The following is a 144,179-nucleotide window of genomic DNA, read 5'->3' on the forward strand; positions in this document are numbered from 1 at the left end:
CTGACATCATGTTCTCATGTATGTACTTTTACCACATCATCATTAACATCATGTTTTCATGTATGTACTTTTACCACATCATCATTGACATCATGTTTTCATGTATGTACTTTTACCACATCATCATTGACATCATGTTCTCATGTTGTATTTTACCACATCATCATTAACATCATGTTCTCATGTTATATCTGAACATGTCTTCCAACTGTGACACGTCAGGCTTCCATTCACTCAGATGAATAGATATGGTCAAGTTAAGGCAGCATTTGAACACAACATTTATACAGTGCAAGATTGTAAGAATAAAAGCATACACAATATTTCACCCACAAATAAAGAAAATATAAAATACACCTTGTTCCATCATCATTAACATAATTTTCTTATTTTGTATTTTAAGGTTTTTTAAGGATTGATTTTGTGGCCTGAAGCATGTTTTTACTACTGTACTATCAATTTTCTTTGTAAAGAATTTGAGGTCATGAGACTAAGATATGCAAATAACAGGTTTGGGTTGTGCAATTTATAGCTAGATATATTACTTTGTTGATAGGCGGAATACAGGCCTTAGAACAGTGTATAACCTGCCTGAGCAATACAGTGAAGTCAAAGTATTTGAACAGTGACACATTTTCTTTTGTAGACTACTCCAGCTCAGTGGATTTGAAGTGACTTAATAAATATTAAATCAAAGTGCAGACTGTCAGCTTTAGGAGGAGGTTAGGAGCCAAATGCAGTTTGGAGGTAGGGTGGAGTCTGGGAATTTCAGAATGTAATGCTTTGTTTGTTTGCTTGGTTGATTCCAGGTTTTTTGGTTTTTTTGTGACTTTGAGAGAAACAAGATGGACATCTGCCTCCTGGGCTTTACCGTCTCTTGTGTCTTTTTGTTCTTTGTTCTTGTTGTTAGTGTAATATTCACTCACCTAAAGGATTATTAGGAACACCTGTTCAATTTCTCATTAATGCAATTATCTAATCAACCAATAACATGGCAGTTGCTTAAATGCATTTAGGGGTGTGGGCCTGGTCAAGACAATTTCCTGAACTCCAAACTGAACGTCAGAATGGGAAAGAAAGGTGATTTAAGCAATTTTGAGCGTGGCATGGTTGTTGGTGCCAGACGGGCCGGTCTGAATGAGAACATGGATCCATCATGCCTTGTTACCACTGTGCAGGCTGGTGGTGTAATGGTATGGGGGATGTTTTCTTGGCACACTTTAGGCCCCTTTGTGCCAATAGGGCATCGTTTAAATGCCACGGCCTACCTGAGCATTGTTTCTGACCATGTCCATCCCTTTATGACCACCATGTACCCATCCTCTGATGGCTACTTCCAGCAGGATAATGCACCATGTCACAAAGCTCGAATCATTTCAAATTGGTTTCTTGAACATGACAATGAGTTCACTGTACTGAAATGGCCCCCACAGTCACCACATCTCAACCCAATAGAGCATCTTTGGGATGTGGTGGAACGGGAGCTTGGTGCCCTGGATGTGTATCCCACAAATCTCCATCAACTGCCAGATGCTATCCTATCAATATGGGCCAACATTTCTAAAGAATGCTTTCAGCACCTTGTTGAATCAATGCCACGTAGAATTAAGGCAGTTCTGAAGGCGAAAGGGGGTCAAACACAGTATTAGTATGGTGTTCCTAATAATCCTTTAGGTGAGTGAATAACTGCATGGTTTGTAAAATGTCCCTGAAACAGGAAGGACTCTGTATTAAAGCCCTCTGTATCACTGTTTCTAAATACAGCCCTTAGTTATTTGTCATACATATATTGTCCAAATAGATCACATTCTTGGGTTTGATTGTATAATTACATTGCCATTCTTAGATACATTATTGTCTGCATGATGCCTTTAATGGTTTTCTTTGTGTTTATTTGCTTGCTTTATACAATCTTGTGTAACTATCCACAATAGCTAAAAACAGAAAATGTAGGAGTTGCTGAAAGAGCAGTGGACCAGATTCAAACCCATGTAGGTTAGCTGGTGTACCTTCAACACAGTGTCTTAGACGTCTAACCCCGAACCTAAAACCATCACCGTAGGCACAAAATGGCCCGTGGTTTGAATTCCTTTGATGATATCAACCAAAAACAGTATGGGACTTGCAGGGAGTAGGCAAAACTTTCATAGGTTATGCTGAATACCGTGTTACTAATATTGAACAGATACACAGTGTGACTTAACGTGACCTCCAGTAGGTTGCAAGCTACAGGGTTTTCTGTCATTACTTGGTCATTTGCATGGCTTTTGCATCACCCTAAGTAAGCTACCCAAGAAAATCTGTTGGAATTTACTCTGACAATAAACACTGTTAATGCAAATACTGTTATATTAAAATATTTTTTGTTTGTTTTTTCTTAATGAAAAAAAAAAGAATTATGTTCAAAGTGCATGCCAGGAATTTCCAAAGTGGTTATAGCACTGTGGACAGTAGAATACAGAATTGATGTGTCTGATGTGGTCTTGTTTGGTCGTGTCCAGTTTTGTCTGATTGGTTCTGGTTTGGTCTGTCAGTAACAGTACAGTGTAGCCGGAAGAGGTTCTTCCTCAGTAGCAGAGTAAAAATCTTTTGAACATTATTAGACCCAGGAAATCAGACTGGAGACATTATCTGATGTGTTTAAGGAGGACTACATCCAGAATGTTCCTGGAATGAGGGCGACAGACAAGGTTGGGGCAAAGGAGGGGACTCCAGGCACACTGATGATAAGACTCAGTTGTCCCTCTTGAATAGTCCCCTCTCCTTACACCTTTGAGTCTCGTTTTAGTTCACTGGGGGATGGTGGGTTGCGATCATCATGCCGGGTGAAGCTGGAGGAGTGGCTGGGTTTAAGGGAGCTCTCCCCAGCATTGGAGGTTCGCTGGTGGGCAGGCAGAGTGGAGCAGCGCCCCTTACCCTTGGAACTTCCTGGCTCCTTAAACATGAACAGTTCACTGGGGGACAGCAGCATGGGATGGGGTGTCAGGGATTTGGAAGGGGGGGACAGGGGCTCGGGAGAAGTAGTAGTAGGGCAGGGTAAATGAGCCAAGGGGGGAAGAGGGACTAGAGGGATGTTTGATGCCAGCAAGTGAAACTTGTTGAGGCTGGTTGAGTGGCTTGGTCGTGGTCGGCTATGCCCAGGCTCTGAAACTCTCTTATGGTAAGGCAGGGTGGAGCAGCGGCCCTGGTTCCTGGATGATGCCGGATCTCTGAGAGGAGAGCCTCCAGAGAACACCTTACTTGCTGCTGCTGGGGAGGTTATGGCCAAGGGGCTCTGGGGATTATCCATGACCCTGGCTGGGGCAGTGGTTTGATGCTGCTCCTGGGGGATTGCTTCAGATACAGGTAGCTCCACTTCAGATAGGGTCTGGCTCTGGGATGGATGTGGCTCTGAATCAAAGAAAATCCAAGTCCATTTGAATTAAACAATTTAACAAGATTGACATTAATTTACTGTACAATAACAGTATTCTTCAGCACAGTACAATATCTCAGACAGCTTCACTGAAGCTTTTACCTTGTTCCTTACATTTCACTTTTTTAAGTGATGTAACAAAAATGTAACTTTCCCTATGGCGAAATCAGTCTAGCTTCACCCCATAATCTGTCTGTGTTAAAGATGCATGCCATGCACATGTGACTGCCCAATAGGGTTGAGTCTTAGACCCCATAGCGGCTTTCCTTTAGATTACTGTGGCGACCAAGGACATCCGGGTTTCTTTAATAATAATTTGGATAAATATCACAAAATCTACCTGATAAAAACTTTACTGTATTCCTGTGGATGTTGTCATTAATCAGAAACCATAAAAATGGTATGCTGTCTTTTTAAATTTTTTGTTTTATTCATTTCTTTTTACAAAACTTTTTACGTTAGCATAGACTGCTGTTTGGTGATACAGAGTTGGAAACGTCATTGCCCTTTGAAAGCGATAGTGATTTCGAGGACTAGACAACTAATTGTCCGGTTTGGTTCGTTTGTCAGACTATAGAAACGTTGTCTAGCTGCTAATGAGTTTCGCTTTTGAAGTGACAAGTCACTTTCACTAGCTAGCCATGAGAGGAGGCAGTAACGATGTCGTCAATTGATCATGATGATGTCCGTAATCTGCTGAAACATGTGCCGCATACTTTCACTTATAATCTATAAAAAGTGTTTTCAGGTTTATGTGCCTTATGATAATATTGTATATTATCATATACATTATATATATATTATAATATTGTTATGATATTATTGTATAATATCATAACAATATTGATAATATTGTTATGAAAACATTAGATGTGCGGATCTTGAATGATTGCCTCATTCCCGTCAAAAAGAGGCAGGGTTTCATTTTATGCAAATTTTGATGTTCATTCTAGTTTCTTCTGATTTCAGTTATATTGATATAACCCCAACTGCATGCTGAAGCTAGCCTACCATCTGGTTCGTCTATTAGAGAAATTGTGTATTGGAAAATGTGAAATGCGCTTGCAGAGGGTAGAGTAAGAGGTAGATTTTTATGTGTCTACACAATGGGAGAAAACAAATTCTATTATTCCATGTTACATGAATGTGGTGTCAAATTAAAAAAGTGAATGGGCTCTTCAAAACAAAGTTTTTGTGCTGTCTGTTTGAAATGTGTGAGAAACTATGATATATAATTCTCAGTATTCTACAGCAGCAATCTAAAATTATATTGGGGTCTAAAGGCTTAACAAAACTAGGATAGAAAATTTCTCATTAATACAACTCCAATGTAACCTTATAATATGTGGCCAGCATGAACGCCAAATACATTAAAAACAAATCTGCCACTAGGGAATTTTAAACTGGTGGCTGGGGAGGGGATGGAAGTACAGAAAATATGACATTTTATTATAACAGAATGACAGAAGAACTGGCTATGTCAAGTGACGAAAATAAGAGGCCCTTGTGTTTTTTGAGCACACAACAATGATACTTGAAGCACCATTTGAATAATGGTTCTCTTACTACTTTGGAGTCAATGTCTCCCCTCCTCAGGACAGGCTTCAATACATTTTATATTTTAATTATTTTGCAGATACTCTTATCCAAAGCAACTTACAGTTAATAGGAACAGCTTATGGAAGTGGTAAGATAATTTTCAGAAAAAGTCAGTGCTGGAAAGAAGAAAATACCAACAAACATACAGCAATAGATCACAAATGGGAATGCAACAAAAAGAAAAGAGATGCCCTCTAGGCATCTCTGTATTTAGTATGTTGGGCCCTAATTAGTGGAAGCTGCCAAGCGTTGTCTCTAATTGGGAATCCTTTGTTTGTGCTTGTTGTCCAACAGTCTCGGTTGCTACTGTTCCTTTGGTTTGTTGTGTTACGTGTTGCGTCTGCCACCACCCAAGGGATGGGACAATGAGCTCCTGTCACCTTCTCCAGCTCCTGTGCTGGTTCTCAGCCTGGAGCTCCCAATGCATGTCCCCAGTCCTATAGCTCCAGTGCCGGCTCCTCGCACCAGGGCTCCTGCAATGTTCCCCAGCCTGGTGCTCCCATTGCCAGTCCCCCCAGCCTGAGCCTCCAGTGCCAGCACCCTGTCCTAAACTTCCATTAAGATAGGGGCCCCTACTGCCTCCCCTGCAGGGATGGGAGAATGAGGGGCCCCTACTACTCCCGGAGGTGTGGGACAACCAGGGGCCCCTACTGCCACCCCTGGAGGAGTAGATCAATCAGCTTCTGCTCTTTAGCCTGCTCCCAACTCTTACCCTGCTCCGGCGCCCCATTCTGCATTGGGGGTGGAGCCTCCACTGGCTCTATGGGCAGGATCCCGCACCTTGTAGGGTACTGTCAGGGCCTGACTGTAGGGATGCCCTCTATGCATATGAGTCTTGTGAATCCCCTAATACAGATAGCATCAGAACTCCGGTTCACTATGAAATGTGATGAATTTGTGTTTCTTCAGTGGAAATTCTAAAGTATTAGACGGACCATCAGCGCTACACAGTCTAACAAGGACACTGTACCGTCACCACAACCACCAAGACATAACTTAGTTATTATGTAGCAATTTAATACAATTGATCAAAAACCCTAGAAGACAGTTTGATATCTTAAAGCTTCCACATGTTGTCTCAACACACTGCCTTTTTAAAAACTATTTTTAACTCCTTAACAGTGGATCTGCAGCAAATAAATAACGTCTCTCTGCAATCTGGGAATTTCCCAACGTCTATAGACCTGTATCCAATCTCCCTTTTATAGCCCAGATCATTGAGAACGTTGTCTTCAACCAACTCAAGCGGTCTCTTAAACAAATTTCAGTCAGGCTTCCGACCATTACATACATTTCGGAAAAGTTTTAAATGATATATGACTGAATACTGATTCAGATAAAATAACAGTTTTGGTTCAATCAGATCTCAGTGCAGTATTTGACACTGTAGATCATAGAACATCTCTGGACAGGCACAAATTGTATGTGTATTTGTGTTGCCTTCTTTCCAGCAATTACTTTTGCCAATAGCTAATTCATTGATTAGAATGCAATTCCCTTTTCATTGATTAGAATGCACGTACTACTAAGCTGTGCACCTAGCTCTCTTAAAATGTTTGCACTTACTGTAAGTCGCTGAGAAGATGCAGCATCTGTTAAATGACTGAAGTGTAAAGATATTACTGTTTTGTGGTTATGCTGTTACCTGACAGATACAGCTGGTCCATTACAGAGTCCAGAACAGTGATGTCCTCCTGGTGTGCCTCATGTAATTCATCAAATATTTTTCCTCCTTCCCCTGGTCCTTCAGGTTCTTCTACTTCTCTCTTTCCCATTGCTCCATTTTCTCCTCCCCTTTTGTTTTCTTGCCCTTCTGGGTGAGTGGTAACTGGGTTGTCCAGGGAATGTCTTGATCTTTCCCCCTCCTCTCCCTCTGACCCCTCCACCACCATGTCTATGTGTGAGTGTTGTAAGTGTGTATGTTGTCGTATGGGGGAGTGATTAGGAGGTTTGGAGCTTAGGGCCTCTTGTTCATCCTGAAGAAGGAACTCCATCAGCAACATGTTCTCCTTCCTGATCTGTTCTCTTAGGGAACGGGGAATGTCAGGGATCAACCAAGCCACTAGCATGCTCAGGAACATCGCCAGGTTCTACAAAAGAAAGATTAGACACTAGAACGATCACAACTGGTTCTTTAACAGAAATAATCTACAATCTAGCCCTTACAAAACAGCACCAAATTACAGAGGTAAAATGAACCCTGATGGCTGGTGTTTTGTTTTGGCAGGTATCAGAATATGTAGAAAAGTATTGTGGTTTGGTTTAATATTTCAGTGAACAATGTTGTAATTTGGTTTAATATTACAGTGCACTGTGCTGTAATTTGGCTTGATAATACATAAGAGAATGTTGTGGTTAGGTTTAAAATGATAGTGAACAATGTTGTAGTTTGGTAAAATATTACAGTGCACTGTGCTGTAATTTGGCTTGATAATACAGTGGACAATGTTGTGGTTTGGCATGTATAAGAAAATCACAATGGAGTGTGTTTTTAATCCAAAATAGAAAAGAATGTCCACAACTCGGGAACTGTCCTATGGGGAATTTTTTAAGTATAAGAAACAGACATTGTTTAGAACCAAATGGGATCTTCATCATGATATACACATCCCGTTAATCACAACTAAGTAAAAAGTGTTCAACCAATCAATAAGTACTAGCAATTACATATTTAATTATTGGCAAATAGACAAACTGTCAAATAATAACAGAGAGAGAACATTTATGCTTAAGATTCTTCCATCAGCACTGTTTTATATACAGGTGTGCTCAAAGGTTTGCATGCCCTTGGAGAATTGGTAATATAATGTACCATTTGTAAAGAAAACATGAGTGAGCAGGCAAAATATTTTCTTATGGGATTCACATTCAACTGTAGGTCATAACAGAATGGCACAATCACAAAACATATCATGACAAAGAAAAAATTAACTGTCCCCTGTTCAAAAGTCTGCATACTCTTAGTTCTTAATACTGTGTATTGCCCCCTTTAGCATCAATGACAGCGTGCAGTCTATTGTAATAAGTTATCTATGAGGCCCTGAATTCTTGCAGGTGGTATAGCTGCCTATCCGACTTGACAAAATGTCTCCAGGTCATGCAAGTTCTTTGGTCGTCTTGCATGATCCGCACATTTGAAATCTCCCCAGAGTGGCTTGATGATATTAAAGTCAGGAGACAGTGATGGCCACTCCAGAACCTCTACCGTTTTCTGCTGTAACCACTGGAGGGTCAACTTGGCCTTGTGCTTAGGGTCATTGTTGTGCTGGAAAGTCCAAGAGCATCCCATGCGCAGCTTACGTGCAGAAGAAAGCAAATTGTCTGTCAGTATTTTCTTATTTTCTGATAACATGCTGCATTCATCTTGCCATAAATTTTCATAAGATTCCCTGTGCCTTTAGAGCTCACACAACCCCAAAACATCAGTGAGCCACCACCATGCTTCTCAGTGGGGATGGTATTCTGTTCACTATAGGCCTTGTTGACCCCTCTCTACACATAGCCCTTATGGTTGTGACCATAAAGCTCTATTTTGGTCTTGACACCCCAAATTACAGTGTGCCAGAAGCTGTGAGGCGTGTCAAGGTGTTGTCGGGCATATTGTAACCAAGCTTTTTTGTGGCATTGCCGCACTTTTTGGCAACTCAAGCCTTTGCAGCTCATTTTTGTGCAAGTATCGTTGTAATGTGCTCCTTGAAACAACCGCTCCGTCTTTTTTCAGAGCAGCCTGTATTTCTCCTGAGGTTACCTGTGGGTTTTTCTTTGTATCCCGAAACAATTCTTCTGGCAGTTTTGCCTGAAATCCTTCTTGGTCTACCTGATCTTGGCTTGGTATCACCAGATCCCAGAATTTTACACTTCTTAAAAAGTGATTGAACAGTACTGACTGGGATTTGCGAGGCTTTGGATATCTTTTCATATCCTTTTCCATCTTTATAAAGTTCCATGATCTTGTTACTCTTGTTCTTTTCTGCTCCGCATGGCTCAGTATCTAGCCTGCTCAGTGTATCCACGTGAGAGCTAACAAACTCCTTGACGATTTATACAAAGACACTAATGCAATTTAAAATGCCACAAATGTGAGAAATTCATCTTTAATTGCCATTTTCATCTGTGTGTGTCTCCTTGTGTGTCTGTAACAAGGCCAAACATTCAAGAGTATGTCAGCTTTTAATCAGGGCCATTTGGGTGATGTCTGTTATCAGTATGATTTAAAAAGTATCCAAACAATTATGTGATAATAAATGGCTTTATATGATCAATATCCTTAAATAAAATAGTTATTTTGCATGATCAGTCATTTTTTCCATCAATACCAAAATGTCACAATTTCCACCAGGGTATGCTAACTTATGAGCACAACTGTATAGAGGGAACAACATAAAAGCCAAAACTGAACCCTGTGGAACTCCTTTGTGAACTAAAAGAATTGATTTTATTCCATCAGCTACTACAGCATGTGTTCTCTCACTAACGTAATTTCAAAATCAGAGGCAGGTGTCCTTGACAAGGCCCAATGAAGATGGCCTACTGTAATAATAATTTATCATCTAAGGCTTTGACCATCTAATTTACAACAGTGTAGTTGCTGTGATAGTACTGCGCCCCGGTCTAAAAGATTGAAATCTGCTCAAAATAAAATGTTCTGATCAAAAGCAACATAACTGTTTATTTACTAGTTCCTCCAGGATTTTAGAAAGACATGAACATTTTAAGATAGGGGAACGTTTATCAAGGACAATAGTATCCCCACCCTTATTCAATTACATTTTGATTAGTAAGTAGTAACAGGTACAGAGTCCAACAAAACATGTTTTTGGCGGCAAAGTTCTTGAGGGTTTTCTGTGTTTCCCAGAATTTTCCAAAAATATTTTTTATCCCCTGCTGATTTTTTACATTTGCCCACTGACAAAGAAATTATCAGTCTATAATTTTAATGGTAGTTTTATTTGAACAGTGAGAGACAGAATAACAAAAAAAGAAATCTAAAAAAATGCATGTCAAAAATGTAATAAATTGATTTGCATTTTAATGAGTGAAATAAGTATTTGATCCCCTCTCAACCAGAAAGATTTCTAGCTCCCAGGTGTCTTTTATACAGGTAACGAGCTGAGATTAGGAGCACACTCTTAAAGGGAGTGCTCCTAATCTCAGCTTGTTACCTGTATAAAAGACAACAGTCCACAGAAGCAATCAATTAGATTCAAAACTCTCCACCATGGCCAAGACCAAAGAGCTGTCCAAGGATGTCAGGGACAAGATTGTAGGCCTACACAAGGCTGGAATGGGCTACAAGACCATCGTCAAGCTGCTTGGTGAGAAGGTGACAACAGTTGGTGCAATTATTTTCAAATGGGAGAAACAAAAAAGAACTGTCAATCTCCCTTGGTCTGGGGCTCCATGCAAGATCTCACCTCGTGGAGTTGCAATGATCATGAGAATGGTGAGGAATGAGACCAGAACACCATCCCCACCGTCAAACATGAAGGTGGAAACATTATGCTTTGGGGGTGTTTTTCTGCTAAGGGGACAGGACAACTTCACTGCATCAAAGAGACGATGGACAGGGCCATGTACCAACAAATCTTGGGTGAGAACCTCCTTCCCTCAGCCAGGGCATTGAAAATGGGTCTTGGATGGGTATTCCAGCATGACAATGACCCAAAACACACAGCCAAAGCAACAAAGAAGTGGCTCAAGAAGAAGCGCATTAAGGTCCTGGAGTGGCCTAGCCAGTCTCCAGGCCGTAATCCCATAGAAAATCTGTGGAGGGAGCTGAAGGTTCGAGTTGCCAAACATTAGCCTCGAAACCTTAATGACTTGGAGAAGATCTGCAAAGAGGAGTGGGACAAAATCCCTCCTGATGTGTGCAAATGTAGTGGCCAACTACAAGAAACGTCTTACCTCTGTGATTGCCAACAAGGGTTTTGCCACCAAGTACTAAGTCATGTTTTGCATCGAATACTTGTTTCACTAATTAAAATGCAAATCAATTTATAACATTTTTGACATGCGTTTTTCTGGATTATTTGTTTGTTATTCTGTCTCTCAGTGTTCAAATAAACTAATAATTTCTTTGTCAGAGAGCAAACGTACAAAATCAGCAGGGGATCAAATATTTGTTTCCCTCACTGTACATTCTCCCTGTTCTTGTCCACCTGGTTATGTCCACACCCTACCTAAATGTCCCTGTTCTTCATCAACCGGCACAGGCAGACAAGGACTGACCACCACTCACAATCTGGTAACTTTCTAGGTTTCTTTTAAGTTTGGACCATATTAGGGAGTTTTTGTAGCCACTGTGCATTAACTCTTGTTGTTTCACAGATCCTCCACCAAATTTCACAGTGGGTGAGCGACACTGTGGCTTGTAGGCCTCTCCAGGTCTCCGTCTAACCATTAGACAACCAGGTGTTGGGCAGTGCTGAAAATTTGTGAGAGAAGATAACCTCTACGGTCCAATCCTTATGGTATTTTGCAAACTTCATCCGGGCCCTACTTTTCTTCTCATTGATGAAGGGCTTTTTTCTAGCTTTGCATGACTTCAGCCCTGCCCCTAGGAGCCAGTTTTGAACCGTGCTCGCCTTGCACTACACCCCAGCTGCTGTTTGCCATTGCCATTTGGTTACTGTAGGTCACTTGATGTCATCATATGGTTGTTGAGTGACATTCGAATGAGTTGATGGTCATCTCGGTCAGTGGACAGTCATTTTCGCCCTCTGCCAGTCTGTAGCTTTGTTGTAATTTTATTCTATGTTTATTTACAAAATATTTGCATTGGTAATCGATAGTATTAATTTATTGATTGAACAAGGTTCATTTTGGATGTTCTCCCTGGAACCAAATAGGTATATTCCTGGAACCACCAGCATTTTCTTTAAATGATACTGAGGTCAGAGGTTATTAATCGGGACAGAGGTTAAAGGTCTATACCTGGAAAAAGATGACAAAGGCCAGTCGGGCTGCCATGACAGACCAGTACTCCTTAGAGAAGGAGTAGGGCTGAATGCTCCATGGTGGGTCCCTGTAGTCTTTATACCTGGCGGACAGACAGCCAGAGACATCAGGGTTACCCAGCAAGGTCATGGTTAGGGATCAAAGATCAGGCTTACCTGCTGAGGCTGACTCCAGTGATTGCAGTAGGTGACAGTTAGAGGTTAGGGGTCATGGTGAGTGTTGGGTCAGTGTTAGGAGTCAGGGTAAGAGGTTAGGGTTTGGCCCATGGTTACCTGCTGATGGGCAAGAGGTTAGGTGTCATTTTTAGTGGTGGGGAAGCTTTAGAAGTCAGGGTTAGAGGTCAGGGGACAAGGTTATTGGTGGGTCAGTTTAAGCAGTCAGGGCTAAAGGTTAGGATTTGGCCGATGCTTACCTGCCGATTGGCTAGAGGTTAGGGGTCAGGGTTAGCGGTTACCTGCAAATTTTGACTTCTGTGAATAGAGTAGGAGAGGGGGAGGAGCCTGGCTGGAAGTTGGACACATTAAAGTAGGAGAGGGAGTGTTCTGTAAACCCCTCCATGCTGCCTGTGGGACTGTACATGTACTGGTACAGCGTCCGAGGGATGAAGTCAGACGTGAATGAGATGACGAATGCCTGGAGACAACAAAAAACAGCTTTGTTATTCTCTCTCACAAACACATATACACATTCACATGCACATTCACATACTCAGACAGACATACACACTATGGCAGGTGAAGGAGGAGAAATTCAGACTGTATTAGGGTTAGGGTTAATTTTAAAAACAAGTATGTAAACATACACGGATACATGATTGATACATGGTTGTATGAGCTTATTGTCATTTAAACGTTTGCATAGGCGGTTGTAATCACATTAGTATACAGGTTAGATAGTTTATTTTTCTCTTTCAAGTCTTTTACCTCCCACACACAAAAATTTACATCACAAACTTACATTTGTTATGACCGAGAACTTGCTAATTCCACTCAGAAGGTTGAACCAAATTCCTGTAGAGCGTGTTTGAAAGAGAAAGAGATCCATTGAAGGAGATTAAAACATGTTGTGTCATGTGGTATAAGGATAGTTAAGAACAGAGAGCTTTAGCTTATACAGGATTACAGCAAAATAACTGTGTTGAGGTTGTTAAAAAGCTATTTAAAACACTGAAAAAAACACTGCCATTGTTAACTTATCATGAACTTGGTGATATTTCAAAGCTCTGGTTCAAAAATGTATTATTTAAGATTGTTTCAAAAGCTGTATCGTTCAAATCATGATGACAAGCAATATTTTGTGTAAAGTTAACTAGCTAGCCAGCTAGCAGTCCTCAGTCAGTCTACTGGAATGTTAAGAAAACCAACTGAGGCAGGGGAAAGTTCTGGGCTGAGAATTGTATCAAGATGTCTGCTGTTAGGAACATCACTGAAAAATATTGAATGACTATCAAAGAACAAAGAACAACCATGACAAGATTTAATATTGACTAGTGCCATGGAGGCTTAGTGAAATTAAACAAAACATGACTACATCTATTTTCAGATGGCGCTAGCACTTAAATTCATGCAGTGACATAATGCTGTAGGGGTTGTGGGGAGCAAATACATTCCTCAGTTATTCTGGTTGTAATTTTGTGTGAAACATCTCACTGTCCCAGAAATATTTCAGACATTAAGGTTCCCCCAGGGAGAAGTGCTCCTTTAAAGATGGTTAAAAAACAAATACTTTTGTATCAAAGTTGTGTTATTGTGGTTTTTGTGTGGTTCTGACATGTTCAAACTGCAGTTGATTCCATTTTGGTTGCATTGTGGTTGCGATAAGGTTAAGTATGTGTTGTGCTGTGCTTGTGGTCAGTACCTATGTCTTTACGACGCATTGCATCTGGGCGGCGGATCTCTGTGGTGAACTTTGCGGCATCAAGGCGGATCTCAATAACATTATTGAGCAGAGCGAAGAGAGGAGCCAGAGGGAACGACGCCACGAAAATGGTGACAAACCCATACTGGATTACTAAACACACAGACAGATGCAGTCAAACACAAAGAGAGCCCAACACACACACACACACACACACTATCCAACACACACACATAAACAAACACAAACACCCAGACACACAGCCAAACATACATACACAATTTGGTATTTTTTCACGTTCCATATACTGTACATGTATAGATGTATATGTAGTTGTGTGTGTATGTATGGCAGGTGAAAAGGGACTTTAATTAGCTATTGAAACAACCTAATGTGCACACCACCGCGTATGCGACTGTGTATACATCTATACGCGTATGCAACCGTGTATACGTGTATGCACCCATGTATACGCGTTCCTATACCCGTATACACGACGCATCAGTATACACGTTCAGTCCACTGTCATAGACGACCTACCCAGACGACTGAACGCACGTGTATACGCATGTAGATATTATCCCATACAGTAGAGGGCGCAGAAACCCGGGGTCACTAGATCACTAGTCTGTATGAACAGGAAGTTGTTAAACACCTACGACGAAGAGAGGAGGAACGGGTTAGTTTTTCGGCTAAATACAGGTGAGTTAAGACAGTCTTTTCATCTAGCTAAAACCACCAGGCATGTGGAGGTGCTTGGTTATGCAATACAGCTAGTTACCAGTGAGTTTTGTTGCCTCGGTTTTCTAGCGACATGGTAATAATTGTTTTCACTCTCGAACATTTCATCAATGTAAACTGTGTCGGCCATTGGCTTTAGCCTATACGTCCTCCCTTCCCAAATCAAAGTTCATGTCCATTGCTCAATCAAACCATTGTAGCCCTATAAAGGCAACATCTTTTTTAGGCCATAATAAACATTTGCCAATGTTTTTTATTGTCTTTGCTATGCTTCTTTCTCTGTAAGTGTTTTAACACAAGCGAGACTGGGTAGCTAGTTAAAACCACAGACAACGAATTCAAATCGCAGACATGTTTTTCATTAGTATATTTACAATTTTGCGTCTCTCCTACAGGTTTCCCATGAATAATCTATTTTATTTTACCCTTTTCTGTAAACAGGACTTCTTTCTCATATTTTTTTTTCACAGAAAACTGATTACCTGTATTGTGTAGCCTATATACTTTATTTTTCAGTATTGTAGATATCATTTAAATTTAAACATTGTAAATATGGAAATAAATGCTTTAATGACATCTAGTAATTATTCAATAAATATACTATATACATATTCAAATGTTTCAGTTTTATCGTGCCTTTTGAATTTTCATGGAATCCCTAACATATGAATTGCAGTTTTACATTGTTATTACACAGTGCATATCGGAAGTGTCATATTTCTCTAGAGAGTTGTATAAAGACAATGTACTCCCTACCTTATTTTCATTTTTCTTACTTTGGCAATTTTCAGCTATAAAATCAATAGCTGTATTTAAATATCAACAGCCAGCCATGAGTGGGTAGTCTTATAACACCCGCCATATAATGAATAATTTATACTTGGTTTAAGAAAAGAAAAAAAAAAGCATTAAATTAAGAAAATGTATTTCAAAAGAGTATTACATAGCACATATCATTTCAGTTATACTGTGCTTAGGGAGTGTATACGCTGACTTTATATTTTCCAATTCGTTACCTAAGTGAATGCATATTTAACCGTTGGTTAATATGGGCTATAGCCTACTTCGTATGTATAGGCTATAGCCTACTTCGTAGCCAGTTTGCGCTATGATGAATAAATTAACATGAAATCATGTTTTTATCTAGCTGATATCACATGCCCCGCTCCACCAAATTCAGCAACCTATTTTACAGTCAGAATATATCTAAATGAATAGAACGGAAAACTATCTGTATATTTATCTACCAAATGGCTTTTGGATCCACAGTTCTAGCAAAAGTTCTTATTTGAAACACTGACAAACTAAGCAATTCTGAGCGATTTTTGACAAAGAGTAGACTAATGTTCTTATTTACCAGACACCACATGCATACCGTAATAATTCCCCGTTCATAAGCTGCACCGTGTATAAACTGCACCATTAATTTTATATCTTGTGCAATTGGGCTGTACGCTGCTGGCAATACTCGGCCCTCATTCAGGGGGGTTGCGGTTGGTGGGTGTCCCTTTGGTTGATGCCTGGCAATGTGGGTGGATTGATTTCCTGCCTGTTGGGCCCTGTACTGGGCCTCCCCCGGGTAGGGCCACAGTGTCACCGGACCACAGTGTCTCAGTTCCAAGGTGTTATGCTGCTATATTATTGTGCTGGGGGATATGAGGGATGTACTTCTAACTTTTCTCAATCTCCTCCAGTTTTACATTTTAGGAGGAGATGAGGTCCTGGTCCACACCTGCGGATTACCTGGTTTGGGGGGCCCGTTGCTGTCCCTGTCCTTGTCCACCTGGTCATACTCCTGACCTAGTCTAAAATCAAATAGACTCTGGATTTAGAGAAAATTGATTTAGAGCCCAGAGAAATGTATTTATTATTCCAATTGGACTCTTAATATCTCACCCGGCACAGCCAGAAGAGGACTGGTCACCCCTCTGAGCCTGGGTCTTCTCTAGGTTTCTTTCTAAAATTCGACCTTCTTAGGGAGTTTTTCCTAGCCACTGAAATTCAACACTACTGTTGTTTGCTCCTTGGGGTTTAAGGCCGGGTGTCTCTGTAAAGCACTTTGTGACAACTGCTGTTGTAAAAAGGGCTTCATAAATAAATTTGATTGATTGATATACACGGTTGTATACGCGTATAGACGTATTCAGTGTAGCCAACAGTTAGGAAAATCTGTGTTTTAAATAATTTAATTCAAATCAGTTTTTTTCTGTTTTAATATACTTCAAGGAACAACCCTGTGTTGACTAAGGCAGAGAAATATATGCATGTGATGACTGATGTCTTGTAAAAAATTGCTCAGCGATTCGCTTGCTACAAGAACTCTGGATCAAATAGCCACTTGATGGCTAAAAATAGTTTCCAGTTCTATTTAGACAAATTCTGACAGTAAAATATATTACTGAATTTGGTCAAGCAGGAGATGTGATATAAGCTAAACTAAAACATGATGTTATTTGAAGGAAATATATTTCAAAAGTTTGTTATATAGGCTAGCATATATTTTTATTTAATTTATTGTTCAAAACATTTTTATCCATACCAGAGTCAATGCATATTTAACGGTTAGAATTGAATGGAAAATAAAAGAATAGGGAGGTTGTTAATAGTTACCAAATGGTTATGGAATTACTATTTGTGGAGCCGTGATTATTCTAGCACAAAGTTAGGCTAGATTTTGAACCCAAGACCTAAGCAATTCTGAGTAATGTTTGACAGAGTATCCTATCATACTGTTAGTCTATTAAATCGATTTGAGATTCGACTCCACATTCGTTTAGGACTAGCATAAAACATTGCTAATTGCTTGGTAAGAATATTTATTTAAATATATTTCTATATGCTAAGTTTATTGTATATAGTACATTTATTGAATAATAACCAGAAGTCATTAAAGCATTTATTTATATAATGAATATTACCTGGCTAGCCAATTAGCGACAGTGAATACAATCGAGCGCTATTTGTAAAGAAAATCTTATTTTATTATTTAATGTTTTAAAATATATTTTGTAATGTGTGTTTCTTATGGTAGGACAGAGATTTGCCAAATACCGCCGTTTATAAACTGCGGCTTATACACAGATTTTGCAAACATTTTCAATCACAGCAGTAAATACATGGCTTACATTTTAAAACCCTTTCCACCAGGGAACATTTTCACAGATGATTGCTTGTACGTAGAGGTCTCAGAAACTCATGTAGTAAATATGATACGATTGGCGTTACAGGGTTTTCAAAAACATATTTTATTCTTCAACAAATTATTCTTGGTAGCCCCTATGACAGATGTTTAATATTAATGTACAGTGCATGCCTAGGCGTCAATTGAGTATGGCAAGGTTGGGCAGCTGCCATACTTTGAATCTGTTTTTTTAATAAGAAACAAATTTAACTTCTATTGCCTTTAAAATGATTGCAAAAATGGGATGGGATCATCGTTTTCTCATGCTCATCGTTTTCTCACATGTGCGATTATTTAATGTACATAGCATATCAGTATTGCACGTTTGGAGTGTTAACAAAATAACTCAACAAAATAATAAGAGGCGAGAAGAAAAACCAGTGGTAGCTAGTTTGCAATTAACGAGCATCGAACAAGAGATGAAACGACTGCTTTGGGACCGGTGAACTGTGTGACCGCGGGTGCTCCATAGAAAGGATAGATCTTTTTGAGAGTCAACTTGGACTTTAGGGAGCACTTATTGAAATTAAAAGTTTTTTTTATGGTCATATTATGCATATATTATTACATGCATAATATGCACTCATTCTAGCCTATTTATCTTTGAACAAGGAAATAGACCGCTGATTCATAAAAACCCGTCAGTGAAAATGAGTGTCAGTGAGTTAACTTGTTCTTTCCTCCATGTTTTTCGACAGTGTGTAATTGGTTATTGAAGCATTTTGCCCAGCTGCTTCTGTTTGTGCTTCGACAGTTTTTGGTACATAACCGACATTTCTACTGGATAGCGCAATGGCTTTACTCTCTTTCCAATATAGCTCTGTCATTATCCGTAAGAAAGGCAGTCGCTAAAACAAACCTTTATCGGCACAAACGGAGCACAAATGATTTAGACTATTTGGAGTGAATTTGACTTATATAGTATTCTTAAATATTCTAAAAAATGAAAATTCTAAAGACACGGCAAAATTGAAATATTAGAATATGTATATAGTACATTTATTGAATAATAAGCAGTAGTTGTTAAAGCATTTATTTCCATATTAAGAATGTACATTTAAATGATATCTACAATACTGAAAAATAAGGTATATAGGCTACACATTACAGGTAGGCCTATCAGTTTTCTGTGAAGAGCAATGGACATGAACTTCGGTTTGGGAAGGGAAGACGTAAAGGCTATAGCTAACGACCACATTGATGAAATGTTCGAGAGTAAAAAATTATTACAATGTTGCTAGCAAACAGAGGTAAAAAACTCACTGGTGACTAGCTATATTGCATAACCAAGCACCTCAACATGCCTGGTGGTTTTCGCTAGATGAATGACTACCTTAACCTGTAGAAAAACGAACCTATCCCTCATTTCTTCGGAGGTGTTTAACAACTTCCTGTTCGTACAGACTAGAGATCCCCGGGCTACTGCGCCCTCTGCTGTATAGAATAATATCTACACACGTATACACGTGCATTCAGTCGTCTGGGTAGGTAGTCTATGACAGTCGACTGAACGTGTATACTGATGCGTCATGTATACAGGTATAGGAACGCGTATACATGGGTGCATACATGTATAGACGTATACACGGTCGCATACGCGGTGGTATGCACATAACGTCGTTTCAATAGCTTATTAAAGTCCCTTTTCACCTGCCATAGTGTGTGTGTGTGTGTGTGTGTGCGCGCATGCGCATGTGCTTATGTGTGTGCATGAATTTGACTGTTTGTTTGACTGTGTGTATTATAGTGTGGGTGTGTGTCTTTATATATATACATATTTCTTTAGGTGTGATTCACACTTCACCAAATATTCTGGATTAACACTAGAACCGCTAAATTCCCAAGCCGATTGTCATTTAAGTTGTAATTAAAATAAAACTGCCATTTTGATAGCCAAACCCTCCTTACATTTCCTAAAGAGGCGTGCGTTACATTGTTCCATTGTCAGAATTCTAAACTCACAAACTGAATATTATTTAGAGACTACTGTGGGCCAGAAGGATAACGATCGAACATGCAAGATTAATTTGATTCATGTGTAAATGTGCGGGTTATAACAGCCCAATACAATCGACAAATTACTTTTCTATATTTTTATGTAGGCTACTCTAAATCATTCTTTGAAATTGTGTACATGAATTGCATTGACGTCAATGGATGAATGGGTGATAACCCTGGATAAAAGATCGAATAACCTTAGCTGAATGGGTGCAATAAACCCAGACACAACTATGCATGTGATTGAAGTGTAATGATGAAGAACGATGATCAGGGTATAATCTGAACCCGGTGAGCAAGTCAGACATAACTCAGACACAATTTGCAGCGTTTGGTTCACAATGGCAAACCGAACTCTTAAATATTTATCGCGCTCTTTTATATCCGCGGCGTATGCGGTGGGAAGAGCATGGATGTGGAGTCATTTTGGTCTGATCAATATGGAGTGGACTTTTTCCGAGAGACCATTCCACGCAACCGCTTCAGAGAGATTATACGACACCTGCGTTTTGACCACAGAAAGACTTTGTTAGAGGAATTGCTTTGTGAGGAATTGTATTGCTTGTTACAAGCCAGGAGAGAACCTGCTGATGAGCAACTGTTCCAAACAAAAGCTTGGTGCTGTTTTACCCAGTACATGGACAACAAACCCGATAAGTTTGGGATAAGATTTTGGTTAGCTGCTGATGTCGACATGAAGTACATGCTCAATGGATATACATACCTGGGGAAGGATGATACCAGGCCAGCGGGAGAACTATTCATTTATATTAGTATATTATTATTTTTTATATATTGTTATTCATTCTTTGAAATGTATCATGTTTATCAAGCAACTGTGCTTTAGGCCTATGTATGGCTATATATGTGTTTATATCCTTTGATCTTTGCAAACTGGGCGAAGATCAGTTATACATACCTTATACAAATTGATTTTTCTTTGAATAATTTGAGTGTGGTGTCATTTTCATTTTATACATTTGTAGGGCCTAATAAAGAAATAAAAATATTATAGCCTGTGTTCTTAGAAATAATCAAAATAATTCTTATTCTTTGCTTAATCGTTGTTTTTTGTTTAAGACTTTCAGTACCAACACATTCTTGTATACTTCAAATTCATTAACCAATTAAAACAAATACTTTAGACTACTCTATATACTTTGATAACGACTCAGTAGATGAACAGATGCTTTGACTGGATGGTGATGCTGTGGAGGAGAATGTCCATGCTAATATTGACTATGCGTATGCTAATGACGACAAACGGCGATCGGCTCTGGCGGTTACTGGGGGTCTGAAAGGCCTGGCGGTTCTAGGGTTAAGTGTTAGGGCGACTCACTTAGCTTTATGTATTCTGAATTCAGGGTTGTTATGACTCATCTCCATTTATTCTGAATTCAGAGTTAGGGTGACTCACTCATCTCCATGTATTCTGTATTCAGGTTTAGGGTGACTCACTCATCTCCATTTATTCTGAATTCAGAGTTAAGGTGACTCACTCATCTCCATGTACTCATCTCCATGTACTCATCTCCATGTATTCTGTATTCAGAGTTAGGGTGACTCACTCATCTCCATGTATTCTGAATTCAGAGTTAGGGTGACTCACTCATCTCCATGTATTCTGAATTCAGAGTTAGAGTTACTCATCTCCATGTATTCTGAGTTCAGAGTTAGGGTGACTCACTCATCTCCATGTATTCTGAATTCAGTGTTAGGGTGACTCACTCATCTCCATGTATTCTGGACTCAGCCCCTCAAAAGGATCCAGGGAGAAGTCTTTTTGCCACTGTTGCTTAGGCCTCTTTGTCTCTGCCTCATCTTCATCGTCCTCTTTTCCTTTATCCTGCTCTTTGTATGCTCTGTACATTTTCTTCAGCTTACTGCCAAGACAGAGACACAGACAGACAAAAGGAGATAAAGGGAGACATAGAGAAAAAAAAGAGAGAGAACACAGAGACGAGATAAAGTGACAGGGGAAATTATTTATTTTGAATTTCTAGCTGCACATAGTTCTGTCTAAAAGCACATCACTGGGTGATGCTGGAACATTATGGATGCCAGCCAATCAGAAGGGCCCTAAAGAAGGCTTGTCTTAATGACAGAGGAAAATGATATTATACATTTTATTGTTGACTATTTAATTAAGGACATTAAGATGACAGCAGCATCATGAGGAGATTGATAGACAATGTTACAATGACAGTAGCATCACAGTGTCAGGTGAAAAGGGGGGAGACAGTGATTATCCAGGGCCAATAGCTGCTACCAGAGATGCCTTGAAACTGCAGGTATGAATTGTTGCAGCCTAATAGCAAGCTTCTGGTCATTATTGGGAAAATGTATTAAAAATGTATATCTACTCATATCTTCAACATTGAGAATTAGGGAAAGAATTTGTGGCTATGCCTTGGTTAGGGTTCAGTAAGCTTTGCCATTGAGGGAGCTAGTTGGGCCAGCCCCACCCATATACAGTGGGGAGAACAAGTATTTGATACACTGCCAATTTTGCAGGTTTTCCTACTTACAAAGCATGTAGAGGTCTGTCATTTGTATCATAGGTACACTTCAACTGTGAGAGACAGAATCTAAAACAAAAATCCAGAAAATCACATTGCATGATTTTTAAATAATTAATTTGCATTTTATTGCATGACATAAGTATTTGATCGCCTACCAACCAGTAAGAATTCCGGCTCTCAGAGATTTGTTTTTCTTTAAGAAGCCCTCCTGTTCTCCACTCATTACCTGTATTAACTGCACCAGTTTGAAGTCGTACCTGTATAAAAGACACCTGTCCACATACTCAATCAAACAGACTCCAACCTCTCCACAATTGCCAAGACCAGAGAGCTGTGTAAGGAAATCAGGCAGGGATGGGCCACATGACAATAGGCAAGCAGCTTGATGAGAAGGCGACAACTGTTGGCGCAATTATTTGAAAATGGAAGAAGTTCAAAATCACGTCAATCTCCCCCGGTCTGGGGCTCCATGCAAGATCTCACCTTCGTGGGGCATCAATGATCATGAGGAAGGTGAAGGATCAGTCCAGAACTACATGGCAGGACCTGGTCAATGATATGAAGAGAGATGGGACCACAGTCTCAAAGAAAACCATTAGTAACACACAACGCCATCATGGATTAAAATACTGCAGTGCACACAAGGTCCCCCTGCTCAAGCCAGCACATGTCCAGGCCCGTCTGAAGTTTGCCAATGACCATCTTGATGATCCAGAAGAGGAATGGGAGAAGGTCATGTGGTCTGATAAGGCAAAAATAGAGCTTTTTGGTCTAAACTCCACTCGCCGTGTTTGGAGGAAGAAGAAGGATGAGTACAACCCCAAGAACACCATCCCAACCGTGAAGCATGGAGGTGGAAACATCATTCTTTGGGGATGCTTTTCTGCAAAGGGGACAGGTCGACTGCACCGTATTGAGGGGAGGATGGATGGGGCCATGTATTGCGAGATCTTGGCCAACAACCTCCTTCCCTCAGTAAGAGCATTGAAGATGGGTCGTGGCTGGGTGTTCCAGCATGATAACGCCCCGAAACATACAGCCAGGGCAACTAAGGAGTGGCTCCGTAAGAAGCATCTCAAGTGGCCTAGCCAGTCTCCAGACCTGAACCCAATAGAAAATCTTTGGAGGGAGCTGAAAGTCTGTATTGCCCAGCGATAGCCCTGAAACCTGAAGGATCTGGAGAAGGTCTGTATGGAGGAGTGGTACCAAAGACCTGCTGCAGTGTGTGCAAACCTGGTCAACAACTACAGGAAACATATGATCTCTGTATTTGCAAACAAAGGTTTCTGTACCAAATATTAAGTTCTGCTTTTCTGATGTATCAAATACTTATGTCATGCAATAAAATGCAAATTAATTACTTAAAAATCATACAATGTGATTTGCTGGATTTTTGTTTTAGATTCCGTCACTCACAGTTGAAGAGTACCTATGATAAAAAATGACAGACTTCTACATGCTTTGTAAGTGGGAAAACCTGCAAAATCGGCAGTGTATCAAATACTTGTTCTCCCCACTGTACACCTGCCTCTCATGAGGACCAATGGGGAAAGATATTAAGAGGGGCACAAGAGCTCCCATTGAGTTCAGATGGAAATAATGTGGTCTTAAAGTACATTACAATTTTATGTTAAAGTTTAACTATAATAACATTGTTAAGAATGCAAGAACACACTATTTTTAAGAACCATTCTGCCCATCAACATAATTCTAGAATTTTATTTTGAGACTGTCAATCAGCTGGTAAATCCAGCCCCTCCGAGTGCCCTAGTTGAAAGTGATGCTGACTGTGAAATTCCAAATCAATTTCCAAGTTACTTTTTATTTCAAACATTTTAGAAACAAGTCTGGGTAACAATAAGGGTTCATTCATTGAGCTTAGTTAAAGATTTAGTAAAAATAAACAAACCTGAGTTACAGGGTCTTAATACATACATATTCATCTTTTTTTATATTAACTAAGGCAGTTATACATGTAAGTATTAATGCTAGTTAATGCATTAGTTAAAATGTATTAACATTTACTACATTCATTTAATAAGAGATTGTTCCTGTTTATTCCTGTTGAAGTAAACATCTATACATACATTAACTAAAGATTGTATTTTACCTAGCTTTTTTCAGACTTAGCATTTAACTTGCTCATCTTCTAGCATCACATACTCCTCTTGAGAACAGGTTGAGAAGAGGACAAACTTGAATGTCCTCCTGTTTTGTTTTTTTACTCCTATACCTTATAAATACTTGTGGGCACATACGGTACAATTACTAAATAGTGATGAAATATATACTAAATGTACTTTTTGCATGGCCATTATGGTATATTAGAAACCAACAGCAATAAATGCAGATCCGTAGCCAGCTGTGAGATCACTGAGGTCAGGACCTCAGTAATTATGAAAGAAATATGTATATCTAAAGGCCTACAATTTTTTCCAATTATAACCAATTGGTGCTACATAACTGTATCATCAGGAATTGAAAACATCTGGCTTATCCTCGCAGCAGGTGTTTCCATGTAGCTGCATCTTAAATTACTCTCTGATTGGTGCATAATTCTTATCTCTGTGTTGATTGGATAGCTACTCAAGTTCACAGCCGGCCTGGATCAAGTTTGCTATAAACTTACTATATAATATTTGTTTTGAATAAATGCTCTGTAACTAAGTTAAGCAACTATGTAAGCAGCTAGCTTGCTTACGTTAGCTGTCAAGCTAACGTTGAGTGCACAGCACTGATAGATATTGGGCATGAAAAGTAGCTGAATTACACAATGTATGAGAGTATTAATGATCTCTGTACAAAGGACACTAGGTAGGAAATGTGATGCCCCATTTCTGATGGTTTCCACACATCCTGTCCATACCTCCTGGAGTTTTCCATCTGACTGTCATAGACTCTATGAATAGACCCATGGACTGTAGGTTGGCACATACCATTGTGAGGAAACCTGTCTGTACCTGATGATATGCATGTATTTTAGTTCTATTCTCTTGTTAGAAGAAGTGGTTCGTTATGTTGTGCTATATGAGGTACCGTATCACAAGCAGTTGGTATCTACTACTGAGGGGCCCCACACAACCTGATAAGCTGTGGAGCCAAGAAACATAAGAGGGGACACTATTAGGCCATGTAAGGTTAGGATATAGAATACACGTATGTGATTGGAAGACAGCCAGATATTGGAGTGGATGTGCTGGGGCATAAATACTGTGTCCACTTTGTAATTATTGGAGAGAGATAGAAATGAGAAATGGAAGGTCAACATCATAGACTCATGCTGAATAAAGATGGCTCTCCCCTGACTTCTGGTTGCATTTATTTTGTTCATGGATCAAAAACAACGCAATTAATTTTTTCTGTGCAACTAGTTAGCTAGCTCCTATGTATGTTTTCAACTCTTTTTACAGATGAGTTTGAGGTATTTTAAGAAGGAGAAATCAAAAAGATCTGAGGGGACCCAGAAATGAGCCCAAATAGAAAAATAGAAAAGAGCTGAGGGGACCCTGAACTGAGTCCAAATATGTGCACGTGATTAAGTGAGCAACTGCATGATATGTGATTAAGCCCATGGCATCAAACTCTCACTACAGTCCGGTACCATAAGTAGGTAACCCTGTAAAGGTTCTTGCTAAGAGGCTTTCATTAACAAAATTAACTAGAGCATTAATGTTGGTACAGTATGCAGCATTTCTTAAATTTGAAGTAGTAAGCTTTAGAGTTAAGGACTTCAGCAAGGCTAACTGGCTTGAGGCTATGATGGCTAACTAGCTTGTTAACATGGTAACATTACCAAAAGGTAATGCATGTTGTGAAGATTAGTATACCAAGATTTCCTGTTGCATTTGCACTACCCGATCATAACCTGTGTGTCTGCATCTGTCTTTTTAATTTCATGCAATTTCAGTGAGTCAAGAAATGGAAAGAAAAAGCAAGGTGAACCACCTGTAGTGTGTTCTTAGCCACGCACAGTCCTTTGCCCACTGCCCAGTTCAAGCCTTCACTGCAAGGGAGGAGCCTTAAAGAGCCACTTTGAATATAATTATGGCCTATTTGGAGGTAGGGTATTAACTCAGAGGGGGGTGGCCTGGCAAGGGAGGAGCCTTAAAGAGCCACTTTGAATATAATTATGGCCTATTTGGAGGTAGGGTATTAACTCAGAGGGGGGTGGCCTGGCAAGGGAGGAGCCTTAAAGAGCCACTTTGAATATAATTATGGCCTATTTGGAGGTAGGGTATTAACTCAGAGGGGGGTGGCCTGGCAAGGGAGGAGCCTTAAAGAGCCACTTTGAATATAATTATGGCCTATTTGGAGGTAGGGTATTAACTCAGAGGGGGGTGGCCTGGCAAGGGAGGAGCCTTAAAGAGCCACTTTGAATATAATTATGGCCTATTTGGAGGTAGGGTATTAACTCAGAGGGGGGTGGCCTGGTAGAATAGTTTTTGTATATAAGTGGCAGTGACATTAATGCACTTTATGGCTAACATTATAGAATCTGCATAATGCTATGGATCTCCTTTTTTGCATCTGTATTGTCACTTTTACATAGTTATTGGACAATATAATCTCAGGAGAATACATAGGATAAAATTAAATATTCCTTTCCAAAATAACTTAATAGCTCTTTTGGTCTTCTCCTGACTCTCTCTCCCTTTCTTTTGTACTCTCTCTTATCTCTCTTTCCCTTTCTGTCATAACACAGACAGACAGACAGACAGACAGACACAGAAGAAAAGTGAGAGCAAATTGTGCAGCTTTAATAAAAGTATTTTTGCCAACAGGTAAGTATTTCATTATAGATAATGAATTTGTGTAACTGTAGTGTATAACTTTGGTTATGTTTAGGTATAATTTTGGTATGAATTACCATAAATTAGCTCTATTAAAATAAAAAATAAATCTGGACCTCACTAATTTCTAAATAGTGGGCTATTCATTAGCATGACTGATTAGTAATGAACCATTAATTAGAAACTGTGACCCTTATTGTAAAGTGTAAACCATATGGGTAGAAATAAATGAATTATTAACTTTGTAGAGTCTTCATTAGCATGCCTTAATAGTAGTAAAGCATTAATTAAAAGCATTTGTTTAAGACTCCACAAACATTAATTATCCATTAATTATTATTAATGTATTTTACACTTTACAATAAGGGACACTATTTTAGTAAATGCTAATAAAGGCCCTGAGGCTCCGTAACTGCTTGTTGGAGGAAATCAGGTCAAAATCTAAATCTCTTTAAAATCACCACTTAAAACATATTTTTATCATAAAGCCTTTCCTGATTTTTACGTTTTTCGTGAAGTGCAAATGTGTAGCACTTTGTAATGTGATTTTGCTCTATAAATGAATATATTTTTTTTTTATTAAGCTCTAAAGTCCCTAACAACCTGTCTGTATGTCCAACCATAGCACACATCAACTAACATGCACCAGTGTAGAGCAGATGATTGAGCCAGAACACCCAGCTAGAGAAGACTTCTGAGCCTTAGTCCAGTCTTTGGTTTCGCTAAGAATTTTTGTTTTTGATCAGTAAAAATACCCTGGAGACCTGCCTCCAAGTCCTTGTTCCCTCACATCCTCTCATGTCCTCTCCTATCACTGTTCCCTCACATCCTCTCATGTCATCCCCTATCAGTGCTTCCTCACATCCTCTTGTGGCCTCTCCTATGATTGCATGTACGTGTCCAAGGCTGGTGGCGCAGGACAAAAGGTAGTTTCCTAGCCTTAGCTACAGGAGTAAACTAGATAACTGGCTAACTAGCTAGCTTGGCTGTTAAGTTATTTTTTTTATCTATACTGCCCATGGTATAACTACAACAGACCAAAACACTGTGTCCGTATCCCATGCTAATGGTGCAGGGCAGAGATACACAGGGTCTGAAATTAAAACCTGCCAAGCACCAAATGCTGGTAGATTATACGTTTGGCAAGTAAATCTCAGAAGGCTATCTATGGTTCCAAATTGAGCTCTAATGTATGGTTGCCATTTGTTTGCCTTACAGCCTTTAATGAAAACAAATAAAATCAGTCTCTTTACGGCTTTATTTACACACAGTTTTCAAAAAGATATGAAAAATTCTCAAAATAAAACAGTAAAAGTTTGGAAAAGTGAACACTCATATTTAATGATAGTCTGATCAGTTTGTTTTGTTCTTTCTTTCTCTCTCCTCCCCCTACACCATCAGTCTTACACCACCACAACATTATCAGCCCCTTACAATGTTTTACACCACCACAACACTATCAGCCCCTTACAATGTCTTACACCACCACAACATTATCAGCCCCTTACAATGTCTTACACCACCACAACACTATCAGCCTCTTAACAATGTTTTACACCACCACAACACTCTCAGCCCCTTCTAATGTCATACACCATCACAACACTATCAGCCCCTTAACAATGTCTTACACCACCACAACACTATCAGCCCCTTAACAATGTTTTACACCACCACAACACTATCAGCCCCTTAACAATGTTTTACACCATCACAACACTATCAGCCTCTTAACAATGTTTTACACCACCACAACACTATCAGCCCCTTCTAATGTCATACACCATCACAACACTATCAGCCCCTTCTAATGTCTTACACCACTACAACACTATCAGCCCCTTCTAATGTCTTACACCATCACAACACTATCAGCCTCTTCTAATGTCTTACACCATCACAACACTATCAGCCCCTTCTAATGTCTTACACCATCAGAACACTATCAGCCTCTTACAATGTCTTACACCATCACAACACTAGCAGTCCCTTCTAATTTCTTACACCATCACAACACTATTAGTCCCTTCTAATGTCATACACCATCACAACACTATCAGCCCCTTCTAATGTCTTACACCATCACAACACTATCAGCCCCTTCTAATGTCTTAAACCATCACAACACTATCAGCCCCTTCTAATGTCTTACACCATCAGAACACTATCAGCCTCTTACAATGTCTTACACCATCACAACACTATCAGCCCCTTCTTATGTCTTACACCACTACAACACTATCAGCCCCTTCTAATGTCTTACACCACTACAACACTTGTTCACTCCGTCACTCTCTTCTTTTTCAATCTTATCATCTCTCACATCTTCTGAATCCTCCCTTCTATATCCAGAGTCTGCCTCTTCCATCCTATTCTCTGCGCTTTCTAAGTCCTACGACTATCCCAGTCCTCTTTCCTCCCGGTTGGCACAGCCACCCCCTCCTGCTCTGTAGTTAAATGAGTCACTGCAAGCTCACAGGAGTGGGCTTCGAGGGTAGGGAGGAGTGGGCTTCGAGGGTAGGGAGGAGTGGGCTTCGAGGGTAGGGAGGAGTGGGCTTCGAGGGTAGGGAGGAGTAGGCTTTGAGGGTAGGGAGGAGTAGGCTTCGAGGGTAGGGAGGAGTAGGCTTCGAGGGTAGGGAGGAGTGGGCTTCGAGGGTAGGGAGGAGTGGGCTTCGAGGGTAGGGAGGAGTGGGCTTCGAGGGTAGGGAGAAACCAATCTTCAGAATGACCTAGCATCCTTCCAATACTTACTTGCTACCTTCTCTTCCTCCCCATCTGCTGCTAAAACCACCTTCTCCTCACTCCTCCTCCTCCCCTTCCATCTTCCCTCTCTGCTGCTGACTTTATCTTCCACTTTCAGAAGGTGGATGATATCTATACCTCATTCACTCAGCCTTGTGGGCCCTCTGTATGCCCACAGGTCCAAGTTGACCAAACATTAAACCCATTAACCTGTCCAGATTAAAACTGGGCCACCTGACCAAGACTGCTCTCCTCTTCACACTGCCCAAGCTAACACTCTCTCCTCTATGTAACAGAAACTCTTCACACTCCCAAGCTAACTCTCTCTCCTCTATGTAACAGAAACTCTTCACACTCCCAAGCTAACACTCTCTCCTCTATGTAACAGAAACTCTTCACACTCCCAAGCTAACACTCTCTCCTCTATGTAACAGAAACTCTTCACACTCCCAAGCTAACACTCTCTCCTCTATGTAACAGAAACTCTTCACACTGCCCAAGCTAACTCTCTCTCCTCTATGTAACAGAAACTCTTCACACTCCCAAACTAACTCTCTCTACTCTGTTTTAATCCACCTTGATCCTTCAGCTGCCTTTGACACAGTGAACCACAGCATTCTACTATCCACCCACTCTGATTTGGGCATCTCAGGCTCTGCTCACTCTTAGATTGCTCCTACCTGGTACATGTCCAGGCACATATCATCTCACTTTTCGGTTACTGCAACTCACTATTGGTGGGGCTCCTTGCCTGTATAACCAAACCACTGCAACTCTTTCATAATGCAGTGGCCAGCTTGGTTTTTCAACCTTCCCAAGTTCTCCCACCTGGCTTCTATGCACACAATACTGGCATGGAGAGTGGAGTGTCTGCCTATTTTCAGAAAACATCTGAAAACTCACCTTTTAATAGAGTACTTTAAATAGTTCCACTGCCACCTTCCCTGTCTGTTGTCTAGAATGTTTTCTATTTCTATTTTTCTATTTTGTGGTGTCTACTTTCCAGCACTGACCTTTGCTGATAACTAACTCATTGATTAGAATGCCCTTACTACTAAACTGTGTGATTGTGTCACCTGGCTCTTTTAAAATGTATGAATAAGAGTTTTTGCTGAATCACTAAAAGGTAAAATGTAAATGTAAGTCCAGTGAAAATTTGCTCTTTCATGGCATAGAAATTATGGAACCTGGAGTATGATGGGGACTGTGAGACACAGACTATATTATGTAGCACTATGTATTATGGGGACTGTGAGACACAGACTTTATTATGTAGCATTATGTATTCTTTCATTGTACTATTATGTAAATTAACATGTATTAACATGTATTGCACATGTAGTAATGTTTCATTTCTGTTTGGTTTCTGGTAAGAGTATTTACCCTTTTTCCATCCGCTCGTTAATGCTCTAAGTTGGACTACTATGTTGATGTCTAACATGCATGTGTGTGTATACGTACGGTATAACAATCTCAAACACGTTGTTCTGGATGAGTTGTTTTCCCAGCATGATCATACTGAGCTGGATACACAACTCTATCAGACATCCTGGAGGAGCACACTGAGGAGACAACACATGCATTGTGTTACACAGAGTTTTAGAGTGTGAGTCTGTGTGTGAGTGCATTTGAATGGGTGAGTTGCAGTGAACTCACCTCCTCCATGCGGAAGTGTCCAAACAAGTACACATAGTCCCCTGGAGGCCCAGCAAACCTAGGGAGAGTGGAGGTGAAAGGAGAGACAAGAGGAGAAAGACACAAAGAGGTGTGAAGAATAGAGAGAAACGGGAGAAGAGGTGGAGAGAAGGGGAACAGATAAAATTAACATTATAGCTCTACTATTGGCCCATGGGTTATTTTAAATATCCTACAAGCTATGGAGTAATTACAGCTCTCCTATAGGTTAAGGGGTAATTATAGCTCTCATATAGGCTACATAATGTCATTGCGCTTTTGTTTCTAAATTTTTTCTTGTTTTGAAAAAATGTACACAGACAAAAACACCCTCACCTGCCCTTGAAAAAGGCCACATAGAACACAGGAGCAAAGGTGTTCATGGATTTCAATAGAAATGACTTCAGAATCAGACGCTCTTCAAACTCCACCTCTGTTTTAGGAATTTCTGACAGAAAGGATATCCAGACAATTACATTATTAGATAGGCAGGACAACCAACCAACCTAATTGCTACACCAACAGGACAAGCAGTCAGTTATTTCATATGATATCATCAGAAGTGTGTTACCCAGTTCAGTGAGCCAGACAGCGATGGCTCCGTAGATCTCGTCCAGTATCAGTACAACCAGCAGGTTGATGATGATGGCTGTGGTTGTTACAGTCATCCTTACTGATGACTTGGCCTTGGGATCTGGGTCCATGGACCAGATCGACAACATGGTGATACGATAGAGGATCACACCAAACACTGCAGAGAATGTCACCCCCATCTAAGGGCCACACAGAAATAGAGATCAATAGACAGACGGAGAAAGACAGTTACAGTAAACCATCACCCGAGACACAGATAGTGAAAAGGGACATAACGGTTTTCTGTTGCATAGAAATCATTTCTGAGCTAGCTGTCGAGGCTATACTGTATTAGCATTATTTGCTAGTTAGCTACCATTCAATTGTAATAACACTTAACTAAGTGCTATATTATTGCTTATGGATGTGTATTTAACATGCTCTCTCTACAATTATCATTACATCCTAAACCTACTATGTTGGAATTTCTTGTAGGGAATGCCTGGCTTGAGAGTAAAGTGAGAGATTAGAGAGGTATAAGTGATTCTACCATCATTAGAACAACAGAGACATTGATCATGTATCCTGGCAACTGATCCTCCAATGTCAATGAATCGGGTTCCCTCTGTCAGAAAAACATGCACACACATACAAATTAGTATGATACTATTCCATGTAAAAATAAAATGTTGCATACATTAAAATAATAACATTATATACCCTATAATATAACCATCTATAATATATTACAATTAATATGACACTATGCCATTTAATTAAATACCATTTAACATACATTAAAATAAAAACATACAATACCCTTTAATTAAAACCCTCTAGAATATATTACATTTTTTATAACACTATGCCATTTAATTACAACTCAGTGGTTCTCAACCCCTATCCATTATCCAGGCCTCTTACCGTCCCCCATCAAATAAGATGTAGGGTAATTGCCCTGAATATTAATAATAATTATTATTATTATTATTGTTGATTGTTATGATTATTATTATTGTTGATTGTTATCATCAAAAAAGCACATAATTGAATGACAAACAACAGATTTATCCTAGGGAAACATACAGCAGCCAATAAGAAACAGCTAACAATTTAACATTAACATCTTAATTTAACAACAGCCAATCAGAAATGCCAAACAATAATCATTATGAATTGTTCCAATGGAAAACAACCTGGCACTTATTAAGAGGTAAAAGCAGAAGGAATAACTTTTAAAAGAAATAAGTTAAAAACCTTTGAAAGTTAGAGAAAGCCCTGCTCCTGGTTTTATTGCAGTCATGTCAACAAAGCCACTTGTATTTAATAGCGTTTTAATGTGTGTCTGGATGCTGGATGCTAAGTTGCATTCAGGGGAAGTCCGACAGTGGAGTATCCTTTTGTAAATGTGTAACCAGTGCAATAACAAGCCATTCACGGGGTATCCCTTCAAGAAATGAATGCTTTTAAGAGAAATAAATTCTTCCATTAGTAATATGAAGAAAACACCTATTTTCCAGAGTTTACACAGCAAACTCTATGAGGGTGACATTTTATAGATGATACTCTGACGTCTCAATGCCCCCCTTTCCAAAATATTGCTTCCAGTGCCCCCCGTCATCCTCTGAACACCTCTGGAGGGACTGTACCACCCCCGTTGAGAAACACTGCTCTAGAATATATCACAATTAATATGACACTATACCATTTAATTAAAAACCATTTAGCAGGCAATGTGTTTCATATTGCACTATACCTTCTAATTAAAACCATAACATACATCAAAATACAAACCAGAGTAAAAAAGGAATGGAATAATTTACAAATCTCATAAACGTACATTTAATTCACAATAGAATATAGATAACATATCGAATGTTGAAAGTGAGACATTTTGTAATGTCATGCCAAATATTTCATGAGAGCTACACATTCCAAAAAAGTTGGGACAGGTAGCAATAAGAGGCCGGAAAAGTTAAATGTACAGATAAGGAACAGCTGGAGGACCAATTTGCTACTTATTATGTCAATTGGCAAAATTATTGGGTATAAAAAGAGCCTCTCAGAGTGGCAGTGTCTCTCTGAAGTCAAGATGAGCAGAGGATCACAAATTCACGAAAAATATCACCGAAAAAATATCACAGAAAAATAGTGGAGCAATATCAGAAAGGAGTTTCTCAGAGAAAAATAGCAAAGAGTTTGAAGTTATCATCATCTACAGTACATAATATCATCCAAAGATTCAGAGAATCTGGAACAATCTCTATGCGTAAGGGTCAAGGCTGGAAAACCATACTGGATGCCCGTGATCTTCGGGCCCTCAGACGGCACTGCATCACATACAGGAATGATACTGTAATGGAAATCACAACATAGGCTCAGGAATACTTCCAGAAAACATTGTCGGTGAACACAATCCACCGTGCCATTTGCTGTTGCCGGCTAAAACTCTATAGGTCAAAAAAGAAGCCGTATCTAAACAGGATCCAGAAGCGCAGGCGGTTTCTCTGGGCCAAGGATCATTTAAAATGGACTGTGGCAAAGTGGAAGAGTGTTCTGTGGTCAGACAAATCAAAATTTGAGGTTCATTTTGGAAAACTGGGACCACATGTCATCCGGACTAAAGAGGACAAGGACAACCCAAGTTGTTATCAGCGCTCAGTTCAGAAGCCTGCATCTCTGATGGCATGGGGTTGCATGAGTGCGTGTGGCATGGGCAGCCTACACATCTGGAAAGGCACCATCAATGCTGACAGTTATATCCAAGTTCTAGAACAACATATGCTCCCATCCAGACATTGTATCTTTCAGGGAAGACCTTGCATTTTCCAACATGACAATGCCAGACCACATACTGCATCACTTACAATGTCATGGCTGCATAAAAGAAGGACCCAGGTACTGAAATGGCCAGCCTGCAGTCCAGATCTTTCACCCATAGAAAACATTTGGCGCATCATAAAGAGGAACTTGCGACAAAGAAGACCTAAGACAGTTGAGCAACTAGAAGCCTGTATTAGACAAGAATGGGACAACATTCCTATTCATAAACTTGAGCAACTGGTCTCCTCAGTCCCCAGACGTTTGCAGTCTGTTATAAAAGGAAGAGGGGATGCCACACAGTGGTAAACATGGCCTTGTCCCAACTTTTTTCAGATGTGTTGATGCCATGAAATTTTAAATCAACTTATTTTTCCCTTAAAGTGATAAAGTTTCTCAGTTTAAACATTTGATATGTCATCTATGTTGTATTCTGAATAAAATATTGAAATTTGAAACTTCCACATCATTGCATTCTGTTTTTATTCACAATTGTCAAGTGTCCCAACTTTTTTGGAATCGGGTTTGTAATAACATACTATACCCTTTAATTACAACCATCTAGAATACATTACAATTCATATTATACTATATGTTTAAAGATCATTTAGAACATATAAGATTTAATATCTTAACCATAAGCTTGTCCTTTATCTTCACAGTGCACAGAATATACTTGGTGATGTACATCGGGTCCCTGCTATTGTGAAAAACAGCAATGCCGACTGTCTTGAGTACAAGCTGGGACCCAGTATCTCTATTCCTGTGTTGATTAGAAATAGAAGGAATCAAGTGCATGCAACTTATGAATTAAACCTGTCTAATCAGTTAACTGTAACATGTCGACCTACTAAATCCAGAAACCACTATTGTCTATATTAAGCTGACTTTACTTAATATCAGATCTATCGCCAACAAATCATTCTTGGTAAATTACATTATAATATCCTACAACCTAGAATTTGTTTCTCACTTAAACATGGCTAAAAGAAAATAGTAGTGCTACTGTCCTCAATGAGACAGATAGTGCAAAGAAAATACACTTGGTAATTTTCTTTATTTGAATACCTCTGTTTTACATAGACAGGTTCTCCCAAAATTTTGTTTTTAACGAAATACAGACCTCCATGATTCTCTGCAAACTTTATTGATGATTTCACTGAACTCTCTGTTAAATCCATTGATTATAACTTGTTTATTATAACATTTTAACATCCACAGAAAATAATTCAAACAATAATAACAAATAACTTTTTGCACCCAACTCTCCTACCAATAATGACTGATCCCACCTCTCCTAGCAATAATGACTGATCCCACCTCTCCTACCAATAATGACTGACCCCAACTCTCCTACCAATAATGTCTGATCCCACCTCTCCTAGCAATAATGACTGATCCCACCTCTCCTAGCAATAATGACTGATCCCACCTCTCCTACCAATAATGACTGATCCCACCTCTCCTAGCAATAATGGCTGATCCCAACTCTCCTACCAATAATGACTGACCCCAACTCTCCTACCAATAATGACTGATCCCAACACTCCTACCAATAATGGTTGATCCCAACTCACCTACCAATAATGACTGATCCCACTTCTCCTACCAATAATGGCTGATCCCACCTCTCCTAGCAATAATGACTGACCCCAACTCTCCTACCAATAATGTCTGATGACAAATGTCCTAGCAATAATGGCTGATCCCAACTCTCCTACCAATATTGACTGACCCCAACTCTCCTACCAATAATGTCTGATGACAAATGTCCTAACAATAATGGCTGATCCCAACACTTCTACCAATAATTACTGACCCCAACTCTCCTACCAACAATGGCTGATCACATCTTTACTGTGAATAATGACTGATCCCAACTCTCTGATGCTGTTTCATGCAGATACATTATTACATTGTTTATAGGATGTATAGATGTACAGTTCTAAGATTAAAAGATTCATAATATCATCCACACCACACACTCCTAACCCTATAGTTAGATTAAATAGATTTATAATATCTTCAAACATTACATAACACTCTTCAAACATTCAAACAAACACATACACCACATATACACACACCACACTCGCCAGACATGTATTCAGAACTTACACAGCTCACACAAATAGGGACAAATATGAGCACTTAATTTAAACTTTGAATCTCACTGACAGGTTATCTTGATTTGCATGTTTCTAAGTCTTTTCATTTGCATTTGTATGTGGATTGGTGTTAAGTCAGTCTCTAATCCTCTCCTTTTTTTTTTTGTCTAATCAGGGCTAATCTGGGAAAGTTAAGCTGCTTTGATCTCATCCATCCATGCAGTCAGCATTATTGTTAGCATCCTTCATTTATTTTTTATTTTTTTGCATATTTTTCCAGTATCGTTTATTGTTGCAGCATTGTTCAGCATTGTTCATTGTTCAACATTGTTCATTGTCTCTAGGCATCTCTACGGTGCCTTTTTGATTGTCCCCAATTAGAGGCATGCAGTCAGCATGATTGTTAGCATCTTTCATAAAAAAAATTCTTTTTGCATATTTTTCAGTATTGTTCATTGTTGCAGCATTATTCATTGTTAAGCATTGTTCAGTATTGTTCAGCATTGTTCATTGTTCAGCATTGTTCAGTATTGTTCATTGTTCAGCATTGTTCATTGTTCAGCATTGTTCAGTATTGTTCATTGTTCAGCATTGTTCATTGTTCAGCATTGTTCAGTATTGTTCATTGTTCAGCATTGTTCATTGTTCAGCATTGTTCAGTATTGTTCATTGTTCAGCATTATTCATTGTTCAGCATTCTTCAGCATTGTTCATTGTTCAGCATTGTTCAGCATTGTTCATTGTTCAGCATTGTTCATTGTTCAGCATTGTTCAGTATTGTTCATTGTTCAGTATTGTTCATTGTTCAGTATTGTTCATTGTTCAGTATTGTTCATTGTTCAGCATTGTTCATTGTTCAGCATTGTTCATTGTTCAGCATTGTTCAGTATTGTTCATTGTTCAGCATTATTCATTGTTCAGCATTCTTCAGCATTGTTCATTGTTCAGCATTGTTCAGCATTGTTCATTGTTCAGCATTGTTCATTGTTCAGCATTGTTCAGCATTGTTCAGTATTGTTCATTGTTCAGCATTGTTCATTGTTCAGTATTGTTCATTGTTCAGTATTGTTCATTGTTCAGTATTGTTCATTGTTCAGCATTGTTCATTGTTCAGCATTGTTCATTGTTTAGCATTGTTCAATATTATTTATTGTTCAGTATTGTTCATTGTTACAGCGTTGTTCAGTAATGTTAATTGTGCAGCATTGTTACAGCGTTGTTCAGTAATGTTAATTGTGCAGCATTGTTCAGTATTGTTCAGCATTTTTCATTGTTCACATTGTTCAGTATTGTTCAGCATTGTTGATTAGCATATGCTGTGAGCATACTCTGTCATGTCCTCCCTCCCCTGAGGTGCTCTGTTTTGGTTACTCCAGGTTGTCAGGGCAACGCATTAAGGGGCGTGGCGTCACTCTTTTGAATAGAGCCGGTACCAGCTGTTCCCTATACCCAATCACACACCTGTTCCCTCTTGGCTCATCACCGGCTGTATATCTGAGGAGCCCTGACGACCCGTCCCTGCCGGATCGTTGATCCACATCCGTATGTGTCACGGCTCAGAACTAAATCCCTGAGATAACTTGCTTGTCGATCCCACTAATCCTGTTTCCCTGTGCTTGTAGGAATCTTCCTGACAACCTTCACCAGCCCGTGTATCGACCTCCTGCCTGTCCAAGACTGCTCTGCTCAGAGGTGGGGGACTCGAGTCACATGACTTGACTCGAGTCTGACTCGAGTCACAATTTTCAGGACTTGTGACTTGCTTGATTAAAGTATCAAAATGACTTGACTTGACTTTGACTTGAGAACAAGTTACTTGAGACTTGACTTGAAGTGGAAGACTGACAATGACTTGAATTTATAATAAACAAACAGCAATAAAATTATTTTATATGTTGTGACATCAGCAGCACTAATCAGCTTAGTGCCTTTAACGCTGCACAATTCAAACCGCGCCAAACATGGCAGACAGTAACGTTAGTCGAGCTCCACAAATAGTATCGTTTGGATACAAGGACTTTGAACTGGACCGTGTGAATAAAAAAAGATTGGCCAGATGCTAAATATGCAACAACGTCAAATTTCATTCATCATTTTAAGAACCACAAGGAAAGGTAAGAAAGTAATCTCTTTATATTCAGTTTCACTAAGATCTATAACGATTAAGTTACTAATGTAATGAATTAATATTTTGTTTGTCATAATTTGGCCTTGGTTGCATATTATGTTAGTTTTTTTCTTATTAGAAATGTGACCATTATCATTACTGAATACATCTGGTAAATAGATGTAAGGGAATTTGACTATAACAGTGGCATAGCCTGAATTTTAATGTTGATGGGCATCTTAAAATGAGCGGGCATGTATATTATTACACGTAGGCTATAATGTCTGTATTAAATGTGCGCATTTTCAAGTGTTTGTGGACTGCGCTTGGAAACTAAAAAGCATTGTGCTTACACCATAACAGTTAACTTTACTGCATGAAAGGCTAACATGGAGGCGCTGATGTGATTACTAGCACCTAAACATTTCGAAGAGTTTAATTTTTTTACTCATACAGACAAGAATAATTACAGCGTAATTACATATTAGGCAGTTTTTCCAGTCACAATAATTAGTTTATAAGGTTGTTATTATTAGCCCTTATTACATGGATTGGCTGAATTCCAGTGCAGAATGCGTGTTATTTCTTGATAACAGACCGCTGCCATGAAAAACAGCGCGTTGCTATGGATGCAGCAGGATTCTAACCAAAAACGGAACGGTGTTTGATTTTGAAATCGAGCTTCTCACCGAGCGCACGTCAGAAACCGAGGACAGTGTGTGTGTGTGTGTGTTCATCTCTTTAGTACTGTGACTTGACTTGACTTGAAACTTATAAGGACTCGACTTGACTTGCTTAGGGTGAACCCTTGACTTGACTTGCTTGATTTATCTGAACTGTGACTTGAGACTTGACTCGAGACTTGATGGTTAAGACTTGAGACTTGCTTGGACTTGACCATGTGTGACTTGTCCCCATCTCTGGCTCTGCTTACTCCCTGTCTGTACCTCTGCCGACCGCCCGTGTACCGAACCTCTGCTTGCCCACGACTACCCTCTCATATTAAATTGATTTTCACCGCACTCATCTGGTCTGCGTTTGGGTTCCTTTCAGATCTGACATACTCTTTTTACAATCATTTTTGGTAGTATATTCCATTTTCAAAGTTGCAAAATCTTTGATTGTGCAGTAATTCGCTAAAGACATCCATGTCCACACTGCCAACGTAGCTTAAAGTTTCTCTCGGTTTGATGTAATGACTACAATTTCCTATGTAATCAGAATGTACTATACATAACAACCAGGAAGTTAATACCAGGTGTGCTCTCTCTCCAGTTTCCCACATCACTTAGGCACACCATGCACATGCACACCATACACAAGCTTGCTTCCTTCTGTGTGTATGTATCTGCATTTACAGCTTCATCTTCAATTCAGTAGTATAGGTTTACTATAAGATTTAACAGTATATTTTACATTTTAGTCATGTAGTAGATGCTCTACTGTTATTACTTTGATATGCTTTCACAGACATCCTTATGCTTTCACACGCATTAAGCTCCACCAAGCATATTATAAAAGTATATTAAATTTTTTTATAAATCTTTCTGTCCTCCTTGTCATGTGCCATTCAGGATTTTAACCTTGCAGATTTGGTCAAAGATCAAAACTGTCTGGTCCTGGCAGGGGGCCTCTAGACATCTCTATGTGCCTGGGGGCCACAGTCAGGGCCTGCCGTAGAAGTGTCTCTAGGCATCTCTACGCTGCCTTTTTGATTGTCCCCAATTAGAGGCAACTGCCCCACGTTGTCTCTAATTGGTGACTCTATTTAAGTAGTGTTGTGGAAATTCTGAAACCTAATGCATTCTTACTGATTAAAGGACTGAGTCCCATTGTTTGGATGTGAAAATGAATGTGTTAGAGAGGGATCTGGTATTTGTCCTAGGGGGCATTCTAGATTGGTAACAGTAGATTATAGGGTTAATCATCTGCCTATCTGCAGGTTGTCCAGATGCTTTGTGTCCCCCTCAAGGGTTGAGGAGGATACCCAGATGGGGAGGACAACATGTGACTTGTTTGAAACTTAGGACATGATAGAACAAAGGGAATGAGTTGTATTGACATACGACAGATGGGCAGCATCTTACCACACCACTTTTCCTCCCTTATATACTGATAATTGACCTGTATTGAGTTAGAGACTCCTCGGACAATTATGTTTGTAAGCGGTTGACGCGTCTCTCTTATTTGCAAATAATAATATTAAAATGGTTAACTTGTGCCTAGAGACTTTCGTCTCTGTACTTCCTTATTAAAGAGTTCTGACCGATGGAATTACCATCACAGTAGCCCTTTCAGTCATTCAGTTTGTGGATCATTGTTTGTGCCAGTTGTATTGTGCCGCAGTCAGTAGTTTGCCTCTCCTTTTGTTATTTTTGTGTGTTACTCGCTCTACGCATCGTGTTCTGCCTGCCTTCCACCGTGACAGAGACATCCTCTGATTCACATCTCACAGGAAGTCCTGGGGAAATCATACTTAATGGTTTAATTCATAACAGATTTTTTAAGTTCTCAAAATTTGGAGGGGTAAACTAGATTAATGTCCAAGAACTACACATCTTCTCCATCCCTGAATTTTACCTCTGAAAGCATTGTGTCCTTCTCCCCTTCCTCGCCTTCACCATCACCCACTCCATCACCCACTCCATCACCCACTCCATCGAGCTGCAGTTAATGTAATGCACACAGACACACAAGCACCTGCACATTAATGGAGTGTCCTTTAGGAGTCAATAATCTTTCACAGTAACCTTTTACAATACATACCTGTGTACTAGAACCCTTGGGGAAGTCAAATACCTCAGTCTTCCTCAAACACACAAATCTACTTTTAAACTGAAGAAGTTAGTCAAATACCTCCCTCTTCCTCATACATAAGATTACAATTTCAATCAGAAATATTATTCCTCTAACACTCATCACATTTGAGAACAAGGAATTAAAATACCTCAGTCTTCATCAAACACAAACATAATTTGAGGATGAGGAATTTAAATTCCTCACACTTCTTCAAACAACTAAACTTTGAAAATAAGGAAAATACCAGTCTTCCTCAAATGCACAAATCAAATTTGAAAAGGAAGAAGTTGATTACCTCACTCTTCCTCAAACACCAAATAACATTTTAGGATGAGGAAGTAAAGTACCTCAGTCTTCCTTTTTTCTCCTCTCTTCTTACTGCTTCTCTTCTCCTGAAGGATTGCATCATACTCTGGCCTGGGAATGTCCTGAGAAAAAAACATATACACTGAGTAGACACACAAACACAAACACACGAATGGCCATTCGAGGCTTCATTACTGTTCTTATAGCAGCAGGATATTATGCTAGCAGTGCTAACTCAGATTTTATTTTTCAAAATAAAAGGCATTATTAAAATATCTAAGGCAATATAGTTAACAATCTAGTCTTTACATGTTTAATGTCTGTATCCAATGTTGTTCTTGTCTGTTCTTTTTTACAGACTAGAATGTTAACTATATTGCCTTGTACATTTCAAATGATGGCTTTTATTTTGAAGAAGATCTGAGTGCAGCCGGCATAATTTTCAGCTGCAAAAATAATGCTAATGAAGCCTTGTTCTGCCATCACTACACTCACATGCTGTTTCTTTGAGGAAATTGCTCAACCAACTTGGAATACCTGATGATTTGATGCAGGCCTTTTAACTTGCCTCAGAAGTTTACATCCATTGTTGTTATTACAGTCTACATACCCCCGGATGTTAATGCTAATCTAGCAATGAAAGAACAGCTGGCTGCCATTAGCAAACAGCAGACGGAACACCCGGATGGTGTTTTTGTGGTTGCAAGGGATTTCAACCATTCAAATCTGAAAACAGTTTTTCCCAAATTCCACCAAAATGTCTCCTGCCCCATCAGAGGAGACAATAGACTAGACAAACATTCCAGAGGCCTACAAAGCCATTTCCCTCCCACACCTGGGTCCATCTGACCATCTCTCACTGTTCCTACTCCCCAAGCATTTACCCCTCATTAAACGTGTGAAACCATCAATGAAGGCAATCAAAGTATGGCCTGAAGACATGTTTTCAGTTATTTCACACGTTTTTGTTAAGTACATAATTCCACATGTGTTCATTCATAGTTTTGATGCCTTCAGTGAGAATCTACAATGTAAATAGTCATGAAAATAAAGAAAACGCATTGAATGAGAAGGTGTGTCCAAACTTTTGGACTGTACTGTATATATACACAGAAAAATGGTCTCATTCCTTTCCGGAGCTGTGTATATATATTATTATTATTATTATTACAGTTGTTACACACACGTCTATCTCAGGGACCTTAGTGCGACTACATTAATCCTTTATCTGCCTTGTTGCACATCTAGAATGCCATTTAGAAATGTCCATTTGTACCCAAACAACCATTATCCCACTTATAACATCCACTATACCTAATACTTTCTGCCCTCCTCTATTTGCCTTCATTGCACATTTAGTATTATAATTTGTACTGCATTTGTCTACATTGCACATTTAGTATTACCATTTGTACTGCATTTGCCTTCATTGCACATTTAGTATTACCATTTGTACTGCATTTACCTTCATGCACATTCCATCTGCACATTCCACTTGTAATATACATATACTTAATACTTGCACATTTTCTGCCCTCTTCTATTTGCACTTCTGGTTAGATGCTATAACTGCATTTTGTTGTACTGTACTTGTACTGTTCAATGACAAAACAATGTAATCTAATCTAAATAAGGTAATAGTAAGAACAAATTCCATATAAAAGAAAAAAATATTCTAGATCAATCGATCTAATTTATTTATAAAGCTGTTTTTACATCAGCAGTTTTTAAAATCACAACACCCAGCCTGAAACCCCAATGAGTAAGCAACAACAATGTCAATGCACAGTGGTTTTCAACCCCTAAAAAGGGTTGAAACTAAGGAAGAAACAGAGAGGAACCAGGCTCGTAGGGGTGACCAGTCATTTTCTGGTTGTGCCTGGTGAACATTTTAGGAATACAAATTGGACAAGGACAACTGTACAACATTGCTTTGCAGATCTGGAGATGTGCGAACACCACTTCACACTGGAACAACACTGTCAACCCCAATATATGTGTTTTAGTCAAACTGCACAATACTATCACATTACCAGCACAATACTATCAAGTTGAAAAACCACAGCCTATGTGAAGTACTCCTACCTGCACTCGATCCTTCAGAAAGCAGGGAAAGATAACGACAACATTAACATCTCTACCAGATAAAGAAAACATTAACATGTCCAGCAGAGAAAAAATTTAAAATAATAACATATCAACCAGAGAAAGATAACAAAATGTGCATATCTATTGGCAAATGATAAAAGCAACATACATACTAAGTTTTTTCTGAATCAGCCATTGCATTCATGCTCTCATTTAATAAGTATATTGAAACCAGAGTATATTTGCATTACGTTTAGAATCCTTTCCTAAAATAATTGTTTAAGCCATCAAAAATGCAATAATTTAAGTGTTTTGTGGTAATTTGAAGTTGTGCAGTTAAGAAAGCATCTCTGGTTACCATGAAGATTACATGTTTAATCAAGTGGACACAGATAGATTATTGCTGTATTAGACCCTGAAGCGGGTCATAATTCAGTTAAATAAGTGTTTTATTTTACCCTGAATCGGGTCATAATTCAGTTAAATAAATGCTTTATTTGACCTTGAAGCAGGTCATAATTCAGCTAGATTACTTCTGTATTAGACACTGAAGTGGGTCATAATTCAGCTAGATTATTTCTGTATTAGACACTGAAGCGGGTCATAATTCAGATAGATTATTTCTGTATTAGACACTGAAACGGGTCATAATTCAGATAGATTATTTCTGTATTAGACACTGAAGCGGGTCATAATTCAGATAGATTATTTCTGTATTAGACACTGAAGCGGGTCATAATTCAGATAGATAAGTGCTTAATTTAACCCTGAAGCGTGAACTCCCATTCGACATATTGTCTGGCAGTGTGTCAGAGTCTGGTCTGTGTGAGCTAGGTCACAGAATGAAGTTAAATTATCAAGTATATTTAACTTGTTTTCAGGTTAAAGATTCTAACCATCCTTAAAATAAGGCACATTTTTCATAACAGACTAGAATTTTTGTTTTTAGAAAATATGCCTTGAATATCGTGTAATTTGTCTTGTTTCATTGGCAGATTATTTCACTAATTTCAAGCAAACAGCTCCTCAAAAATAGTGAAATTGTATTGTTCCATTAACAAAATGTTTTGCAGTGTATTAACACATCATGTGTGAGTTTGTGTGCGTGTGTTTGTGTGTTCTTACCTCCTCGTCTTCTAAGCTGATCAGATCCCAGGCGTGTTTCAGACACATCTGTCTCCTCTTCCAGTGCTCCAGAAAAAAAGCAGCTATAAACAAACGCATGAACACACACATGCACACATGCATGCACAACCAAATATTAAACCATACATACACACCTCAACAATGTTAAAAGGACCTTATTGTCAAAGCTTCCAGCAGGTTGCTAGTAGTGTTATATGCCATGAAGGGACACTTAGTAGGTAGGTAAAGGCTTTTAGATGGTTATATGTACCCCAGAGAGACATGAAGATCGCAAAAAGTGTAGTTGCTCCATTGTCAAACAGGTAGGATGCTCGAGTTAACGAACACACAGAACTCAGCTTCCAGTAGTCACAGACAGCATCACACAGTGGGCACATGGTGAAGTTAAGACTGTCATTACATGTCTCCTGGCTGAAACACAAAAACAATAATCACACTCCACAGTGGACACAAGGTGAAGTTAAGACTGTCATTACATGTCTCCTGGCTGAAACACACAAACAATAATCACACTCCACAGTGGACACAAGGTGAAGTTAAGACTGTCATTACATGTCTCCTGGCTGAAACACACAAACAATAATCACACTCCACAGTGGACACAAGGTGAAGTAATCACATTCAAAAAACACCCAAAGTAATTCATGGTAATTGGAACTGCAAGTTGTCATTGGAAAAAGTAACTCATCACTTAATCAAATCTAATTTGTATCTGCAGTTATCACCAAGTACCCAGCTGAAAACACCAAAAAGATACCAGCCTAAAAACATAAACGAGACTAGACTAAAACCCCAAATAGATAGCTGAAAATCTAAAAAAGATATACATTACAAGTTCTAACCCCTACATTTATTTGTAAAATGCACCGAACAACACAGCGTCATCCTGCACAATGAAATTATTATGACATGGCACCCGACACCTACATAGTAAGAGTTAAGAAAAAGATATAAGTAAAATATATAGCAAACAATTAGTAAAGTAATAATATACATAACACTGTAAAACTACAGTAGCAGCAATTAAAAAAAAGAGTACTGAAAAACTAGCAGCCAATGGGTATATAGATATGGCAACTATGGCAATAATATGCAAGTAAAGCGATAATATAAAAAATATACGTAACAAAGTAAACTGGCAGCAACCTAGGAGAAGTAGGATTGGGAAAATGCACAAAATGGGAAGGGGTATTGAATGTTATAGATACATGAGTGTATATGCTTATGAATGGAACATGAGAGGGAATATTCTAGTGTACATTGAAAGTACCTCAAAAGACATCAGAGCATCCGGAATGTTCATGTGTGAACCTAAAGCCCCAAATAAATAGATACCAGTCTAAAAACCCAAAGACATAGTTACCAGTCTAACACACCAAAGAAATAAATACCAGACAAACACCAAATATATACCTGCCTAACACTGCAAAAAAATAGATCAGCCTTACACCAACCAGAAACCCCAAATAAAAAAATACTAACCAAAACTCCAAAGATAGAGATACCAGCCTAAAATAATCAATGCAGCGAAATTAAGCAAAGGCATGTCGATAAAAGAAGTGGGACTAAGGATAGTATTTATGTGTGTGTGTGTGTTTACATGTGAATAGGAAACATCCCGAAAATGTGGTTTAATCAGAAAAAGGAGAGTAAAATTTTCCTATCTAAATTATTAGGCAATCTTTTGGATTAAGTGTTATGAGCATAAGATGAAACTGATATGTTTGGAATTACGGTTAGAGGCATTGAGGTACGTTTTTTTGGGTTGTGCTTGGGGTTGTGTTGAGATAACAGGCAGGGTTAAGTTGAAATGAAGTAATGTAAGCTATTTGGGTTAGGGTTAAAATAATAACAGTGCACCCAGTCGAGTCAAAAGAGAGATTCGTGAAATTATTTATTGAAAGTTGAAGCAATGTAGTCTCAGTTGTGTTCCAGTGTCATCTCATCATTAAATGGTTGTTCTCACCAACACAAGATAGGCATCAACATAGAACAATACATTTAAATTCTACAACAAAGAGGCCACTATCATGACACCCCTCAAGCCTAATGGTTAATTACACAGTCACAGGCTTTGACAGAACGTGACTTCCTGAGAGCGTGACTTCCTTTAGAGCTGACATATGTGAATGTGCGTGTGCGCATGTGGGTGGGTGTGTTTGTGTGCGTACCTGGGCACATTGGTGTCAACAGTGAGGATCCCGTAGATGAACACAGCCAGCCCAAGTACAGATGGAGGGACCAGCATACGGGTATACACTCCCATCCAGGCAAAGTACAGACCGATTGCCTCCCCAAAATATTTCCTGTTACAAGCCACAGGTAATAATAAACAAGACACAGGTGAAATGTATGGGTAATAAAGGTATGGGTTAATAAAGAACAGCAATTTGAACAGAACACAGACATACAGACAAAAGAGACAAACCACGAACAGTATAAACAGACAAGCAGATAGACAGGCAGGAGAGACAAGAGATCGACACTAGAAAAAGACAGAAAAACTAAGAGAGATGAGACAGACAATAGACACAGACAAGCAGACAAGAGGAAGAGCAGCCAGACATACAGTAGAGACCAAAAAGCAGAAAAAAAGGGAGATGAGAGACATACACGAGAGACAGACAAGTGGACAAACAAACAATAGAGATGAGAAACAGACAGTAGAGACAGACAAGCAGATAGAAGGACAAGAGAGATGAGAGACAGACAGTAGAGACAGACAGAGAAGAGCGATCAAAGACAGACAGTAGAAACAGACATGCAGACAGAGAGACAGATAGTAGAGACAGACAAGCAGATTGACGAATGGACAAGACAGACGAAAGACAGACAGTAGAGACAGACAAGCAGACCAACAAACAGGAGAGGCGAGATACAGACACTAGAGACAGTCAAGCAGACAGACAGACACTAGAGATGAGAGACAGGCAGTAGAGACAGACAAACAAGAGAAACAAGACAGAAACAGTGAAGACAGTCAAGCAGACAGACATACATAAGAGAAAGATAAGCAGAAAAACAAACGAGACAAGATACAGAAAATAGGGATTGACAAGCAGACAGACAGACAGGAGAGATGGAAGTCAGACAGTAGAGACAGACAAGCAGACAGGAAGTAGAGACAGACAAACAGATACAACAAACAAGAGGGACAGCTTACAGACAGAGACTGACAGTAGAGACCAAAAAGCAGACAGACAGGCAAGAAAAACAAGAGACAGACAATGAAGAGAAACAAGCAGACAGACAGACGGGAGAGACCAAAAAGCAGAAAAAGACACGAGAGATGAGAGACAAACACGAGAGACAGATAAGCATACAGACAAACAAGAGCAATAAGAGACAGACAAACAATAGAGATGAGACAGACAAGCAGACAGGCAGACAAAAGAGATGAAAGACACAGTAGACACAGAAAAGCAGACAGACAGACAAGAGAGATTAGAGGCAGACAGTAGAGACAGAAAAGCAGAAAGACAGACAAGACAGACAAGAGACAGACACTAGAGACAGTCAAGCAGACAGACAGACAGGAAAGACGATAAACCAAAAGACAAACAACACGGACAGCTGACAGACAAGAGAAAGACACTAGAGTCAGACATGCAAACAGACAGACACTAGAGATGAGAGACAGACAGTAAAGACAGACAAAGAAGAGAAACAAGACAGAAACAGTGAAGGCAGACAGGCAGACAGGCAGACAGACAGGAGACATGAGAGACAGACAGTAGAGACAGTAAAGCAGACAGACAGACATAAGAGAAAGATAATTAGAAAAACAAACAAGAGAGACAAGAGACAGAATATAGGGACTGACAAACAGACAGACAGACAGGAGAGATGGGAGACAGACAGTATTGACAGACAAGCAGACAAGATGTAGAGACAGAAAAAATCAGACAGACAAACAAGAGGGACAGCTGACAGACAGAAACTGACAGTAGAGCCCAAAAAGCAGACCGGCAGGAAAAACAAGAGACAGTCAGTAGAGACAAGCAGACAGACAAGAGAGATGAGAGACAGACAGTAGAGACATACAAGCATACAGACAGACAAGAAAGATGAAAGACAGACAAGCAGACAAACAAACAAGAGGGACCGCAGACAGACACAAGAGAGAGCATAAACAGACAGTGGTGACCGAATAGCAGACTGGCAGACAAGAGAGACGAGACAGATAGTAGTGACAGACAAGCAGACAGACAAAAGAGATGTGAGACAGACTAAGAAAGAAAGAATAGACACAGACAATTAGACAAGAGAGATGGGAGACAGTAGAGACAGACGAGCAGACAGACAAGAAACAGATTTTGGAACGTATCACTTAATCACTCTGACCCATCTCTGAGTGATTAAACAATTATACTTAAAGGAGTTTGCCCAAAATTCATATTTGGGTAAAAGTCCACTTACCCTGAGTTGTTCCTGAAGGCACCTAGTCATATTTTAAAACAATCCATTATTCAGCTTTGTCCCTTTAGCATCATTAGCATCGTCCAAATTCATGAATGGAAACGGTGCATCCCACTATAACAAAGCGGCATTGCAATTGGAAAACTACTCCAAAACACTCCAAAGCAAGACTAGTGGTGTTGTGTACCTCAAAGAACATGACAATGTTGTATTCCCCAAATTAAAGATTACATTTCAAATAAACTGGTACTTTGTTTACTGGTTAGTATGGTTCACAATCGTATCAATCCACAAATTATTTCGGTAAGAGGAGGTGTATACGTCACAGTAAACAGAAGTTAATATTCGCTAGCTAGAAAGCAAGTTACCTATTTTGTCGATGATATTCACCTCAGACAGTCAAACTTTATTTGCTTGAGAGAGAAAAGAAAATACATATGTATCATGTCTGAATATGACCAGGGACAATACTTTTTTATGAGGATAGAGCCTTACTCTTTTGAACAAGAATACAGAGGAATAATTCACCAAACTAGGCTTGGACAGCAGCTGAGGAGGGGGAAATAGTGAACCAGTTAATCCCAAACCCTTTCCCAGAATATCCAGAGGTTGGTTGTGTGGTTGTGCGGCATGCAATCTAAGGCCAACTGAAACAGAATGCTATCATATAAACAAGTGGGAACTATTAATGCCCAAGTTTATTGGCCCATGAGTGGCCCAGTCCATGAAGCTAAACTCATTCCAAGATGTGTGGCTGACCATCCGGATTTCACCCCCCTCATAAGTCTTTGGGTGCTGGAGACTTTTTACATTCCAAAAATAACCTGAAAAATACATTCTAGGCCCGAGGGACCCAATGGCCAGCTCTCAAAATAGTAAGTAGCTACCTAACATTAGCAAACAAGTGTGTAAGGCAAGGCTATTTATTTGAATAGCACATTTCATGCATGGGGTAATTCAATATTATTATGCCTAAAAATGTAATAAAAGGTTTTAGAATGTCTCTTGTCAACTGTAGGTTTTTATATTGATGAGTCCATACCCAATGTCTTGTGATCAGATGATCTGTTTATAGTCAAATGTGCTACCTTTCTGCTTTGACTCAAGCAGCAAGCTATGTTGCTATTTTGCTATACAGGCATTTATCTGATAAATGTATTTTTGGCAACTATGTTTCTAAGTTTCATAATGTCATTGTACATCCTAACTGCACTGTTTAAGCATGCTGTACATCATCTTAAGTATGATGAGCAACAATGCAAAAACAGTCATCTCTGTTCATTCAATCATGTGTACAGTATCTATACTGAGCTAATCTAACCCTAACCCTAAACCCCTTGGATGTAAACCTACAGTCTGGTCCATTGTTTTTTAGTGCACAAACGTGGACTCAATTTCTATTCGACTGATGTCAACAAAGCTAATCAGACAATAGTAGACACCAAATGTATCTGATTTCATTTACTGAACCACTTAGGTTGCTTTTACAAAATTCAATTGACCTGTATATCTAACTACCTGGTATGTCAGTGGTAGAATTAAGTGTTACAAGTTGAACTTTTTCATCTTGCCTCAGCCAATACAGGCTTATTGCATACACGATTATGTTGGAGTGGTCTTTGAAAGGAGAAAGGCCTCAAAAAGATTACCATAAAGTTCTGCCATCCTGTGTGATTACCACCATCTGACACAAATATCCATCACAACCTGGACAATACATCTGATTTGTAGAAGCTGATGAGGCGTTGATCTTTAAATTATTTTAAATGTCACCGTAATTGGACTTGATATTCCCAACTATCCCTCCATGAACTGCCACCTTAACGTGGTGGAGGGGTTTGAGTACCCGAGTGACCCTAGGAGCTATGATATCTGGGGCTATATGCCCCTGGTAGGGTCTCCCAAGGCAAATAGGTCCTAGGCATGGTGCAGCCGGGGCCCCACACTGGAACCTGGGCCGCCTTCCCTTGGGCTCACCACCTGCCGGAGGGACCATAAGGGGTCGGTGCGTAGAGGATTCGGGCGGCAGTCGAAGACGGGGGCCTCGACAACCCGATCCCTGGACACAGAAACTAGCTCTAGGAACGTGGAACGTCACCTCGCTGGCGGGGAAGGAGACTGAGATCGTGCGTGAGGTTGAGAGGTTCCGACTAGAGATAGTCGAGATCACCTCTACGCAAGGCTTGGGCTCTGGAACCACACTCCTTGAGAGAGGATGGACTCATCACCACTCTGGAGTTGCCCATGCTGAGAGGCGGCGGGCTGGTGTGGGTTTAATCATAGCTCCCCAGTTCTGCCGCCATGTGTTGGAGTTTACCCCGGTGAACGAGAGGGTCATTTCCCTGCCCCTACGGGTCGGGGATACGTCTCTCACTGTTGTTTGTGCCTACGGGCCGAACGGCAGTGCAGAGTACCCAACCTTCTTGGAGTCTCTGGGAGGGGTGCTGGAAAGTGCTCTGACTGGGGACTCTATCGTTCTACTGGGGGACTTCAATGCCCACGTGGGCAACGACAGTGACACCTGGAGGGGCGTGATTGGGAGGAACGGCCCCCCTGATCTGAACCCGAGCGGTGTTCAGTTCTTGGACTTCTGTGCTAGTCACAGTTTGTCCATAACGAACACCATGTTCAAGCATAAGGGTTTCCATCAGTGCACGTGGCACCAGGACACCCTAGGCCGTAGGTTGATGATCGACTTTTTGGTCGTTTCATCTGACCTGTGGCCGTATGTCTTGGACACTCGGGTGAAGAGAGGGGCGGAGCTGTCAACTGATCATCACCTGGTGGTGAGTTGGATCCGATGGCGGGAGAGGAAGCTGGACAGACTCTCCTGTCAGAGAGATCTTTAACTCCCACCTCCGGCAGAGCTTCGACTGGATCCCGAGGGAGGCTGGAGATATTGAGTCCATGTTTTGAGGACCATGTTCTCCACCGCCATTGTCGAAGCGGCCGCTCTGAGCTGTGGCCGCAAGGTCTCCGTTGCCTGTCGAGGCGGCAATCCCCGAACCCGGTGGTGGACACCGGAAGTAAGGGATGCCGTCAAGCTGAAGAAGGAGTCCTATCAGGCCTGGTTTGCTTGTGGGACTCCTGAGGCAGCTGACGGGTACCAGCAGGCCAAGCGGACTGCAGCCCGGGTGGTTGTGGAGGCAAAAACTCTGGCCTGGGAGGAGTTCGGTGAGGCCATGGAGAAGGACTATCGGCTGGCCTCGAAGAGATTCCGGCAAACCGTCCGGCGCCTCAGGAGAGCAAAACAGTGCCCTACCAACGCTGTTTACAGTGGAGGTGGGCGGCTGTGGACCTCAACTGGGGATGTCTTCGGGTGGTGGAAGGAGTACTTCGAGGATCTCCTCAATCCCGCCGTCACGTCTTCCAATGAGGAAGCAGAGGATGAGGGCTCAGAGGTGGACTCGTCCATCACCTGGGCTGAAGTCACAGAGGTAGTCAAGAAACTCCTCTGTGGCAAGGCACCGGGGGTGGATGAGATCCGCCCTGAGTACCTCAAGTCTCTGGATGTTGTGGGGCTGCCTTTGTTGACACGCCTGTGCAACATCGCGTGGAAGTCGGGGACAGTGCCTCTGGGATGGCAGACCGGGGTGGTGGTCCCTCTTTTTAAGAAGGGGGACCGGAGGGTGTGTTCCAAGTACAGGGGGATCACACATCTCAGCCTCCCCGGGAAAGTCTATGCCAGGGTACTGGAGAGGAGAATATGGCCGATAGTAGAACCTTGGATTCAGGAGGAACAGTGTGGTTTTCGTCTGGGCCGTGGAACACTGGACCAGCTCTATACCCTCTACAGGGTGATGGATGGTTCATGGGAGTTTGCCCAACAAATCCACATGTGTTTTGTGGATTTGGAGAAGGCATTCGACTGTGTCCCTCGTGGCATCCTGTGGAGGGTGCTTCGGGAATATGGGGTCCTGGGTCTTTTGCTAAGGGCTGTCAGGTCCACATTGCCGGGAGCGCCCCAGGAGCTTGGTCCGCATTGCCGGCAGTAAGTCAGACTTGTTCCCAGTGCATGTTCCGGATGCCTCTTGGACGCCTTCCCGGGAAGGTGTTCCGGGCCCGTCCCACCGGGAGGAAACCCCGGGGAAGACCTAGGACACGCTGGAGGGACTATGTCTCCCGGCTGGCCTGTGAGCGCCTCAGTGTCCCCCCAGAAGAGCTGGAGGAAGTTTCTAGGGAGAGGGAAGTCTGGGCATCTCTGCTTAGACTGCTACCCCCGCGCCCTGGCCCTGGATAAGCGGAAGAAGATGGATGGATTCCCAACTATAACAAATTCAACTATACATTTGTTGTACTGCAACTATGGCAGTACTATATTGTACTAGGTGTGACAACTGCGCCCTCTGCTGCCTCTCCTCCCCCTGCAGCAGACAGGCTCCAGCGTTCAACGTCACCGGCCTTCTGACACCACCGCCCATCTCATTATACATTTCACCTGTGTCTTGTTTAGCGCACCTGGTTCTCATCCTCATCATTCCCCCCAGTATATATGTTCCTTCTGCTTCCCCTGTCTTTGTGTGTTATTGTCGCTCTCCATTTGTAAGAGCACTGTTACGCTTGGCTACAATTAAACAAACAATAAGCATCGCCTTGGCATCCTACTTCTCCTTCCTCAAAGCCATCACACTAGGCTCACAAGATTCTCTAAAAAATGACATGGATTCTGATTATCGATTACATGCTTTTAATAATAAACTTCTCATGTAAACAGTGAGACAATTTCTAAAAAATATTTATTGGTAGGCCAACATTCAACAATAACTCCAAATTTGTTTAACAGCAAAAAACTATCATATGTACTTTTTTCAACAACAATGGCACTAAGTTGACAACATACAAAGGGATTTTGAAAATATCAATGTTTACATAACATAAAATAGGTATGCTTATCCACCACAAATCGAATAAAACAGCCAACAGTCGTACTAAAAAAAGTTATACGCTATTGCTATGCAGCACTAAACAAAAAAAGCATTTCACTAAAATTGAACAATAATAAACTTCTGAAATGCCATATACTTTCTTGGCTATATTCTTTAGGCTGCCATTTCTTTTTACAGATCTTACGTTTGCAAGACAGTCACGGCTCTACAGCCACGACACGGTACAGTCCTCATTCGAAACCATACGGAACGCTGCCGAACTGCACAGCCCCGCAACCTGGTTAGGAGTGTAGCAAATTGCTCCCTCGCATCCGCCTTGATTAATCTCAGACCACTTTATTTTATTAACATCAGCCACGTCTGGCAATGCGGAATATTTATGACTTCTTGTCGGGCAACTTGATACGTTTCGATTCTATATCAAATAATATTATTTGAAGTTCACATTATTATGGGAAATTAATTTTTCTGATGGGTCTCCACCTTGCTTCGTGTATCGACTGAAATTACATAGTCAATAGGGCTAATTTGGATACCTTATATGGGTAATTGTTGGCGTTCTTTGGGTGGAGACCGTATGCTCGTTCGCAGAAGTATAGTATGGGTATGATTTCTTAATGGAAGCATGCGTATGTGTTGTGTACGCCAGTTTGATAAATCCCAATAATTTTGTGTGCACGCAAATCGTAGGATTTCCACATAGGCCAGAATTTAGTTTGATACGTAAGTAAGATTGATACATGAGGCCCCAGGTCCTTTGGATTGTTGGTATTACACATTCAATCCTAATATATTCTGTGATCAACTTATCAGATGGTTATATTATAATTTAATGGATTAAGAACAATTGCGAGAAAACAAATAGATTAATAGGACCTTAAATATCGCCCTGATCGGGAGCTCTAAAAAACACCTCCTTACATGTTCCCGCTCACTAGTGCCTGAAGTAACTTGTTGAGTTTAAAGTCACGTCCACCTCAATGACGTCATTGCCAAAGAACAGAAGCTGCCTATGGTGGCTAGAGGAAATAGTTTGCTAGTGCCAGTTTGAATTCACCAAACTCCGCTGGCTCTTTTATCAGTATGCAATAAAAATAAATAAAAAATCTACCCTAGCGTGACAGATCACTGAATGTACTCTGAAGTGTTTTGCAGTGGTTTTCCTCTTTCAATACAATTATAAAATGAGTATGTGCCTTAAGGAACAACTCAGGGGACTTTTACCCAAATATGAATTTTGGCTAAACTATTTCTTTAAGGTTATACTAAGGTTATATTGGATTAAATAATTGTTTTATTCCCTCCATGAGGAAGAGAAACAGAAATGTAAGCTCTCACACATCTGATAAAGACACACTGCTATCAGAGGAAATGATGTGGCCTGCAACAAACTGATATGATATCAGGCAAAGGAAAAACTGCAATGTCAAATACAGACAAGAGGAACAGATAGATAAAAAAGACATGAGACAGATAGACATGAGATACTAATGATAGAGACAGACAAAAGGACAGCTATTAAAGATAGACAGACAGGAAACAAGGAAGCTAGACAGATGAGAGAGACAAGAGAAACAGACAGATCCTACCTTATTAGGTCTAATGGCTGGTATTTAAACATGACTCCATAATTGGCCCACTCCTCATATAGGAGCTGAAATAAACAAATAAGTGCATGCAATACAGTAGTTAGGAAAACTCCCTAGAATGAGCAGAACCTTGGAAGAAATTTAAAAGAAGACTGGCAAAGTGTTGCGCCCCATTTTTGTTAATCCATAAAAGTCACTGCACCTAACCTTATGTATAATGGGAATGAGATTTCTCTGCTGCATAATTATTCTACCTCGATGGCTGCTGCTGACATGATGTAGGCTGTATAATTTAGCTAGCTAGCTATATGTGCTGTACTGCTCCATAATATGCGCTGTTATGCAAGCTAGCTATATGTGCTGTACTGCTCCATAATATGCGCTGTTATGCAAGCTAGCTATATGTGCTGTAATGCTTCATAATATGTCCTGTAATGCGAGCTACAGTGGATATAAAAAGTCTACTCACCCATGTTAAAATGCCAGGTTTTTGTGATGTAAAATAATGAGACAACGATAAATCATGCCAGAACTTTTTCCACTTTTAATGTGACCTATAATGTGAACAATTCAATTAAAAAACAAACTGAAATATTCGAGGAAAAAAAACAAAAAACCACTTACAATAACCTGGTTGCATAAGGTAGCACACCTTCTTATAACTGGGGATGTAGCTGTGTTCAGAATTAGCCAATCACATTTAAACTCATGTTCAATTGAAGTCATTACACACCTGCCATCATTAAAGTCCTGTATTCTTCATATGAATGGGCTATGGGGTAGGGTGGCAAGACGGAAGCCTTTTTTTACAAAGAAAAACATCCAAGCCCAGGCTGATGTTTGCAAAATCAAACATCAAGTCCCCCAAAAGCATGTGGGAAAATGTGTTATGGTCTGATGAAACCAAGGTGGAACCTTTTGGCCATAATTCCAAAAGATATGTTTAGCGCAAAAACAACCCTGCATATCACCCAAAGAACACCATACCCACAGTGAAGCATGGTGGTGGCAGCATCATGCTTTGGGGCTGTTTTTCTTCAGCTGGAACTGGGGCCTTTGTCAGGGTGGAGGGAATTATGAACAGTTCCAAATACCAGGCAATTTTGGCACAGAACCTTCAGGAGTCTGAAGAAAGCTGAAGATGAAGTTCACCTTTCAGCACAACAACTACCCAAAGAACCCATCCAAATCTACAAAAGCATGGCTTCACCAGAAAAACAACATTTTGGAATGGCCCACCCAGAGCCCAGACCTGAATCCAATTGAACATCTGTGGGATGATCTGAAGAGGGCTGTGCACAGGAGATGTCCTCGCAATCTGACAGATTTGGAGCACTTTTGCAAGATGTGCCATCCTAATAGACTCCTACCCAAAAAGACTGAGTGCTGTAATAAAATCAAAAACAAATGCAACCAGGTTACTGTGCGTTTTAAATTAGAATTTTTCCCACTCAAAGATTTCAGTTTGTTTTTAAATTGAATTGTTCATGTTATATGTCACATTAAAGGTGGAAACAGTTATGACATGATTTATCTTTGTCTAATTCTTTTACATCACAAGAACCTGGCATTTTAACAGGGGTGTCTAGACTTTTTATATCCACTGAAGCTATAAGTGCTGTTATGCTTTATAATATGCGCTGTAATGTGAGCTAACTATATGAGAGGTAAAGTTTGCAAGCCACAGTATGAGCTGAGATATCTCTATTGTAATGCTCCATAATATGTGCTGTAATTCTAGCTATCTAGACTTGCTGTAATTATAGCTATCTAAATGTGCTGAAATGCTTGCTATTAAGACACATAGAAATATAGAAAACAGGATTTATTTCTTTCTTTGTAAATAAATGGAGAAAAGCTTCTATGTGGAAATGTTTAGATGCATTTTAGACTGGCAATGTAAAATGCTACTTTGAAGAATTACAGGAAGAGAACTGTCAACTTGTCTCTGCAGTGCCAACTTGATAAAGAAGCAAAGGACACCTCGCAAAAGCAGTAAATACCAGTCAGCAAAGCATGACATTGTTTCTTTCCCACAACATAATACATCAGGGATTACAGCCATTTGTGTCACTTTCTGAGAGATGCCCAGTCATCAAACAGTCCAAGGGGTTCCGTGAACCTGGGAGACCCGTATGGAGGATTTGATATTTAGCAAACAGAAAAGTGGACTTGAAGTGGGAATTTTCCTCAGACCCTATTTGACCCTATGTGCAACTTCTGAAAAGAGAGATCCAGAGATCCAACTTATTTTCAGAGATCCAACTTCCTCCAGGTATCCTGAATAATAAATAATTTACACTCCCTTAATAATACTAAAGATCAAGGTTAAAGTAGATGCTGCTGCTTTAGTATTACATAATGGCCTGAACATCGCTGACCAATCACATGAGCTCACTTGTCTGTCGTTCCTCTGACCTCGCCCTCCTTTCCTGGTGAACGAACCCTGTGGAAGAAACACAGTGTTATCTTGGACACCTGATCTTAACTTCTATAGTGGAACATAGTGTCTGGACAAAAGCAGTCATGCCTTAGACCCCTGATCTTAACATCTGACCTTTCGGTCTGTTGTCAATGCAATAGAAATATACTTACATCATGCAAAGGGAAAGCAGAGTTATAGACGCCAGTAGATAATAAAGATGAGATACCTGAGGAGCAAGAGACAGATGAGGGAAGAAAGGAAGGGCAAGAGAGCCAGAGGAGAAATGGATTGACAGAGATGGAGGGGGGTATGGGAGGGAGAAGGAGGGAGAGAAAGGGGGAGGAAAATGAAAGGTGAATTGCGGGACAGAGAGAGATGGGGAAAAGAAGGAGGGAGGGGGGGATTAAACAAAGACTGATATTCCTGAGGTCTGAAAATAAGCACTTTGATTTGATTTTTTTTTTTCAAAGCAATATGCGGCAACTATAGATTTCCAAAGAGGCCAAATAGTCGGTTCCCAAATTGCAGGTGCAAAGGTCACAAAAACTGCTAAATGATTCAATGTGTCTAGGAGAATAGTTTCCAAAATTGTGATACCAGATGCCAAACATGAACACATTGCATCACCATTGAAGAAAAGTCTAAGCTGACTGTCCGGGTTAGACAGACACTTAACAATAGGGTTAGCCTCAAACATTACCACAGAATTGAATCAGCACCTCTGTGACATTTAACAATAGGATTAGCCTCAAACATTACCACAGAATTTAATCAGCACCTCTGTGACATTTAACAATAGGGTTAGCCTCAAACATTACCACAAAATTGAATCAGCACCTCTGTGACATTTAACAATAGGGTTAGCCTCAAACATTACCACAAAATTGAATCAGCACCTCTGTGACATTCAACAATAGGGTTAGCCTCAAACATTACCACAAAATTGAATCAGCACCTCTGTGCCATTTCCTACATCTCGGGCAGTCCATTTTGTAGGACCAGGTGTATGCAATGAGGCAAACACTGTTTCCTTATGATGTTCCAACATTATAATACATATAAAGTTCAAGTAGTTTATTTATCGAATGCACCGAACAACACAGCGCCATCCTGCATCCTGCAATGAAATTCTTGTGTCATGGCACACAACATCTACGTAGTAAGAATTAAGAGATATGTAAAGCAAAAAAATATAGCAATAATATACATAATATACATAAAAATGTAAACTAGCAGCAATAAAAAACATTTTTTTAAAAAAAGAGTAGGATTGGGAATATGAACAATATGGGTAGAAGTATTGAATATTATGGGCATTATGAGTGCAATATACCTATGAATGGTACATAAAGAATACTCTAATGTACACTGAATGTACATAGGAAGACCATTTGAAATATTTATGAGTGTTCAATTATGATCATGGATCAGTGTTGCTGTTTAAGGGGGCCTTATGGCCTGAAGGGAAAAAACTGTTTATGAGTCTGAAAGTGCATTCTCAGATGCTCAGGAAGCATCTCCCAGAATATACTCGGTGATGTGCTTCGGCTCCCTGCTATTGTGAAAATAGCAATGCCGACAGTTTTGAGTACAAGCTAGGACACAGTATCTCTATTCCTGTGTTTATTAGAAATAGAAGGAACCGTGAGCATGCAACCCATAAAGTAAACTTGTCTAATCTGTTAACTGTAACACGTCAATCTACTCATCCAGGAACCCCTATTATATCTATTAAGCTGGCTTTACTTAATATCAGATCTCTCACCATCAAATCATTCTTGGTAAATTACATTATAATATCCTACAACCTAGATTTGATGTTTCTCACTGAAACATGACTAACAGAAGATTGTAGTACTACTATTCTTAATGAGACAGCACCCGAAAAATGTGGCTATATGAATACGTGTCGAAATGGTAGGAAAGGAGGAGGAGTGGCTGCCCTATTCAAAGATACATTCCAGTGCAAAGAAAATACACTAGGTAATTTTATTTATTTTGAATACCTCTGTTTTACATTGAAGGGTACCCCCAACATTTTGTTTTTAACCATTTACAGACCTCCATGATATTCTGCAAATTTTATTTATGATTTTACTGCAGTACTCTGTTATATCAATTGATTATAAATTGTTAATTGTTACAGGGGATTTTAACATCCACATATATATACAGTACAGACAATAATGGCAAAAAACGTTTTGCACTACTTGACACTTTTGATCTCACTCAACATGTGAAAGAGCGCACACATACTCAAGGCCACATTCTAGATCTGGTTCTCTCTAAAGCTCTCAATATTTCCTCTGTCATGGTTAAAGACTTGGCCCTGTCTGATCATTTAAGGTACATTAATGATAGTACCAATGCTCAGTTTATTGAAGCCATAGCTATCTCTCCAAAAATAAGTGCTGAGTCAGTTGATGTACTCCTGGATAATTTTAATACCAAAATATTGAATGTCATGGATCGTGTTACACCAGTAAATGTAAAGAAAACTATGAGCAAACAGAAAACACCATGGAGAACCACCATGATGGTAAGCACCCTGAAAAGAGAATGTAGGAAAGCTGAACGTAAGTGGAGGAAAACTAAAAAATCTATAAACAAAGCCTTGGTAGCTTCAACAATGAGTTACACAGGGCCAGACAGCAACATGAATGATCAACAAGAAAATCAACAATACCCAAACTCTATTTGTCATGGTCGACAAGCTTACAAACCCAATAAAGCAGATAGCATCAGAACTCATGTCCACTGCGAAATGTAATGATAAAGTATTAGACGGAACATCAGAACTACACAGTCTAACAAGGACTCTGTACCGTCAACACGACCACCAAGACATAACTTGGTTATTATGTCAGATTTTAATAAAATGTTAATACATTTGATCAAAAATCCCTTGAGGAAACAGTTCGACATCTTAAAGCTTACACTTGCTGTCTTGACACACTGCCATCAGACTTTTTTCTTTTTTAACTCTATAACAATGGGCCTACAGCAAATAGTTAATAGATCTCTGCAATCAGGCATTTTCCCAACGTCTCTAAAAACAGCTGCCATTAAGCCCCTATTAAAAAAGAGAACACTGGATGTATCTATAATGAACAACTATAGACCTGTATCAAATCTCCCTTTTATAGCCAAGATCATTGAGAATGTTGTCTTCAATCCGCTTAGACAAATTTCAGTCAGGTTTCCGATCTTACCACAGTACTGAAATGGCCCTGATTAAAATTTTAAATGATATACGGCTGAATACTGATTCTGATGAAATAACAGTTCAGGTTCTATTAGATCTCAGTGCAGCATTTGACACTGTAGATCATAGGACACTTATAGATAGGCTGGAAAATTGGGTAGGCCTCTCCGGGAAGGTCCTTGATTCGTACAGATCTTATCTAGATGGCCGGAGTAATTTTGTCACCATTGGTAATCATGAATCTGATAGGGTGGCTATGACATGGGGAGTTTCACAGGGATCAGTTCTCGGACCGCTTTTGTTCAATCTCTATATGCTACCTCTGGGCCAAATTCTACAGAACAACAACATTAACTACCACAGCTATGCCGATGATACTGAAATATATATGGTTCTCGAACCATATGACAACAGCTCAATAGACTCTCTGTGTCACTGTTTAGGGCACATAAATACCTGGATAAACCAAAATTGTTTAAAATTGAACCAAGATAAAAAAGAGAGCTGAATTCTCTGGCCCTTTAAACCAGGGATCAAGTGCATAATCTTGGTGTTCTGACAGACTCAGAACTCACATTTAACAGTCATATCAATGCAGTCACCAAAACAGCATTCTGTCATCTAGAAAATATAGCCAGAATCAAAGGCTTGGTGTCCCAAAAAGACCAAGAGAAGCTCATCCATGATTTTCTCTCTAGTTGGGTTGACTACTGTTATGGCCTCTTAACTGGACTCCCAAAAAAGACTGTAAAACAACTGCAGCTCATTCAGAATGCTGCTGCTAGAATGTTAACCAGGACCAAGAGAACAGAGCACATCACTCCGGTTCTTAAATCTTTGCATTGGCTTCCAGTCAATTACAGAATAAGTTTTAAAGTGGTGCTTTTAGTTTATATATCTCTAAATTGTTTAGGACCCAAATACATTTCTGATATGTTTGCACAATATAAACCGAGCAGGGTTCTTAGATCCATGAACTCAGGTCAGCTAGTAGAGCCCAGAGTCCAAACTAAACATGGAGAAGCTGCGTTAAGCACATATGCTATACAAAACTGGAATAAACTACCAGAAGATCTTAGACGTGCCCCAAACGTATCCATTTTTAAATCCAGGTTAAAAACACTTCTCTTTTCACCTGCCTATGACTGAGCACTTAAACTTGACCACACTGTTTAGCCTTATAGCTTCCTATGTTTTTATCCCATTTTTAATCTTTATGTTTTCTTATTGTATTTTTTCTTATTATGATGTTTTCTTTTGAGTATTTGTTTTTATGTTATTGTACTTTCATATATTTTTATTTGTAAAGCACATTGAATTGCTTCGATGTATGAATTGTGCTATATAAATAAACTTGCTTGCTAAGGCAGCCGATGACACGCTGCGCAGACTTTATCACCCTCTGGGGGGCCTTGTGATCACCAGCAGAGCAGCTGCCATACCAGGGAGTAATGCAGCCTGAGAGGATGCTTTCATTTGTGCACCTGTAGAAATTGGTGAGATTTTTAACAAACATGCCAAACTTCTTGAGTCTCCTCAGGAAGTATAGTTATTTTTGGCCAGTTATCACTGCTGAGTTCACTTGGCTGGACCGAGGTCATCTTTGATGAACACACCGCGAAACTTGAATTTCTGTGACTCACTCCACTTCAGCTCCATCGATGTGTACGGGGGCATGACACCCTCTCTGCCGCTTCCTGATGTTCAAGATCATCTCCTTAGTCTTGCAGACGGTGAGAGAGAGGTTGTCTTGACACCATCTCGCCAGGTTCTTTACCTCCTCTCTGAAAGTTGTCTCATCATTGTTGCAGATGAGACCCAGAACGGTTGTGTCATCCATGAACTTAAGGATGGTGTGGATGGGGAGCACAGGAGGGGACTGAGTACACAGCCCTGGGGGGCTCTGGTACTTAGGGTCAGTGCAGAGGAGGTGAAGATGCACAGTCTCAACACCTGGGCTCTGCCTGTAAGGAAGTCCAGGATCCAATTACAATGGGAGGTGTTAAGTCCCAGGGACCTGAGCTTAGGAACAAGCTTAATGGGCACAATATTGTTGAATGCTGAACTGTAGTCTATGAACAGCATCCTCACATATTTGTTGTCTTTTTCCAGGTGGGAGAAGGCGGTGTTTGTCATCAGGGCAATGGTATCGTCTGTAGGTCTATTGAAGCGGTATGCAAATTGAAAGGGGTTCAGGGTGTCTCAGGTCAGAGCTGTGGTAGTTAGACTCAACATTAACCCTGTAGTCTCTTTTGGCATCTCTGATGACCTTCCGTAGGACACATCTGATGACATCTGATGACCTTCCGTAGGACACAAAATTGATACACTTGGAGATATATGCTGAGACAGAGTCTGCATATTCATTAATGTTCCCATCGGCTGTCCTGTAGAGCAGTAATGGATCCCTCATTCCAACGCTGTACTGCCCAGAAAACCGTTTTATCTCGTTTTAGGTGTTGTCTATAGGATGGGAGGAGCAGAATCGATGAATGATCCGCCTTGCCAAAAGCCGGGCAAGGGAGGGATTTGTAGATGTTCCGTATCTGATCCCCACTTGTAGGGAAGGCAATGTGCTGGTGGTATTTCAGCATATACAGCAAAAAATTAAGAGACCACTGTACCTTTCTCTTTCCTTTACAAAAAAGTCAAAAAGAAAGTATCTCAAGTCTCTGGATGTTGGCTGACACGCCTGTGCAACATCGTGTGGAAGTCGGGGACAGTGCCTCTGGGATGGCAGACTGGGGTGGTGGTCCTTCTTTTTAAGAAGGGGGACCGGAGGGTGTGTTCCAACTATAGGGGGATCACACTTCTCAGCCTCCCCGGGAAAGTCTATGCCAGGGTTCTGGACAGAAGAATACGGCCGATAGTAGAACCTCGGATTCAGGAGGAACAGTGTGGTTTTCGTCCAGGCCGTGGAACACTGGACCAGCTCTATACCCTCTAAAGGGTGTTGGAGGGTTCATGGGAGTTTGCCCAACCAATCCACATGTGTTTTGTGGATTTGGAGAAGGCATTCGACTGTGTCCCTCGTGGCATCCTGTGGAGGGTGCTTCGGGAATATGGGGTCCTGGGTCCTTTGCTAAGGGCTGTCAGGTCCCTGTACGACCGAAGCAGGAGCTTGGTCCGCATTGCCGGCAGTAAGTCAGACTTGTTCCCTGTGCATGTTGGACTCCGGCAGGGCTGCCCTTTGTCGCCGGTTCTGTTCGTAATTTTTATGGACAGAATTTGTAGGCGCACCCAGGGGCCAGAGGGTGTCAGGTTTGGGGACCACACGATTTCGTCTCTGCTCTTTGTGGATGATGTTGTCGTGTTGGCCCCTTCAAGCCAGGACTTTCAGCACGCACTTGGACAGTTTGCAGCCGAGTGTGAAGCGGTGGGGATGAAAATCAGTACCTCCAAATCCGAGGCCATGGTCCTCAGTCGGAAAAGGGTGGCTTGCCCACTTCAGGTTGGTGAAGATTGCCTGCCTCAAGTGGAGGAGTTTAAGTATCTAGGGGTCCTGTTCACGAGTGAGGGAAGGATGGAACGGGAGATTGACAGACGGATCGTTGCAGCTTCTGCAGTAATGCGGTCGATGTATCGGTCTGTCGTGGTGAAGAAAGAGCTGAGCCGCAAGGCGAAGCTCTCGATTTACCCGTCAATCTACGTTCCTACTCTCACCTATGGTCATGAGCTTTGGGTCATGACCGAAAGGACAAGATCCCGGATACAGGCGGCCGAAATGAGCTTTCTCCGCAGGGTGGCCGGGCGATCCCTTAGAGATAGGGTGAGAAGCTCGGTCACCCGGGAGGAGCTCAGAGTAGAGCCGCTGCTCCTCCACATCGAGAGGGGTCAGCTGAGGTGGCTTGGGCATCTGTTTCGGATGCCTCCGGAACGCCTTCCTGGGAAGGTGTTCCGGTCCCGTCCCACCGGGAGGAGACCCCGGGGAAGACCTAGGACACGCTGGAGGGACTATGTCTCCCGGCTGGCCTGGGAACGCCTCGGTGTCCCCCCGGAAGAGCTGGAGGAAGTGTCTGGGGAGAGGGAAGTCTGGGCATCCTTGCTTAGACTGCTCCCCCCGCGACCCGGCCCCGGATAAGCGGAAGATGATGCGATGGATGGATAATTTGGAAAGGCACAAGTCACAAACCTCTCAGTAAAGGTCTCGCTCTTGACTGTGCATGTTGACAGGAATTGTGCACATAGCTTGATGGCCACTCTGACAGAGCAACAGAGTTCCTGTGTGGGGATCAATCATCTAATCATCTCATCTTCATCCGCTTATCCGTATCGGGTCGCGGGGGCAGCAGCTCCAGCAGGGGACCCTGAACTTCCCTTTCCCAAGCCACATTTGCCAACTCTGACTGGGGGATCCCGAGGCGTTCCCAGGCCAGTGTCAAAATATAATCTCTCCACCTGGATATTCCGTGACCAGGACGGAATCCGCATTGTTCCTCTTCAATCTGAGGTTCGACTATCTGCCGAACCCTCCTTTCCAGTACCTTTGAGTAGACTTTCCCAGGGAACCACCACCCTGGTCCGCCACTCCTTAGGCACTTTCCCCGACTTCCACGCAATGTTGAAGATGCGTGTCATCCAAGACATCCCCTCCACACCCAAAGCTTTCAACATTTCGGGACGGATCTCTTCAATCCCCGGAGCTTTGACACTGTGGAGTTGTTTGACTACCTCAGTGACTTCTGCCATGGAGATTGACGATGCTTCCCCAACAGCCTCCAGCTCTGCCTCCACTAAAGAGGGTGTGTTAGTGGGATTTAGGAGTTCCTCAAAGTGTTCCTTCCATCGCCCAATAACCTCCTCAGTTGAGGTCAACAGTGTCCCATCCTTACTGTACACGGCTTGGATAGTTCCCCGTTTTCCCATCCTGAGGTGTCGGACGGTTTTCCAGAAACACCTTGGTGCCGACCGAAAGTCCTTCTCCATGGCTTCCCCAAACTCCTCCCACACCCACTATTTTGCATCTTTCACAGCAGAGGTCGCAGCCCTTCAGGTCTGTCGGTACACTGCAACCGTCTCAGGAGTCCTCCGGGATAACATGAAGGCCTCCTTCTTCAGTTGGATGGCTTCCCTGACCACCGGTGTCCACCAGTGTGTTCGAGGATTACCGCCCCTTGATGCACCTAAGACCTTTAGACCACAGCTCCCCGCCGCAGCTTCGGCAATGGAGGTTTTGAACATCGACCACTCAGGTTCAATGCTCCCAACCTCCACAAGGATGCCAGAAAAGCTCAGCCGGAGGTGTGAGTGGAAGATCTTTCGGACAGGGGCCTCCTCCAGATGTTCCCAGTTCACCCGCACTACCCGTTTGGTTTTTCCCGGTCTGTCTACAGTCTTCCCCCACCCCCTGACCCAACTCACCACCAGATGGTGATCGGTTGACAGCTCCGCCCATCTCTTTACCAGAGTGTCCAAAACATGCGGTCACAGATCCGATGACACGATCACAAAATCCATCATCGACCTTCGGCCTAGGGTGCTCTGGTACCACATACACTTATGAGCATCCTTATGTTCGAACATGGTGTTCGTTATAGATAATCCATGACTAGCACAGAACTCTAACAACAAACGACCACTCGAGTTCAGATCAGGGAGGCCGTTCCTCCCTATCACGACCTCTCCATCATTGCCCACGTGTGCGTTGAAGTCCCCCAGCAGAATTATACAGGACTCCATTCAGGGTCTCCAAGAAGGCCAAGTACTCTGAACTGCTGTTCGGGGCAAATGCATAAACAACAGTCAGAGATTCCCCCCCCACAACCCGTAGGCGTAGGGAGGCGACCCTCTCATCCACTGGGGTAAACTCCAACATAGCGGCACTCAGCCGGGGGATTGTGAGTATCCCAACCCCCGCCCGGCGCCTCACACCCTGGGCAACTCCAGAGAAGAATAAAGTCCATCCCCTATCCAGGAGTACGGTTCCAGAACCGAGTCTGTGAGTGAATGTAAGCCCCACCAGATCTAACTGATAGCGCTCCACCTCCCTCACAAGTTACGGCTCCTTCCCCCGCAGAGAAGTGACGTTCCACGTCCCCAGAACCAGCCCCTGCCGCCTGGGTCTGGTCCGTCGAGGCCCCTGGCCTTCACTGCCACCCATATGGCAGCACACTCGACCCCAGCGGTTCCTCCCATGAGTGGTGGGCCCATAGGATGGAGAGGGGGGTGCCACGTTGCTTTTTCGGTCTATTCTCGCCCGGGCTCTGTGGCAAACCCGGCCACCAGGCGCTCGCTGGTGAGCTCAATCAAATTTATTTATAAAGCCCTTTTTACATCAGCAGTTGTCACAAAGTACTTTTACAAAAACACCCGGCCTTAAACCCCAAGGAGCAAACAACAGTAATGTTGAATTTCAGTGGCTAGGAAAAACTCCCTAAGAAGGCTGAAATTTTGAAAGAAACCTAGAGAGGACCCAGGCTCAGAGGGGTGACCAGACCTCTTCTGGCTGTGCCGGGTGAAATATTAAGAGTCCAATTGGAATAATCCAGAGTCTATTTACATTTATACTAGGTCAGAAGCATGACCAGATGGACAAGGACAGGGACAACACAGGGGAGGGAGGAGGTGTCAGCACAGTGGCAGCTGAAATCGTCAGGTATCGTGGACAGGGACAGCAACAGGCACCCCAAACCAGGTACTCTGCAGGTGTGGATCAGGACCTCATGTCCTCCTAAAGTTTAAAACAGGAGGAGACTGGGAAAATTCAGAAAATGCATTCCTCATATCAACAACGATTTATAGTGGAGAAGGAGAACTTAGTAGGAGAACTGACCCTACTCTCCCAGCACAATAATATAGCAGCGTAAGATCTTGGGACTGAGACGGGGGGGTCTGGCTACAATTTGGCCCTACCCAGGGGAGGCCCCGAACAGGGCACAACAGGCAGGAAATCAATCCATCCACATTGCCAAGCATCAACCAAAGGAACACCTACCAACCGCAACCACCCTAAATGAGGGCTGAGTATTGCCAGCAGAGTACAACCCAATTGCACAAGTGGGCAACAGAGAGACAACAGCCAGCCTGTGACTCTTCCCCCGAAAGGCATTGGAGGGAGGGCATCCCAGTGGTGACGAGAGCCCACCTAGCAAGACAGCAAGGGTGGACAGTATCAAGCCTTCTGGTCACCTTCACGCCCCCGGGCCAGGCTACACCTAATTAAAAACCATGCTGTAGAGATGAGTTTTTAGTAGACACTTAAAAGTTTGTATTTGCATTTCTAACCTTAATTGGCAGATCATTCCATGGTAGTGGAGCTCTATGAGAGAAAGCCCTGCCTCCGGTTGTTTGTTTTTGAGATTCAAGGTACAATTAAAAGGCCTGCATCTTGCGATCGTAGGTTACGTGTAGGTATGTATGGCTGGATCATTTCAGCAAGATAAGCAGCCCTAACCCTAACAGGCAGCCAGTGTAAGGATGCTAGTACAGGAGTAATGTGTTTTTTTTTTTTGGTACTTGTTAGGATTCTATCAGCTGTGTGCAGCACTAATTTAAATGTATTGATTGATTTGTCAGGGTAACTGGAAACTAGAGCATTGCAGTAATCTAGTCTAGAAGTAACAAAAGCATGGATTAGTTTTTCTGCATCCATTTTTGATAGAATGTTTCTGATTTTTGCAATGTTTTGAAGATGAAAATAACTCGAGACATATTTTATATATTCATCAAAGGAGAGGTCAGGGTGAAGGGTAACGCCAAGGTTTCTTACAGTTTTTTGCGATACGACCATGCAGCCGTCGAGGTTCACAGTGAGATCTGCTAACCAGGCTATCTTTCTTGGGTCCTAAAACGAGCACTTCTATTTTTCTTGAGTTTAAGAGCAAGAAGTTCTGTCATCCACTTCCTAATATCTGAAACGCATGCTTCCAAAGTAGCACATTTTGGAGCTTTTCCATGCTTCATTGAAATTTTTAACTGTGTCACCAGCATAACAGTGAACATTTACATTGTGATTTCGGATAACATCGCCCAGAGGGAGCATATATAGTGAGAACAATAATGGGCCCAGAACCGAGCCTTGAGGAATACCAAAACACACCGTTGACTTGTCAGAGGATATGCCATCCACACTAACAAACTGATATCTTTCAGATAAATAAGACTTAAACCAGGCTAGAATATGTCCACATAGCGCAATATGGGTTTCCAGTCTCTCTAAGAGAAGGGAGTGATCAATAGTGTCAAAAGCAGCACTAAGATCAAGAAGAAACAGGACGGATGCGGAAACCTTTGTCTGAGGCCATTTGTTACCTTCACGAGTGCAGTCTCAGTACTATGATGGGATCTGAAACCGGACTGGAGCATTTCATAAATGTTATTTGTCTTTAGGAAGGCATTCAGTTGTTGGGAAACAAATTTTTCTAAGATTTTTGAGCGGAACGGGAGGTTCGATATTGACCTATAATTGTTTCATATTTTTTGTGAGTTTGGTACACATCCAGAGGAAAGGGACACATTTATTATGTTCAGCATTGGCTGACCTAGCACAGGAAATAGCTCCTTAAGTAATTTTGTTGGAATCGGGTCTAGCTGACAGTTTGTGGGTTTAGAATTCATTTCAAATTTAGTGAATGTGTCGAGCGATACGGCATAAAAAAATTTTAAGTGTCCCCATTGACACCTGGTCATGGAGGTTCAGGACATTCTCAAGACAACTGAGATTTTTAACTATTTAAGGAGGAGTCAGTTTGTTTTCTAATGGTGATGATCTTTTCATCAAAGTGATTCATGTATTCATTACAGCTAAAGTGAAGACCCACTTCACTTGTTGAGCTTTGGTTTTTTGTTAACTTGGCAACTGTATCGAAGATACATTTTGGATTGTTTTTGTTCACCTCAATCAGGTTGGAGAAATAAGCTGATCGAGCAGACGTGAGTGATTTTCGTTATTGTAATGTACTGTCTGTGATGGGTACAACTTCCAGAAGGACAACTATATTTGCAGCACTTCACAAATTAGGCCTTGATGGTTGAGTGGTCCGACAGAAGCCATTCCTCAGTGAAAGGTGCATGACACGCCCACTTGAAATTTGCTAGGAGGAACTTAAAAGTTCCAAACCATGAGAAACAAGATTCTCTTGTCTGATGAAGCCTAGATTGAATTAATTGGCCTAAATGCCAAGCAAAATGTCTGGAGGAAACCAGGCACCACTCATCACCTGACCAAGACACTCCCTAACCTGGTCAAGCATGGTGGCGGCAACATATTTCTGTGGGGATGTTTTCAGTAGCAGGGACTGGTACACTAACTAGGATAAAAATAAAAATGAACGAAGCAAAGATACGTATTTAAACATGATATTCTGGGGGGTTCAATATATTTTCCCAAAAAGTCTAAACAGTTTTTGACTAGTCATTATGTGGTATGTAGATGAATGAGACAGAAAAACAATTGAATACATTTTATAATATGGCTGTAATGTAACAAATTGTGGATAAAGTGAAGGTGCCTGAATACTTTCACAAATGCTCTGTAGATTCAGTTAATAGATAAAGGGCAATCACAGAAAGACATATGATAGATGGAAAAGGATATATTCTGTTGTGTTATGGTTATATACAGCTCCGGAAAAAATGTGGAGACCACTGCATCTTTTTCTTTCCTTTCCAAAACTTTTGAAAAGGAAACTTTTGAGTGAGGAACAGAAGCGTTCAATTTGCAGTGGTCATTTAACCCTTCTGTTCCTCACTCAAAACCTTCCTTTTCGACCTTTTTGAAAAGGAAAGAAAAAGGTGCAGTGGTCTAAATTTTTTCCGGAGCTGTATATTCTGCCATCTACACACAGTACCTAATATGTGGCAAATTCTTCAAAGGTATTCTCACCTTTTATGTGCTCTGTTATTCAATACTGTGGCCAAGGCCAATTCAAACCCTTGTAGCCACTACTCTCCAACAACTTGGTTGGAGCCCTAGTACACCAAATTCATTGGATTTTTCTTTAATCGATGACCAATCGATGACGGTGGAAAAATTGCCTTTTGTTAAACTAAAAAATAATCAGCTTGAATTGGGAGGTTCCTCAAACTTCCATAGTGCTTTGATGCAGGAAGGAAAGTATGGAGGCATGTCTAAAAATAGATGAGCGCTGTTTTGTTTCCAGAAAATTATGTTTGGTTTTCTGTGGACAATCTATTTCCTAAAATAACTCTGCCTGGTGGTTGTTCAGCTGGCAGCTGTGGCAGCCTATTGTAAATAATTCAAAAATGAAAGGGATTATATATCATTAATACTGAAAGGATTATATATTATATTTACTGAAGAGGAATATTCACCCTGCTTTCAGTCACTGCCAGCAATATTAAACCCAATATGACCTGAACACACTGCCAGAGAATACCAGAATGTCTGCGCGTGGAGTCATTTACACTGCATAGGCATACCAGGTTGATAGATACTGATTCATCAACACAACCTGTTTAGAACAACATGCTATTGTTGATATTCTAATACGGGCTCCTAAGAGAACAGCAACCTTCTGCCCACAAGGAGAGATTATTTTATGGCAAGGTAATATTAGCTACAGTAGGCTAGCTTAAGTAAAATATGTCATAATGCCTACAATATTAACTAGCCAAGTTAATAATATTTTCAATGCTGATAGAAAGTATGTGAACCCTACAGGGATGGTCATTTGTTTGAATAAAGAAATTCTAAACAAAGGACACAAAGAAAAACATATATATTTTCATTGTTTATTTAGAAAAAGTGGTTTACTTAACAAAAACCCAGACTTCATGTGTGCCAACATATGTGAACCCATCCATTAAATTGCTCCACAAACAGCAATAACTTGTAGCAAACTTCTCCTCTTGCAACTAATCAGTCACTGACTGTAACAGCCGGGCACAGCTTGTGCCTTGCTGGCTGTTACATTTCTATTTTCAGTGTCTTATGGTACTGTTTCTATGTTCGTTGATTGGTTTCACCTCTGTCTAGTCACTTCTGTCTGTACCTTATCTATTCCCCATTAGGTCCCTATTTAAGTTCCTCCTTTCCTAGTGTTTCTTGCCTGTCATTGTTTCATGTAACGCCTATGCTTCATGTCATGTCTTTGGATTGAAGAACTGTTTTGTTTAAGAATGTGGAATATTGAATTGGTAACAGTAAATGTGTTATTTGAATCAAAGACTGGTTCTGATCACAAAGATGTAATGGTGAACACCATGAAATCTAAAATTGCTCAAGGGGTTCCCATACTTTCAAGCAGCTCTATCTATGTTCTATATGGCATTTTATCAAATATTTAAATACGCTATATCTAGCTTAGAGAACACATTGCCAAGCTGTTTTCACAGTCTGACTATTGGAAAACAGGAACTTAACAATGATTGTTATATGTTTTGGGTTCTTGAGATGCCCTTAAAACATTTTCAGCAATCACAACTTCCAGTCTTCTTTATATTGGGTCTCACCACAGGGGTTAAATGTAGTTCCAATCCAGCTTTTGTCCAGTCAAGGACATTCACAAACTTGTCTCAAAGCCACTGCAGCTTTGTCTTGGCTTTGTGCTTTGGGGTATTATCATAATGAATTATGAATCTTTGCCCCAGTCTAAGGTCCTTTTTGCATTGGATCAGGTTTTTGTCCTGAGACTGTATCTTGCTCAGTTTTGGAGCAACCTCCCCTCAATAATAACCAGTCACCCAGTCTTCCTGAGAAGCATCCCCATAGCATGATGCCCACACCACACCATCCCATTGTAGGGATGGAATTAGCCTGCTGTAAAAAAAATACCTGGTCTTCGCCAGATGTATCTTGGAGATCTGCAGATAGTTGGAGCTTATATAGACAGGTGTGTGCTTTTATAAATAATGTACAGTCATCTCAAGGATACTTATGTACATGAGATATTTCTGGTTTTCATATTCATTAAATAGGCAACACATTCTAATAAAAATGTTCAGATTTGTCATTATGGGTTATTGTATGTAGACTGATGGCCAAAACTTGTATTAAATATAAATGAGGTCTATAACACAACAAAAAGTTAGAAAACGTGAAGGTCTGAATACTTTTCGAAGGCACTGAAGATGTTCTGCTCACCAGTGGCTTGGCAAGTCTGTGTACAGGCGGTCCGCATCAATATCTCTTTCACCTAAGAGATAAGGGAACAAACAGAGCTGGTAAAGCAGACAGGAGACAAAACAAAGCTGATGAAGAAGATAGGACAACTTTACTGAAGTTTCAACAGAGCTGTGTTGATTTGTGTTGGGCAATGGGTTAGGGTGTAACTCACTATTCGGCTGCGTACGGAGTAGTCAAACAGTGTGTCCTGAGACTTGATTTCAAAACTGCAGAAGATGACACACAGGGTTAGAATATGTCAATATCTGTCTGGAAGCACATGTGCAGAACTTGATTTCCCCCAAGAAAATATAAAAAATACATTCATGGGCATAGTGTTAAAATTAGGGATAATTTTAGGTTTAGGCATTATTGGTTAGGTTTAGGGTTAGGTGTTAATGGACTAGGCTAAGTTTCGCCATAAAAGTTGGATTTGGTTAAGGGTACCTGTTTTAGAAATTGGGGACTTGGATTTCTTGGTCAAATGTAATGTAAGTCTAATAGATAGGAGATACGAGAGCCTCTTTGTTCGGTTCTAGCGTTTACTCACAGGTGTAGCTTGTCTCTGGAGAAGGGATATGAGAGCGTCTTTGTTCGGTTCTGGTGTGATTGCGTGTTGAGTGTTTCTGGGACATCCGGCCGCAGTGGTTTGATCAGAGTTTGGTACAACGACGCTACTTTACCCATGATGCCCTGAGGCTGTCGTAACTCATAACTCTGTGAAATCAGACAACACACCGCACATTAGATAACTGCTGAACTAAATTACTTAATCAGCTACCAGAGGTGTGTTTGTTGTCGAGGTAAAATAAATACCTTTTTGATGGGCACTTTGATCTTCTGAAGTTCTGCCTCTCTGCTCAATGTCGTCCAGGGAACATGCAGCCTGATAAATCCTATACCCTGAGATTTAGACTACAGACAGAGACATACACACTCGTTATCACATCATTGTGTTATTTGTGTTCTTTCCATTAATTCATAGATTTTTCCACAAATCTGGTTCCCTAATAATTGTTTTGAGGTTTTCACAAAAAGTAATAACAGATTTACATACAGATTCAGAACTGCCTGTAGGCTATTAATGTCAAAACGAGGACACACTGAAAAGAGACTACAGCTTTTTGCCTTGTTCTTTGCCAAATTTACAATATAATTGGAATATAATTTACCTACCTTGGATTTGGAATATTCATTCTTTGAAATGGCTAGATTAGCTATCTTTACTGCTGGCAACAGCATTTGTGACAGAATTCAAGAAACTGGGCTTAAGTCGCATATCACAGGAGAGCCGTTTGTAAGACGGAAAACGTATTCTGGGACATTTTGTCTTTTTTGCATGAATGCCTTCTTGAAGTTGTGAACTTGAATGTGACTTAATAACTAAGTAGTATGCGAAGTGTAAAAACAAAGAAAATGTCAAACTCAAACCCTTGTTTAATCAGCGGAAAATATACAACTTTACCTGTATTGGCTGAGATAATGAAGGGGCTGGACATGCTGACAAACTGAGATCTGATTGGTCTATCAAGTCACCGGTTTAGAATGTAACTACTTGGTCAGTATCATCACGATCCCGAGAATATCAAACATGGACAAGTGCAAACATGTTGCTAAAGCTCTCAATCACTTCCCTGAATTTAGCTGCCAATGTTAACAAATCTGAGTGGAAACAAGTTGTGAGAGAATACTTTCTGGAGGACAATGATGCCATTACCCGCTCAGACTTGGAAGATGAATCAGACAATGATGAGGAAACCCCAGACTTGGATACAGTTCAAAACGTTGTCACAGATGTTGAACATGTGATTGAATCAGTGGAATATCCTACAGCGTATGAGAAGGAAATTGACAACATACAGGCATTTCATTGCAAATGCGAAGATGACTGAAAAGTAAAAGCTGGCTCGTCTTGTATAAAACAACTGTCCATGGATTACTTTTAAAATCAAAGAGCAAGCATGACATCCATGACACAGACAATGGAAGTCAACAGACTAAACATAAATGACGTAGAACTTCATGTGTAATCAGTGGATTATGCTGTCTGCCGCGAAGCATTCCTACATGTGAACGGGTGAGTCAAACCTTTGCTAACTTGCTACAGAATTCCTTTTCATAAAGTTGTCAAACTTTTGCACTGCAAGTTATTTAGCGATAGCTACTGCCATTACTGTTAACATTAGCTACCTAGGTAATGACTTTAAATTACCAGCTAGCTGCTCAGTTCATGGAAGCCATAGCCATCTCTCCAACAATAAGGGCTGAGTCAATTGATGTACTCCTGGATAATTTTAATGCCAAAATATTGAATGGATGGATCATGTTGAACCGGTAAAGAAAACTATGAGCAAACAGAAAACACCATGGAGAACCACCATGATGGTAAGCGCCCCGAAAAGAAAATGTAGGAAAACTAAACTTCAAATTCACTATGACATCTATAAATAAAGCCCTGGTAGCTTCAACAATGAGTTACGCAGGGCCAGACAGCAACATTTATGTTGAATGATCAACAAGAATATCAACAATACCTGAAAACAGAAATATTTTATAGATTGAAAAAACAATTAAATCGTATGATTTTTTTCAATTAAAGCGTGGAAAAAGTGTATGCTAAAATCATTAAATCTTAAAATGTCTTTGTTCAAGAAGTTTAAGAATTGTATAATCTAGGCTAAATGTGTACATTTAGACAGAAAAATAAACTGTTATTCCCAGGTTGTGTCAGCAGTGCCCCTATAATGCTCATCAATGTGGTGAAACCGCTGGAATAAGCCTGTCCTCATCATCCTGTTCAACAGTGGCCAGAGGGAGGAGGTCCAGACGGAAATGGCCCGAGGGAGGAGGTCCAGACTGAGATGGCCTGCAGGGACAAACTCCTGTCTGTGCACTATCTCATTGCCATGGCTACAACATGCTCTGGGTGAGCCATTGCCCACCTTGTCCATCCACATCTCTATCCTAACAGAGACAGAGCCAGTGCATGTGGGGTACATGTCGCTATCGGCTGCGGAAAGCCAATGCTGACATCAACTGGGCCTGTGCCCTCTCTCTTGTCAGGATGGGCACCAACTGGCTCAGTGTCCCACCAGGAGAACCAGACCCAGGGGGAAGGCAACTGTCATCTGTCGTCCTGTTCATATCCAGGTAGGCGTTCCCCCCTTCTCATATTCAACATCTCTCTACCATCCCTAGTTGACTCCGCAGGGGTGGAAATGTACTGGATCAGGACTTCCATTGCTCACTATGCCCATCCATGTTCTGGCCCTGGACAGCCATCCAATCGAAACACGTTACCCATCCCCCTTGCTGTCACTGTCAACTCTAGGCACCATGAACTCATCAACTTCCTCATCATCGAAACACCAGCTCACCTGGTTGTTATTGGGTTGCCCTGGCTCCAACTCCATGACTCCATCATATCCTGGGATGGTCTTCGATGTCCAGGAGAGGTTTCGATATGGTCTAGCTTGGTGAAAAGTCCAGAGGGCCCTCCAGCCAGAAATACCACCAGAGTACCTAAATCTACAGGACGCCTTCTCTAAATCACATGCCACCTGTCTCTCTCCTCAACGTCCCTGTGAGGTTAGAGTTAGGGTCAACTCCTCTGTGAGGTTAGGGTCAACTCCTCTGTGAGGTTAGGGTCAACTCCTCTGTGAGGTTAGGGTCAACTCCTCTGTGAGGTTAGGGTCAACTCCTCTGTGAGGTTAGGGTTAGGGTCAACTCCTCTGTGAGGTTAGGGTCAACTCCTCTGTGAGGTTAGGGTCAACTCCTCTGTGAGGTTAGGGTCAACTCCTCTGTGAGGTTAGGGTTAGGGTCAACTCCTCTGTGAGGTTAGGGTCAACTCCTCTGTGAGGTTAGGGTTAGGGTCAACTCCTCTGTGAGGTTAGGGTCAACTCCTCTGTGAGGTTAGGGTTAGGGTCAACTCCTCTGTGAGGTTAGGGTCAACTCCTCTGTGAGGTTAGGGTTAGGGTCAACTCCTCTGTGGACGATCCCCTGACGTATGCTGGAACTGAAGCCTTTAAAGCTCAGGTCCAAGAGGCATTGTGGCAAGGTTTCATTCATCGTTCCTCCTATTCAGCGTCTCCACTTCCACCACATCTCCCCTTTAACCGTGTTTCCCCTTCCACCTCGTCTCTGACCCAACCGCACACAGTATCTGACCCAACCGCACACATTATCTGACCCAACCGCACACAGTATCTGACCCAACCGCACACATTATCTGACCCAACCGCACACAGTATCTGACCCAACCGCACACAGTATCTGACCCAACCGCACACAGTATCTGACCCAACCGCACACAGTGTCTGACATAACCGCGCACAGTGTCTGACATAACCGCGCACAGTATCTGACCCAACCGCGCACAGTATCTGACCCAACCACGCGCAGAGTATCTGACCCAACAGCGCACAGTATCTGACATAACCGCGCACAGTATCTGACATAACCGCGCACAGTATCTGACATAACCGCGCACATTATCTGACCCAACCGCGCACATTATCTGACCCAACCGCTCACAGTATCTGACCCAACCGCGCACAGTATCTGACAGACAAATTATCTGACAACCACACACAGTATCTGACAGCCCCGCACAGTATACAACACCCACACACAGTATCTGACCCAACCACCAACGTTATCTGACAATCACAAAAACTATTTCACCCAAGCACACACAGTATCTGACACAACCACACACAGTATCTGTCAAAAACACAACGTATCTGACAACCGCACACTATCTGACCCAACCATAGAAACGTTATCAGATCCAATCCCAAACAGTATCTGACCCACCCACACAGTGTCTCACCCAACCAGAAACAGTATCTGACAAACACAAACAGTATCTGACCCACCCACACAGTGTCTCACCCAACCAGAAACAGTATCTGACAAACACAAACAGTATCTGACAACCACATATAGTCTCACCCACCCACACACAATCTGTCACAACCACACACAATATCTGATGTGGAAAACTAATTTATTACCATATCCTTAATAATCCATTATTCTGCAAATTAACTCTAATAACTAAACTGTTTTAGACCAGGCCTGAATTTGTTTTACTCTTCATGTATGCCATGGATAGGAGAAGACCTAGGTCAGCATGCCCTGTACTTAGAAGTTATTATGGCCACAAGCGAGTCACCAGGCCTCAAACCTATCACAGTATCTGACACAACCACACACAGTATCTGACCCAGCCGCACACAGTATCTGACCCAGCCGCACACAGTATCTGACCCAACCGCACACAGTATCTGACCCAGCCGCACACAGTATCTGACCCAGCCGCACACAGTATCTGACCCAACCGCACACAGTATCTGACCCAACCACACACAGTATCTGACCCAGCCACACACAGTATCTGACCCAGCCGCACACAGTATCTGACCCAACCGCACACAGTATCTGACCCAGCCGCACACAGTATCTGACCCAGCCGCACACCGTATCTGACCCAACAACACACAGTTTCTGACCCAACCACACAGTTTCAGGGGAGAGCCATCTTTATTCAGCATGAGGCTACGATGTTAACCTTCCAACTCTCTCATTTTTCTCTCCATTGATTACAAAGTGGACACAGTATTTATGCCCCAGCACATCCACTCCAATATCTGGCTGTCTTCCAATCACATACGCATCGCATCATCTTCTGCTTATCCGGGGCCGGGTCGCGGGGGCAGCAGTCTAAGCAGGGATGCCCAGACTTCCCTCTCCCCAGACACTTCCTCCAGCTCTTCCGGGGGGACACTGAGGCGTTCCCAGGCCAGCCGGGAGACATAGTCCCTCCAGCGTGTCCTAGGTCTTCCCCGGGGTCTCCTCCCGGTGGGACGGGACCGGAACACCTTCCCAGGAAGGCGTTCCGGAGGCATCCGAAACAGATGCCCAAGCCACCTCAGCTGACCCCTCTCGATGTGGAGGAGCAGCGGCTCTACTCTGAGCTCCTCCCGGGTGACCGAGCTTCTCACCCTATCTCTAAGGGATCGCCCGGCCACCCTGCGGAGAAAGCTCATTTCGGCCGCCTGTATCCGGGATCTTGTCCTTTCGGTCATGACCCAAAGCTCATGACCATAGGTGAGAGTAGGAACGTAGATTGACCGGTAAATCGAGAGCTTCGCCTTGCGGCTCAGCTCTTTCTTCACCACGACAGACCGATACATCGACCAATCACATACGTGTATTCTATATCCTAACCTTACATGGCCAAATAGTGTCCCCTCTTGCGTTTCTTGGCTCCATAGCTTATCAGGTTGTGTGGGGCCCCTCAGTAGTAGATACCAACTGCTTGTGATACGGTACCTCATATAGCACAACATAACGAACCACTTCTTCTAACAAGAGAATAGAACTAAAATACATGCATATCATCAGGTACAGACAGGTTTCCTCACAATGGTATGTGCCAACCTACAGTCCATGGGTCTATTCATAGAGTCTATGACAGTCAGATGGAAAACTCCTATCAGGAGGTAAGGACAGGATGTGTGGAACCCATCAGAAATGGAGCATCACATTTCCTACCTAGTGTCCTTTGTACAGAGATCATTAATACTCTCATACATTGTGTAATTCAGCTACTTTTCATGCCCAATATCAATCATGTGAGAACAACACTAACTCTTATACTCAAACAGAGTTTCAGGTAACTCGGGGATTGCCATGCCAAATGGTCTGGGTTCAGATCACCATGCTATTGTGAAATGTTCCATTTAGGAACCAGTTATGTATTCTAGTACTATTCCTAGTTTTGTTGACATTTTATGTATAGCTTTGATTATAGCCTTTGTACAAATGTTATAGAACAATTCCTATCTACCTATGCCTAGTAACCTGTGTCCACTCAGTATATTTTCTTTGTTAATAACCTTTTTATTCACTTACAATGTGGTTTATCTATGATTGATGTACATTGTATACACATGGGATGCATTGTCATTGTATATCTTTCTTATTTGGTTACCGTCACTTTAAGACAGGTGGTGATTAGACTTAACAGCTGTATGTTCTGCTGAAACAAAGTGGGTGTCCGGCGTTTTGGACGGTGGAGCAACACAGTTTTCTTACCCTAGTTGTATGAGTAATATGTAGGAATTACTTTACTCTAAGAAGATTTATTTAACGTACACTGTTAACAGTGAAGCAAACGGAATAAACACGATACATTCTATTATACATAACTATGTGGAGTCCTGTGGAAGTCTGTTCTTTATATTAGCATGCACACGAGTCAAGGAGCTGTTGCCAGCACGCTACCACCAAAGCCGAAAGCACCGCCCACTTATACAGCTCTTATAAGTGGAATTCACTATTTGATGGAAGACTGATTCCCTCTATAAGACATATGATAAAGACCATCTCTAATGGTCTAAAAGTATTGACTGGAAAATCTAAACATTAATCAACTTAGATATAACTTATATACATTAACCTCTTCATTTAAACAAATTAACATTATCGTTTATTGAAAAAAAAATCCCACGGACCCCCTGAAATTATGTCAAGTGACATGACATTCAGCACAATGCTCCTCACCTCTTTCAGTTGGGAAGTGGGGCTGGTTCAGGGGTATGGGGATGGACAGACAGGGAGTAGGGCTGGTTCAGGGTTATGGGGTTGGGCAGATCGGGCTGCTGAGCCCGAAGCTACATCTGTTGGGCCTGGCACCAGGCAGGGGCAGGAACAACTGATTTAGTATCAATAGGTTGCTAAAAAATAGCATGCATTGATTAAATGTCGACTAAAATAGGAACAAAATGTGAACATAATTTTCTGTGAACATATGAAGTAACTAACAAGATTTTCTTTAGTAAGCGGAGACATCCTTGATGCTCCACCAGTACTTCTCACTCCCTATTCACTGCTAGCAAGAATGATTCGCACCTGGTTTGGAGACAGGACTGAACCATTTCTTGTGGAGTGGAGTGGGGGGTGCGCAATGCAGAATACAAAGGCTCTCTGGATATTTTCTTCTTGCCAAAAACAAGAAAATAGTATAGATGGATGGCCTAATAATTTGTTTTAATAATTGAAATATTTCCTAATGTTCTAATACATTTTTAGGGCCCCTGTCAGTCACGTGAATCGTCCTAACCACCCCATATTGTGCCCCTGGACAGTAGACAGACTATGGTTACACTCTAAACACAAAGTCGACAGATCCTTTGTCCTACACCCCCAGACCTTGACTGATTTACTTTCTCATGTCCGGGTGTACTTGTAAGTGCACTTACCCAGGCAAGGGAGAGTGATTATCAGAGTTTGGTTTAGAACAAGCTAAATCAAGTGAACTGAACCAGCAGTTACAGTAAGAAGAAAAAAACTGTTTGGTTTCAAAGGGGATTCCCCTGAATGAAAGTGACAAGGGCTTAGGGTGTAAATAGTAAAATGGAGCAAGATTCCCAGCTGTCCTCCTGGATGTGTCCTTATTTGCAGCACAAATAAGGACTCTGACACCGTATCCAACATATCTCTGTGATTTCTATCCAAAAATCACAAGTTTCCTCACAACTGCCATTCTGTCAGATACAGTGCATTACCTCCTTGTCTACTACATTACCTCCTTGTCTCGCTCCAGCTGCAGGCCTTGCTCCATCAGCCCAAACTCAAACTCCTCCCTCATCACAGCTTTTTCTTCCTCACTCAGACGAGACTCCTCCCCCTCCGGGATCCCTGTCTCCAGCTCAGGCTGTGTGTCCCGCCGCAGCACATTGTTCACCGGAATGCTCCCATTGGAGGCTACAGACGTACAGGAAAGGCGTTGCTGGGAGCTCCTCCTTTTCTTGTAGTGATAGCACAGTATATAGTCCACTTTCCTTTGGCCGTCTGCAAAGAATGCCCCTTTCCCCAGCTCTATTGAGGGCTCCTACAGGCATAGACACACATCCAACTCATGTTGTATTGGTCAATCAAACATGAAATTATGAAAGTATTGGGGTTGACACCTGCACTACACACTACTGTTACCTTGACTAAACGACAGTACACACACTGTTAACACCTTGACCCACCTACACGACACACTGAAAATACCATGACTAACCTACACTACACACTGATAATACCATGACTAACATACACTACACACTGAAAATACCATGACTAACCTACACTAAACACTGAAAATACCATGACTCACCTACACTACACACTGCTAATAGGGTTAGGTGGGTGTAAATTCTTAGATTTCATACCACAGCAGGTTGTTTTGAGCTGACTGGGGGGGTTCCATTATCCAATCCCAGCTCAGAGAGTGAACGAGCCAATGAAAGGAGCTTCTCAGAGTGGATGGATGATGACTCACCCATCGCCGTGGTCATACGCATACGTTCCATCCCATTCCAAGCATCTGTCAGGGAGGAACACAGACTAGTATTCATATTGTCAACAAAAAAACAACAACAACCAAACAAAACTTTTTGTTCATTTTGGTTGAGTAGCACGAGGCAAGACTAATGTTCCTTGATATGACATTTTTGGTATTGGTATAAGAGAAAGAGCTTTTAAATGTGACCCAATCCTTTGTTATTGTCTTATTGTATAAAACAGAAAAAGTCTGCTTAAGGGGCATGGTCTTGAGTAAATTTGTGCCATTTGTCTTCTGTGGCAATCACGTACAGCCTACAGTAACATGAATCCACGTACAGCCTACAGTAACATGAATCCATGTACAGCCTACAGAAACATGCAACATGAAGTCACGTACAGCCTACAGTAACATGAATCCACGTACAGCCTACAGTAACATGAATCCATGTACAGCCTACAGAAACATGCAACATGAAGTCACGTACAGTTCACAGTAACATGAAGCCATGTAGTCTAAAGTAACATATAACATAATAGGAAGCCACGTACAGCCTACAGTTACATGAAGCCATGTACAGCCTACAGTAACATGAAACCAAATAGTCTACATTAACAAATAACATGAAGCCACGTACAGCCTACAGTACCATGCAGCCACATACAGCCTAAAGTAACATGAAGCTACGTACAGCCTACAGAAAAATGCAACATGAAGCTACGTACAGTCTACAGTAACATGAAGCCACATACAATTTACAGTAACATGAAGACACGTTTATCCTACTTTAACACAAAGCCACATACAGCCTACAGTAACATGAAGCCACGTACAGCCTACAGTAACATGAAGCCATGTATATCTTACATAAACATGAAGCCACGTACAGCCTACAGTAACATGAATCCATGTACAGCCTACAGTAACATGAATCCATGTACAGCCTACAGAAACATGCAATATGAAGTCACAAACAGTTCACAGTAACATGAAACCATGTAGTCTAAAGTAACATATAACATAATAGGAAGCCACGTACAGCCTACAGTAACATGAAGCCACGTACAATTTACAGTAACATGAAGACACTTTTATCCTACTGTAACACAAAGCCACATACAGCCTACAGTAACATGAAGCCACGTACAGCCTACAGTAACAGGAAGCCATGTATATCTTACAGTGACATGAAGCCACATACAGCCTACAGAAACATGAAGCCATGTACAGCCTACAGTACCATGCAGCCACATACAGCCTACAGTAACATGAAGCCACGTACAGCCTACAGTAACATGAAGCCACATGCAGCCTATAGTAACATGAAGCCATGTATATCTTATTTTAACATAAAGACTACAGTCACACAAAACCACATACAGACTACATTAACACGAAACCATATACAGCCTACAGAAACATGAAGCCATGTACAGCCCATAGTAACATGAAGCCACATGCAGCCTATAGTAACATGCAGCCACATACAGCCTACAGAAAAATGCAACATGAAGCCGCGTACAGTCTACAGTAACATGATGCCACGTACAGCCTACAGTAACATGAAGCCACATGCAGCCTATAGTAACATGAAGCCATGTATATCTTAATATAACATGAAGACTACAGTCATACAAAACCACGTACAGACTACAGTAACATGAAGCCATATACAGCCCACAGAAACATGAAGACACGTACAGCCCATAGTAACATGAAGCCGCATACAGCCTACAGTAACATGCAGCCGCATACAGCCTACAGTAACTTGAAGCCACGTACAGACTACAGTCACATGAAGCCACGTACAGCCTACAGTAACATGAAGCCACATTTATCCTACAGTAACACGAAGCCACATTTATCCTACTGTAACATGAAGCCACATACATCCGACTGTAACATGAAGCCACATTTATCCTTCTGTAACATGAAGCCACGTACAGCCTACAGTAACATGAAGCCACGTACAGCCTACAGTAACATGAAGCCATGTATATCTTACAGTAACATGAAGCCGCGTACAGTCTACAGTAACATGAAGCCACGTACAGCCTACAGTAACATGAAGCCACATGCAGCCTATAGTAACATGAAGCCATGTATATCTTAATATAACATGAAGACTACCGTCATACAAAACCACGTACAGCCTACAGTAACATGAAGCTGCGTACAATCTACAGTAACATGAAGCCACGTACAGTCCACAGTAACATGAAGCTGCGTACAGTCCACAGTAACATGATGCCACATACAGCCTACAGTAACATGAAGCCATGTACAGCCTACAGTAATATGAAACCATGTTTATTTTACAGTAACATGAAGCCGCGTACAGACTACATTAACATGAAGCCATATACAGCCCACAGAAACATGAAGACACGTACAGCCCATAGTAACATGCAGCCGCATACAGCCTACAGTAACATGAAGCCACGTACAGACTACAGTAACATGAAGCCACGTACAGCCTACAGTAACATGAAGCCACGTACAGCCTACAGTAACATGAAGCCACATTTATCATACTGTAACATGAAGCCACATATATCCGACTGTAACATGAAGCCACATTTATCCTACTGTAACATGAAGCCACGTACAGCCTACAGTAACATGAAGCCATGTATATCTAACATTATTCATGAAGCCACGTACAGCCTACAGTAACATGAAGCCATGTATATCTTACAGTAACATGAAGCCATGTATACCTTACAGTAACATGAAGCCGTGTACAGTCTACAGTAACATGAAGCCACGTACAGTCCACAGTAACATGAAGCTGCGTACAGTCCACAGTAACATGATGCCACATACAGCCTACAGTAACATGAAGCCATGTATATCTAACATTATACATGAAGCCACGTACAGTCCACAGTAACATGAAGCTGCGTACAGTCCACAGTAACATGAAGCCACGTACAGCCTACAGTAACATGAAGCCATGTATATTTTACAGTAACACGAAGCCGCGTATAGTCCACAGTCACATGAAGCCACGTACAGCCTACAGTAACATGAAGCCATGTATATCTTACAGTAACATGAAGCCACGTACAGTCTACAGTAACATGAAGCCACTTACAATCTACAGTAACATGAAGACTTGTTTATCCTACTGTAACACGAAGCCACGTACAGCCTTCTGTAACATGAAGCCACGTACAGCCTACAATAACATGAAGCCACGTACAGCCTACAGTAACATGAAGCCACATTTATCCTACTGTAACAAGAAGCCACATGTATCTGACTGTAACATGAAGCCACGTACAGCCCACAATAATATTAAACCATGTATATCTTACAGTAACATGAAGCCATGTACATCCTAAAGTAACATGAAGACACGTGTATCCTACAGTAACATGATGCCACGTATATCCTACAGTAACATATAACATGAAGCCACATACAGCCTTTAGTAACACAAAGCCATGTACAGCGTACAGCAACATGAAAGCCACGTTTATCCTAGCGTAATATGAAGCCACATACAGCCTTTAGTAACACAAAGCCATGTACAGCGTACAGCAACATGAAAGCCACGTTTATCCTAGCGTAATATGAAGCCACTTACAGCCTTGTTACTTCCCCGGTGCTTTCTGTTGCTCTGTGTTCGTATGTGTGTTTGTGCTTTGTTTCTCTGCGTAGTTCTTGCAGGCTAATTGGCTTCCAGATCGCCTGTTGCAGCTGACTGGTGGAATTTCGGGCTGATTGGAGAGCACAGCCTGCATTTAAGTCACAGAGTAACTGAAAACTCTCTCTCTGCTACTGCTCTGCTGTTGTTTGTCCTGTATTGCTGTGTTTGTGAGTTGTGAGGACATTTATTAATTAATGCTTTGATTGTGTGAGATTTGTGTGGTTGCAGAGAGCTGTGCTTTTGTTTGTTTTGTTTGTGTTGTGAGTGACTACTATTTGGGAAAAACCCTTAACGGCCTCTGTAACGGCCTCTTAACTTGACTCCCCAATTGTGAGAATTGTGGAGTCATTGTGAAAAGTTTTCATTGTGATTTTATATTTTGTCTATTCTTCTCCTTTACTTCTCCTGTTAAATAATCAGTTTTCCAGCGTTCGACTCCTGTCACAGTCAAAACACATTATGCCTTAGGATTTGTTCAGGAGAGACAAAAACTTAACTGGATACAACCTTCAGTAACTGTTATAGGAAGCTCAAAACAGTTCTGGTGGATATTAGGATTTGTTCAGGATAGACAAACACTTCACTGGATACAACCTTCAGTAACTGTTATAGGAAGCTCAAAACAGTTCTGGTGGATATTAGGATTTGTTCAGGATAGACAAACACTTCACTGGCTACACGATTCTCTTGTCTTCATTTTTTACGAAAGTCCGTTATCGTCACCTAGGCTATATTGATAGATACTATGTCAATGTCATTCACACATTTCTAATTATCTGTTATAACTGCCAATGACAAAAGAGGATTTCTTCAGGATAGACAAACACTTCACTGGCTACACAATTCTCTTTTGTGGTGGAGGTAAACTTAAGAAATGTTACTCAGTTTAACTCTGGTTAATGGTGTCTAATGAAATATTCAAACTTGGCCTGATGTTTGTTTGACATAATTATATAATATCTAGAGGCTATACTGACACTCAGAAAATGTTTAGCTCTGTGGTGTAGTGGTTAATGACACAGCCTTTCACGTGGGCGACCCGGGTCCGAATCTTGGGATAGCAGCCATGATCAACACGTCCTATTACGGGCCGGCTGAACTAGGCTTGTTATGTAAGATTTAAAAGAATGCACTGACCTAGCATCTCTGACATTCTGTTGTAGGCTGTTCCAGAGTCTAGGGGCCCGTATAGCAAAGGCCCGGTTCCCTTTAGTTTTCAGTCTAGACTCCAGAACAGCCAAAAGTCCTTTTACAGCTGATCTGAGAGGCCTAACAGTGCAGTATGGGTTTAACATGTCACTAATGTAATCAGGTGCCAGACCAGTGTGGAATCTGAGCATTAACAATTACAATATGAATGTACGTTTCATTGGAAGTGAATGTGTCTAAATAATGAGAACACAATATGTTAAAAGCACAATATGTTTTGCTAGCAATCCTAGAGCCAAACTTAATCTGAAACAGATTGGGGTTTTTGTGGACATTTCTCTAACCAATGTATTCTCATTGATTAAAGGACTGGGAGCCCTTTATTCAAATTAGAAAAGGAATGTGGGGGATCTGGTATTTGCCTAGGGGGCATCTATTGTCTGTCCAGATGCTGTAAGAACTCTTAGAATTGAAGAAGTTACCTATGGGGGGAAGGAGAGCTTGTCCTTTGTATGAAGCTTAGGTAGTAACATAACAAAGGGAATGTGTTTTATTGACATAGGACAGCTGGGCAGTATCTTACCACACCCCTTTTTGCTGTAATAAATACGGATTGTGCATGTATGGAGTCAGTATGTTATGCAATGAACAATCTGTTTACACTGAGAATAATAACTAAAAAGATAGCTGCTAGATGTAGGCTAACAATACCGCGAACGTTTAGCCAGAGACATACTGTAGTACATAGCTAGCTCGCATCCACACTGTAATGTTAACCCTCTACACGCCGCCAAGTGAAAATGTAACTGCAGCTAACGGCAATCACTAACTAGACAATGAAGAAAACCTAAATTGTGTTTTGGACCTGAAAGTTACATGCTTGGAAAGACAGCACTTCTTTTACTAATCACCTGCATCCATCAAACAAGTTTAAAGAATGATAAACAGACTCACTTCGTTCGACAGACTACACATCAATCCTTGAGCCAGTCAGATGAGCCTCTATGTTAAATGCACCTTCTGCTTTTTCTAAAGGTCAATTACGAGATATTTTGAGTGTGGTAGTTTAAGTTTTGATAATATTTTAATGAACGACAATATGTTACAACTTTATTTGTATTTTTTTTACATTATGGTCAACGTTGGGGTGGCAAGGCAAATCTCAAGGATGGCAAAGGGCTGTGATAGCCTTGTTTAATATAATGATTTGTAAGAAGAGATCCTGCACCAATTTCATCCCAAATCAAGCAGAGGTTATTGTTGTTTATTTGATCTGCTAGCTGCGGTTTATTCTACTGCAGGTTATAATGCACACCCAAATTCAGTATCTCAGAAAATTTGAATATTACTTAAGACCAATACACAAAAAATGTACAGCACTCAATACTTAGTTGGGGCTCCTTTTGCCTGAATTACTGCAGCAATGCGGCGTGGCATGGAGTCGATCAGTCTGTGGCACTGCTCAGGTGTTATGAGAGCCCAGGTTGCTCTGATAGTGGCCTTCAGCTCTTCTGCATTGTTGGTTCTAGCGTATCGTATCTTCCTCTTCACAATACCCCACAGATTTTCTATAAGGTTAAGTTCAGGCGAGTTTGCTGGCCAATTAAGAACAGGGATACCATGGTCCTTAAACCAGGTACTGGTAGCTTTGGCACTGTGTGCAGGTGCCATGTCCTGTTGGAAAATGAAATCTGCATCTCCATGAAGTTGGTCAGCAGCAGGAAGCATGAAGTGCTCTAGAACTTCCTGATAGATGGCTGTGTTGACCTTGGACCTCAGAAAACACAATGGACCAACACCAGCAAATGACATGGCACCCCAAACCATCACTGACTGTGGAAACTTTACACTGGACTTTAAGCAACGTGGATTCTGTGCCTCTCCTCTCTTCATCCAGACTCTGGGACCTTGATTTCCAAAGGAAATGCTAAATTTACTTTAATCAGAGAACATAACTCAGCAGCAGTCCAGTCCTTTTTGTCTTTAGCCCAGGCGAGACGCTTCTGATGCTGTGTCTTGTTCAAGAGTGGCTTGACACAAGGAATGCGACAGCTGAAACCCATATCTTGCATACGTCTGTGCGTGGTGGTTCTTGAAGCACTGAGTCCAGCTGCAGTCCACTCTTTGTGAATCTCCCCCACATTTTTGAATGGGTTTTGTTTCACAATCCTCTCCAGGTTGTGGTTATCCCTATTGCTTGTACACTTTTTTCTACCACATCTTTTCCTTCCCTTCGCCTCTCTATTAATGTGCTTGGACACAGAGCTCTGTGAACAGCCAGCCTCTTTAGCTATGACCTTTTGTGTCTTGCCCTCCTTGTGCAAGGTGTCAATGGTCGTCTTTTGGACAGCTGTCAAGTCAGCAGTCTTCCCCATGATTGTGTTGCCTACAGAACTAGACTGACAGACTATTTAAAGGCCTTTGCAGGTGTTAGCTGATTAGAGTGTGGCACCAGGTGTCTTCAGTATTGAACCTTTTCACAATATTCTAATTTTCTGAGATACTGAATTTGGGGTTTTCATTAGTTGTCAGTTGTAATCTTCAAAATTAAAAGAAATAAACACTTGAAATATATCAGTCTGTGTGGAATGAATGTATACATTATACAACTTTTTGAATGGAATTACTGAAATAAATCAACTTTTTGATGATATTCTAATTTTATGACCAGCACCTGTATTATACATGGGCACAGCAAATTATTGTATTGCATTCTGTAAAAATATATCCAATGTATTGATTAGTCATTTTAAGTCCTCTTACTAACCAAGAGATTTCATGAATCAGTAGTCCTCTAACCAACCCAGAGGTTTTATACATCAGTAGTCCTCTAACCAACCCAGAGGTTTTATACATCAGTAGTCCTCTAACCAACCCAGAGGTTTTATACATCAGTAGTCCTCTAACCAACCCAGAGGTTGTTTACATCAGTAGTCCTCTAACCAACCCAGAGGTTTTATACATCAGTAGTCCTCTAACCAACCCAGAGGTTTTATACATCAGTAGTCCTCTAACCAACCCAGAGGTTTTATACATCAGTAGTCCTCTAAACAACCCAGAGGTTTTATACATCAGTAGTCCTCTAACCTACCCAGAGGTTTTATACATCAGTAGTCCTCTAACCAACCCAGAGGTTTTATACATCAGTAGTCCTCTAACCAACCCAGAGGTTTTATACATCAGTAGTCCTCTAACCAACCCAGAGGTTTTATACATCAGTAGTCCTCTAACCAACCCAGAGGTTGTTTACATCAGTAGTCCTCTAACCAACCCAGAGGTTTTATACATCAGTAGTCCTCTAAACAACCCAGAGTTTGTTTACATCAGTAGTCCTCTAACCAACCCAGAGGTTTTATACATCAGTAGTCCTCTAACCAACCCAGAGGTTTTATACATCAGTAGTCCTCTAACCAACCCAGAGGTCGTTTACATCAGTAGTCCTCTAACTCGCCCTATCCGGCGGAAGAGCTTTCAGACCTGTCTATTTATACAACTTTAATTAAACACAGTGGTAACAGGTCTGTGTCTGCACGCAGACAGATGGTAGGATCAGCACCCTGCTGCACCTGGCCTCTCTCCCTCCCTCCCTCCCTCTCATATCTTCTCCCCCGCCCTTGAGATTCCTCCCCAATCCATCCTGTCACTAACACTCTAACCAAGCATTGCCGGTGACCTGCGGCCCGAGTGGTTTCAGCACACAGCTACAACACACAAAACAATTCACTTGTTACATTAAGTGAGTTAAGAAGAGAGAGGAGAAAAATGTGGAGGGGAAAGGTCATGGAACTCACCAGAGCGCGAGGGGGACCTGTTCATCGCCATGGTGACGCAGAGAGCGGAGCCCGAGATGAGATGAGATGGATGACAATCCGCTCGCTCCCGTCAGGTGGCTTAACGAGGCGCGGTCTGGAGGCTAATTCCCTATAGGGGAGGGGGAGATTAGGAGGAAGGACACCCCCTAATCCTTCCTAACCCCCACACCTATACTACACACTGTAGTTGGTAGAGCATGGTGCCTTCATAGCCAGAGTTGGGAGTTCTATTTCCACTAAACACTTTCACTATACACTAGTTAGTAGGGCATGGTGTCTTCAAAGCCAGGGTTGTGAGTTCAATTGCCACATTTTCCATGAATTGCAACTTTGAAGACATTTCCTAAAATACAATCATTTCTGAAACAAAACATTTTGAGTATTATGATCTTTTTTTTTAAATACATAGCTTTCCAAAATATTGCTCCTCCTAAGGACCATTAAAATAAAACCAACTAAAATTTATTCTGTTTAGAAAACCTATTATTTTTAGTAGGAACAATACTTTTCACCAATTCTTGTTTCCCTGAGGTACAAATATGATGTTGCACGCATGCCTTTCATCACCATGTTAAAACCAAAGAGCTGTCTGATGAAAGAAGACTGATGGTTGTTGACCTACACAGAACAGGTAAAGATGAATAAAAAAAGAAATGTTTGAAGATTCCACTAAGCACATTCAGGGCAATAATCAAAAAGTGTCAGAAGTTTGTAACAGTAGCACATTTTCATATTGCATAGAGTACTGTAAGGCTTTGTTTACATGCCTCATCAATAAGTCCCTAGGTAAACTCCAAGTTGTACAGAATTCAGCTGCCAGACTTCTTACAAGGACTTAATCAAGGTCTCATTTAACCCCAGTGTTGGCAGCTCTACATTGGTTACCGGTGAAGTTCAGAGTAGATTTTAAAATTCTACTTATCACTTTCAAGGCACTACATGATCTGGCACCTGATTACATTAGTGACATGCTAAACCCATACTGTACAGTTAGGCCTCTCAGAAAAGCTGTAAAAGGACTTTTGGCTGTTCCGGAGTCTACACTGAAAACTAAAAGGAACCGGGCCTTTGCTATATGGTCCCCTAGACTCTGGAACAGCATACTACAGAATGTCAGAGATGCTATGTCAGGTGCATTCTTATAAAACTTAACTAAAAACAAATGTTTATAACATGGCTTTTATGAATATTTTATCATTGTGACTTTATATTTGGTTTATTCTTTTTACTCTTTTTCTAAATAATATATGTTTTTATATATATTTTTGTTTAAATGTATTTCTATTTTGATTGTGTGTAAAGCACTTTGTGTAACTGCACTAGAAAAGTTCTATACAAATAAAGTTATTATTATTGTAAGGGGCCAGACTTTATAAGAGGCTGGTTTATATTGACTTATAGTGAGAGTAGATAAACAATGACTAAAGACTTTATAAGGGGTCAGTAATACCTCTCACTCTTAAGCAGGAGCTGTTTGGACCTGGGGGTGGCTGCACCTCTGTTTTTCTTAAGTTAATTGGCGGTTGACTTGTGCTGGAGCTGTCCAAAGTGCTTCACATGTACTTCTTTCCCAATATAGCAATGGAGTGTATGCATTCATGTTGCAAATCGTATTTACTGTGAATCCAGCCTGACAGCATGTAACTGCACATCCATTTTGGAAATTAGGGTATCTCTCTGTACATCTCCCATCCCTATCTCCTTCTAAAAACACTGCAGAAGAGGAGACTTGCAGGTCCTCTCTTCTGACCCTCTTCTACTAGTTCAGAGATGATCCACCAGGTAACCTTGTTAGTAGCATGGTAACTTAGCTTTATTTTGCACCAAATACTAGAAAAAGCTAAGCATGAATGTTATCTCCAGATGAGTTCAACGAAAACATATTAACAGACATACTTACAGACAAACAACTTCCATGCTGTGCATAAATTACAGACCTCCTGATTAATGTTTAGGGGTTAGGGAAGGGCTAAAAAGTTGTCAACATTAAATCAATCAAGAGGCAGTTGGATTATTCTACCTCTTCTGAACAGGTGGTGAAGCTTACCAACAGGTTTGCACCTATTGCACCTTCATCATCACCGGAACTTGCATTCCAGCACTTCAATGGAGGGAAGGCGTCACTCAAATCTGGATGAGAAACATAGACATGTGGGGATTTCTTCTTGTCTTTGGCCATTGCTTTTGGCAGTAGCATTGTTAGAAACATCAATGTGTTCTCCACAAACAAATGTATTCTATTACCTTTCATGTGGGATACAATGTAGCTCAGAATAGTTTAAGCAACTAGCCATTGAAATACATTAACTTTTTACATTTACTAGAGTGTGGTATTCATCATTTTAGCAGACTGCTGGTAATTAACAACTGGTTACAGGTTTACTGCAAATGTCTGGAGGTAACTTTTCTGACAATTTTGAAATTTTCATTTTACCTCTATAGTAGATAAGCATGCCTCTTATGTGAAGATCAGAGTCAAGAACAGATCCAATCCCTGGTTTAATTCTGAAGTATCTGATGTTATTCATTAAATAAATGTGGCATGGGCAAATGGTAGAAGATCAACTTCTAGTTTGGACTGACAGACTTTTAAGACATTGAGAAATCTATATTCATGAAAAGTGAATAATTGTGCAGGAACACTCTGATTATAAGAGTCAACAGTTTTCACTGAGTTTATTCTGATTCAATGCTAGAAATAGACAAAAACAAAACTACAGGGAGTGCTATGCTAGATCTAGGCTTATATGGTTTAGTACTGCTCCAAATATCTCTGGGCCTCAAGCCCATATATTTAATATAACATTACTTTTCAGGGGTTATCCCTAATATCTGGAAACGGAATGTGTTCTCACTGTGTAATGGTGGAGACACTAATGTCATTGATAACTGTCACCATGTCTCTTAATTGTCATTCCTTACTAAAATCCTGGAGGCACTGGTAATTAAACAGTTACATTACTTTTTTTCAGAAAATTTCCATTGTTTGGTCATGACAACCTTTTAAAAACAAATGGGAGGCCATACTCAACAAGTGCTCTCTTGACTTGATTTTACTAACTGAGGAAGCCAAACGCCAGAAAGAGAACACTCAGGAAGACATGGACAAGTTGAAAACTTCATAGACGATACTGATTAACTACATAGCTCTATAAAAAAGACACATTGAAAGATGATACTGATAAACTACATAGCTCTATAAAAAAGACACATTGAAAGATGATAATGATAAACTACATAGCTCTCTAAAAAAGACACATTGAAAGATGATATTGATAAACTATTGTGCTCTCTTACTGAATTGTTGTCAAACGGTGTTGATTCAAAGGCTCTAATGCTGATAACAAAGACTTTAAAATTGGGCCTCTGTTATGTTTGTTTACGTATGTAAAAGATGTTTGTGTGGTAAAATTGTTGAGTAATGATGCTGTGGATGTAGAATGTATTTCTAAATTGTTTACAGATTTTCTAATCAGCAGAAATCTGAATGTTTTTGTAACTTTTCTGAATTTCTTGGATGTTAAACATGTATTACTTCTCATTATTGTCCAAATGTTGTACAATGTCTGAACAGGTCATGAAAAGCATTTACTACGACCCGGCAAACCCTGGTGCTTATGTGGGTAGAGAGGGATTGAAAATAGCGTATTTGGAGAAAACCGGGGAGATCCTCAAAAATGGCCAGGCAAATGGCTGGCTACTCGCCCAGAATACATACCTGCTACACAGGCCTGTAGCTATACATTTTCAAAGAAATAGAGTTATTGTTCATAATATAAATTGACAATTTCAGCTGGATTTGGTTGACATGAGTGCTTACAGTGTGGGAAACGATAACATGAAATGTATGTTTACATGCATAGATGTATTAAGCAAATACGCATGGATTTGTGTGCTGAGAAATAAAAGAGATATTGAGGTAAAGCACGCATTTGAAAACATATTAAAAAAAGGAAGAAGACAACAAAATGTTGAGGTTATTCAAGATTTAGTTCAACCATAGCTACCATCGATCTATTAAGATGAAACCTGCTGACCTTTATGAAGAAAATGTTAGATTAGTTCTCAAGAACCTGTATGGTACAACAATAATGAGAAATGGTAATCAAAGCTACAAGTTCCGAGTTGGAGATAATGTGAGACTCTCAAAGTTGAGAGGAGCGTTTACAAAAGGATATGAAAAAGGGTACACAGATGAATATTTTACAATAACAGAATGTATTCTGCGGGTACCTCCTGTATACAGAATAAAAGATTACGATGGTGATGTGATAGTTGGGACTTTTTATGAACAGGAATCACTGAGAATAATCGTGGCTAAGGATAAAACTATTAAAGTGGAAGCAGTTCTGGATGAGAAAATACAGAAAGGGAAGAAAATTTGTGTTGTGAAATGGCTTGGTTGGCCTGAGAAATTCAACAGCTGGATCCCATCGGAACAAGTGCTTGACCTAGAAACTGGATAAAACTCGTCGAGACATGTCTATCCAAACAATTGGAGTTCGAGCTATACCACAAAATTTGCCAAAGGTATATATTTGAAAGATTGGGAAGTATCTTTGATAGAATTCATGGAAGACTTTTACATGGGGTGAAAACACATTTGAACATAATGACTCGAATAACGACAAAACTTAGAAATATGAACTCAACACCGGTTATTACAATGACAAAGTAAAACTAGTGGCAGAGATCAACATTTATATAAAGCCACATGTGTATTGGCAGGGTATGATGAATTTAAAAATAGAATGTTTCTAAAAGTTGAGCCCCATTTTAGTTAGAAATTTAGTGCCAAACTGGAACAGATATTCGTCTCTAAACCAGGCAATCGGTGGTACGCCCAATGGTACGGGGCATTCCCCACAGATATTCTGGTTAGGTTTAACACCCTATACATCTCCACAGATATGATTGATTATCAACGTGTTGGTGACAGCCAAGTCCCGCTGTTGAGAACTGTATGACAAACCACACTACGTACCTCTTAGTAAGAGTCAGTTTGATGAAAACTGTATTGAAGTAAAATCTGATCAAGACCAGCTGTTTTCATTCATAGTAGGGTAGATGATTGCAAAATTACACTTCAGACCCGTCAAACAATCTTTTAGAATATAAGATGCAGCCTCAGAAACTCTACGATGATCCTCAAAGGTATGTTGAATACTACACAACACAGGCCGGTAACGGTTTACCGGGGTATTATGGTAGCGCTGCAATGTATGGGGCCGGTCTAGCTAGGAATAGGCTAGGCAGCTAGGAATATAGTTGGTTCAGGATTGATGGTTATGACCCTGACCACAAGAGCCACGGTTAAAAGAAGACATACAGCTCGTAGGACACTCAAAGGGAACACGGCAAAGCTGATTAAGAATATATTTTAGAAAGATGGCACTCCTACACCGTATGTCTGGTGAATGTATGAAAACAGAGTTGGATTTACTCAGTTCCCTTCACACAGACATCTATTGAGAAAAATACATACATTAAAATACCGACCCTATCAGCAATATCAGACGCAGACCCTCTGGAGTTCTTTATTGCTGGGAATGGCGAAGACTATGTTGATCTAAACACTACTTTGTTGTTCCTACGTGTAAAAGTCACTAAACCGGACAGAACTAATATTGATGCCAGTGTTGGGGTTATCAACTACCCAATAGCCACCCTATTTTCACAAGTGGATGTCTCCTTGGGTGATTGTTTAATTAGTCAGAGTAGCAACACATACCCCTACAGAGCCGTTATAGAGAGCATTCTGAATTATGGATGTGATACATTAAAGACTCAGTTTCAAGCTGGTTTGTTTTACAAGGACGCCGCAGGTCACATGGATGTTACGGACCCTGCAGGCGAGAACGATGGACTCACAAAAAGGGCAGCCTATTCAGCAGATAGTACAACATTTAAAATGATCGGCCCTGTTCATAGCGATATCTTCTTTCAAGAGAAACTCATGTTAAACGGCGTTGACATAAAGGTTAGGATGGTCCGCAATCAAGACAAGTTCTGTCTTATGGGGGCCGGGAATGTGCATTCTTGTTTGCATATATTATCTGCGTCACTATTTGTCAAGAAAGTGTCTGTTTCACCAGCCGTGAAACTTGGACACGCTCAAGTGCTACTCTCAACCACTGCCAAGTACCCAATTGAAAGAGTGTCAATGAAGACATTTAGTTTACCATCAGGGGGTCGCGTTTGCAACCAGGAAAACCTATTTTTAGGACCTTTGCCAAAATGTATTGTTGTTGGATTGGTGAACACTGACAGTTTTACAGGAAGTTACACAAAAAATCTATTTAATTTCAAACATTATCATTTGGAGTTTATGGCTATGTACGTAGACCGTGATTTTAATTCCATCGATCAGAACTTTTAATGGAGTAAGTATGGAGACAAAATTGTCTTGGCACAATTTTGTCTTGGCCACAAGTTATTTGCAAATAGAGAGACGCATCAAACGCTTACAAAATAATAATCTGAGGAGTCTCTAAATTAATACAGGACAATCATCAGTACTTAAAGGGGGAAAAGGGGTGTGGTAAGATGCTGCCCTGCTGTCTTGCGTCACATAGGTTTTACCCAAAGGGTGGGCTGTCCCCCCACCTTATCCTTCCTGCCATAATGTTTACTGTTGTGTTTGCCTATAGAGGCCAATTGCCCCTACCTCCCCGCCAAGGGCCACATTCCTTAGGAACAAAGGACTGATGCCCTTATTTAAGCAGATAAACAGATGGTCAGAGTACCTAATAATCCTCTGACATTATACAGACATGTGTGTCACAACCAACTTCAGGAAAACACCTAAAGGACCAAGCCTTGGCTATTGACAGGTCTGACTTTCAACTGCATGCCGGATGAAGAATGTGGTCAGCACCTATCCTTGATCAGGTCAGGGAATGCCAGGGAATTTGGTTGTTTATTCAATTTTTGACTCCATTATGGAAGTGTCAAACCGGTGAAAAGTCATGGTTGACTACTATTAGGAAAACATTGTGGAAATTAATACTGCAGAGTTGACCGGAGTGGTGAATCAATTTTCATCTAGGACTCCTTTCTATGGTGTGCTGGCATGTGACCAACTACCAAGTGGACCAGTCTGAGATGTTTCATGATGATTGTTAGTACACACCCGAGCATTCACCCCGGGGAACACTGGCTGGCTATTTACACAACAGACGATGGTATTAGAAGGGTTTGGAAACACCCCAGATTTTACATATTTTTCCAAATCAATCAGTGCCTTTCTGCAATCCTGTGAGAATGTGGAATACAGTTAAAAAAAAGTCCAGGACATGCTGTCAACTACGTGTGGAAAACATTGTGTGTTCTTTATCTAATGACAAGAGGTTTGAGTTATAAAGATGCTATGTCTTTTTATATTGATTTTACAATGCGCTAAACTCACATGTTTAATTGCATACTCAATGCTCAATCTTGTGAATCATTTAATTTGTGTCATGGTTGTTGAAATAGAAAAGTAAATCATGAGTATGTCAGCTTTATTATTCAAAAATGAAACCATTCGTAAAATCACATCAATGTTTACATATTTTTCATTCAACACCTATTCAAGGTAAAACATACACTTCAAAAAAGCATAAAATAAAAACACATTAAAATGGAAGCCATTTGGTGGGGTCCGTGGTAGGGGGTACCAAGAAAGCTTTAGTTGGTTGATAACCAGTTGCTGGAGGAGTGGCTAAATCATCCATTGTGTCGCCAGACATTTGTTTATACAAATTAGATTTTACGCCTTACAAGCGCATTTGGAATAGTTGTAAAAGGCATGCGGATTACCTGGTTTGGGGGGACCGTTGCTGTTCCTGTCCTTGTCCACCTGGTCATACTTCTGACCTAGTCTAAAATCAAATATACTCTGGATTTAGCCAAGAGAAATTTATTTATTATTCCAATTGGACTCTTAATATCTCACCCGGCACAGCCAGAAGAGGACTGGTCACCCCTCTGAGCCTGGGTCCTCTCTAGGTTTCTTCCTAAAATTCGACCTTCTTAGGGAGTTTTTCCTAGCCACTGAAATTCAACACTGCTGTTGTTTGCTCCTTGGGGTTTAAGGCCGGGTGTCTCTGTAAAGCACTTTGTGACAACTGCTGTTGTAAAAAGCGCTTTATAAATACATTTTGATTGATTGATTGAGACATGCCATGACCCCCACCCCAATGGCCTTCTTGTCTCAGCAATTTTATTGGTTGCTGTCACACTTTTAACCAGATCCAACAGGTGGGAGCCCTTCATTATCTCTCCTTTGAAAATGAATTTGAAGTCCTTGAAGTCAAATCTTTAGACCTGTGCATTCTATTAGGAATATATTCAACATTATTCCTACATCTCGCAGGCACATTATCCAAACTTTCATCAACAAGGTCAACATTTCAGTCTCAGTCACGTTTACTAAAGGACCAGGCTCAGACCCGGGTAGACTTAAAGTCTGTGTGTTTGTGTCACGCTCCCCCTTTGACGGAGTATCTTTTAGCTTTCTCATCTAAAAAATTCTAAAAAAAACAAAACAAATTCTGAGCCTGATCCATGTTGTTTCCGCGGATTAGATTAAGCGTTATTTCACAGAGTGATAGAAGGAGGTCGGTGGAGGCTGATTCAGTACTGGCAGCGACTAGCAGATGTTGGATTGTCACCCAGATTCCAAAGCGCTGGTAGCTCTTCCTGTAAGTTACGTGACTTACCAATTGCATTGTGGAATCATTGACGTGTTGTATGCTGCCTGCTGTTACCTACCTGGCAACCTGCCAAACTATTTTTTTTTTTTTACTCTATATAAACTAATTGGTCAAATTATACTTTAAGAGTTTTACCAATGCCATATTTTTCATCTGTTGACCTCTTACCCAAGTTTACTACACCGGGATTCTTTTTGGACATAACTAACGGGACTACTCACCCCTGAACACCCGAGGCTAAGTATCATTACAATGCCTTATCACTGTAATTGTTGTAGCAACAACACGGAGGAGAACTATCGTCTTCAGTTAAAGATAGCAGAGTTAGAAGCTTGGCTTCTGACACAAATGTCAGGCAAGGATTATGTTAGTGTAGAAATAGAAAAAACTGCGTCTGTGCCACCAGGAAGAAACAATGTTAGCCCCCCAGCACAGTCTTGTTAGCTCCCCGGCACAGATCCCCCGAAACCTGAAGGATCTGCAGAAGGTCTGTATGGAGGAGTGGGCCAAAATCCCTGCTGCAGTGTGTGCAAACCTGGTCAAGAACTACAGGAAACGTATGATCTCTGTAATTGCAAACAAAGGTTTCTGTACCAAATATTAAGTTCTGCTCTTCTGATGTATCAAATACTTATGTCCTGCAATAAAATGCAAATTACTTACTTAAAAATCATACAATGTGATTTTCTGGATTTTGGTTTTAGATTCTGTCACTCACAGTTGAAGAGTACCTATGATAAAAAAATTACAGACTTCTACATGCTTTGTAAGTGGGAAAACCACTGTATCAAATACTTGTTCTCCCCAATGTACATGTATATATCTATACATATTGTTTAGAGTAATATCTATTGCTTCATGTAAGGAGGTAGTGTAGCTTAAAGTTGTTTGCCCAATAATTAATGTTCAGAGTAATGACCCAAACAAAGCAGTATACAATAAAATAAATGATTAAGAGGGTAGCAATACTTTGAGTTGACTGTAACATTTATGTAGACCTCATTTAACTTCTTGATTTTTCCTGAAGCCTGATTTCCTGAGGAAGAATGTGTAAGGCCAATTATTAACATTTAGAGTTCATGAACTGACCAGATATCACATGAATACAGAGAGACTGACAAACTAAGAAACAGACCAGTATTGCATGATAATACCAACAATGTTTATTATGTTTATTTGAATATATGTTTATCTGGGTACACTCTCTAAGTGCAGTGCAGGTCTTGACAGTCGCACGCGGTGACTGACATAACATTGTGATGTGTCAGGGTACCATTTGGACACAGCAGAGGAACACTCAGGGGCTCTGTCTTCATGGCTGTGCAACACACACACTCCTTCTTCATAGAGTTAGTCTCGAGAGAATACATACTCTTACTGTGACACTTCCCCTGGGAAAAAGATTGAGAGAAATAATGTAGCAAAGTCAAAGGAGTGAAATGGAGAGAGAAAAAGAGAGGAAGAGAAAGACAAAAATATAGACATAGAAAAAGACAGAGATAGATGGAGAAAGAATTGAGTGAAGAAGAGGATGAGAGAAATATTACAGAATTCAATATGTAAATCACTCTAGATAAATATTATGATTACAACACTCTTCATAAGGGTCATGATTACAACATTTAGATAAGGGTTAGGGATCATAACACTACATAAGGGAGTTTCTGTTAAGAAAGGTACATTAATCAGAGTACCGATGCTCAGTTCATGGAAGCCATAGCCATCTCTCCAACAATAAGTGCTGAGTCCGTTGATCTACTCCTGGATAATTTTAATGCCAAAATATTGAATGTCATGGATTATGTTGCACCGGTAAAGGTATAAAAAACTCAGAGCAAACAGAAAACACCATGGAGAACCACCATGATGGTAAATTCCCTGAAAAGAGAATGTAAGAAAGCAGAACTTAAGTGGTGAAAAACTAAACTTCAAATCCACTACAACATCTATGAACAAAGCCTTGGTAGCTTCAACTATGAGTTACGCAGGGCCAGACAGCAACATTTATCAGGAATGATCAACAAGAATATAAACAATACCCACACTCTATTTGTCATGGTCAACAAGCTTACAAACCCAATAAAGCTGATGGCATCAGATCTGGTGTCCACTGTGAAATTTAATTAATTTGCATGTATTGTTATGGAATTTCTTGAACGGATATATAGTTAATTCTATAAATGAGGTACTTAGTTAAAGTACTGAATCCGCATGAAAGGAATGTGGGAGAGGGGGATCTGGTATTTGTTAATGGTCATCATTGAATGGTGTCAGTATATCATTAGGTCCTCCATCAATCTGTCTCTTCTTTGCCCAGGTGGTGTGTCCCTTCTGCGTTGAATAGGTCACCTACAGTGTCTTTAGGACCTTAGGATAAGGTGGGGGGACAGCCCGCCCTTTGGGTATTACCTATGTATTGTTGACAGCTGGGCAGTATCTTACCACACCCCTTTTAACTGTATTAAATTCTGACCATGTATTTTCCTCAGAGATTCTTCACCGTGTTTATTCTGTAAGCTTTTGACGCGTCTCTACTTGCAAGTAAATTAAACAATTAATTGTGCCAAGATTATTTTGTCTCTGTACTAACTTCCATTAAGAGTTCTTAACAAGGAAACCCTAACCCTTATCCAGGACATTTCCTTAACAGTTTATTTTGTGAAAATACAGATTTGTTGGATATCAGGTGAGTACCTGTTTTATGCGCTCTTTCAAACCAATTCTGGTTAAAAGCCGATCTTGGGTGCTCTCTTTCTCTCTTCCCTCCCCCCTCAAGAGGGATTGGCGACGGAAGACTGTGACTTCATTAAGCAACCCCAGCTTTGTACTCTGCTAGTTTGTACCCACCCTTAAAGAGACAGTACCGACGTCTACAGCTCTGCTTCTTCGACCCTGAAATCCCAGACGTCAGTTTTAAGAATGTTTTAACTATTTTGGATGCAGACTCTGTTCACCATGTTTTGAAGAACTTTTTACACATTTATTAATAAATTGATTTATTGGTCTGTGTGTGTGTGGCAAAATCCAGAAAAGAACCAATTGGGTGTCTGGTAGTGACAATATATTAGTAGAGGTTTAGTCCTCTAGTTTAACCCTAGATGGTGACAATAATGTCAGTTAGGTTACCAAACTTTCATGAACCAGAGATCACAATTGCAACGGTAGCCTTTACTCTACTACGGTAACCAGACCAGCAACTACCTCACAGCACAGTGCCTGCGTGTGGTCCTAAAGCCAGCCTGATTCGAATTACGCTATTTTTTTACCATACTGCAACGTTCTAAAGAGTTTGAGCTTTCATTATAATAAGAGTTGTGTTGATAAACTGCATTTTCAGAATGTCCCACTCATGTATGATGAAACTTCCGCCCCTGGGGAGAGCTCACGATCAAGGCCCAATCAAACGAATAGACTTCCATTACATATCAACTGCTCAATAAGGTATTTCCTATGTTTTACCAATAGTTATTCTGTAATGCAAGTTCTGGTGCTATCAGAGGAATAACCTCTGTGTAAATGTAACAATGTGCTGGTGACAGATAATGCTTGTTGTTGTGCTGCTACATTGATGAAGGGTATTATCTCCGAAAGGACTGTTGAGTTTATCCAAGCACTCGAGTGCAAGGATTGAGAGACCAGGGTGAAGAGTCCCCAAGGAGGGTGGTTAGAGAATTGGAACAATCTGACTGTTTTTATTCTATTGCATTTATATTATTTTTATTTGTAAAGCATATTAAATTGCTTCTTTATATGAATTGCGCTATATAAGTAAATCTTGTGACTTTTTTCAATTTTCACTGTGGGCACAGAGGGGCCTGTCCTGCTGGGTTAGCACTCTAGGAAGGTCCTCCAACAACTGCAAAAATAGGCCGACCCAAGAAGGTAGTCATCCAGCCTCAAATGCAAGAGGTGTGTATTTACATGGCTTATGTACACTATTATTTTAGTTAATTTACATTTTCATGCATACTGTTCGCTTTGTTTTTAAATGTTTAATGTACACTGTCCATTTGTAGATTACCATATGGCCAAAGGCCATGTATACAATCCAAAAGTCTTGTTTATACAAAGTCAACACTGAATATCTCCGAACAGCAATCACCTAGCGCTCCGAAACAGTTTAATAAACTCCACATGCTCTAACAGGATATTTTATTTGTATTTTTCTGAAACCATAAAGATTTTTAGTACCATCAATTTATATCATTTTCAACACACTTGAGGCCTGTACTTAAGCACACATTTTGAAATATCTCAAAAGGTTTTAAAGCCCTGAGGTGGTTTTGCAGTATACCTAACAATCCAGACAGACACCATCTGCCTAGCCACATTTTTGTACAGGAATACAACTAAATGTACTTGAGAGCACCTTGCATTTGCCTCATGAAGTTTGCCACATGATGGATTTTTGAGGAACTGCAATTTTTGTTCCAAAACCTTGAAAGGAATTTGGGCGAAATGCCAAATAAAGTCTTTAATTAGGGTTAGATCCCTTTTGTACAAGGGATAGATCACTTTGGATAATGGATAGATCACTTTGGATTAGGGATCGTGTTATATCAGTCTTGAAATGGGTTGGATCCCTTTGTATAAGCATTAGATGAATGATGAGGATGCATTATTCTCACCTCACAGTAGTGTAGTTCTATTGGTTGCTGTGACTGACAGTCATCCACTTTGATATAGTTGAGAGTTCCCACCATCTTAGTGCACTCTGGCTCAGTGCCTATGCATAGACACACATATACACACACACACACACACACACACACACTTATTACACATACACAAAGCTAATGCACACACTTATTTCATGCATACACACACCTTTCACACAAACACAGATTTTGCACAAACACATGATACTTACACATCTCACAACAGCTTGTTCCTATCTGGCTGACCTTCCCCTGAACAACGGACACACAAAGTATTTTGTAATTATAATATTATGCAGAATATACACAGTAATATAATATATGTAATAATGTAATAATGTATGTAATAATGTAATATATTATAGTATATACAGCTACAATAAACACAGTCTTTTCTACATCTTATTTTACGAAGTCAACTGAGACACATATTCTCTTTCTAGCAATGTCTCCTTCACTGACGAGTTAAACTGGTTCTACGCACGCTTCAACAGGGACAACAAAGATCCAGCCATTACAGTTGAGCTCCCCCCAGACGACCTCCCCCTCAGAATATCTAGATGTGTTGTCTGCACTGAGCAGGGTGAATGCACACAGGGCTGCTGGCCCTGATGGCGTCCCCAGGCGTGTGCTCAGAACATATACTGGCCGAGGTCTTTACTGACATTTTCTACCTGTCACTGGTCCAGGCAGTTGTCCCCACGTGCTTCAAGACCACAGCCATTGTGCCAGTGCCGAAGCAGTCGACCACGTCTAGCCTGAATGACTTCTGACCAGTTGCACTCACCTCCATGATCATGAAGCGCTTTGAAATACTAGTTCTGGACCACCTTAAGTTCTGCCTCCCCCAACACTGGATCCCTACCAGTTTGCCTACCAGACAAACAGGTCTACAGAGGGTCTAACACTCCGCCCTGACCCACTTGGACAAAACCAACACCTATGTGAGAATGCTGTTCATAGACATTAGCTCAGCATTCAATACGGTCATCCCCACTAGGCTGGTCAACAAACTCCACGACCTGGGGATCAGCCCCTCTCTCTACAACAACACATCACTGGTACCCAGCTCCCTGCCATCGTAGACCTCCAGCACATCACTGGTGTCCCGCTCCCTGCCATCATAGACCTCCAGCACATCACTGGTGCCCAGCTCCCTGCCATTATAGACCTCCAGCACATCACTGGTGCCCAGCTCCCTGCCATCATAGACCTCCAGCACATCACTGGTGCCCAGCTCCCTACCATCATAGACCTCCAGCACATCACTGGTGCCCAGCTCCCTGCCATCATAGACCTCCAGCACATCACTGGTGCCCAGTTCCCTGCCATCGTAGACCTCCAGTGCAAGCGGTGTCTACATAGGGCGTGCGGCATCATCAGGGACCCTTCCCACCCATGCCACAAACTGTTTGCCCTCACGGTACAGGTCTCTTTGTTCCCACGCCAGCAGGCTCAGGAACAGTTTCTTCCCAGCTACTGTAACCCTGCTGAACTCTGTACTCATCACTAACCCACCCGCCCTAGTACTGCCTCTCAGAGACCTTGTTGCACAACTCCCTTGTACTACTGGACTCTGACACTGCCTTGCAAAATCTGATAAGGAAGTTTTCAGTTGTTACACGTATCTTGCTCCTTCAATTTAGCTGCACTGTACATTTAGAATTGCTTTTGTACTAGATGTACTTGTCTACCACAGGAACCTCACTGCTGCTATCCCTGCATTTCAGTTGTACAGACTACCTTACACCTCCAATTTGCTCGACTGTACAGTCAGAACTGATGTTTGCACTTGCATTTGCCTCATTACACAACTATTCATTTCCCACTTGTACATACAGTTGTGCTAAAAAATTTGCATACCCTTGGAGAATTGGTAATATATGTACCGTTAGAGCCATTGTCGTGCTGGAAAGTCCAAGAGCGTCCCATGCGCACCTTTTGTGCAGAAGAATGCAAATTGTCTGCCAGTTTTTATGATAAAATGCAGCATTCATCTTGCCATCAATTTTCACAAGATTCCCTGTGCCTTTAGATCTCACACACCCCCAAAACATCAGTGAGCCACCACCATGCTTCAGAGTGGGGATGGTATTTTGTTCACTCTAGCCCTTGTTGACCCCTCTCCAAACATAGCGCTTATGGTTGTGACCATAAAGCTCTATTTTGGTCTCCTCACTCCAATTTACGGTGTGCCAGAAGCTGTGAAGCATGTTAAGGTGTTGGGCATATTGTAACCAAGCTTTTTTGTGGCATTGGCGCAGTAAAGGCTTCTTTCTGGCAACTTGACCATGCAGACCAAGTTTTGTCGTATTGTGCTCCTAGAAACAACCACACAGCCATTTTCAAGAGCAGCCTGTATTTCTCTTGAGGTTACCTGTGGGTTTTTCTTTGTATACCGAACAATTCTTTTGGCAGTTTTAAAATCTCTCTTGGTCTATCTGACCTTGGCTTGGTATCAAGAGATCCCCGAATGTTCCACTTCTTTATTGAACAGTACTGACTGGCATATCTTTTTGTATCCTTTTCCATCTTTATAAAGTGTACCTTGTTACGCAGGTCTTTTGACAGTTCTTTCATGCTCCCCATGGCTCAGTATCAAGCCAGTTCAGTGCATCCATGTGAAAGCCAACAAACTCATTGACTATACAGATACACTAATTGCAATTTAAAAAGTCACAGGTGTGGGAGATTCACCTCTAATTGCCATTTTTACCTGTGTGTGTCACCTTCTGTGTCTGTAACAAGGCCAAACATTCAAGCGTATGTAAACTTTTTATCACGGCCATTTGGGTGATTTCTGTTATTATGATTTAAAAAGCAGCCACACAACTATGTGATAATAAATGGCTTCATATGTTCACTATCCTTAAATAAAAGACAACATTTTACAATTTATGCCAGGGTATGCAAACTTATGAGCACAACTGTACATATATTTAATACTCATACATTTTCTGCCATCCCCTATTTGCCTTCATTTCACATTTAGAATTGCCATTTGTGCTGTATTTGCCTTCATTGCACATCAATATATTCCACTTGCAACCTCTGGTTAGACGCTAACTACATTTCATTGTGCTTTGCTCTTACTGTTCAATGACAAAAAAGTTGAATGTAATCTAATCTATTTGCAGAAATGACCTGAAAGCATGGGCTATTTGACTTTCCCAGTGACAAAAATATTTTTCACCTTGCTAGCTTGTGGTTTCGACCGACCATCTTTTGTGAATCAGATGCTAAAACAGCTACACAACCTGCTACCCTGTAGATATTACTATTGAGTGTGTGGCCATACCCCATGGTCCAGGCAAAGTTGGCGTTCAAAAGGAGGGCAGGTGGTCAAAATGGTCTTGAGAACCAGCTCTCCTTTACTGTTGACACCACAGGAGAACTGGCTACAGCCTTCGGTCAGAGTTGTGTTGACCTGGAGGGTATATAGACAGGCTTAGAAAGGACAGTTTTTAATCAGAGTTGTGTTCACCTGGAGGGTATATAGACAGGCTTAGAAAGGACAGTTTTTAATCAGAGTTGTGTTCACTTGGAGGATATATAGACAGGCTTAGAAAGGACAGCCTTTAATGAGAGTTTAGGGTTAGTAGTTATGGTCAGGGGTTAGGATTTAGAGGGTTAAGTTTAGGGATAGAGAGAAGTGTGTCTAACCTGGATAGTGATGGTGTGGCCATCATTTTGTTGGACAATGCAGGCAGTGGCCACACAACGACCACAACACGACTCTGGAACCTCCTCTAGAACATAACCCTGCAACACACACAAACAGAGGCCATATAGTTCCCAATATAGGATGATGAAGGGTTAGGCCGAGATTTCTGATGAATCAAACAATCAATCAAATTTATTTATAAAGCCTTTTATAACACAGCAGTTGTCACAAAGTGCTTTACAGAGACACCCGGCCTTAAACCCCAAAGAGAAAACAACAGCAGTGTTGAATTTCAGTGGCTAGGAAAAACTCCCTAAGAAGGCCGAATTTTAGGAAGAAACCTAGAGAGGACCCAGGCTCAGAGGGGTGACCAGTCCTCTGCTGGCTGTGCCGGGTGAGATATTAAGAGTCCAATTAGAATAATAAATAAATTTCTCTGGGCTAAATCCAGAGTCTATTTGATTCTAGACTAGGTCAAAAGTATGACCAGGTGGACAAGGACAGCAACGGGCCCCCCAAACCAGGTTCTCCGCAGGTGTGGATCAGGACCTCATCTCCTCCTAAAATTTTAAACTGGAGGAGACTGAGAAAAGTTATAAAGTGCATTCCTCATATCCCCCAGCACAATAATATAGCAGCGTAACACCTTGGAACTGAGACAGGGGGATCCACCCACATTGCCAGGCATCAACCAAAGGGACACCCACCATCCGCAACCACCTTGAAAGAGGGCAGAGTATTGCCAGTAGAGTTCAGCCCAATTGCACAAGTGCGCAACAGAGAGACAACAACAAGCCAGTGACTCTTCCCCTGAAAGGCATTGGAGGGAGGGCACCCCAGTGGCCACGAGAGCCCACCTGGCAAGACAGCAAGGGTGGACAGTATCAAGCCTTCTGGTCACCTTCACGCCCCCGGGCCAGGCTACACCTAATTATAAACTGTACTGTAGAGATACATTTTTAGTAGACACTTGAAAGTTTGCACTGAGTTTGTATTTCTAACCTTAATTGGCAGATCATTCCACAGTAGTGGAGCTCTATGAGAAAAAGCCCTGCCGCCAGCTGTTTGTTTAGAAAGAATGATGGGGGTGATGAGGATGATGGTCATGGGGACAATGGTGGTGATGTGGATTATGATGGTGATAGGACAATGGTAGTGGTGATGATGAAGGTGATAATGAGGATACTGATGGTGATGATGATAATGGTGGTGATGAAGATGGTGATGATGAGTATGATGATGGTGATGATGAAGATGGTGATAATGAGGATACTGATGGTGATGATGATAATGGTGGTGATGATGATGATGATGATGGTGGTGATGAAGATGGTGGTGATGAGGCTGATAATGACAGTGGTGATGAGGATGATGATGGTGGTGATGAAGATGATGGTCGTGATGATGATTATAATGGTGGTGATGAGGATGATGGTGGTGATGAGGATGATGATGGTGATGAGGATGATGATGGTGATGAGGATGATGATGGTGATGAGGATGATTATAATGGTGATGATGTGGATGATGATGGTGATGAGGATAATGATGGTGGTGATGATTATAATGGTGGTGATGATTATAATGGTGTTGATGAGGATGATGGTAGTGGTGATGATTATAAAGGTGGTGATGAGGATGATGGTGGTGATGACGAAGATGATGGTGGTGATGATGAAGATGATGGTGGTGATGATGATGATTATAATGGTGGTGATGAGGATGATGGTGGTGATGAGAATGATGGTGGTGATTAGAATGATGGTGGTGACGAGGATGATGGTGGTGATGAGGATGATGATGGTGGTGGTGATGATTATAAAGGTGGTGATGAGGATGATGGTGGTGATGAGGATGATGATGGTGGTGGTGATGATTATAAAGGTGGTGATGAGGATGATGGTAGTGATGATTATAATGGTGATGGTGGTGATGGTAATGATTATTACCCTGACCTCTCCTTTGATGAAAATATAAAATATGTCTGAAGAGTTGCTTATTTTCATCTTCAAAAACGGATTCAGAAAAACTAATCCATGCTTTTGTTACTTCTAGATTAGATTACTGCAATGCTCTTCTTTCCGGTTACCCTGACAAATTAATAAACTTGAATTAGTGCTGGACACGGCTGCTAGAATCCTAACTAGAACAACAAAATATTTAACACATTACTCCAGTACTAGCCTCTTTACACTGGCTACCTGTTAGGGTTAGGGCTGATTTTAAGGTTTTATTGTTAACCTATAAATCAATACACGGCCTTCTTAGGGAGTTTTTCCTAGCCACTGAAATTCAACACTACTGTTGTTTGCTCCTTGGGGTTTAATGCTGGGTGTTTTGTAAAAGCACGTTGTGACAACTGCTAATGTAAAAAGGGCTTTATAAATAAATTGTATATTGTGATGATTTTGATGGTGGGGATGATGAGGATGATGGTGTTGATGAGGATGATGGTGGTGATTATAAGGATATAGGGTGGTGGTGAGGATGACGATGGGAATGATGATAAATTATAGTGATGATGGGGTGATGATGATGATGATAAGGGTGAAAATGTTAGTTTTGATGGTGATTATGGTAATTATGGTGATGATGAGGATGATGGTGATGATGATGATAAGCGTGAAAGTGTTACTTTTGATGGTGATTATGATAATTATGGTGATGATGGTGATGGTGAATATGATAATTATGGTGATGATGATGATAAGGGTGAAAGTGTTACATTTGATGGTGATTATGATAATTATGGTGATGATGAGGATAATGGGGAGGAAGATGTCTTACCTCTGGACAGGTAGGACAGCTGATTCTTCGGCAGGATAACTTGTATCTTTTAACGGCTCCATCTTCCACCGAGCATGAACAGTGTGTACACATATCCACCATCAGACGCTCCCCTGCCTACACACACACCATACAGACAGACGGACACACACATAAACATACACACCAAACAGACACACACACACACACACACACAAACAAACATACATAATCACACACACACACAGACAAAGACATACGCAAACAAAGACAAACGCACCACACACACACAAACATACACACACACACACACAAACCAACACACCACACAGATAGACACACACACGCACCCCCCACAAGGAGAAACACAGAAAAATACACAAAGACACTCACACACACAGACAAATACGCACACCACGCACAAACACAACAACATTATTCATTAAATCGTTAAGAATACATGGTACATGTTTGTGTAATGGGCCGTGGCCACTAGGCTTTCAATAGAGTCACATGACCATCTGTTTGGGCAGTGTGGGATACCTGGCAGAGTGAAGCTGGCCTGACAGACGTGAAAAATAATATGGAAGTTTAACTTGACATTAGGTAACAGCCAATCAGAAGAGGTGTGTCTGTTTCTCCTGTCCGTAGTAATGCCTTTCATAGTTCCTACCATGCAATCTTTCCTACAACCAACATTGAGGACAAATTTGTCATTGCAGTGTCTGGATTTCCAGGGCTGCATAATGGTCTGGTAAAGGTGTCTGAGGCCGTGAACCTGGTGGGTTTTATGAAGATCAATGCACACTTTGTCATTAAATAAACAAAATCTACAGTAACTAATGTATTACTACACTTTAGATACTGTACTAGTACACTGTTGCTACTGTACTACTACACTTCAGCTACTGTACTACTCTACTTTAACTACTGTACTAATACACTTTAGCTACTGTGCTACTACACTTTAGCTACTGTACTAGTACATTGTTGCTAATGTACTACTACACTTTAGCTACTGTACTACTATAGTTTAGCTACTGTCCTACTATACTTTAGTTACTGTCCTACTACACTGTTGTTACTGTACTACTACACTGTTGCTACTGTACTACTACACTGTTGTTACTGTACTACTACACTGTTGTTACTGAACTATAACACTAACCACTGTAATACTACGCTGTAGCTACTGTATTATTACACTGTACCTACTTTCTCTGCCAATTTGAATTATGATTCATTTGGTTACTTTCATGAACCTATTTATTCCTCATCCTTACCTGTGCTCAGAAAAGTGGACTGACATCATACTACTGCTATGCTAGTCAATGTAAACTTCCTTTGTTGATAACAAAACAACAAACTTTTTTGAACAAAAACCCATCCACAAGTGGCCAGTGAAATAAGTGTAGACATGAAAAGCCTGTCTAGTGTACAGGACCTGTCTGGGTTTGTGAATATTTGTGTGTGTGTTGTATTATTTGTGTGTGTGTATGTGTGTGTTGTCTTACTCCTATCAGGGTGTGGTTGAGAACACAGGCGTCTTGGGGAGCTGTGGAGAGATTGCAAGAAAGTTATGGATGGCTGTGGAGAAACATAAGTAGTGATATGGATGGCAATAGAGAAACTTAGATAGTGATATGGATGGCTGTGGAGAAACATAAGTAGTGATATGGATGGCAATAGAGAAACTTAGATAGTGATATGGATGGCAATAGAGAAACTTAGATAGTGATATGGATGGCAATAGAGAAACTTAGATAGTGATATGGATGGCAATAGAGAAACTTAGATAGTGATATGGATGGCAATAGAGAAACTTAGATAGTGATATGGATGGCAATAGAGAAACTTAGATAGTGATATGGATGGCAATAGAGAAACTTAGATAGTGATATGGATGGCAATAGAGAAACTTAGATAGTGATATGGATGGCAATAGAGAAAACTTAGATAGTGAAATGGATGGCAATAGAGAAAACTTAGATAGTGATATGGATGGCAATAGAGAAACTTAGATAGTGATATGGATGGCAATAGAGAAACTTAGATAGTGATATGGATGGCAATAGAGAAACTTAGATAGTGATATGGATGGCAATAGAGAAACTTAGATAGTGATATGGATGGCAATAGAGAAACTTAGATAGTGATATGGATGGCAATAGAGAAACTTAGATAGTGATATGGATGGCAATAGAGAAACTTAGATAGTGAAATGGATGGCAATAGAGAAACTTAGATAGTGAAATGGATGGCAATAGAGAAACTTAGATAGTGATATGGATGGCAATAGAGAAACTTAGATAGTGATATGGATGGCAATAGAGAAACTTAGATAGTGATATGGATGGCAATAGAGAAACTTAGATAGTGATATGGATGGCAATAGAGAAACTTAGATAGTGATATGGATGGCAATAGAGAAACTTAGATAGTGATATGGATGGCAATAGAGAAACTTAGATAGTGATATGGATGGCAATAGAGAAACTTAGATAGTGAAATGGATGGCAATAGAGAAACTTAGATAGTGATATGGATGGCAATAGAGAAAACTTAGATAGTGATATGGATGGCAATAGAGAAACTTAGATAGTGATATGGATGGCAATAGAGAAACTTAGATAGTGAAATGGATGACAATAGAGACACATGGATGTATCAGGAACTAAGGGCCTCTCAGACATCCTAAATGGACTTGGGTCCTTCAACAGTATATGTTGTGCTTCAACATTGTTGTTGCTTGCTTCTTGGGGTTTCAGGGTGTTTTGTAAAATGACTTTGTGACAACTGCTAAATGGACAAAGGTACCTCCCAGGCATCCTAAATGGACATAGGTACCTCCCAGGCATCCTAAATGGACATAGGTACCTCCCAGGCATCCTAAATGGACATAGGTACCTCCCAGGCATCCTAAATGGACATAGGTACCTCCCAGGCATCCTAAATGGACAAAGGTACCTCCCAGGCATCCTAAATGGACAAAGGTACCTCCCAGGCATCCTAAATGGACAAAGGTACCTCCCAGGCATCCTAAATGGACAAAGGTACCTCCCAGGCATCCTAAATGGACAAAGGTACCTCCCAGGCATCCTAAATGGACAAAGGTACCTCCCAGGCATCCTAAATGGACAAAGGTACCTCCCAGGCATCCTAAATGGACAAAGGTACCTCCCAGGCATCCTAAATGGACATAGGTACCTCCCAGGCATCCTAAATGGACATAGGTACCTCCCAGGCATCCTAAATGGACATAGGTACCTCCCAGGCATCCTAAATGGACATAGGTACCTCCCAGGCATCCTAAATGGACAAAGGTACCTCCCAGGCATCCTAAATGGACAAAGGTACCTCCCAGGCATCCTAAATGGACAAAGGTACCTCCCAGGCATCCTAAATGGACAAAGGTACCTCCCAGGCATCCTAAATGGACAAAGGTACCTCCCAGGCATCCTAAATGGACAAAGGTACCTCCCAGGCATCCTAAATGGACAAAGGTACCTCCCAGGCATCCTAAATGGACAAAGGTACCTCCCAGGCATCCTAAATGGACAAAGGTACCTCCCAGGCATCCTAAATGGACAAAGGTACCTCCCAGGCATCCTAAATGGACAAAGGTACCTCCCAGGCATCCCAAACGGGCATTGGTACCTCTCAGGAATCAAAAAGATAGGTTCCTTCCTTAATTGTCCTTGCAGTTTGAATTTAAGGCGGACCATTTCTGTCACAATGACCTAACCCTAACCCTATACCAAAACTGCAGTTTGGCATATACTGTGTTTGTGTGTGCGGGTTTGTTTCTGTGTGTGCGGGTTTGCGTTTGTGTGTGTGTTGGTTTGTATTTGTGTGGGTTTGTGTGTGTATGTGTGTGCAGGTTTGTGTGTGTGTGCGGGTTTCTGTGGGTTTCTGTGGATTTGTGTGTGTGTGTGTGTGGGTTTGTATGTGCGTTTGTGCGGGTTTACGTGTGTGTTTGTGCAGGTTTATGTGTGTGTGTTTGTGCGGGTTTGTGTGTGTGTGCGGGTTTGTGTGTGTGTGCGGGTTTGTTTGTTTGTGCAGCTTTGTGTGTGTGTGTAGGTTTGTGTGTGTGTGTGTGTGGGTTTGTGTGTGTGTGTGGGTATATACCACAGTGGCATTGTGGACAGCAGGCGGATGTGTCACAGTGCAGCTCCGTTCCCAGGGGGCAGGGTGGGGGATCTAGTGGCGGACAGCTGACGTTGGTGTGTGTGATGAAAACCTCTCCGTCTCCCACAGAAACACACTGATGCAACACACACATGTCCTCCGGAGACCTCCACACCTCCCCCAGCTACCAAAAGATGGACAAATCAAACGTTTCATTCATTCTCTTACACACTAACAACGACTTTCACACTAAAGCAGACACACACACCCTCTGACCTTTCTCAGCCGTCCTTCCGTCTGTATGTCTCCAGGTGTATGTCTGTCATTCTCCACACAGCTGGACTTCCTGCAGCTCCCACAACACTTCCCCTGAGACTCCACATATACCGAACCCTACACACAAACACATCACATGACATCTTCCTCACCAAACCCTACACACAAACACATCACATGACATCTTCCTCACCAAACCCTACACACAAACACATCACATGACATCTTCCTCACCGAATCCTACACACAAACACATCACATGACACCTTCCTCACCAAACCCTACACACAAACACATCACATGACACCTTCCTCACCAAACCCTACACACAAACACATCACATGACACCTTCCTCACCAAACCCTACACACAAACACATCACATGACACCTTCCTCACCAAACCCTACACACAAACACATCACATGACACCTTCCTCACCACTCATGTGTCTGTCTGTCTCTGTCTGTCTTTGTCTGTCTGTCTCTGTCTGTGTCTGTCTCTGTCTGTCAGTCTGGCTGTCTGTCTCTGTCTGTCTGTGTCTGTCTGTCTGTGTCTGTCTGTCTGTGTCTGTCTGTCTGTCTGTGTCTGGCTGTCTTTGTCTGGCTGTCTTTGTCTGGCTGTCTGTGTCTGGCTGTCTGTGTCTGGCTGGCTGTCTGGCTGTGTCTGAGTGTGTCTCTCTGAGTGTGTCTCTCTGAGTGTGTCTCTCTGAGTGTGTCTGTCTGTGTGTGTTTGTTGTATGGGTGTTTGTATGTGAGGTTATTCATGCCAGCTTGTGTTTGTACTGCTCATTCTTTACACTACTATGTACCCATTATCAATAATATACAGTGCCTTTTATTCAGACCCCTTCACTTTCTCTGCATTTCCTGTGGTATAGTCTTAAAGAAATTAAATCAATGAATAAGGCTTCAATCTGCACAATGTTCCGTACAATTACAATAACAAAACACTGAAAAAAAAACAAACACAAGGTACCATGAGATACAGTGACCTCTGTATTATGCAGTTTCTCAGGTAAGATGAGGTACCATCAGGTACAGTGATCTCTGTATTATGCAGTACCTCAGATAATACAAGATAACATTATGTACATAAGGTACAGTGATCTCTGTATTATGCAGTTTCTCAGGTAATACAAGATAACATTATGTACATAAGGTACAGTGATCTCTGTATTATGCAGTTTCTCAGGTAATACAAGATAACATTATGTACATAAGGTACAGTGATCTCTGTATTATGCAGTTTCTCAGGTAATACAAGATAACATTATGTACATAAGGTACAGTGATCTCTGTATTATGCAGTACCTCAGATAATACAAGATAACATTATGTACATAAGGTACAGTGATCTCTGATACCTTTGGTAAGAGACAGGTAATGTGCAGGTTGGTGTGTGTGTGTAATTACCAGGGAGACAGGTGTGGTCACAGACAGGAGGAACACAGTGGGCAAATTGCAGAAGTGTGTGTAGTTACCAGGGGACAGGTGTTTTTGTGTGTCTGTGTGTGTCTGTGTGTGCTGTTACTAGGGGATAGGTGTGTGTAGTTACGAGGGGACAGGTGTTTTTGTGTGTTTGTGTGCTGTTACCAGGGGACAGGTGTGTGTAGTTACGAGGGGACAGGTGTTTTTGTGTGTCTGTGTGTGTGTGTGTGTGCTGTTACCAGGAGACAGGTGTGTGTGTGTGTGTAGTTACGAGGGGACAGGTGTGGTCACAGACAGGAAGGACACTGGTTAATGTGCAGTTTGGTTTGTATATGTGTTTGTGTGTGGTTACAATGAAATATTAAATAATGTGCAGGTTGGCATGTGTGTGTGTAGTTACCAGGGGACAGGTGTGTGTGTGTAGTTATCAGGGGACACAGGGCATTGTGCAGGTTGGTATGTGTGTGTGTGTGTGTGTGTGTGTGTGCAGTTACCACGGGACAGGTTTGTGTGTGTGTGTGTGGGTGTAGTTACCAGGGGACAGGTGTGGTCACAGACAGGAGGGACACACTGGGCAATGTGCAGGTTGGTGTGTGAGTCCCGTTGTTGGGTGCAGCTGCACTTTTCACAACCTTCCTCCCATTGGCTCCCCACATGGTAGACCACGCCCCCTACTACACAAACCTACATAGACAGAAAAGTAAACACACACACACACACACTTAAAAACATGAACATACACACAGACACACACAAATAGACAAACACGCACAAAAACACACAATTTTACACACAATCTCACATACACAGTCAACTGGACTGTTAGCACAAACAAAATGGGTGCATGTTAGTCTGAGGTTTTGTGAATGTAGCTTGAAAATTGGGTTATGTGTTCACAGTTTAGAGAAAGGGAGAGCAGCTTTCAAGAAATGTCTTAGCAATCGAGAAAAACTGTAAAAAATAACAAGGATTTTGGAGGACAGATGGGCTTTCTTCAGCCTCCTCAAAAAAGAAAGGTGCTGGTGGTCCAGGAAAGCTTATCTGAGATGTGGACACCCAGGAATTTGAAGCTGGACACATGCTTCAGTTTAGTGACATTGATGAGAACTGGGGCTTGACTGCAGCTTTAAGACTTCCTGTAATCCACAGTGAGCTCCTTGGTTTTCTCTGCATTGAGGGCCAGGTTGTTGTCAGCTCACCATACCACCAGGCACTTGACCTCCTCCCTGTAGGCTGACTCGTCATTGTCACTGATCAGGCCTATCACCGTGGTGTCATCAACAAACTTGACGATGGTGTTGGAACTGTGTACAGGAACGCAGTCGTGGGTGAAGAGGGAGTACAGGAGGGGGCTCAGCACGCAGCCTTGTGGAACACCAGTGTTCAGGATCAGGGTGGAGGAGGTGAGCTTGTCTAACCTGACAGACTGGGGTCTGTTGGTTAGGAAGTCCAAAGTCCAGTTGCAGAGAGAGGGGCTGGTCCATGGAGTTTATTGGAGTTTATTGACCAGCCTACAGGGGATGACCATGTTGAATGCTGAGCTATGTAACGCTCCCTGTTGTTTTAGTTTTTTTAGTCAGTGTATTATGAATGACTATATACACTCACCTGAAGGATTATTAGGAACACCATACTAATACTATGTTGGACCCCCTTTCGCCTTCAGAACTGCCTTAATTCTACGTGGCATTGATTCAACAAGGTGCAGAGAGCATTCTTTAGAAATGTTGGCCCATATTGATAGGATAGCATCTTGCAGTTTGATGGAGATTTGTGGGATGCACATCCAGGGCACGAAGCTCCCGTTCCACCACATCCCAAAGATGCTCTATTGGGTTGAGATCTGGTGACTGTGGGGGCCATTTCAGTACAGTGAACTCATTGTCATGTTCAAGAAACCAATTTGAAATGATTCGAGCTTTGTGACATGGTGCATTATCCTGCTGGAAGTAGCCATCAGAGGATGGGTACATGGTGGTCATAAAGGGATGGACATGGTCAGAAACAATGCTCAGGTTGGCCGTGGCATTTAAACGATGCCCAATTGGCACTAAGGGACCTAAAGTGTGCCAAGAAAACATTCCCCACACCATTACACCACCACCACCAGCCTGCACAGTGGTAACAAGGCATGATGGATCCATGTTCTCATTCTGTTTACGCCAAATTCTGACTCTACCATCTGAATGTCTCAACAGAAATCGAGACTCATCAGACCAGGCAACATTCTTCCAGTCTTCAACTGTCCAATTTTGGTGAACTAGTGCAAATTGTAGCCTCTTTTTCCTATTTGTAGTAGAGATGAGTGGTACCCGGTGGGGTCTTCTGCTGTTGTAGCCCATCCGCCTCAAGGTTGTGCGTGTTGTGTCTTCACAAATGCTTTGCTGCATACCTCTGTTGTAATGAGTGGTTATTTCAGTCAAAGTTGCTCTTCTATCAGCTTGAATCAGACGGCCCATTCTCCTCTGACCTCTAGCATCAACAAGGCACTTTCGCCCACAGGACTGCCGCATACTGGATGTTTTTCCCTTTTCACACCATTCTTTGTAAACCCTAGAAATGGTTTTGCGTGAAAATCCCAGTAATCCCGGCACCAACAACCATGCCACGCTCAAAATTTCTTAAATCTCCTTTCTTTCCCATTCTGACATTCAGTTTGGAGTTCAGGAGATTGTCTTGACTAGGACCACACCCCTAAATGCATTGTAGCAACTGCCATGTGATTGGTTGATAAGATAATTGCATTTATGAGAAATTGAACAGGTGTTCCTAATTATCCTTTAGGTGAGTGTATGTTTCTATATGAGAATTGTTGCCAGTGTTTTGGTTGAACAAGTTGTGGTTTTGAGACATGTATGAAGTGTTTTGGTGGTTTTAGTGAGTTTTGAATGTGAGAGCAACTGTTTGGTCAAGATGCATTTTAGAAATGCAGATTTTGTGAAGAGTTTTGCAAAAGTGGTTTCAGTATAGACTGGAGCTTGTTAGCAATCGCGATAGGACAATTTACATAGGACAGGTTGTCCCACAAAATCCATCCCAGGAGTTGACAATAAGATTCACATAGAAGTCTCTAACATCAGTGCATCTACAGGTCTCTCTTTCCACAATTAATGTCGAAATGCATTAATCAACCATCAGAAAGAGACTGTGCAAACCCACAGGGAAGGCCAGATAGAAAGAAGACAACTGACACCTGGGTAAATATCACAACTACTGTAACCATTTGCTCTAGACAGACGAGTGTAGGTAGTTGCCTGGCCACAAAGCCAGATGCACATTTTCAAGAAACTTGTACATCAATTTCAGACAGATGTGTCAATACATTATTGCAAATTACATTTGTTAACTTTGGTTACCTATATCTGTCAATATTGTTGATGCAAAGATTACATATCCATATTGTCAAAATATATGCAAGAAACAATTATTACTTTCCAAGGGGTGTACTTACTTTTTCATGCCATTGTTACACAGACACACTCATACACACAAACACACATATACACCTGATCAGGCATGCAGGCAGTCTCGGTGCAGCCACAGTCGTTGGTGGAAAAGGAGCTGATGAATCCAGGAGGACAGGAGTGGGTGGAGTTATGACAGTCACACACACACTGGAAGGAATCACAGCACTGTGTCTGTTTGACAGACAACCGCCGGTGGGAGGGACAGGCGGGTGGAGCCTGGAGAGAACACTCCTCTTTCTTACAGGCTAATAGACAGAAAAAGAGGGAGACAGAATAACAGAGGGAGTGACAGGCAGAGAGAGTAAGAAAAAGAAAGATGAACGAAAAAATGTGTAGAAATATTTTAATTTGTATAGAAACCAGCCCTACACATCAACCTACCTTGTTTCAATTTTATATGTCACATATACACCCTTGCCTAGAGTCACATCTGCCTGGTTTTACATATACACATCTAGCTGTTGTCACATATCTACCCTTACTTGGTATTATATCTACACCTTTACCTGGTGTTACATCTACACATCAATCTGGTGTTTCATTCATACATCTTCCTGGTGCTACATTTACCCTTCTACCTGGTTTCTCATTTTCACATCTACCGGGTATCACATCCTTTACCTGGTGTTACACCTACACATCTACCAGATATTACATCTACACCGCTACCTGGTGTCATATCCACACATCTACCCCATATTACATCTACACATCTACTTGGTGACACATCTGACTGATATTACATCTAGACCTCTACCTGGTCACATATCTGCCTGCTATTACATCTAGACCTCTACCTGGTGACACATCTACCTGATATTACATCTAGAACTCTACCTGGTGACACATCTACCTGATATTACATCTAGAACTCTACCTGGTGACACATCTACCTGATATTACATCTAGACCTCTACCTGGTGGCACATCTACCAGACATTACATCTGTACCTCTACACATCTACCAGATATTACATCTACACATTTAACTGGTGTCACATCTACATATCTACATGATACAGCTACACTTGTGTTGTAAATTTGAAACTGAGAACTGAAGTTATTAATATGAGTAGGGGGAATGGCCAGTGAAGGAGTCCAAAAAGTCTGTTGTACGCAAATTCTTTGATTACTCAGAGTGCGGTCAAATTTAGATTACGGTACTTTGATTGTTCCATGTGCATGTAAAAAATTAAAAAACCTTGATAGAACTACAAACTCAAGACCAATCATTTTCTTCTACATCCCCTACCTGGTGTTTCACCTATGCATCTACCTGGTGTCAATTCTGCCTGTTGTCCAATCTCTATCTGGTGTCACATCTCTATCTCAGTACCCTGTTATATGAAAGATTGGATGTTAATCACCATGCTGGTATAATATAGGTTGTGTGTAACTCATGTGGGACACATTGTAGTTATCTAGCCTTTCAATCACAGTCTTTTCTATATGTAATATTTCTAGCATAGAAGCCTCTCTTGAATAATGCGACAATCAGGCCAAGATGTTAGAGGTCCATTGTTTCTACTGTCCCCATTGTCATGTAACTCTGTGACTCCCGTCCTGTACCTGCTCCCCACTTTATACCCAAAAGATATTCAACCTGTCCTTGTATTACCTCCTGTACCTCCTGTGGTGTACCACTTAACCTGTCTGGCAAGATTCTGTGCCTCGTTGTCTAAAGCACTTCTTTAGGCCTCAGGAAATAATACAGTGGAAATAATACAGTACCTGGTATATGATAGATTGTGTGTAACTAACTATCCTGGTATATGACAAGGTGTGTGTTACTCACCACCATGGTGTATAATAGGGTGAGTTACTCACTTACCTGGTATATGATAGAGTGTGTGTAACTCACTAACCTGGTATATGATAGGTTGTGTAACTAACTATCCTGGTATATGACAGGGTGTGTGTTACTCACCACCACGGTGTATGATAGGGTGTGTTACTCACCACCCTGGTATATAATAGGGTGTGTTACTACCACCCTGGTATATGATAGGGGTGTGTTACTATCACCCTGGTATATGATAGGGTGTGTTACTACCACCCTGGTATATGATAGGGTGTGTTACAACCACCCTGGTATATGATAGGGTGTGTTACTACCACCCTGGTATATAATAGGGTGTTTTACTACCACCCTGGTATATAATAGGGTGTGTTACTACCACCCTGGTATATAATAGGGTGTGTTACTACCACCCTGGTATATAATAGGGTGTGTTACTACCACCCTGGTATATAATAGGGTGTGTTACTACCACCCTGGTATATGATAGGGTGTGTTACTACCACCCTGGTATATGATAGGGTGTGTTACTACCACCCTGGTATATGATAGGGTGTGTTACTACCACCCTGGTATATGATAGGGTGTGTTACTACCACCCTGGTATATAATAGGGTGTGTTACTACCACCCTGGTATATAATAGGGTGTGTTACTACCACCCTGGTATATAATAGGGTGTGTTACTACCACCCTGGTATATGATAGGGTGTGTTACTACCACCCTGGTATATAATAGGGTGTGTTACTACCACCCTGGTATATAATAGGGTGTGTTACTACCACCCTGGTATATGATAGGGTGTGTTACTACCACCCTGGTATATGATAGGGTGTGTTACTACCACCCTGGTATATGATAGGGTGTGTTACTACCACCCTGGTATATAATAGGGTGTGTTACTACCACCCTGGTATATAATAGGGTGTGTTACTACCACCCTGGTATATGATAGGGTGTGTTACTACCACCCTGGTATATGATAGGGTGTGTTACTACCACCCTGGTATATGATAGGGTGTGTTACTACCACCCTGGTATATGATAGGGTGTGTTACTCACCACATTGGTGTATAGGTTGGCACTCCCCTGGGTTAGTCAGCACAACAGTCAGACCATCTTCACAGCGAGGAATCTCCGGCAACTCACAGCTCACCATGTCACACACTTATTATACATATAAAAATATGATCATTATTTATTTATGTTGGCATGATTTACTCTTAAATAAATTGTTCAGTTTGTTGTTGTGTATTGTTGGGTAGTGATGTGTATTATAGTGTTGTGTATTGTTGGGTAGTGATGTGTATTATAGTGTTGTGTATTGTTGGGTAGTGATGTGTATTATAGTGTTGTGTATTGTTGGGTAGTGATGTGTATTATAGTGTTGTGTATTGTTGGGTAGTGATGTGTATTATAGTGTTGTGTATTGTTGGGTAGTGATGTGTATTATAGTGTTGTGCATTGTTGGGTAGTGATGTGTATTAAAGTGTTGTGTATTGTTGGGTAGTGATGTGTATTATAGTGTTGTGTATTGTTGGGTAGTGATGTGTATTATAGTGTTGTGTATTGTTGGGTAGTGATGTGTATTAAAGTGTTGTGTATTGTTGGGTAGTGATGTGTATTATAGTGTTGTGTATTGTTGGGTAGTGATGTGTATTATAGTGTTGTGTATTGTTGGGTAGTGATGTGTATTATAGTGTTGTGTATAGTTGGGTAGTGATGTGTATTATAGTGTTGTGTATTGTTGGGTAGTGATGTGTATTATATTGTTTAGTATTGTTGGGTAGTGATGTGTATTAAAGTGTTGTGTATTGTTGGGTAGTGATGTGTATTATAGTGTTGTGTATTGTTGGGTAGTGATGTGTATTATAGTGTTGTGTATTGTTGGGTAGTGATGTGTATTATATTTTTGTGTATTGTTGGGTAGTGATGTGTATTATAGTGTTGTGTATTGTTGGGTAGTGATGTGTATTATAGTGTTGTGTATTGTTGGGTAGTGATGTGTATTATATTTTTGTGTATTGTTGGGTAGTGATGTGTATTAAAGTGTTGTGCATTGTTGGGTAGTGATGTGTATTATAGTGTTGTGTATTGTTGGGTAGTGATGTGTATTATATTTTTGTGTATTGTTGGGTAGTGATGTGTATTAAAGTGTTGTGCATTGTTGGGTAGTGATGTGTATTATAGTGTTGTGTATTGTTGGGTAGTGATGTGTATTATATTTTTGTGTATTGTTGGGTAGTGATGTGTATTATAGTGTTGTGTATTGTTGGGTAGTGATGTGTATTATAGTGTTGTGTATTGTTTGGTAGTGATGTGTATTATAGTGTTGTGTATTGTTGTGCAATGTTGTTTAATACTTCAGTTCATACCACATTCATACTCCGGACAGCACTTGGACTCTCTCTTCTCCCTCAGAACCTCACAGGGACCACACACTGGAGCTACACATTGACACATAGAAACCATTTCATGAAACAATCAGGGCAACAATTTGTTTTTTAGTTGTGTGTCCTTGTCTTTAGCATCGAGGCAGGATCGAGCAATGTAATTGATATTTATTAATTGTGTGTGTTTGTGTCCTTGTCTTAAGCATTGAAGCAGGATCAAGCAGTGCAGTTGATTTTTGTTAGTTGTGTGTGTGTCTTTGCCTTTAGCATCGAGGCAGGGTTTGGCAGTACAGTGGATTTTTGTTAGTTGTGTGTGTGTCCTTGCCTTTAGCATCGAGGCAGGGTTTGGCAGTACAGTTGATTTTTGTTAGTTGTGTGTGTCCTTGCCTTTAGCATCAAGGCAGGGTTTGGCTGTATAGTTGATTCTTATTAGTTGTGTGTGTCTTTGCCTTTAGCATCAAGGCAGGGTTTGGCTGTATAGTTGATTCTTATTAGTTGTGTGTGTCATTGCCTTTAGCATCGAGGCAGGGTTTGGCAGTACAGTTGATTCTTATTAGTTGTGTGTGTGTCTTTGCCTTTAGCATCGAGGCAGGGTTTGGCAGTACAGTTGATTTTTGTTAGTTGTGTGTGTGTCTTTGCCTTTAGCATCGAGGCAGGGTTTGGCAGTACAGTTTATTTTTGTTAGTTGTGTGTGTCTTTGCCTTTAGCATCAAGGCAGGGTTTGGCAGTACAGTTGATTCTTATTAGTTGTGTGTGTGTCTTTGCCTTTAGCATCGAGGCAGGGTTTGGCAGTAAAGTTGATTTTTGTTAGTTGTGTGTGTCTTTGCCTTTAGCATCAAGGCAGGGTTTGGCAGTACAGTTGATTCTTATTAGTTGTGTGTGTGTGTCTTTGCCTTTAGCATCGAGGCAGGGTTTGGCAGTACAGTTGATTTTTGTTAGTTGTGTGTGTGTCCTTGCCTTTAGCATCGAGGCAGGGTTTGGCAGTACAGTTGATTTTTGTTAGTTGTGTGTGTCCTTGCCTTTAGCATCAAGGCAGGGTTTGGCTGTATAGTTGATTCTTATTAGTTGTGTGTGTCTTTGCCTTTAGCATCAAGGCAGGGTTTGGCTGTATAGTTGATTCTTATTAGTTGTGTGTGTCATTGCCTTTAGCATCGAGGCAGGGTTTGGCAGTACAGTTGATTCTTATTAGTTGTGTGTGTGTCTTTGCCTTTAGCATCGAGGCAGGGTTTGGCAGTACAGTTGATTTTTGTTAGTTGTGTGTGTGTCTTTGCCTTTAGCATCGAGGCAGGGTTTGGCAGTACAGTTTATTTTTGTTAGTTGTGTGTGTCTTTGCCTTTAGCATCAAGGCAGGGTTTGGCAGTACAGTTGATTCTTATTAGTTGTGTGTGTGTCTTTGCCTTTAGCATCGAGGCAGGGTTTGGCAGTAAAGTTGATTTTTGTTAGTTGTGTGTGTCTTTGCCTTTAGCATCAAGGCAGGGTTTGGCAGTACAGTTGATTCTTATTAGTTGTGTGTGTGTCTTTGCCTTTAGCATCGAGGCAGGGTTTGGCAGTACAGTTGATTCTTATTAGTTGTGTGTGTGTCTTTGCCTTTAGCATCGAGGCAGGGTTTGGCAGTACAGTTGATTTTTGTTAGTTGTGTGTGTGTCTTTGCCTTTAGCATCGAGGCAGGGTTTGGCAGTATAGTTGATTTTTGTTAGTTGTGTGTGTGTCCTTGCCTTTAGCATCGAGGCAGGGTTTGGCAGTACAGTTGATACGTTGATAATCCAGACACATACAGATCTGGCAGTGATTATCCTCTGGCACCCAAGTGTGTAAATACTACATGTAAAACAATAAAAAATAGATAAACAGTCTCAGAGTTTATCTTTCAAGGGCAATATACATTTCTGTTTCTGAAACTAAAATAATTTACCTACAATGTTAACTAATCTATGTACGTAGACATTTTCCATGTCTATTAAATCTCTTTACCCCCAAAATACCAGACAGAAGTAGATGTCCATCTTTTGGAATCATTGTTTGCTATACTAGTTTTTATTCAGATATTAATTAATTTAGTTCATTCAAATTTGCTCAAGACATGCTATTGAATTGTTGTATGGGCATGTGAGTGTGTTCCTCACCTGATGTCTGTGTCCATGCTGGTCAACACACTGGTTGCACACATCTGGTGACACACATTCTCCTCCGAGGAGCACAGTGCCCTGCGGACAGAAGCAGCCCTCTGTCGGCGTGGTCATGCATGCGCTCTTGTTACCCCTGAAAACCCCTGTGTCACCAGGCAAGAGGTTGATGCTGCTGCAGTCTTCCACACACCCCATTCGACATGCATCATACTCCATGATACTGGGGCACTGCATCGCTACACACACACAAACACACAGTTACTACTCCATGGTACTGGGGCACTGCATCGCTACACACACACAAACACACAGTTACTACTCTATGGTACTGGGGTAGTGCATTGCTTCACACACGCACAGACACACATGGATCAGGGTCAGGGGTCAGACTTACGACAGAGGTGGGAACTCCTCCAGTAAACACATAGTGCTCTATGTCAGCAGAGTGTTAGGGTCAGGGGTCAGGGGTTAGACTTACGACAGAGGTGGGAACTCCTCCAGTGAACACAAAGGCCTCTCTGTCGGCAGAGGTGTGTGTAGGAGGAAATAACATCACATACATCCGTCTCTTGGCAGGCTTCCTTTTGGCAGCGCGTGATGAAAGGCATGATGGGAACATGTGTGTGACAGGAGGAGAACACCTCTGAGCGCAGAACCTCACACGCTCTCGATGCTCCATAAACACACACTGGGGAACGTCGCGGGACACACACACCCTCGCCACCAGGCACAGACCAATCAGAGAGCAGGAGGGCTGGGTCCAGGGTCAAGCTGCCATTTCTCAGAGAGAGACGCTTAACCGTCTCCTCACCGCACAACCCTGACACACACACAATAGAAAGAGTTACTATCTAAATGACTTAACGTTTGAGTTTGAGTGTTAGTATGTGCATGTGTTTGTGTGTGTGTGCCTGCATTATTACAATGTGTCTTACACACATTCCTATTCAAAGGTTTGGATGTTTTTGTTTTTGAAAATGTCCTTGTTTTTGAAAGAAAATCTAATATTTTTGTGGGTTTGATTATAAGATCAAAATGGCCAGAAATAACTTTCTTCTGAAAGTCGTCAATCTTTTCCTGTTCTAAGAAATGAAGGCTATTCCATGCAAGAAAATTCCATTGCACGATCTCGTACAATGCTGTGTACTACTCTCTTCACAGAAAAGCGCAAACTGGCTCTAACTAGTATAGAAAGAGGAATGGGAGCAATTTCAAGTATTCTATTCTGCTGAAACCTTGGTGTGGTGCCTGGAGACGTGAGTATACCCTAATTTGTTAATTAACTATCAAAATATTTTTTTAATCATCTGTTCTCCCCTCGTTCTCACATTTCTTACAAACTGGTATTTAAATCCATTTGAATTAAACAGCACAAACAATAACGCGTGTACAATATGCATTTTACACTGGCTTAATACATTTCTGATATTTCACACTGATAATATGCACAACGCTGTGCTTTAAATTTTAAAGAATAGGTCTAATTGTAGGCAATATCAACATTGTTAATGAAACATTATGATCCATCCCATTAGCCTTATTTTATATGCTGATATATTATGGCTACTATCTTTGATATAGTGATATATTATGGCTACTATCTCTGATATGGTGATATATTGTGGCTACTATCTTTGATATGGTGATATACTGTGGCTACTATATTTGATATGGTGATTTATTTTGGTTACTATATTTGATATGGTGATATATTATGGCTACTATGTTTGATATGGTGATATACTGTGGCTACTATATTTGATATGGTGATTTATTTTGGTTACTATATTTGATATGGTGATATATTATGGCTACTATGTTTGATATGGTTATATATTATGGCTACTATATTTGATATGGTGATATATTTTGGCTACTATGTTTGATATGGTTATATATTATGGCTACTATATTTGATATGGTGATATATTATGGCTACTATGTTTGATATGGTTATATATTATGGCTACTATATTTGATATGGTGATATATTATGGCTACTATGTTTGATATGGTTATATATTATGGCTACTATATTTGATATGGTGATATATTTTGGTTACTATATTTGATATGGTGATATGTTTAGGCTACTATATTTTAAATGGTGATATAATTTGGCTACTATAGGTTAATTAGGCAATAACTGTAATTTGACTAAAATGAGATTAAAAGGGCATTTCGTTGACTAAAATGTCTCAATCTTTCAAATTATATTAATGTGACTAAAAGCAAGCAAGCAAGTTTATTTATATAGCACAATTCATACATCGAAGCAATTCAATGTGCTTTACAAAAAAATATATAAGGGTAAATATAAAATATATAAGGGTATTCTGGGTAAAACGGAAAGATATTTTAGTATACTATCACGTGATCAATGACGTCCGAAGCTTCATTTGACCAAGTTCTTTTCAAACCAGAACACAACACCCCACAGTGCACAAATAACCAAATACCAAAGTTACTCATCGACTACTGTGGGGCAAATGTATTACTCCAGACTACTGTGGTGCAAATGTATTACTCCAGACTACTGTGGGGCAAATGTATTACTCCAGACTACTGTGGTGTAAATGTATTACTCCAGACTACTGTGGTGCAAATGTATTACTCCAGACTACTGTGGAGCAAATGTATTACTCCAGACTACTGTGGTGCAAATGTATTACTCCAGACTACTGTGGAGCAAATGTATTACTCCAGACTGCTGTGGTGCAAATGTATTACTCCAGACTACTGTGGTGCAAATGTATTACTCCAGACTACTGTGGTGCAAATGTATTACTTCAGACTACTGGGAGCAAATGTATTACTCCAGACTGCTGTGGTGCAAATGTATTACTTCAGACTGCTGTGGGGCAAATGTATTACTCCAGACTACTGTGGTGCAAATGTATTACTCCAGACTGCTGTGGTGCAAATGTATTACTCCAGACTACTGTGGTGTAAATGTATTATTCCAGACTACTGTGGTGCAAATGTATTACTCCAGACTGCTGTGGTGCAAATGTATTACTCCAGACTACTGTGGTGCAAATGTATTACTCCAGACTACTGGGAGCAAATGTATTACTCCAGACTACTGTGGTGCAAATGTATTACTCCAGACTGCTGTGGTGCAAATGTATTTCTCCAGACTGCTGTGGGGCAAATGTATTACTCCAGACTACTGTGGTGCAAATGTATTACTCCAGACTGCTGTGGTGCAAATGTATTACTCCAGACTACTGTGGTGCAAATGTATTAGTCCAGACTACTGTGGTGCAAATGTATTAGTCCAGACTACTGTGGTGCAAATGTATTACTCCAGACTACTGTGGTGCAAATGTATTAGTCCAGACTACTGTGGTGCAAATGTATTAGTCCAGACTGCTGTGGTGCAAATGTATTAGTCCAGACTGCTGTGGTGCAAATGTATTACTCCAGACTGCTGTGGTGCAAATGTATTACTCCAGACTGCTGTGGTGCAAATGTATTACTCCAGACTGCTGTGGTGCAAATGTATTACTCCAGACTACTGGGGTGCAAATGTATTACTCCAGACTACTGGGGTGCAAATGTATTACTCCAGACTACTGGGGTGCAAATGTATTACTCCAGACTACTGGGGTGCAAATGTATTACTCCAGACTGCTGTGGTGCAAATGTATTGCTCCAGACTACTCTGGGGTAAATGTATTACTCCAGACTACTGGGGTGCAAATGTATTACTCCAGACTGCTGTGGTGCAAATATATTACTCCAGACTACTGTGGTGCAAATGTATTACTCCAGACTACTGGGGTGCAAATGTATTACTCCAGACTGCTGGTCACATGGTCAAAGGTTTGATTCTTCCTGTGGTGGGTAATAGCCTACGATTTTGTTGAACTTTCTCCCTCCACAAATTCATGTTTTATTGACCCTTTTTAATGGTCTTCATTATTCATTCATCCTTACCATTACCTTGAATACACCGCTCCGGGCCAAAGACAATACGTCTAAATCAAAACCCTGACCTAAATCTACATTTTGTCCAGCAGATTGTCCCTGCTGTGTATTGTGTTGGAAACTGTTTTTTTAAACGAGCCTCAATGGTTCAGAAAGTCTCAGTTTCCCATCCCTATGAAAAGGTAACGCATCCTATCAGCCCATGTTATGCATTTTGGTAGTCACTAAGTCACTAAGACACTATGTTCTGTAGAAAGACCGTACCATTCCATTAGAGGGGTGGGCAGTCAAAAGTTTCTCAAACTTTTATTTAATTAAAGATGTTTTTCTTACAAATTGGATTGCAGTAGCGTTAAAATAAATGTAATGTACAGTTCTGTACAGGTGGATACAATCTATTTATCTGATATAAGATTTTTTAGTGTACTATTTTTTAGTAATACTTTGTGATCAGCCCTATTTGAATGTTCATGCCATCTGGTCTTCAGTCTGAAAGATGCAAGTGATGAGCAGGTCGGTTAAGTTTCAATCTGTTTTGATGCAAAAATTGTGTAAAACTTGTAAACTTTGTTTAGCAATTCCAACGCGCTTCAAAACTCAATATGCATTATTAGTTTCACAGTTTTTACTGTCTTGATCCGCGGCCCCGTAGATGGAGCGCATAGTGTACATTTCCATAAATATCCAGAACGGTAATCGCTATAATTATTCGGTTTTCTTTGGCTAATATCTAGACATTCTAATGAAGTGATCCGTATATAGTGTGTGTTGCTATGGGGATCACAGGCTGCATGAGGCAAACGTAGAAACCTGGCCACCGTGACGCACGTCGCTTAGTTGGGAATTCACCTGATCCCCTGTTAGTAGGTCTGATCCTTGTTGCCCAATCACAAATGGCATTTCTACTATGTCATAATGCCTGGAAACATGACCTTTAGGGTGTAGGAATCATGGGAAGGGGTGGGGGTGAGGTGGAGAGGAAAACAACAACCTAGCCACAGCTCCAACCTAGCCACAGCTCCAACCTAGCCACAGCTCCAACCTAGCCACAGCTCCATTGGGGATTACCAACACTGTTTTCGGTTCTGTTTTGCAAGATAGCGGTTTGTTTACAACCCAAAATGTTTTAGAACATATATTTGAAAGTAACCAAGAGGCTGAGGAAGGGGATTCTGTCCAGGACAACCCTAACCAAGTCCTCTGCTACCATCTAGTGGCCATTGTCAATACCAATATTATTATTGATTGAATATCTCACTTGGTGCTTCTCTATAATATACAACAATATACTACAGATTATATTGTCTATCAGGTGACTTGATTGAGTAGAAATAAGCTAACTAGGTGATCACCTGCAACCGACTTTCATCCCCCATTTTTAAAGTCAACATATGTTTTGATCATTTCTAAATTACAATGCTGGTGAGCTGTAGAAATTAGCAACATACAATCAAAAAGTATGCTGAATTGTAAATTGTGTAAACATAAATAATTCTTACTACCCAACACTTTATTAATGTAATAATGTCCTGTGTAATTTTGAAGGTACGTTTTAAACATAAACAGCTCCGAAAACAATTAAGAGAACACTGCACCTTTTTCTTTAGAGTGAGGAACTGAAGGGTTCAAATTGCAGTGGTCTCTTAATTTTAACCCTTCTGTTCCTCACTCAAAACCTTCCTTTTCGACTTTTTTGGAAAGGAAAATTTGCAGTGGTCTCTTAATTTTTTCCGGAGCTGTAGGTGTACAACCAGGGCTAAATAGGTCCTAATCTGGATCCCATATAAAACTGATCGTAAAATGCCACTCACAAATATGAGGAGCAACTCACATATATGTAAGGCCATTTATAAATGTAATGCAAGTTACAAATCTGTGACATTCAGAAAAACATAATTCAACATTTATTTGCTAATCTTCCTTTTTTTGTTTATGATTCATCACTTGTTTTGGGATTTTGACATGTGTTTGAGAAACTATATGCACATATTTTGACAGCAATTTTTATTTGATAGTTGCATTGTGTTTTGACTTGCTGAATATATTTATGCAATTCTTTATAGAAATCTATCCCCATAAGACTAAGTTTAAGATATGATTGTGGCAGTGTGTTGGATCTGAGACATGTTTGACAAAAGCCACTGTGCCAATAATGCCATTCAAAGCCTTTTGAAGAGGGTCATTGGACTTTTCTATATGTATTTTGAAATTGCCAAAAATCTGAATACTATCTGCCATGACTACAAGGTTAGACAAGAAAATCTGGAAACTCATTGAGGAACATTGTGTGGCCTAGGGGCCTGTAAATAGTAGCTATGAAAAAACGATTAATCAACTTGGTTAGCTTTCATGAATAAAACTATAAAACACACTCCCTTTTCAGGGTTGCACAGGGGATATGATCATTAGTATAGTCAGGAGGAGAGGCCTCATTTAGGGCAGTAAACTCATCCGGCTTTAGCCATGTTTCACACAGGCCATTAACATCTAGTTTATGAACAGTGATTAATGAATTTACTGCAATTGTCTTTGAAGCAAGGGATCTAACATTTACGAGTCCCATTTTGAGATGTGAGATATTACAGTCATTTTTATTCATGACCAAATTAGAGGAGGGCTTTATCTTAATAAGGTTGCTATTGATAGAACTACCTTGTTTAACTTTTCTCAGCCTGGAACGAGTCACAGTATCAATAGGCAGAACTATACAAACTGCTCTGGCTATGCCATCTAATGCACCCTGTCTCATGGTGAGGCTATAGTAGTGAGACTCCTGTCTGTTCCTAGATAAAAGAAGAGCACCACTCCAGCTAGGATGGAGTCAGTTGCTGCCCCTGTGGCTGCCCCCATAACTCTCCCCATAACTCTCCCCATAGCTGCCCCTGTAGCTGCCCCCGTAGCTGCCCCCATAACTCTCCCCATATCTCTCCCCATAGCTGCCCCCATAACTCTCCCCATAACTCTCACCATAGCTGCCCCCATAACTCTCCCCATAGCTACCCCCATAACTCTCCCCATAGCTGCCCCCATAACTCTCCCCATAACTCTCTTCATATCTCTCCCCGTGGCTGCCCCCATAGCTGCCCCCATAACTCTCCCCATAGCTGCCCCCATAACTCTCCCCGTAGCTGTCCTACATATATTAATTATTGCAATTAGTACTCTATAAAAATTTTACCCAGCACAGCCAGAAGAGGACTGTTCACCCCTCAGAATCTGGTTCCTCTCTATGTTTCTTCCTGAATTTCAGCCCCTTTTAGTGAGTTTTTCCTTGCTACTGTACATCAATATTGTTGTTGCTTGCACCTTGGGGTTTCAGGTTGGGTGTTTTGTAAAAGCACTTTGTAATAAGGCATTTATAAAATACATTTGATTGATTGTGTGTGTGTGTTAATGTGTGAGAGTTTGTGTTTGTATTTGTTTATCGGTGTATGGGTGTGTGTCTGTACCACAGAGTCCAGCAGTGTGGTTCGTCGATGAAGAGCTGAGTGTGAGTGTAAACTCATTGTTCTGGGGGGTAAATGCCAGGATGTATCCGTGTTCCACTGATTTTAGCTGAAACATCACTTCTCCAAACCTCATAACCTCCACCTGCCTGGAGTGGTATGGCATAGACACTGGGGCTCCATTCACCGTCACCTACACACACACACACACACACACAAAACACACAAACACACACACACCATGAACAGACACACGTCATTGACACAGTAAATAGCTCCCACTCACCCACACAGTTGAAATACAGCTACCAGCTCACCGTCATGTCGTCTTTCAGTAGGACAGAACTCAGTCCATGTGTGACCTCCATGGCCTTCATGCAGATGTCGTTGTGATTAGCTGACCCTTGGCAGGTACCCATGTGCAAAGTGACCTCTGAGCCCCCTATGACCATTTTGCCCCCAGCAACTGTCAGCAGGGTGTAAGAACATATCCCTTCCCCATCCAGCTTCAGAGCCAGACTGTCAAACCGCACCACATGATTGGTTGAGCTGCCCATACACACACCTGAAAGGAACAGAGATGTTCATGGGTGTTCAGAATATGTACTGTTCAAAGTTTGGGGTCACTTAGAAATGTCCTTGTTTTCCATGATAGTTTGAATAAGAAATACATCAAAATGAAAAGGAAATATAGACATTGACAAAGTTATCTGAATAGATTTCACCCCATGCTTCCTGAAGAACCTCCTACAGGTTGGATTGGCTTGATGGGTACTTCTTACAAACCATACAGTCAAGCTGCTACCACAACAGCTCACTAGAGTTGAGATCCAGTGAATATGCTGGTCACTCCATTATAAACAGAATACCAGCTGACTGCTTCTTCCCTAAATAGTTCTTGCTTAGTTTGGAGCTTCTTCTTTCCTCTTCTTGTAGGAGGAAATTGTCTCCAATCATGTGCCGTCCACAGAGTATGGCATGGCATTGAAAAATTGAGTGATAGCCTTCCTTCTTCAGATCCCTTTTACCCTGTACAAATCTCCAACTTTACCACAACCAAAGCACCCCCATACCATCACATTGCCTCCACCATGCTTGACAGATGGCACCAAGCACTCCTCCAGCATCTTTTCATTTGGTCTGCACCTCATGAATGTTGTTGTTTGTGATCCGAACACCTCAAACATTAAACTAATCTGTCCATAACACTTTTTTTGCAGTCTTCCTCTGTCCAGTGTCTGTGTTCTTTTGCGCATTTTAATATTTTTGTTTGATTCGCCAGTCTCAGATATAAGTATTTCTTTGAAACTCTGCATAGAAAGCCAATATCCTGGAATTGAAACCACAAATGCTGATACTCCAGATATTGAGCTAGTCAAAGGAAGGTCAGTTTTATTGATTCTTTAATAAGCACAACAGTTTTCAGCTGTGCTAACATAATTTTAAAATGATCAATGCTCAATTAGACTTTTAAAATTATAAACTTGGATTAGAAAATGCAATGTGCAATTGGAACACAGGACTGATGGTAGCTGATAATGGGCCTCTGTACACTTATGTAGATATTCCATAAAAAAATCAGCCGTTACCAATTACAATAGTCATTTACTACATGAACAAAGTCTACACTGTATTTAGGATAAATTTGATGTTATTTTATAAATAATTTCAAAAACAAGGACATTTCTTAATGACCCCAAAATATAAAGTGTATATGTTTGGTATATGTGTGTGTTTAGTGTTTGTGTGTTTAATAATCTGTGTTCTCAGTATGTGTGTGATCTTGGTACGTGTGTGTTTAACATGTGATTGTGTTTAGTATGTGTGCGTAATATATGAGTTAGTTTAGTCAGTGCGTGTGTTCGTTCAGTATGTTTGTGTAATAAGTGTACATAGAATCGGGTGTGTGTTTCTGTAATAACTGTTCTTATTTGAGGCATGTGTGTGTAATAAGTGGGTGTTTATTTAACATATATGTGTACACTAACAGGGGCAGTCCCATCGACAACCACAGGTCTCCTCCACTCTGACTGGACTCATGTAGCTGATGCAGACTGGAGGTTCCAGGCGATCACAGTTCACCTGGATGGTACATCATATGATCAATTCAGTATTAACCCATATCACCAATATAATAATAATAATATGACCTATATGACCTATACAATAATAACCTATATGATCAATACAATAATAATCTATATAGCCAACACAATAATAATCTATATGACAATACAATAATAATAATAATAATGTATATGACAATACAATAATAATAATAATAATAATAATAATAATAATAATAATAATGTATATGACAATACAATAATAATAAGCTATATGATCAATACAATAATAACCTATATGACCAATACATTAATTATAGTCTACATGAGCAATAAAATAATGTTAATATGTATGATCATTACAATAATAATCTATGAACAACACAATAATCATAATCTCCACGATAAAAATTATATGATTTACCACATGGTTCTGCATGTCACACATTTACCACATGGCTCTGCACCGTCACACATTTACCTTGTGTCTCTGCACCGTCACTTATTTGCCTTGTGGTTCTGCACCGTCACACATTTACCTTGTGTCTCTGCACTGTCACACATTTACCTTGTGTCTCTGCACCGTCACACATTTACCTTGTGTCTCTGCACCGTCACACATTTACCTTGTGTCTCTGCACTGTCACACATTTACCTTGTGTCTCTGCACCGTCACTTATTTACCATGTGGCTCTACACCGTCACACATTTCCCATATGACTCTGTACCGTGATACGTTTACCACGTCTCTGCACCATCACATATTTACCATGTGGTTCTGCACCGTCACTTATTTACCATGTGGTTCTGCACCGTCACTTATTTACCTTGTGGTTCTGCACCGTCATATATTTACCACATGGTTCTGCACCATCACACATTTTCCTTGTGTCTCTGCACCGTCATACGTTTACCACATGTCTCTGCACCGTCACAGGTTTACCTTGTGGTTCTGCACCGTCACAGGTTTACCTTGTGGTTCTGCACCGTCACTTATTTACCTTGTGGTTCTGCACCGTCACATATTTACCTTGTGGTTCTGCACCGTCACATATTTACCATGTGGTTCTGCACCGTCACTTATTTACCTTGTGGTTCTGCACCATCACATATTTACCATGTGGTTCTGCACCGTCACTTATTTACCTTGTGGTTCTGCACCGTCATATATTTACCACATGGTTCTGCACCATCACACATTTTCCTTGTGTCTCTGCACCGTCATACGTTTACCACATGTCTCTGCACCGTCACAGGTTTACCATGTGGTTCTGCACCGTCACAGGTTTACCTTGTGGTTCTGCACCATCACACGTTTACCATGTGGTTCTGCACCGTCACATATTTACCTTGTGGTTCTGCACCGTCACTTATTTACCTTGTGGTTCTGCACCGTCACATATTTTCCACATGGTTCTGCACCATCACACATTTACCAAAAGTCTCTGCACCATCACACATTTTCCTTGTGTCTCTGCACCGTCATACGTTTACCACATGTCTCTGCACCGTCACACGTTTACCATGTGGTTCTGCACCGTCACACGTTTACCTTGTGGTTCTGCACCGTCACACGTTTACCTTGTGGTTCTGCACCGTCACTTATTTACCTTGTGGTTCTGCACCGTCACAGGTTTACCTTGTGGTTCTGCACCGTCACATATTTACCTTGTGGTTCTGCACCGTCACTTATTTACCTTGTGGTTCTGCACCATCACTTATTTACCTTGTGGTTCTGCACCGTCACATATTTACCTTGTGGTTCTGCACCGTCACATATTTACCTTGTGGTTCTGCACCGTCACTTATTTACCTTGTGGTTCTGCACCGTCATATATTTACCTTGTGGTTCTGCACCGTCACATATTTACCTTGTGGTTCTGCACCGTCACATATTTACCTTGTGGTTCTGCACCGTCACTTATTTACCTTGTGGTTCTGCACCGTCACATATTTACCTTGTGGTTCTGCACCGTCACTTATTTACCTTGTGGTTCTGCACCGTCACTTATTTACCTTGTGGTTCTGCACCGTCACATATTTACCTTGTGGTTCTGCACCGTCACCGCTCCACCAGGGTTGCAAAGGACAGAGTGGCAGCCATCTGGAAGCAGCCAAGACTCACCAGGCTACATATATGAACCCAGCAGAAAAACAGATGGACAGACAGACAGACACACAGATAAGTGGAAACAGACAGACATGTGGACACACACACGGACAGACAGACACGTGGACATAACACACGGACAGACAGACAGACACGTGGACATAACACACGGACAGACAGACAGATACGTGGACACACACACGGACAGACAGACAGACACGTGGACATAACACACGGACAGACAGACAGACACATGGACACACACACGGACAGAAAGACAGACACGTGGACATAACACACGGACAGACAGACATGTGGACATAACACACGGACAGACAGACAGACACGTGGACACACACACGGACAGACAGACAGACACGTGGACATAACACACGGACAGACAGACAAATGAACATACACAGATGGACAATCAGATGGACAAACAGGCCCACAGACAGACAGACAAATGATTACACACAGATGGACAAGCACATGGACAAACAGACACACAGACACATGGACACAAATACACAAACGCAGATGGACAAACAGACACATGGACAGACAGCCACAGACAGACCAATACACAGACAGACAGATACATGGAAACACAGAAACACAAAAACACAGGCAGACAGAAAAATGGTAAGTTACCAGACAGCTTTACAAGCTGAGACAAAATACACACAACGTATGAGTGTCTTTGAGAGAAATAGAAGAGTTCTGGAAGCAGACATATCTTCAAGCCTACTCCAAACTCACTAACACACCAATATATGGTTAAATGGCTCACCCTCCTTTGGTTCCCATCATCATCCACACACACCCCAGGTGGACCAGCTGAGAAGAAACACAATCATCATCATTAACATTATCACTATAATCATCACCATAATCATCAAGACCATCTTCATCTCCAAAATCACATGTATTATTATAATTATCACAACCATTATCTCCACAATCCCCAGTATTATTATAATTATCACAACCATTATCTCCACAATCACCCATATTATTGTTATTATTATCACAATCATTATCTCCACAATCACCCATATTAATATTATCACAATCATTATCTCCACAATCACCCATATTATTGTTATTATCACAATCATTATCTCCACAATCACCCATATTATTGTTATTATCGCAATCATTATCTCCACAATCCCCAGTATTATTATTATTATCACAATCATTATCTCCACTATCGCCAGTATTATTATTATCAAAATGATGATCTCCACAATCACCCTTATTAATATTATCAATATCATTATCTCCACAATCACCTGTAATATTATTATCACTAGACAGTCTGCATAGCTCCAGTGGTTAGGGTTAGTTTGTATCTCTACAAAGACAGACTGGGTAGCTCCAGTGGTTAGGCTTATGTTGTATGTGTAGTTGTATCTCTACACAGAGGGTCTGGGTAGCTCTAATGATTAGGGTTATGTTCTATGTCTACACAGAGGGTCTGGGTAGCTCTAATGATTAGGGTTATGTTCTATCTCTACAAAGACAGACTGGGTAGCTCCAGTGGTTAGGCTTATGTTGTATGTGTAGTTGTATCTCTACACAGAGGGTCTGGGTAGCTCTAATGATTAGGGTTATGTTCTATCTCTACACAGAGGGTCTGGGTAGCTCTAATGATTAGGGTTATGTTCTATCTCTACACAGAGGGTCTAGGTAGCTCTAATGATTAGGCTTATGTTGTATGTGTGGTTGTATCTCTACACAGAGGGTCTGGGTAGCTCTAATGATTAGGGTTATGTTCTATCTCTACACAGAGGGTCTGGGTAGCTCTAATGATTAGGGTTATGTTCTATCTCTACACAGAGGGTCTGGGTAGCTCTAATGATTAGGGTTATGTTCTATCTCTACACAGAGGGTCTGGGTAGCTCTAATGATTAGGGTTATGTTCTATCTCTACACAGAGGGTCTGGGTAGCTCTAATGATTAGGGTTATGTTCTATCTCTATACAGAGGATCTGGGTAGCTCTAATGATTAGGGTTATGTTCTATCTCTACACAGAGGGTCTGGGTAGCTCTAATGATTAGGCTTATGTTGTATGTGTGGTTCTATCTCTACACAGAGGGTCTGGGTAGCTCTAATGATTAGGGTTATGTTCTATCTCTACACAGAGGGTCTGGGTAGCTCTAATGATTAGGGTTATGTTCTATCTCTATACAGAGGATCTGGGTAGCTCCAGTGGTTGGGGTTGTATGTGTGGTTGTACCTCTACAGAGACGGTCTACGTAGCTCTTGTCCAGTGTTAGTAGCATCATAAGCTCTTCCAGGCTGTTCAGGTGGAGGGTGTTGTCCTGGTTGCCATGGGAACCAAGCATGTGCAGTTCAGCTCGGTTGTAACCATGTCCGATTCCAATTGGGAACACAGATACACCTAATAACAGAGTTATGTCATCACTAACCTGTAGTTATTATTATGATGTCATTGAGATTTGTGAATAGGAAACTATTACAACAAACAGAATAGCACACTGTCCACAGAGTGAGAATGTGTAACCAGTGGCAACCAGTTTAGTACACTGTCCACAGAGTGAAAATGTGTAACCAGTGGCAACCAGTTTAGTACACTGTCCACAGAGTGAGAATGTGTAACCAGTGTCAACCAGTTTAGCACACTGTCCACAGAGTGAGAACGTGTAACCAGTGTCAACCAGTTTAGCACACTGTCCACAGAGTGAGAATGTTTAACAGTTTTGCTTCCTCCGTTGACACTCCGTCTGGCCCACTCTGGGTTTTTACTGACCTGTAGTGCATGTTATTGATGATGTCATCACTAACTTGCTGTTCTCATTTGGTTTTACCACTAACATTGGCCCTCTATGACATCAGCACTTACCTGCAGTCAGCGCCTCGTTAGCGGCCTTTTGCAGCTCGTCAGTTGATCTATCCATTACCAGCATCACCACCACCTTAGCCACGCCCACTCTGGCTCCACTAGAGGGAGACATGGACATCTGGACAGTATATCGCAGAGCAGCACCTGGTCAAAGAGACCCAAAGTGACCTCAGACAATGTGTAGGTGTGAACTTGTGTGTGTGTTAGACAGTACGTTTCGGTGAATGCTGTGTGTTAACTCAGTGTGTTAACTGTGTCTTAAAGGAGCACTTCACCTTGGTGTTTATATGTCAGAGATATTCAGCGTGTTACCCAGTGGTAAGTGTGTGTAGAGGAAGCATGCCACACAGCGTGTTATCCAGTGGTGTGTGTGTGTAGAGGAAGCATGCCACACAGCGTGTTACCCAGTGGTGTGTGTGTGTAGAGGAAGCATGCCACACAGCGTGTTACCCAGTGGTGTGTGTAGAGGAAGCATGCCACACAGCATGTTACCCAGTGGTGTGTGTGTGTAGAGGAAGCATGCCACACAGCGTGTTACCCAGTGGTGTGTGTGTGTAGAGGAAGCATGCCACACAGCGTGTTACCCAGTGGTGTGTGTGTGTAGAGGAAGCATGCCACACAGCGTGTTACCCAGTGGTGTGTGTCTGTAGAGGAAGCATGCCACACAGCGTGTTACCCAGTGGTGTGTGTGTGTAGAGGAAGCATGCCACACAGCGTGTTACCCAGTGGTGTGTGTGTGTGGGAGGGGTTGGTCAGCTGGTCCACAAGAGTCAGGAGGTGTGGTCTGTTCTGTTCCTCATTCCAGGCAACGCCCACTCTGCTGGTCTCTCCATATGTAAACACACCCACCTGGATCCCATTCCGACCTGGAAACACATTCAAGGCAAACAAGGGTCACCTTAATGAGAGTCCCTTCACCACTATCAGTCTCTACAGGCTCTGTTTCAACATCTGCTTCTCCAGATGTGGTGCCAATTGGCTGGACCAATTGGCACCACATCTGGTAAATAGCATCCATGTCGCCATGACTTGAGCTAATGTTTTCTTTGTATTGTTTTGCATGATATAATGTAAGTCATGTGGCCACTTTGATCCAATATGCTTATTTTCCTCAAACATTGCAATTGTGTAAAAAGCGTAATCCTAACCCATTGTGATTGGGTGGTGAGAGCTGCGTTGTGATTGGGTGATGAGAGCTGTGTTGTAAATGACGTGTAGTCATACCAATGTCAGCACTGTTGATGAAGGCTTTTACAAACGTCTTCATGTCCTCAAACGCTGTCTCGCCTTCCGTCTGCCTGTCAGTGTCTGGACCCACACTGGCCTTGCCTCCAAGCAGGAACAGGATGTCCATTGGTTTCCTGCATGGCACTGGGTCAGAGGTCAATATCAACCAATAAGATTGTAGAATAATTCCAAAGGAGTGTAACAGAAAGAAGAGATGTGAGTTACAAAATTTAACTAACCCTAACCCTGTTCAAATAATTACAAAATATAACTAATCCTAACCCTGTTCAAATAATTACAAAATATAACTAATCCTAACCCTATTCAAATAATTACAAAATATAACAAATCCTAACCCTATTCAAATAATTACAAAATATAACAAATCCTAACCCTATTCAAATAATTACAAAATATAACAAATCCTAACCCTATTCAAATAATTACAAAATATAACTAATCCTAACCCTGTTCAAATAATTACAAAATATAACTAATCCTAACCCTAATTGTAGTTAAAAAACACACTGCTCAAAAAAATAAAGTAACTCTTAAATCACACATTGGGTCTCGATGAACGAATGATATTGAAGATCTTTACTGTACTTTGTGAAATTCATTGGCCCTCATTTATCATTCTTGCGTAGAAAAGGGCGTATATGTTGGCGTAAGATTTTGCTTACACTCCTCTCACCGCCTGATTTATGAAGCTGTGCGTACCTTTAGAATCCAGGTGTACGCAATACCTGCCCTTGATAAATGCCGCGGCTGAAAACGATCGTTATTAGAATAACACGCCCCTATATATTCAAGTCTCCTCTTCCCCCACGCCCTCATTTTACGCCATGGCCACACAGAAGACGACAAAAAAGAGAAACTTTTCTGACGTGGAGATTGAGACGATCACCAGGGAGGTAGAAAGAAATAAAAGTGTTTTATTTGGCAGTTTAAAAAGCGGAATAAAAGATGATGATGTGATGTGGAGTACCATTCATTCACATTAATAATTGCATGACAATTTGTAATATTCGTCTTATTATTTCATGATATTTATTATTAATGACGTTTATTGTTATTTAGAAGAAGAATGTCGTTATTATTATTATTTCTATTATTATTTAAAAGAAGAAGAATGTCATTTTTATTATTTTGTCAGT

At 41.1% G+C, this 144,179-nt stretch overlaps 2 protein-coding genes across 4 annotated transcripts in view; both read right to left on the reverse strand.

Annotated features, from left to right (window-relative positions):
- Nucleotides 1-1,589: 1,589 nt before the first annotated feature.
- On the reverse strand, nt 1,590-92,052 carry LOC105029374 (anoctamin-1). 2 transcript variants are annotated; one of them, XM_010902697.4, is made up of 28 exons: nt 91,947-92,052; nt 83,239-83,393; nt 82,605-82,910; nt 74,828-74,926; nt 74,562-74,728; nt 74,184-74,238; nt 73,991-74,042; nt 58,913-58,968; nt 58,716-58,763; nt 56,318-56,382; nt 47,595-47,729; nt 45,674-45,834; nt 45,403-45,485; nt 44,275-44,286; nt 42,231-42,311; nt 41,665-41,748; nt 32,600-32,674; nt 32,048-32,249; nt 31,813-31,924; nt 31,459-31,516; nt 31,264-31,364; nt 21,477-21,631; nt 13,829-13,981; nt 12,929-12,981; nt 12,426-12,604; nt 11,948-12,053; nt 6,660-7,104; nt 1,590-3,390 (listed from the first exon to the last, which is right to left on the reverse strand). In XM_010902697.4, exons 1-28 carry the CDS (start codon nt 91,975-91,977, stop codon nt 2,765-2,767), a joined length of 3,855 nt encoding a protein of 1,284 aa, XP_010900999.2. In that variant the 5' UTR covers nt 91,978-92,052; the 3' UTR covers nt 1,590-2,764. The 2 variants fall into 2 exon arrangements, with proteins under 2 accessions (XP_010900999.2, XP_034144347.1); XM_034288456.1 differs by lacking the exon at nt 91,947-92,052 and adding an exon at nt 86,944-87,022.
- Nucleotides 92,053-101,803: 9,751 nt separating this feature from the next.
- Nucleotides 101,804-144,179, reverse strand: part of vwf (von Willebrand factor) — a 99,851-nt gene continuing 57,475 nt past the window's right edge. The window contains exons 30-55 of one of the 2 annotated variants that reach the window (XM_034288295.1): nt 143,020-143,166; nt 142,518-142,661; nt 141,796-141,939; nt 141,169-141,333; nt 139,716-139,762; nt 138,879-138,941; nt 137,323-137,343; nt 136,735-136,828; nt 135,064-135,311; nt 134,750-134,939; nt 127,846-128,187; nt 127,365-127,603; nt 126,957-127,059; nt 125,224-125,295; nt 123,911-124,015; nt 121,090-121,295; nt 118,118-118,267; nt 116,156-116,272; nt 115,880-116,063; nt 113,266-113,306; nt 111,773-111,889; nt 108,985-109,083; nt 108,620-108,748; nt 105,534-105,573; nt 105,292-105,389; nt 101,804-102,054 (exon numbers count right to left, since the gene is read on the reverse strand). In XM_034288295.1, coding sequence (XP_034144186.1) covers nt 101,869-102,054; nt 105,292-105,389; nt 105,534-105,573; nt 108,620-108,748; nt 108,985-109,083; nt 111,773-111,889; nt 113,266-113,306; nt 115,880-116,063; nt 116,156-116,272; nt 118,118-118,267; nt 121,090-121,295; nt 123,911-124,015; nt 125,224-125,295; nt 126,957-127,059; nt 127,365-127,603; nt 127,846-128,187; nt 134,750-134,939; nt 135,064-135,311; nt 136,735-136,828; nt 137,323-137,343; nt 138,879-138,941; nt 139,716-139,762; nt 141,169-141,333; nt 141,796-141,939; nt 142,518-142,661; nt 143,020-143,166 — 3,491 coding nt within the window. In that variant the 3' untranslated portion in view covers nt 101,804-101,868. Of the gene's footprint in view, nt 102,055-105,291; nt 105,390-105,533; nt 105,574-108,619; nt 108,749-108,984; nt 109,084-111,772; nt 111,890-113,265; nt 113,307-115,879; nt 116,064-116,155; nt 116,273-118,117; nt 118,268-121,089; nt 121,296-123,910; nt 124,016-125,223; nt 125,296-126,956; nt 127,060-127,364; nt 127,604-127,845; nt 128,188-134,749; nt 134,940-135,063; nt 135,312-136,734; nt 136,829-137,322; nt 137,344-138,857; nt 138,942-139,715; nt 139,763-141,168; nt 141,334-141,795; nt 141,940-142,517; nt 142,662-143,019; nt 143,167-144,179 lie in introns of both variants that reach the window. The other variant, XM_034288294.1, reaches the window with a different exon arrangement.

This window comes from Esox lucius, chromosome 19, assembly GCF_011004845.1.
Source record: "Esox lucius isolate fEsoLuc1 chromosome 19, fEsoLuc1.pri, whole genome shotgun sequence".
In the NCBI taxonomy this organism is placed as follows: Eukaryota; Metazoa; Chordata; class Actinopteri; order Esociformes; family Esocidae; genus Esox; species Esox lucius.

Bases quoted from the DNA above. Each gene is read 5' to 3' on its own strand.
- LOC105029374 (XM_010902697.4), bottom strand. From the start codon at position 91,977: ATGGCGATGAACAGGTCCCCCTCGCGCTCTG. The intron at 45,835-47,594 runs GTACGCACACAA...TTTGTGTTTCAG, and splicing joins GTTGACACCAATGTGCCCAG to CCAGGAGACATGTAATGACA. The intron at 13,982-21,476 runs GTGAGTCACCCT...CTGTGTGTTTAG, and splicing joins TCCAGAATACATGGAGATGA to TAATCCAGTATGGGTTTGTC.